The sequence below is a fragment of the Lissotriton vulgaris genome, chromosome 7 (genome assembly GCF_964263255.1).
Source record: "Lissotriton vulgaris chromosome 7, aLisVul1.2, whole genome shotgun sequence".
NCBI classification, from domain to species: domain Eukaryota; kingdom Metazoa; phylum Chordata; class Amphibia; order Caudata; family Salamandridae; genus Lissotriton; species Lissotriton vulgaris.
Window position 1 is genome coordinate 1143412559 of NC_141695.1, and position 144179 is coordinate 1143556737.

Below are 144179 nucleotides of genomic sequence, written 5' to 3' on the forward strand. Positions count from 1 at the left end.
CAGTGGAGGCTTCACCCGGAGGTGATTTTCCGCATCTTCAGGTTTTTGGGGTTTCCTCGGGTGGACCTGTTTGCCACTCACGAGAACACGCACTGCCCGTCATTCTGCAGTCTCCAGTATCTGATGCAAGGGGCGTTGGGGGGCACGTTTCAGCGTAATTGAAGCTTTAAGCTTCTTTGCGCGTTCCCTCCCATACCCTTGATTCCTAGGGTTCTGAGTAAGATCCGCCAAGACTGGGGCCAAGTTATATTGATCACCCGGATTGGCCAAGAAGAGTGTGGTACACAGATCTTCCTCATCTCTCATCGCACCCTCCACTCTGTCTCCCTCTCAGGGCAGAGCTCCTCTTTCCGTCGCTGGGGCAGGTTCTACACCCCCACCTCTAGGGCCTGCAACTTCATGCCTGGAGATTGAACGGGGCAATCTGAGTTCTTTCTCTCTCCTGCCGAATGTGGTGGATATTATTTTATCATCCACGAGACACTCCACCAAATCTATTTAGTCCTCTAGATGGGCCAGATTTGTAAAGTGGTGTGGAGAGAGGTCCATTGATCCTTTGAAGGCCCATTTATCAGATGTACTTAGTGTTTCACTTTCCTTGGCCCAGCAAGGTTGTGCTGTGGCGACAATTAAGGTCTACTTGACGGCCTTCCTTTGTTTGCGCTACCAGACGTCTTTGTTTAAGTTCCCCATTGTCATGAGGTTCATTAAGGGCCTCATCAACAGGTTTCCTCCCACTCCCTTCATAATGCTTCAGTGGGATTTGAATTTGGTACTTACATTTTTAATGGGGTTTCCTTTTGAGCCTCTCCATAGTTGTCCTTTCGGGCTGCTTTCTTTTAAGACTATTTTCAGGTGGCTATCACCTCGGCCAGGAGGGTAAGGGAGCTGCAGGCTCTTAGTTCTAAGCTTCTTTTTACCACTATCCATGCAGACAAGATGGTTCATAGGACCAGGGCTGCTTTCCTGCCTAAGGTGTTTTTTCCTTTCCACCTGGGACAGTTTATCACATTGCCTACCTTCTATCCTCCCCCTCACCCTTCCAAGGAGGAGGAGAGACTTCACCGCCTGAACCCTCGGAGGGCGGTCAGCTTCTACCTGGATCAGACAAGAGACTTGAGGTTGGACGATCAGCTTTTCTTTGACTATGTTGGGAAAGATGAAGGGTAAAGCCGTCCACAAGAGGACGCTGTCTATGTGGATCATCTTGTGTATCAAGATATGCTACGCCCTGGCCAAGAAGGAGCCGCCTGAAGGTATCAGAGCTCATTCTACTAGAGCAAAGTCTTCTACATCTGCTTTAGCTTGAAGTATCCCTGAGGTGGACATTTGTAAGGTTGCAACATGGGCCTCCCTCCACACTTTCGCAAAGCATTATTGTTTGGATTCTGAGGAGTGGAGGGATGGCCATTTTGCATGATATGTGCTGCAGGAAATTTTGGTGTGAGTAGGTGGAAACCCTCCTCAGGGAGCAGGACTGCTGTGTGATACAACTCAAATGGTGAGGAATTCACAGGCAGATGTATCCATCAGACGAACAAGTTACTTACCTTCGGTAATGCTTTTTCTGGTGGACACAAAACCTGCCTGTGGATTCCTCACTGACCCACCCGCCTCCCCGTTGTCGACCTATGTAAACCGAAAAAGTATTCTCTGTATGACATTGATGTTTTCCTTTGTCATTCACTTGTCAAATTGTTTGCTGTTAGGAAATGCTTTGGTTTTAACTTTTTCTCTTTGCCATATACTGTGTATATTTGTACATATGTTGTACAAAATATTAAACTTTTAAAATGTTGTCGGTTCACCTGTTCGCCTCGAGGGCACTACAAAAATGGGTGGCACTGACGTCAGCACACAGACGAGGTCTTCTTATAGCTCCGATGATGTCATATGGAGTCACGAGCGGAGCCGTGCCATTGTGACATCCTCATCGACGTGGGAGAGCTAGGGAATGCTGGCTCAGGAGTGATTCAAAAGGTGAGGAATCCACAGGCAGATACTGTATCCACCAGAAAAAGCGTTTCCGAAGGTAAGTAACTTGTTCTCACTCTGTCTTGCACAGCCAATTAGCTGTGATTGGCACTAGCTAGATAGACAAACAGGCAGACATACAGAAATAGATAGATAGATAGATAGATAGATAGATAGATAGATAGATAGATAGATAGATAGATAGATAGATAGATAGATAGAAAGATAGATAGATTCTTTAAATCACTTACCAGCAAATTACTCCCCAAATGAAGGCAGTTACACTTGTCTGCGATGTGATGACTCCTGATGCACCTAATGTGATGTAATGACTATTGTTTTGCTTTGGTTCTCTGTAGCATGCCACATTTCTTTTTTCATTGCAGCAGGAATGTTATTAAATGTTTAGTCAGGATTCAGAAAACGAGCTGCTAATTGCCCTTGTTTGTTACGCCCTTTATACAGGTCTCATGATGATGCGTAGGGTTTAACACTCATTATGTTATTGCATAACTCCTGAGCTTGCAGAACATCTATATGTTGTACTGGGGCCTTGGCACTTTGTATGGCCTTCTCTAATGACAATCTGTAACACCAATACCGTGAAATATTCCTCTCTTTCCTAGTTGCTCTGTACTTTAAATACCACAAAGGTAGTTAGGGCCTCATTACAATTGGGCCATTAAATTGCTGTTCCTGTAAAAACACCTGTTTATGAAGGGATTACAATTATAAATTGTGTGAGTTTATTGCTTCCCAGTAATTCGTAATTCCTTCACTGATGCCAATAATTAACACTAATGCTGCTAAATATCCCACTATATCCCTATTGTTCTGCTTGGCAACCAATGCTTGACTGAATTGCTTAAACTGTACTTATCCCCATTTCCTGTACTACACTGCTAGTCAGTGCAGAGACATTTTAATGCATCGCAAAGTGGTCTCTGGCCCAGGGCCCCAGCCTTTCAGGGGGCCCCTGATATACAGAGAGTCTTGCCCTGAAGGCCTTAAATAATTCTTAAACAGATTGTTTTAAATACCATGTTCCTTTAATTTATGTTTTATTTGTTTGATGTGTGAGAGTCTATTACAGACATTGTGCAGAGAAATGTGTTTCTGTTTCATGCAACATCTATTAGAAAAGTTTAATTTTCAGATCAAAACAGGACCTGACATACAGGAAATGGGAGGGTGTCACAGAGATTATTTGCGAGCAGCTGCTGTGTTACAATATTGACAACACACACTCGGCCACATGCATCAACCTTTTTAGGAAGTGCAAACAGTGCGAATCGGTAAATTCGGCTGTTTGCGATTCCTAAATAAGTTTTTGGGATGCATCATGCATTTTTGTGAATTTCGCTATTTTTAGCGATTTCCAAAAATGCGATTGCTTATAAGGAATCAAAAATGTGCGATTCCTTAAAAGCAATGCATGATTGTGTTTCAAATTGCGAATTCGCAATTAGGGGGTGCAAATTACCACGAGGGTGAACCTCGTGGTAATTTGCGACAATGTATTAAAATGCTCAAAATTGCATTTTAAAACACTGTCATGTTACAGACACACATGTCCTTAGGACATGTGTGTGTGAAACATGCACTTCAAAATACATTTCAGGGGTGCGGGGGGTCCTTTGGACCCCTCCTGCACCCATGGAATGCATTAACATTTTGCGAATCGCTAATTGAAATTCGCAAAATGTCAATGCCTTCCAATTGATTCCTATGGGCCTTTTGGCCCATAGGAATCAATGGGAATTGCGAAATCGCAAATTAAAATTCGCATAATATTTGCGATTTGGTAAAAATTGCGATTTTTACAGAATCGCAAATATTATGCGATTTAAATCATGCATCCCATTTTGCGATTCCTTATTTGCGATTCCCTAAAAATCGCAAATAAAGAATCGCAAAACCTTACTTTGATGCATTTGGACGTTCATCCCTGAATATTAGATGTAAACACATTTAGAATCTGGAGGAATGTGCCTCTGCACTGTCACTGACCTGGCCAAAGAGGGCATGAAAGAGCCAGTGGCGGTTCGCAAAGGTAAGAGCGGTGAGTGGGGCAAGGTGGGGGGCGATGAGACGAGCACAAACCAAGTGGGTCTATTTATGTATTTAATATTACTTAACCCGTTGTCTGTTGATTTCACCACGCCCCCCCCCTCCGCCCCGCCTCACCACTCATATGTGTGTGAGCGCTACTGGCAGGGCCGGCTCTAGGCTCATGGTGGCCCTGGGCAAGGAGCGTAGGTAGGGGGCCCGGAAGAGGTAGTCCGGGCGGGGCGGAGCGAGCAGGCCAGTAAAGAGGGGAGGGGGTCAGGGTGTTTAGTAGTGGAACAGAGCCAGAGGCCGCCAAATCCCTGCCAGGGGCCACCACGCAAATATGTATCCATCCTCAGAGGATTAATATATTAAGGATATATATATTGGCGTGGTGGCCCCTGGGGTTTGGTGGCCCTGTGCAGGTGCACAGCTTGCACATGCCTAGAGCCGGCCCTGCTACTGGACAGAGCTGAAATTGCAGCATAAGCTTGAAGCTTTTGCGAACAAGAGCCCCCAAAATACGTTTGGCCCAGGGCCCCAAATAACCTTAAGATGTCTCTGAGTCAGTGTGCCTTGACTCCAGTGCAAGGAATAAAATGCCCCCGAAATTACAGGTACTCAGTACCAGATAGCTCTTGCCTTTTTAAAGCATTGTCCTAGCTACTTTTCGGAGTGTGAAATATCACCATAATCAAGGTTCAGTGGGTCCCTCAGGCCTCTGGACGCTGGTGTTACTGCACCTGCTGCACCAATGGAGGCTACTTGATGTACTACTTCTGTTTAGTAGTGCTATGCAATCAACTCTGCCGCATGATGTACCCAAACTGCTAAACAACTCTCATGATCCTAAATTATGCCTGGTGTGCCCCGCTCTCTGTGCCCCGCTCTCGAATCATGCTAATGTAACGCCATATACACGAACCCCTTTCGTATTCAAGTTCTACTGTATCTACTCTACGGCTGGACAGCGAATCTACACTCTTGTGGTCCGGTTCCACAGCTTCAAAACTACGCAAATAAAAATGTATGGTTTGGTACAAGGGCTCGGGGACTTCTCTGTAAAGCAGGAGGGGCCTGTGTGAGTTTAAGCGTCCTGTTTGGGTGGGCGTGCCTGTTTTGTTGGGCGTGGCTTGTTTCGAAGTGCGGGGGCTGCTTCAAGGGAATTATTAAGTCAAGGGCGGGGAGTCGTTGGGTGAGTAATGCAGCGAGGGCGGAGCTCGGCTGTCGAGGCCCTGCCCGCTCCGCGGGAGCTCCGCCAGCCCTGCTGCTCTGCGAGGCGGTGGCAGTACCAGCGCGAGCCCCGGCGGAGGCAGCGCGAGCCGGGAGCTACGGGGAGCTGGGGCTCCAGAAACGGGACTGCAAGAGCTGCAGCTGGGGAAGTCGGCCGTGGCTCATGGACCCGAGCCATGGGCAACACGGCGCACAAGACCCTGCCAGGTATGGGGCAGGGCGGGCAGAGTGGCACACGCGTGGGTTCCTCCTGGTGACTGGAGTACCAGATCCCAAGGGACAGTGCCCGGGCAGGCCTGTGCTATCCGGGGGACCCTTCAGCGAACCGGGATGCAGAGCGTCCTGCCCACCGCGAAAGGTGCAACGGTGGCTTCTCCTACCCGTGCAGTCCCAACAGGGTGCGACCCTAGGGTGCTAGGGATGTTTGCACTCGCCTGGTCCTTCAGAGTGTGTGAGCTGGGATGGGTCGTCCTCCGCCAACCATTTTACATATCCGGCTGGACCCCCTCACTGAAGTCTGTAGCGCGGGGTGTCTGGTGTTTATTATAGTGCATTTGGTATAGATACGAGTGTCAGCCTCGGTCCCTCCTCTCCACAGCTTTGAGTGAACAGTGTGCTCTTGGGCAGGGCTCGTGTGCGAGTTTCGGTTTTGCACGACTGGTTTATTTTCGCTGTGCTCCAATGGTGTGTTGAGTGATGGTGACAGGGTGCGGGCAGTGTTTGCTGCGCACATCACGCGTACTTATTATCTGTCTGAACTCACGCATGTAGTGTTACTTTTACCAAACGCGTCTGAGTTGAGGATACCTGCATTTTGTGCACGGGGCGTTGTATACCAACCCGGCGATGGAGTCCACGCGACAGCTATCTTAATTAAGCATTTCTGGTCTGTTGTTGGATAGCTGTGATGTAGTGTGTTTTCTGTACAATTTGACTTCCACTCCCTTGTGACACGTTCCACCTGCGGGTTGATTTATGTGCCCTCTTTTGGTGCGAGAGTGATTGGCAGGTGTGATGGGCGGTTTAATCTAATGTCCTTTTCGGTAAATGTCCCAGGCCGAGTGACTGGCTCCACGCAAAGGCTCGAGGTGGCAGGTGCACGTGGTGCTAGGGTGCCGGTGCACTGTCTTTGTATAGTCTGGTCCTGAAAAGAGGCACGCGTGTGCCCCGGTGCCTCTCTTCTCCCCTGCTGTGCGCATGTGTTTGTGGACGGCTGCTTTTGTTTGCCATCCTTGTGGCTTCGGCAGACGGGCGTGCGTTTCGTTTTGTCTGCTTTGGGTGGAGGGTAGGGGGCTCTGGGTGGCCTCGTCTTCCTGTCTTCTTCCGCGGACACGGGGAGGGGAGCGAACAGTGACACTGAGAGGCGTGTTTGAGATAAGGTTTCTAGTCTTTGTGTAACGCTTTTGTGGTAAGTATATCCTAGCACTTTCGAATACTGATTCTGTTTTTGCACTATGTTGGGCGTTTCTATGTATGTGTCGCTGTGAATAGCTCCAGCCTCCAGGTCAGATCTTTTGCTGACCGCTATCTGCATCTTTTGTTAAGGGCGACTGGAAGCCTACATTGAAGCGATGGGCGGGGTCTAGTCCTCGAGGTCAGTGTTTCTATATATTTCTTTCACTGGGTGTACTTGCGCTGTCAGATCCTTTACTGTTGGTCTGCGGAGTATACTGGGGAACGAGAACAAAGATGTTTGCCGAGGATCACACAATTGAGTGAAACAGAGGTGCCCTGATTTGGAAGGAGTTTATTTCACTATATTAGAATCCTGTATATGAATACCTCTCTGTACATTTGTGCTGCGAAGCGATGAGTGGGACTGCGACCCCCAACTTTGACCAGATTTGATCCAGGCGCCACAGCAAACTGCTCCAGGGCTGGGCATGTTTTGATACTTGTGTGAATCGTCTGAGTGTTAGATCCATCCATATAACTCGTGCACCCAGCACTGACTATCCCGATAGGGCTTACTGAAAGTGACGGCAATTCCTAGACATGGGTTTTAACTGTGCGGCACCGGTCACAATTGTGCGGCACCGCTCTCCTCGGGAGCAGAGCTGCTTTGATAGGCTAGCACAATGCAGACATTTGTCGGGTGTAAGCTGCAGCTTTAACGCAGGTGCCTGCCGTGCTCTTTCAGTTCCAAGCGCTAGCACAAAAGGCACTTTGTTGTGTGATACAAATATTCCTGGAATTACCTTTCTAAAAGGGGCCCCGGTGTGCATAGCGGCACGCAGACCCCCGCTCCAGCCGCTTTATAAACATTCATTCTTGCTACTGTGCTTTCAGTCACGATTTGCACCATGTCGGCGCTTTACCGTCCAGTTATTATTAGAAAAATATCAGCTCGCGTGGAGCCTGCTAATGGGAACTTTCCTGTCTGAATGGGCCTGCTTGAGTAGATGGCTTCAATTTAAGGAGTCGGTCTGCTTACCGTTCTTATGCAGCCCACCCCATTCTAAAACTAGCATTCCTTTTATTTTGGCCAGTCATATAGGTCTCTGTAAATTGAATGGTCGCCTAGCGCCTAAACAAAACAAGCGGGTAGTGCGTCCAGCAGCCACAGTGGCCTACAATGAGTCGTGGCCTTTGTTCTTCGCCAGCGCACGTAGGCATGCTCTTTTTGGGGTCTTCACAATGGGACCTGCGACAGCTGGGGAGCCTCCTTGGCCCCAGGAGGGCAGCGACGACAAATCCAAGGGGCACTGAGACATCTGCTCGCGCAGCTGAGCTCCCGGCACGTGGTCTGCACACTAAAGAGCGTCCCTGCGCATGGAAACCCCAAAAAAGGAACTATTCTGATTGTGTGCAAAGTCAGCTGTCCAGTCGCACAGAAGCAGGCCGCAGTTCGACAAATGCCTCTTCACAAAAGGCTGACTACTTTGATCGCTGTTAACTGTCTGTGGCTTTAAGAGTTCATGTATGATTGCAGCGATTTTAATTTTTAAATCGCTTTTATGCAGTTCTATGTTGACCTATTGACGTACAAGTAATCCCGGTCTGTCCAGTTCCACACAATCACTTGAATGTTATTAATAGCAAGTTATGTCATTTACGTGAGAGCGAGTGTCTGTGCACAGTGGCTTTTTTGTATAGTGATACAGTACAGTGGACTCAGTATCAGGGAAATTTAAGAGCTGATTGTGCTCAAATTCGCAGGACGGTCCCAAACATTCGACAAACTACACTACATTAGCTACTGCGTTTGAGGTTGTGGAGTTGGGCCAAATGTTACGTTTGGTTAGTTTATTAGTGCCTGGATTTTTCCAATTAACAGCTGTGATAATTCTCCCAACTGGTAGTTATTGTTTGCTGTTCATTTTTTGGGGGGTGATGGGCTAAGACAGAGTGGACTTGTCTCTCTTTTTTTTAAAGTTATTAAATGAGAAGAAAATGTGTAGAGCAAGAATCGATCATCTATATGAAACGTTGCTGAACAATTAAACGGTGTAAATAAAAGTATATGTTAACATGACAAAATATGCGCATGGTATTTTGAAACTGGGGTAAGTGTATGATAAAAAACAGACTTTAGACAGAACAGCAAGCATGCTGGACTAGGATCAAAATACCAGAACCAACAGATTGGCATCGCACCGAAATAATATATAAACAGTGAATTATAACCATGTCTTTCCTCAGTTTTACATATATAAAAACGGACTTCCTTTCATATTTCAATGTTTCTCCTGGTCAGGAATGCAGAAAGTGACTTTCTCCAACATAGCCAATAGAAAAGTAGAAGGTTCTGTCTAGTTGCCAATGCAGAACAGTGGTTTCTTTATTCCAATACTAGCTTTGATCATACAATTACTCCGATAAATATTCAAAGATTGAAATGAAGGGAGTCATTGAAATGTCTATTTTTTGTTGGGGGTGATCTTTTCTTGCATACATAAAAGCTAGTGTTAGTGTGTGTGTGTTAATGGCATTGATATGCCCATGGTCAGAGGGATTGAGTGTGAGCCACCACTGCCTTGATTATGACCTACTGGTTAGGTTATTGCTGTTCATGTACAGCCGTTCCAATGTTTCCTCACAGTGCGAGTAATGATAGCTACAGGATTTGTTCATTGGTTCTTTTCTTGATTAGGTGAGAAGTCTTATTCATTGAGCAGCCAGTGATTGGCTTTGATGTGTAAGGTGAAACCTATCTTTGCAGCAGGCAAGTCACCACGCTGTGGTATATGAGAGTGCTAAATTTGATGTGTTGTTGAGACTTCTCCACTAGTAGTGTGCTGGGTGGGGAGCATCACCTCACAAATAGGATAGTGCTTCTGACTGCAGGTGTCAGACCGAAATTCAACTTGACATGGCACTATTGTGTCGGGGTGAACTCTGAGTGAGGGTTGCATATCCCAAAATGACCCTCGGCTTCAACCCTAATGATTCTTCAAAACGCCTGAGATTTTGGGATAGGCATTATGTAACCATTGGTCCTCCAGAGAAATTACATGGTGGACTGCTTGTCTCACCCTTGATGCGTCAAGAGGTCACGTGGCAAGAAGTGGAACATAACAAATGGAAACAAAGGCCCTGGGGTCCTATATTCATTCATGTCCTTACTTTCATGTTATGGGCTTGCGTGTCTCGTTGTGTTGGATTCCCTCTGCAATTCAGCAGAGCAAATTTGAATAACTCAACTTGGTGATTCTGGTGCTTGCTTGGTGGCAAAAAACCCAGAATGTTACTGGATGGCACTGCTGATGATGATGTTTGCCCCTACACTGGACATCACTTAACCCAAAAGCGCTGTCATTGCATGCTGCCTGATTCTGCTACTAGTGCCATATTATGTAGCCACGTATCGAACCATTAAATCTGTCGGACCAACTGTCCGCACTGTTTTGAGCGCTGCAAACGGACATCTTTGACAAACTGTTTTCACCGGTATCTTCAGAGGTGAGTCAAGGCCACTTTTCACATCACTGAGAAGTCTGGCCTGCTCCTGCGTAGTCCGGGCACTAGCTCAAGAGAGGTCTTGGACCACAAGGTCTGAGCAGTATGTCAACTTAGTGGTGCAGCCTTTACAGCTGCAAGCAGATAATATTACATGGGGACCCACCTTCACCTGTGATAAGGAGTGTGGCCTATGACGTCTTGCACTCACAATTATTTTATTAGCACTGCTCTTCATCAATGAGTGGTCGATGTCTTCAATGTGTTTTTGGTACCACGTCAGGGGCATTGAGAAACTCTCAAATAAAGATATTGTGAAAGTAAGAGAAGCAAGCGCCTAGACTCACTTTACCCAATCTTAGCGCTGGGCACCAGTGGGTCCTCAATGTGGCATGTCGTCACTTCACAGTTTCAGTTCAGGGAGTGTTCCCCATGCACGCTTGTGTAGCTGTGGCACAGAGGCTCATAACTTTGGTGGTAGAGCTGTGAGACACAAGGTCATGCATGCTACAGTTGAGTTCTGAAGCCTACTATAGTGCTTTCTTTACATGTGTATTATTTTATGTGGTCTTCTGTACAAGCACAATGCCAAACTTTGTAAACAAGGGTTCGTTGTTGCCGATGACCAAGTAGCTTTGTGGCAGCCAGGGCCCCGAGTGACGTACATTGTGAACATGTCCACCTGCCAGGGGTGGTGCTGCATGGCTGGTCAGACTTGGTTGTTTATTCTAAGGCAGCAGTTGTAACCACATGGATAACCTAGAGCACTTCTTTCCTTAATGCTTTGAGATGTAACTGAGAGAGCACTGCATGGAACGTTCATTGTTGTACTTGTACAAAATGGTCGATCCTTGGGATGTTCAAGCATTGAAAGCCTGGTGACTTAACCAGGATGCAAGTTCAAACTCAGCGGTGCTTCGAAGGGGCTGGGGTACGCTGGTACATGCAGTGCTTTAAATCAGCAGACATTTCCCATGGCAGAGCGCCAGTATTTCCATGAGAAATGTCTGTCCATTTAATGAACTGTATTAATGCACAGAAAGTTTTGTGCATACTCGTGGGAAATATTTAAACTTTCTTCTCTACCACGCATAAGACCTTGGATATGCTTATAAGGCAACAGCGACTTTTACACGGGTCCGGTCAATTCATGGAAATCCCCTTTTCTTTCTTTGCTTCTATGTTTGTTGTGCAGTTGTATATTACCCGAACTCAGCCCGAAGGTATTGTAGCGCTTTACATGAACATATTGGCATGTGTTTCTTCATAATGTACCGTAGGGCCTTAGTTTTAAATGCACCTTTTCAGGTCATAGAAAAGTCTGCCGTATCATGTCCCTCGAACTATATAATCTTTTCCGCGCATGCTCTGTGTCTTTGTCTCTCCCTGCCGAGGGCTTCTTCAGCCTGGAAGTGGTCCCACTGCCCCCGCAGATTTGAAGTAGGAATCTACGGAAGCCCGGACATCCAGCGGACAATACGAGGATGCACATGGCCTCCTTGCCCTGAATACATTCTTGACGGATAGCCCCTGATGCTAGAAGAGCCTAAATACGTTTCTAATTCTTTGTAAACATTCTGGAAACCACTGCATTTCCCCGAGGACAGATGAAATATTCGCTTTCCTGTCAGGAATGAGTTCATTTACCTCTCTTTCAGCCATTTTTTGTATATTTGGACTGATGGGTTATATTATCTTTTTTTTTCGTGCTCTGTAAACAGCGGAACGAAGAGGTGTTCTCAATGGATGAAATACAAAAATACTCCAGATTAACACACAATCTGAAACTTGAAATACTTATTAACCCAGTGGCAGGCAATCACCCCCCCCCCCCTCTTCTGAATGAGGGTCTTTGTCTGCATAACTGAGGCATTGATTTCTTCTTGTGTACTGGGGCAGGGGCCGTGAGAAGCCTGTCTACATGTGATTTAATGTAAAAAAAGTAGTGTTTAACATTTGACGAGGGCGGTAGCGACATGCAGACGTGTGCATGAGCAACCCATGAAATCATTTGTGTAATCTTCAGAATCTTCAAACTTATGTCACAGTATCATTGATAGCTTTGCTGTTTTGCCCTTCGTTCCTACTGGATGTCGCCCCAGTCCAAATCCAATTGCTTCTGTCGGTAGGTTAAGTAAGCCTAAATGTCGGGTTTTATCTGTTTTCTCACGATGGTCTTTAGAAAGCTTCTACGCACTTCGAGCCATATCAGTTCAAGTAGCTGCAGCTTATGGAGACACCATGTTCTGCTTTTGGTCCCAGCCTCTTTGGGGATGCCTTGGTAGGTAATCTGTTCTTCTGCCTCCATGGTCATCTAGTTAGGAAGGCTTGCAACCCTACATGTGCGGAGGGGCTTTCAATTCCCTGCGTACAGAGCCAAGTTGGACTCGTAGAGAAAGGAGTTTTTTGTTTCAGATACCAGCTCTTTTAAGCTTTCCACAATCTTTGGTACATCTCCATCTTCTTCCGAGGCCCGCTTACTCATTGTGGTTAGTATTGCAGACCAGAATGTGAAATACAGTACAAAAGAGTGTTTGGTTGATTCACAATACTTCTTCGTTGTGCTTCTGTGTGCTTTGCTCTTGTTGGGACAGTTTTGGGGTTCAAGTGTTGAAACAATGGAGGTGGAGAGAATGGTGGCTCTCCAGCTGTACATTTGGCTACAGCTCGCTTTGTGCTATGTAAATTGATCTCAATATAGTCCAGGTTTTCAACCACATTGCTAATGTATGCCAGTCAAATAGAAAAACAAGCATTTGCAAAGCAAGTAGGTCTCGTCTGTGAGATCTACTGACTTTACCGCTTTTTTTTAGCGATGCTGTACAGTATTATTGATGCCGTGCAGCATTGCTAAAGAGGAGCAAAAAAGGCATTGGATGTGGCCAGACATATTATTTAGTAGCACTATTACCACGCGACTATAAAATAATGCAGGCCTTTTTTTTCATTTTATTTACCAATCCAAATTAGATTGGTGAATAAATAAAAGTAGCAGACCGGCATTTATTTTTTTTAGAAAGTGGAAGCAAAAAGTAGGGTGTGATAGGGGTGAAAGAAACACGGTTGGCTGGTGTGCAGAAACAACACAGGATGCAGGTGGTGGAAGCAACATGGAAAACTAGGGGAGAAGTACACAACTCAGCGAGAGAGCAACATAGAGCTGTGGAGGAGAAGCACAAGAACAAATGGAGGAGAAACACATAAGGGCAATCACATCATAGCACGGTCTGGGGGAGAAACACTGGTGAGGGAGCGCATGGGGACAGGCGAGGATGGAGTAAGTATAGCAAAGAATCAACTGAAAAACGCTGGCACTCCCATGGAATGCTTAACCAGAAAGAAAAAACTGGTGCTTGAAAAGTAAGCAGTGGTAGTACACCTGTAATGAGGTCGTGTTCCATGGAGAGACAAAAGTAAGACGGCAAAGGAAAGCCACACAAGTTAACAAATAAAAGGCAAGTAAATGAGAGTGACAAAGCCAAACAATGGAGTGCAATAAGCAGTATCTAAGCCCACTGTAAACTGAAAGCCGGTCTTTTCGTAAGCAGGTTGTACAGTCTGGTATGCAGGTCCTAAAGATGTGTTGTGCAGCTTTCATAGCTGTTGCTCCAGCCTCCTGCAGGAGAGTATCCTAGATTGGGGGATATGCTGCCGGGGACTAGTAACTTCCTCTAGCGGTGAGCGAGCTTTCAAGGCTTGAGCCAGAGGCCTGGCTCTGGCTCAGGTCAAGGCCCTTTTAAACTCTCAAGCCCATAATGAGCTGAGCTTTAATGTGGTCTTCTGCCTATCAACCACACTCTACCACCATGCACCAAGAATTAAAAAACCAAGCACAAACTTTGGTGTTAAAAAGGAGAGAAAGAGGTAGTAATCCAGTGGGTGAATTGCCCAATGTGGACCATAAAACCTGATGCCAGCACTGGCTTTCCCACTTGACCAAATTGTGTGATCCTAGGAAAAATGTATTTTTGCCAAAGCCTCCTTATTTTCTTCATTGACATATCAATGCACCTTTCAATATGTGAGTTTTGGGAGTGCACTGTACAAAATAACCCTGATGCATTTATGTGAAACCCTTCTGCGTGTTAAAGAAATATATATTTTTTATTTTAAAGAGACCGTCATATTTTCACATAATTTTTGTTGCATGATTCAGATGCCAACTATTTTCAGGGCTCAGCTCGTGCATGGGCTCTTAGGGCCAAGCCCACACAATTGGCTCTGGTCTCCCTGTTAATTTGTTAGCTTGCCCACCTCTAACGTTGAGCCAAGTCAGGGTGCATTCGAAGCTGGTAAACATCACACAACAGCTTCCACATGAAAGGTCTTGTGAGCCACCGTGGGCCGCATTCGTTTATAAAGTACATTGTCCATCCTATGTGCGCACTCATTTGTCTATTAGAACGATCTACAAATTGCAGACGTGATCAACGTACATCTTGCTTAGACCGGATGTACATCGGAATAATCACAGGGAGTTGTCAGTTAAGTCCTTGTTGTCTTATGTAACAATAGCGTAAAATGTTTAATTAACTGATATGTCTAAAAGATGTTAGTCACATAGTAATTGAGTGAACACGTGGGCATCCGATGCAGTCAGGGACAAAGGTTCAGTCCCTGTCCCAGGCACACCTTTCCTGCAATGAGGACAAAAGAGATTTTTTATTTGACCCTTGTCCCGTCAGTCGGTTTTAAATCTGTTAATTCAATTCCTTTCTTCTTTTTCTTCCCTTGATTTCTCATTAATGCAAAGTATCTTGGCATTTGCTGATGAACGACTGCTGGCCTCCCATGCTTTCTTGCTTTTATTTAATCTGCTTGGTTGAATTAACAACACCTTGTGTTATTGAACATAATCTGGGCTTTCAGACACCCTTTGAGATTGTCATATCTGACATATATGGGGTCCCTAAAATCTTTTTGGCATCATCTACGCATTCATTACTTTTAAAGTGGTCTAAAATGTGATTTTCTTTCAAAACTTTATGAAGGTACATGTTTATAACAGAGTACGGAGTCATGTAGGATGAATGTTTCAGGATGCATGCCTGTCCCTTTGTGGGCACTTCGGCTGACAATTTCAGGTCTATTGTTTTAATAGACTCACTTTCAAATGTGTTGCAGCATGTGGGAACTCATTCATGTTTGTAGAGACAACTATTAATGAGCTGACCAATGGGACCCAGCGAATTCCAAAGTAAGACATTGAATCTCAATATTTATGTATACACGTTTTTCTTGTTTTTGTAAAATTATCTTGGGCTGAAGTCGATTGTAATGGTTGCTCCATTTGAAGTTTTATTTTTGAGCACAGCGTTGGCTATTCATTGTCATTCTTCTGGCAAGCTTTTCATTGTTTGTCTTTTGCGTCACCACTAAACAAGCGGATTGATTTTGGTACTTGTACAGCTGCTGAAACTGACAGGCTTTTGGCTGTACTTAGTCATAAGTATATTCATCATTGGTACTAAACTCTGGCCCTCATTATACGTAGCCCTATTAATTGCTATTTGTGCGGTAATTTCTGTTAATGTACATCTCACAGTTATATATTTTCTGGAAAATATCGTTGGGTCAACCGTGCTAATGTTTATTTGTGGGGTAGTGGGGAACCCCGGCATTTAGTAAGGTAAGTCTCAATATCCACCGTTTATGCTCCTAAAATCATAATTGGATGGTATTTATCGCAACCAATCAATTCCGACTTGGCAGAGTTAGATTTACCAGCTATGATATCACTCCAATTACAGGTCTGCTCATATCGACAGCCTCTAGGAAGACTGCTGGTTAAAGTTGACAGTGCCATAATCTCTTATTCAAGAAGTAGGTTGATTGTGGGTAAAAGATGTTCTCAGCAGACAAAGATTGCAGTTCTTTTACTACATCTGCTTTTTACATGACCATCCATGACACAAGCTGGTGAATTTGGGTATATTTTGTTATTTAAATGGTCTTTAAACAGAATGCTTTGGGTTTCCTACCTTCCTTCCTCAGTAGGTCGTCAGATCAGTCTGTTACTCAGGTCAGTGGTTTGTGAAGGCAGTCTGTTAATGGAATTGGGTCAATGACAGTGGAAAGCCAGTGCTTTCCTTTTTTTTTAGATGAGTTCCGGAACTGTGGCTAAAGAAAGCACCGCACAGAACTCTCGGATGACATGATTTCTCTACACTTGCTTCCCTCTAACGCAAGAGCACTCCGGCATGACCACTGTCTGATCAATGTTTATCATTGATCAGAGTGAGAATGGCGTGGATTCTAAAGATACACCTCGGACTAAAACATTACAGAAAGTCTTGTAAAGGGAAGGTGGAAATACGGGGTTTTGATCTCACCCAAAAATAATTTTTTTCTCGACAAGCAGCTCCTAGAAAGCAGTTATGGCTGAAGAAACGTGTTTCAATGTTTAAACTTTATGGTCGTAAATGTAGCAGACATCTCTGTGAAAACTCTTCCTTTCAACTATTAGATGCTGGTTACTTGGGCAGGTTCTCTCTTTTAGGTATTGTTCAATTCTTAAGGACAGGAGTTGCTATTTTTGGGGAGCACCACCATGTTACGTAGTGAATAAACACTGTTGCCATTTTACCTTGAGTTCCCAAGGACAGTATAGAGAAGAAAAATAGAATAGCTGCATATGAAATATTGGTCATTCTACATTCGAGAAAACTGCTAGACCATATTTCCTTTTATAATCTAACCTGCCTTGTAGGTGTGTGGAGTAACTGGTCACTGTTTGTCGTTATTAAAGCGGTGACAGGTGTTAATTGTGTAGGGAAGTAAGGCTTGGAATGGAGGACTAATTTTTAAGACCTGACGTCAGCAAAACCTTTTCTTTCTCATAAAAATATTTGTACAAAGAATATTTACATGGGGCTTTCAGACAGACTTCTTTATTCATTTCCTGGTCTGACGTAGCGTCCTTCACTTTAAGCTTCCACCCTCAACAGCATACTGCAATGACTCTGGAGCAGTTCACTTCAACCATTAACATACCTGACTGACACAAATTTTCCTCTTCGGTGACAGAGCTACAAAGAAAAGTGTGGAAAAGGCAGACCCTAATCATAAGAGGGGATCAGAGTGTACAGAAGGCTATCTTTTTGTAGTTGAACATTGTTGGTTGATTTTAAAGCCCTGGCAACTTTGAGCCCCTGTTTACCTGCTGAAGTTTACAAAATATTGACTGGCAATGAACTACTGGCAGTTGTAAAGGATTCCTACGGAAATATATAGCCCTTCCGCTGCCGAAAATATTACTTCTGTTACTTTGGAATATTGAGATGAATCAATATTTTCTCTGACCTCCAAAGATTTTCCAAATAGCATTCTCCAGTTGTCCTCCGTCTAGGAAAGTTATCATCTCTTCAGCTGTGTAGCTTGATGAGATCTCGTTGGTGACCTGGGCATTTCTTTTATGTTGCTGTGTACTTTTGAAAAGCTATGTCCACTGGCACTACGGATGTGCTTTTGACACTGTCAGTCACCTTATGCTGTTAAGGTGGCAGCTAGCATTTTGGAGGTATCCACAACGTGGCACAAATGTTTCAGTCATTTCTCACTGACTGGAAAACCCCAGCAGTCAAGCACCCCTTCCTACAGTGCAGAATTCAGCAGCAAGAAATTCAAGACTTAGCATCTTACCTTTTATTGGTAATGTCTCCATCATCCACCAACGTACCATAACAATTATCTTTATTCTATAGTCAATCATACGTGTGTATGACACTCCAGTAGCCATCACTGCATATGACCAGGCAACTTAAAAAAGCTCCTATAGTAACAGTTTGAACTGGAAAGATATGAATTCAGAACCACTAACTTTAAAGGGATCCCTCTATATCCAGACACATTCAAACACAATCCACCAGTAGCAAATTCCACTGTGTGGAAGAACAAAATAACATTAAAAAAAACACTGACCTCCCTGTGACCTGAGGTACTGAGAAGGGTAAAATGGGCAAAATCACCTTTGATGTGGTTGGTATACACGACTGCCCATTGGCCATGTCTGCAGGTCACGAAGATCTCCGTCAAGCTGCTGACCTCACCCTGTTTGGAAGACACCTGGGTCCTGCCAGGAGCAGACCGGTACAGACAGGGAGCGAATCTTCTATGCCATCCACTGCGCTGTGTCTCCTTGTGCCACCTAGGCGAGTCCTACAGCTGGGGAGATGTCTCCTGAGGGCTTTCTTCCTGGGAAGAAGGGCTCCCAGATGTCATGCTCTCTGCCTACTTCGTAGGGGAGGTTGTCTTCATCCGTAACTGTAGCAGTTAGGAATAAGGTACAAAGTAATTGAGGTAGAAGATGTTTTACCTGCTAACAAAGTGTTTTTTTTGTCATAGTAAATGTAGATAGTGTTCTTAAGCAAAAAGGAGTTAACTTGCTGTTTTGCCTATACAGAAATTCAGTCAACATGTGGACTTTGAACATGTAGCGTCATGAAGCTAGGTTGCCTGTTGCGCTTACTAAATGTTTTCTAACATGACATCTTCCATAACTTTGGAAAAGCCTTTACCTCTGGTCTACATGTAATAATTTGGTGTCGCATGACCTGCAACACATGCAGTGTTTTAGCTTCTTCTTATTTCAGAATGCTGAATGAGGTAATCTCCTCTAAGACAAGGCTTTCCATGCCTAAAGAGTTCACGATCATGTAAAGATGCTTGTGTGATTACTCACAGCGACTTAACACTGCAGGAAATGGCCAACTATTTGACCATTATTTATTTATTCATTTATAAAGTTTTATATAGCGCAAACTTGATCCCGAAGGATATCAGAGCGCTTTACAATTATAGGGAAAGGTAACAAATCAAAAAAAGAGTCAAACATGGGAGTATAATAGGCATTGAATCAAATAGTGCACACATACCAGCTCATTTATAAAAACCTGAGTGAACGAGGAGTGGGCTATATGATGGAGCATAGTAATATAAGGAGAGTAAATGAAATAATCATATACAGGAATAATAACCAAAACCACACTAATAATCTATACATTAGTCAATGGGGCGTCTAATAGGCATTGAATCAAGTGATGAACATCTAATAGATCATTTATACACCTGGCTGAACGAAGAATGGGCAAGACTATGTACCATAATGACTTAAGGGGAGTAAATACAATAATCATGTACATTGGTCATCTATGTTGTTTTATTCCTATTTCTATATATGACTGGCATAGGCACATTTACATTATCAATTGCAGCAGATATATGTATTGCTTTCTGCTTTTTGATCAATTTGTATTGTGTATTAAATAGAATTAGCTGGAATTTGTAGCCCCTTTGCTAATATTTGGGTATGGTGATACAGTATGTTGAATGTATCCAATACTTACTACTGCTGCACACTGTATTTATTAATTATGGCATTGTTCATTCCCATGAAGGAAGCATAAGATCTTTCCCAGGGGTTGAATACCACGGGGGGGCGACGCGTTAAGACCCTCAATACAAGCATTGATGCCACCCCCTCTCACAAGCCCCTCCCTCCCTATAACCCCCCCACCCGAGTGCCAACCTAGAAAGGTGAGAAGTGCCAGAATATGTACATGAGCTCCGGACAAACCCTTCACATGACAACAAGAGGAGGTAAATACTATGTTGCATGGCACAACTATCCCCCTATCTCTTCTTGGAGACACTCCCACTTGCAGAGCCCTCGCTATTATTGAGACACCTCCACTTTAGTCTAACTCCTTAAGGAATGTTTTGGATTTTGAGCAAAGTCCATTAATGCTGCATGGTGACTGGCCCAAACCTTAAGATTTGTTGTTGTGGTTATCTTGTTTTCACATGGTCTGTATACGTGTGGGTGAACTACATTCGTTTAAGATAAATACATATTTCATTTAAGCTAGTTATAGCTTATTTGATACATCCTAATATTCTGGCATTTTCTGGAGGGATGTGAGGGCAGAAAGGGGCTTGGACAGACCTCATTTTCTTACGAAGATCTATATAAAAAAAGAATTTGGGATCTTATATGTGGAAAGTCAAGACTCTTAATCAATGCTCATATATAGATTTGCATTGTCATATGGTATGTATTACCCTTGTTGAGTGTGGGAAAGGGCCATGGTTTACAAGATGCAGTGGGTCATAAATGCCCCTTCCTCAAGAGTAATGAATAGTATATTTTACTCTGCACATCTTCTTTGTTGGTCTGTTATCTGTTTTTCTTGTATAGTGCTTACCGCAAGGGTTTTCAAATAACAAGACCACTATGGTTTAAATATATGCAGAGAGATATAGTCACAATAATTACGCATTATGGGTGTGACCCAGTTGTCTTCTCTAAACAGATTCTAGAATTAAATATGTGCGGTAATAGACAATGTTTTCTCAATTCAGTTAAGTTGTAGTGCGGTAATATATTTTGTAAAAACATTAATTGTCCTATTGGGGTGTAGATTTGAGATTACCATTTAAGTCCGAATTCTATGTGTGTAATTTGTCAAAATTGTTTTTTTCTTTGGAAAAAGTTCAAACCCATTTCCCGAATTAGCACACAATGCGACGGTTTAATCATTGACTTTGGCGAACCTGTGACCTCATTTGCTCCATTGCCCCCACCCTTGGGTGCCATCCTGAGTTCATTCTAGCCTGATCAATAATTTTTCAATAGCACTGACTGGGTGATGTGAGCTGATAAATTGCCTGTCCATTCCTTACTTCGGCAGGCATATTGGCTGCTTGGTCAATGTGTGCACTTCCTCACAACTCTTCTTGCTCGTGTTGTGCACACTACCATGTTTGTTCTATCGCAGTCTTCATTAGAGATAGTGGTTGTGTCAATATTGTTGTTGATAGCCTTGGCTGTGAATCCGAGAAAGCGAGCCTCCATCATGGATATTGCTTGATTGAAAGAACACAGACCAACTTCAGGGATATTGGCTGTCAATAATATAATTTAGAGCTTTGCCTAGGAGACAATGCAAGCTTCCCTGATGGACATTGGCTGTGAGTGAGAGAAAGCGAGGCTCCATCGGGTATATTGGCTGTGAGCGAGAGAGAATGCAAGCCAATTTACGGGAGATCGGTTTTCAGTGATAACCTACTCAGACAAGAACCCTGCTGACTTTATTGAGGCATTTCATCCCCAGAATCGAGACATCAGGAGAGGCTGTGAGTAGACACATTTCCCTAAGAAACAACTGATATGTAGGTCTGACGATAGCCAAGATCTTTTGTTTTTAATACAAGAATACGTTCTACATACTTTTTTACGAGAACTTTAGTCTGCCTTCGTCATCCATTGGTCTGTTGTGGTGTTATTCCCATTTTGCTTCTGCCCACCACAGTACTTCTCGTGGAGCACACAGGGTCAGTACACTTTGGACATTGACATAGATCTGCCTTGACTCGGTTTGTCTTTAGTTCCAAGCACAGCCTGAGGCACTTTTATGCGCCCCTCAACCAGACCACCAAAAACCAAAGCTATTGCTGAGCCGAGTGTTCTGGGGAGCTTTCATTTCCCGTTATGGACATCGCCTGCGCAGGGCCACCAAACACTAGTTGGAAAACTCACTCTGTGAAGGGGTTTCCAAATCATTGATTTTTCCACTGTGAGATTGTGTGGAAGAAGAAGGTCTTCTGACTGTGAGAGTTCGCATTATGCGCTTGCATAATGTGCACATCTGCACATTCCCTTCAGTGCCAAGAACTACTGGGGCAATTCTTGCTTAAAAAAATGTGTGTGTATATATATATATATATATATATATATATATATATATATATATATATATATGTATATGTAGTCTGGCCTAGGCAATGCTTGTTTTCATACAATTTTTGCATTCATAGAAGAAAGTTTCGCAAACAAAATACGATTTGTCAAGGTCAAAAACGTCAGCAGCCAACGCCAGACCTATTGTCTTTGCCAGTGCTTGTTTACGTTCAAGATCCAAGCATAAGCTCTAACCTTAATTTCACAACATACCAGACAGAGTTTATGTAACCAGTCATGCCCATGACAGTGGGGAAAAAGCAAGACAAGTCTACTTCTGTATGCCCCCTACACCCCTGCTCCTCCATCTTCTAAGACTTGCCACCCACACTATTGTCCTACCTGCTCTTGATTTTCTTCACAAGTATTTAAGACTTGCTATATGTGCTAATGGCCTCATAACTTTTGTGCTGTGTACCCCGCTCCCCTGACCCTAGAGCAAGGTTCACTCCATATGGTTAACTCTAATAAAAGAAATTAGTAATTTATGTTGTGCCAGCAATTATGCCAATATTTAATTAAATTGGTTGGTTGGCGTTCAGTGTGTTTATATCTGTGAGTTTCCATGTTTTAGCATGGCTTGGCAAAGCTCTCTTGTTTTACAGGTCCACGGGCGAGTAACTGATCCACTCTAGGTTTCTACTTTGCTTTCTGAGACGTGTAGTCAGTCCTGTTTATCCTATTATGGAATTAGGACTTCAAGTCTCGGAATTCAAGGCTAAAAGTTGTATTGTGAGCCACTCGTGCTATTTCAAAAGGTGTGAGTGCAACAGAGGCCTTGCTTACACTTTCTTAGCAGTTATCACTGCCACCCAGTGCGCAAAGTTTGTATTGTTTGTGCCGTTTGGAACGCCAATAACTAGTTTGTAGCAAGAATAGGTCACTAGTTGTATAATTTTCTGTCTGACTATTCTTGTTAAATTGGAAGTTTTCAGGTTATAATTTCCTATCTTCAAACTCGACTATAGTTGAGAACCTCCTAAGAAATATTTTCGGCTGAAGAACATTAGAAAAGATTCTGCCTCACTGATCAGACAGACTCTTAACAGCATCAAAGATTTTTTTTTTACTCTCTTCATCGCTTTGATGTAATTGAGAGGAGACACGCACTTCTCTGCGACAATCCAAATCGGTAGATATCTGAGCTCGCAGATCTTTCGCCTCAAGTGGAAGGGCATGCATAGCTCCGTTTCTTACATTTGAGTGGACAGGTTTTTTTGTTGTTTTAAAGGACCTTGGAGATTAACAGATTTCCCAGATTCAGGGGAGGGTGGCTCACGCCGGACTCGAACCTACAGGTAGATGCATCAAGCATTTTTGCGAGCGCAAACGGTGCGAATCGCAAAATTCGGCCGTTTGCGCCCGCAAAAATGGCATTTGAGATGCATCAAGGGTTCATGCACTCGCAATTTAAGAATTCGCAAATAATTGCGAGTTCTCAAATTGCGATTGCATTTAAGGAATCGCAATTTGCGATTCCTTAAATGCAATGCATGAACCATTCCAAGATTGCGAATTCGCAAATCTGGGGACGCTATTTACCGTGAAGTCAAACTACGTGGTAAATAGCAAAAACTTAGAAATATGCACTTTAGTGCATTTTTCTACGTTGTATGTTACACACACATATGTCCTTGGGACATGTGGGTGCGCAACACCAGTGAACATTACCATTTATGGGGTGCAACAGGGTGTCCTTCGGACACCCAGGCACCCTTTAAATTGCGACACATTTGCGATTCGCTAATTGCGAATGGCAAATAAGGAATGACTCCCCATTCATTCCTATGGGCCATTAGGCCCATAGGAATGAATGGGAAAGCCATTCCTTATTTGCGATTCGCAATTAGCGAATCGCAAATAAGGAATCAGTAGAAATCGCAAATAATATTGCAATTCCTACATGCATCCTGTTTTGCGAGTCTTTAATAGTGATTCCTTAAAATTCGCTATTAAGGACTCGCAAAGCATAACTTTGATGCATCTGGGGGCTAGTTCCTCTGTTCTGCAGCGCTGAGGTTACCACATTGCCTCAGGCTTACAAGAAAATAGAACGATCTGCTGACTATGCTTGGTTTTGAAAGGCCGGGAGGGCCGGGGCAATGACGGTCATGATTTCCACATAGGCCAGTTTCCCACTGCTCCGGACAGACACGGAGCCTTCCAGTTGGCTTTAAGAATCCCGACCTGTCAGCTCTTAAATTTGATCCCAGGCAGGTTAAACCCTAGCCCTCGGGACAGCAACTGTTTCCAGGCACTCTGGTTTGTTTTTGTACACGGAGAGCCCGCTCAACTCTGACTAGCAACCTAGCTTTAAGGAATTCTTTCCTATGCAAACCAAGGGAGCGTAGAGCCCTAGGGCGAGGTGTGTGCTGTTGGACCACATGCTTCTGAAAGGATGAGGCTTAGTGCTTTAAAACACTGGCGCACGCACGCTATGAAACGCTTTAAATTCAGTCGTCATATTGGCCAAGAATCTGCTTTTCTGATTTAGGAGCACTCGGCCATTTGTAGCATAGTGCATGCAGTAAGGACACAGTGCTCAAGCTGCCTGGAATCTAACACAGACCTTTGCTAGCGTGTCAGCACTTCCCTTTAGGTATACAACGTTTATTTTTGTTAACTTCATGTTGTAATCTAATTACTTCCTCGTTATTAACAGGCTAACTATATCCCTTCTGGCCTGAGAATATACATACTTGGAAGGAGTTAATCCCTAGGGTGTGAATACTTTAAAGAATTAAAGCATTCTACCAACCTCGGAATAGTGTTCCAGGTTTACAATAAACCGGCATTGACCAGCTAATCGTTTTAGCATTTGTGTAGTGAAAATATTTTTAGCAAGCTCCATTAACACGCATCACAGAAGCAGCACTGCAAGCTTCCCTAGCATAAAAGGACTGGTACATGGCAAGAGGCAGCTGAACAATTCTCAGTCTCTCGTCCTGTCATTCATTCTAGGTTTACAGTAACCGAACATTGGCCAGCAATTGTTTTCCGTATTTGTATAGTGAAAACATTTTAGCAAGATTCATGCGCAGTAGTACTTGTTGGTTGCAAATACTACAGTTACTGCATTAATTATTTCCTGTGGCTTTACTCCTATTCAAGTTGCTTGTTGGTGTGGTTTCTCCTCTATACGTTTGTACCATTTTGTGTATACTCACAAAGGAAAAAAAAAATTCTCTCCGCCCTAGCGGGTTAACTCATCTATTGGTGGTTTTAAACGTATTAAAGTACCAAGGCCCCTTGAATTAAGATGATGCTCTGAATGGTCTGAACTCAAGACATATTGTATAGATACGGTATGATACGAAGAAATATGTGGGGATAGTAGTATTAAGTAGTTCGGTATTGTGGGCCTTAGGCCCATGTTCTGCACGAATGACCACACTGACACATAGTGTGTGGTACTAGAACTGGCCTGGGCACGTGCGCCCAGCCCGTTTTATTTGCAGGGTCACCTGACCAGTGATGCCTGTGATGGGTGGGTGTATGGTGTGGGTTGCAAACAGGCAGGACACTAGAACGTGTCCAGCAGGACACTGCAAGAAGGAAAAACAAGAGAGAAGGAGATAGTGTTATAATTTGGATGTTTAGAATTTCCCTTTCCTTTTTTAGTAGTTTCCTTTGCTATACCTCTGGGATTTTAAATTCTAAAAGATTGGAATGTATGATGTCCTGTCTGGATTCCACTATTAAGCTGGATCCTTAGTAGGACCGCTTAAGAATACAAGGTGGGTGAGCATAACAGAATGGCGTCTGGTTGCAATTCAATGTAAATGGGGACAGAGAGCGATAAAGGTCTGCAGGAGTGGAGTATGAGTTTTTGTATAGGCTGGTTATGAATGGATCTAATTTGTCTGGGTAGTGCACAGTGGAGTGTGAATGCTATAAGCTGTGAAGAAGATCAGACATTCCCATGGTTATTGAACTTTTGACCTGTGGTACCACTTTTGTGTTATGTTTGTGCAGACTTTTAATTTTGGAGAAAGTAATTATTTATTATTGAATACATCTTTGAATTTTGTAGTAATTTTGGCTATTTTTGTTCAGGTTTTAACTGGTTTTATGTATATATGTTTGGGAGATATCATTCTGCCCTGAAGAAGGTGGTTAAATTCTTAGTTATCTACCGAAACGCGTCGACATACAACTTGGACTAAATCTGATCAACTTTGGGATGCAATAGATAATTATTGTTGGGAACATCATGTATCTAGAATTGTGATTCAAACTAATTAGTAGTAGATGAAGAATTATGTTGATGGCCTTATGTGTCTCTCCCTTTGCATGTTTTTAATTATTTTTTTTATACAATTTTCATTGTTTGCGCTGCACTTTGTTAATTATGTTAATTAATGCCATAAGAAACTGTAAAATTCATTGGGTTACAGCAAGGTGATCCGTGCTGTGTTACTCTTCACCTATGAAAAGGCTGGATGTATCTTGGCATATGTGGTAATAAAGTTCTTCTCAGTGTGACACTTTTGCGGTACCAAATTTTGTTCGCACTGGCTGTAAAATATTGTGTTGAATAATTGTGATAGGCTTGAGTGAGTGATCTCAAGTGTTTGAGTGTTAAATATTGAGTTTCATGGTGACGTTTTTGACTTGATGGGCTTGTAAGGTGCTCTGTCCCTTTGGACGTGGAGCCCCTATCTTTTGTTTCAGTCAGTGTGTGTGTGTGTGTGAATGTATATATATATATATATATATATATATATATATATATATATATATATATATATATATATATATATATATATATATATATATATCTCCTCAACATGCCTTCTTCCCAATCCAAACAAGCTACAGCACGCTGGGGTTTCACTTTTCAACTGTTTATTGTGGCTCACAACAGGTAATGTGTTTCAACCGCAGTCAGGGTCTTTATCAAACCTCAATATATAACTTACCTTAGCGTTTATGATGTGTTTTACCTCAGCGTATTGTTTTATTATGGCATTATACGTGGGTGGTGTTTGTTTCTCGTGGGTATTGTATGTCAAGATGTTCTTTGTATGGTATTTATGCCCTGGAGGGTGTTGTTTCACTAGGATATTGCTGCGCACCTTGCAGAGTGTTTGAGGGTGTGTATCGTCTGTGCGTATGGTGCATGCTGCTCTTTGAGGGCACTTCACACAAGGTGGTGATTTTCCATGCCTGGTGCTCATCCAAGGACTGCATGCAGCGGCTAACCCTGTCTACCTGCAGGGCTGAAGCCTAGATAAGTCATTAAGAAACGTACACTACGTTTTGGCCACATTTATCATGTATTGCCTAACATTAAATAGTAAGAAAGTTTCTGGTAAATCAAATTTAATTTCCCTCCCTTTTCCGGGCTATGCGTTTTAGGTCCCTTCTTTGTTTTTTTCCTTTTTAAAAAATGTGTCCAACTTGTGCAGTACTTTCTCCTTTATGATCCCTACTGCAAGTGATTTTAGGTAACTCAGTGTGCCAAGGGATCCTCCCGCTTCCCATAAGAGACCTCGTGTAGGGGGGGAGGGGGGCACTAAAGAAAGGTTTCTGTGGGGGCTAAATAAAATCAAACATCAAATTTAGTTGACAGTTTGTAAGAAATGCAGCTGAGAAACCTTACCAAAGATAAAGCATAGGAGAATCCTTAGCAGGAATGCTGGTGTCATTCTGCACAGTCACAGTGCAGTGGTTTTCTTACATGCTGCACTAGGGCGACGTACATCTATTAGAAATAGTCCACAGGTCTCAGAACATATCTAAGTTGAAAGGTTGAGCTACTGTGTTAGGCTCCTGAAAGGGCTTCTGCAATGTTGGCTTTGAAGATTTATCCGAGAATGCAGCAATGCCTTCCTGTAAGGAATGCACGATGTGCAGGGCTTCCTGACTGATGGGAAAGAGGCATGTTCAGTGATGCTCTGGGAGGTGGTGCTAAGTGCTTTGAATTAACATTTTACACTCCAGGCACTAAGGTACGTTTGTGTAGTGGTGTCCTATGCTTGAAAATGCGCTGACCCTGCAAATTTTATGCAGACAGCAAAGGCAGCGTCATTCCAAGGGAGTAGATCAACCTTAATAAGTATACTGAGCTTTTTGCGTTTTTCCTGTGGCTGCTTGACTACCAAATGGTTCGAAGGTGGGATGTGGATTTGCCTCTTGTGTGGCAGCCTTAGCCCTACAGCTGCTGTTCGTAGACCTTCAAGGCTTCTGCAGGAAAAGTGAGTCAACACCTTTTGAGTGCAAACTGTCCCCATCCTCTGCCCCCTTTGGTCAATTGATGGAATTCCTGCTCCAGGTCTGTTGGTCATTTGGAAATGTTCTGTTTTCCAAGAACTTCTACATCCAACCAAGCACAATTTGTGGGGAATAGTTCTGGTATATTATATTATGTTATGGTGTGTTATGTTATGGTGTGTGTTGTTGTGTTGTACAGTGCTCTCTCACCTGAGAGGGTATCCTGGTCCTGAAGAGTCTCAGGTTAACATCTAAAAAAATCTATCTCTTCAAGCCTTTCTGACTGGGAAAGAAATTGGCCTGGGCACACACTAGCACATCAGACCGCTACAAAGGTGACACACATATGCAAATCGGCACAGTTTTGAACTTGCACAGGCATGATGTATAGTAGTGGCGGCTGCTGTGGCATTTAAGTGGAGTAGCAGCAAGGGGGAGCACGCGCAGGGGAAGAATTAACAAAAGAATACTTACCTGGATTCTGCATCGCTGATGCTCTTCTGGCCTATGCTCCTCGAGCCGTGATTGGTGTGAGCACGATAGTTAGGAGCTCACTAAGGCCTTACGGCCCTCTGTTTGTTTCCCACCCAAGCTGATAAGCACAGCTTGGGTGGAGAGATCGAAGAGTGCATGGCAGTTTACGGCTGCCCGAGGCCACCGCAGGAGGCCACTCAAGAGGGCAGCCCTCTACTGGCATTGGGCACCCCCCTCCCCCTGAGGGGGCAGGGACTCTGGTGGAGTCCCCTTTCTGGGTGCGGGCAGTGCCGCGTCATGTCTGGTGCGCGAGGCAGGTGAGGGGTATATATGTCCCCCTCACCACGCCGATAACCTCTTTGTCACACCAGACACGCCACGGTCGCTGCCTCGCTGGACACGCCGTCTAGGGGTCGACCGAGATTGTGGGTCGCTCGTCGTGGTATGCTTACTCCATGGTGGAGGAAGTATATGCTGTTGCACTTGCGAGGGGTCGTTTTCGAGGCCGTTGTCGAGGCATGGTTTCGTGGCTATTGGCCGTGGGGCACGTTGTTAGTGGTTGTGAGGTGAGTCGTCCAATACCCATTCCGCCCCGGCACGCTCCAGGTCGAGCGGGAACGGCCGGTGCTGTTGGCATCGGCCTAACTGACTGTGGCCCAACAACGGGAATGCTCTTGCTGCTGTGGTACAGCGCAGCACGAGCTGCGGAGACCCGGGCTGGCCTGCACCCAAAGTAGGAATGCCAGGCCACAGGCGCGCGAGACTACGCTAACTGCTCTCCATCTGCAAGGTGTCAACGGTGCCGATCTAGCAGAGACTGGCCACCTCAAACTTGCATCTAGCACGCTGGGCCCTGCCCTGGTATACGTGTTGCGGTGTGTCGGGGCCCAAGGCGGGGCACGTTGGGGGGCTGGGGCCTGTACTGGTGTCCTTAGACTCGGCCTATCCCAGCCCGTTAGGTCAGGTAGAGTTGTTTGGCACCCCCTTCGGTGCCGTTGGCTGCCTTTGTGTCCCGTCGCGTGGAAAGCTGGGTCGTGGATGTGTGGCCTGGCAGGGGGTTATCGCCGATTATCCTCCTGACAGCGACATGTTAATTTCCTCTAGCCAAATCCAGGTGTCTTCCTGTCCCTTTGGCAACCAACTCTACACGGACATTTGTTCACATAGCAACAAGCAATACATGAATGGCTAAGGAAGTCAGGTAGGGTGTATTTAGAGTGGCAGGACTAGTTTTTGTGGATGGCACAGAAAGATTATTTTTGACTGCCACCGAAGCTGTCTGATAAACTCTTTATCAACATGTGTTTGTAATTTCTAATTTGCCACCGCTGCATATAAGTTATTGCCAAGCTTACAATATAGTGGCAAACATTGGCAATGCCAATAAGTCTGGGTTTAATATGCAAACGTATCCAGCGTTAGCCCATTAGAGTGAGACAACTCGCGGGAGGGTTGGTGCCTGAGGACTTTGGGTGGCCACAGGAGTGGGCAGAGAGGGTTATGGTGGCAGAAGGATGCACAAAAACAGCCAAAAGCATTCGGTGAGAGATGAATACTCCAGTGGACTAAGCGACAATGTCTGAAACCAGTGATGGAATGAGGCTGGCTGAAGAAAGTCAAGGTTTGGAAGGGGCAGACCCAAAGTCCACTCAATGTATGTTGTAAGAGGTAAGTCTGTTAGACAGCCGCACTGTCAAATCCCACACATAAAAGACAGCAGAATCCTGTCCTGGTGTCCCCTGCCATTCCTATAAGAGTGATCTGAGCTACACATCAGTGGGCTCACAGGCCTTAGAAGTAGACTTGTAGTTCTTGCAGCTGAGAGATGAGCTTAAAAAGTGGTAGTTTTTAACGGGCGTGTGCTGACTAGTGGGCATAGCTTAGTTGAAAGGGTACTGTGAACAAATAAAATCATCGGCAAAATTGAAATTGTGAGTCATGGTAAGGAGTCATGGCGCTGGCACAAATAGAGAAATTACATCTAATTATGTAACGTGTGTATCATGGTGTGTATTTATAACCTTTACTTTGCCTGTGGGATGTGACATTCTAAATTAAGGTATGTACGTACACACAAGGCTCCTGAATGAATGTTGGAAGTCAGTGAGAGATTGTGCTCTTTAAATGATATGGGGAGCAAAAAAGATTTTTTGAGAATGTATAAATATACCTTTTTTTTACAGGAATGTGGAAATCGTCAATGTATGGCCCACCGTTTGTGTTAGACACCAGCAGACTTCCAACCATGGCAATCCTCCTGCTATATTGAATCAAAAGCTGAGCATCTCCATCAAATTCACCTTGTTTTCCGTTTCCCCCACATGCCATCCAACCAGCTTGCTAGGTTTGGTAAGACCGCAAGTAGGCCGAGTCGGCTCCAGTCCAGCTGAGGTTCAAGCCAGTCTGGCCTCCGCCCCTAGCCCAAGAGGCCAGTCTTACCATTTTCATTGTCCTGGAAGAGAGTCCACTCTGCCCTACACATCTAGGCAGTCCTTTGGTCAGTTTTCATTAGTTTTTTTTTTTTGGGGGGGGGGGGTTGTTTACTTTTTTGTTCTCCTTTTCCCATCTTTCTATTTTTTTTCTCTATTTCTGCTTGCTATTGGTGTCACTGCCTCATTCTTTATGTCCCCTCCATTTTGACGGTCAAAGTTGGATAGCCACATCACCCACTTCAAACCAGAAAAAGTAAGGTATTTCTGTGATAATCTGCCTACTATGCAAGCCAATCATGGCCACCTGGAGGCCAGCTTTTAACCACTCCAGGCTTCACCGTTCCAACAGCTCAAGATTTGTTCAGAAACGCAGTGTTACTTTCATAATGGTGAACACCGGATGTGGTTCCCCAACCATAAATGAAAGGGTGTGCTTTTGTAGCACTTAATATTTAACATCACTGATGGAATTTGCAATAAATAATTAGATTTAGGGTGGGACATCTAAGGCGGGCACTGCCCTTTACAGGCCCTTGTAGCCTGACTGCTGGTGATGGTGTGCTTGTTGCCCTTTGTGGCTACTTACACTTTCCACTCCCTCGACTTCATGGACCCTGTAATATCTCTGATGCAATTAGCCCTGCTGAAAGTTCACACCGGTTTGCGATATGCCCCTCTCCTAGTGAGGTTTCGGTTTGGGATCACCCATTATCCTTCCTGCTCTAGAAGGCTAACGCTGGTGTTCTTTTTAGGACAGGTTACTATTCGGATGGCTGTGTGGCAGTGGATCCATCCTGCCATGTACTGTTCCAGTAGTTTCTGTCATTGACATCGGGGTAATGTGCTCCTCCAGGCGTCATCTTTTCAAGGGGAAATGTGTGTAACTCCCAGGCACTCCCAAAATGACTGGTCTACTAACACATACGTATCAAATGTATTAGAAAAGTACACATCACATGGAGCTAAATTGCAACTTTGGCGTTGCGCGGGCCGTCTTCTGGGTTTTGGATTGGGGCATCTGTGGCTTGAATATATGCCAATTTCACTTTTATGTTTGAACTTGCATGCAAACATCCATTATCAATCTAAAATAAACAGCTCACTTTTTATACATCTCCTAATCCCGGATTTATGCTGGTCTGTAAATGCTTCTAATTTGTGTCAGTTCAGGAAGCTAGCCTGCTTTGCACAGAATCACACAGATAGTTAAACATGAGGAAGATGAAAGCAAGACTGCGTTTCTTTGTGGCTGCCAGTCAACAGCTTGACTTGTCCGCTAGGCCACACTTCCTCTTCATTTGCCTGCGGCTGTCTCTCGTGAGTGTCTGTCACTGACGCCTGCTTTGGCTGCAGCCTACATGGGTTATTCTCGTGAGTGTGGGTTCACCCCCCCCCCCCCCCTCCCTGCATACTGCGTTCCTCCTCCCTGGACCACGTGAGGCTTTTTACTGACTCCCAGGCTGCTTGTTTATGGCCGTGCCTGACTCCCACCCCACCCCTGCCCTGCCCTGGCTGCAGATGGCCTGTTTGCCAAATGTTGACCTAAGTGATTGATGCCCCAGTCTACCCGGCCCAGAGGTGAGTTAATTTATGGCCGGGGTGGATACACGCCTCGTACTGTTTGCCCATGATACCGAAAAACACGCATTCTCACCGGAAGGGGGTAATAAAGTTTCAACTACAGATTTCAGCTTCGATTCTGTCTGGTAAGTCGTCTCGTTTCTTTACACCCTCTGGAGCACAGGTGTCCAGAGGGTCTTTCACCTGGGCGGAGATTGGCGATGGGGGCGGCAACGGAGGGACAGGGGGACTCTCGGGTCATCCTCCCTTCATTTGTGAAGTGTATTTGTCACCTTTTTTTAATGCAGACAGTACCTTAAATATGAACTTTACCTCAACGTTTGTTTTTCATATTTGTGAAAATTATCAGTTGATCTCCAGGGGGCATATTTTCAGACTACGATGGCACGTCAAGGAGTGAAACAACAAAACGAATGTTCACGTTACTTCGAGAGTACCGCCGATTTGAAAACCACAATTGTACTTTTTTGGCAGTTCAGGTTTGCACATATTCGACTTACCCCTTTCACACTCGCTAAAACATTGCTTCGTTCGAACTGCGCTATTCACTGTAGCATCTTTGGGAATTCGAATATCGATTCCTTCCCCCCCCTCTAAATCACAATTTCTCTATCAGTAATTAAATGTGACACCTGATATCACCAGCACATAATTGCTTAAATTCAAATGTCACTCCTCTTATAGGGTAGCTTTAGGCGTGATGTAATTGAGCACAGCAGATTTGTGGGTTTTGGACTCTCGTTAGTGGTGATATGGCGAGAATGATGTCATTTTCAAAGCCATTAGTTATGTCACTGGTTATTTAATTTGCTCAGAATGTATTCGGGGTGGCGTGGTTGAGCTACTCATTTACTCTCTGAAGTTTTCAGTTCTGTGTTGTCACTTTGAGTGTTTTAACAGTGTGTCACATGTGTGTATGTGTTATGCACATATGAAATGTGAGATAATTCATAGGCTTACCGGCCACTCTATCCAGTCCCATTGAGGCTGGGATTTCATTTGGAGGGCAAAGGAATGACTACTTTTCATTTGGGGGCTTGATTCCTCAAACAAAAGCACTAAAGTATTCAGTTATTGGAGTGCCTGATAGAATACTGATCGTTTGTATCCTTTATTCAGTGAGCGAGTCATAGAAATGAGACCCACTGGGAGTGTTTATTTTCCAGTAAGATGTCCGAAACAGAGCAGCTGTGTGCAGCATGATAAGGATGCATTTACTGTGTTAAAATGTGTATGGAATATCGAAGATGCATGTCATACATAGAGAACGCAGAACATAGCAGCAGACATCAAGAGGTTGTTGCAATACACCCCTTCGTCTCCAGGCTTTAGTACTTGAACAGAATTTCAGAATTAAACTGTTGTGTTTTAGATACTTACCTCTGGCCACTGATAATTATGTTTTCTTTTATTTTAAATGTACATTAAAATGTCAGAGCCACGGGGCAGTGGAATGATGTTTGAGTTTCACCTACATGTTGGTATACCATTTAGGGACCATGCTAAAGCTTATAATGGGCCAGGCTGTTGCTCCGCATTGGCTGGCTCCTTGGGACTCAAATTTGCTTTCTTATTATTCAATGGCTTTCCTTCCTCTACTTGTGTTTGTCCCACCTACCTCCCCTGGAGCATAGCTTCTTTTTCTGGCTGTCTATTTGCTGGCTTAATTTGTTTTAGGATGTCCAGCATGGGTTTTGTTGCTCCCAAGGACTAAAGCCTTTTCACACCAACTCCCCTTGTATTCTTCCACAATTGCTCATTTCTGTAAACAGGTATGTAAGTCTTGTTCTGATGGATACATCTGCTTGGGATCTTGACCTGGGCCAGGAAAAGGAGGATAGGCCCCCGGGACAGATTCCGGAGTAGGTGTTACCTTGTTCGGGCCAGCCGGCGTCAACGGCGGATCTCATCCGGCACAGGTACCTCTTCCACTGGAGCCGGAGAATGTTCCGAAGTCAGTGAATGAACCGGCGTCAGAGATCGAGCTGGAGAAGCAGATCTTGCAGGAGAAGCAGATCTTGCAGGAGAAACCGGATTTTAGGGAGAAGGAGACACAAAGTCCTTACAGCGTCGACGAGCTGGAAAGGCCGACTTCGGCTCCGCTTCTCTATCAGAATGGCATTTTGAAGAATTCCTCTTCTTCTTCTTATGCTTCTTGGCTCTCGAAGCATGTCCCGACGTTAACTTCCAGCCCGACCTCGACCCAGACCTAGAACGAGACCTCAACCTTCTTCTACCTCTTTTCTCCTTCCTCATCTTCGCCATGAAGAGTTTTGCTTCTCTCTCCTTCAATGCCCTCGGATTCATTTTCCTACAGCAGGCACATCCCTCGACGTCAAGAGCCAACGACAGGCACCAAACACAACCTTCGTGCGAATCTGTAATGGACATATGTCCTCCGCACTCCCTACGAGGGCTTGAACCTGGACCTCCTCGATGACATCCTTGAAAGGAAACAAGAAGAAGCACAGGAAAACAGCCAGAAACACAAAGTAGCAAGTGAAACTTCGGAGAGTCCTAGAAAAACTGTTAGCGTCAATGGCACTGGAAAAAAGGGAACTGACATCATCACGCCGACGAGGCTCTCTTACGGTTCCAGTGACGTCAGCGGAGTCGCTAGCGCAGCCATGGTTCTGTGACGTCGTCCTCGTCGGCGTAGAGAGCTACGAAAAATTTCCGAATGCTGCTGGCGTAGGGGATGTGCACAAGGTGAGGAATCCACAGGCAAATACTGTATCCACCAGAAAAAGCGTTACCGAGTAAATTGTTCTTCTTGTCGCATTTGCTATGCATTCAAAGACAGATGTCAAATGTCCAGCTCTGTCTTCTGAGGGAGCTTGATGTTTCCTTTCCTTTCTGTGACTTCAAAGTGAGAGGATTTATGTGACAATCTTGCTGGATCCTGGGGGCAGGATAGGATTTTTTTCTAGCACACAATAACATTTAAAAACTGCTCAAGTATTTCAGAATATATCAGAATTATCAACTCACAAACAAAGCACAACTTATTGTTAATCGTGAAGTGTGTTGGAAACAAATACTTAAATATGATCAAAATAAATCATTATACTAGGTGATGCCATTTACACACAGTATCGTTTGTCCATTGCATAATTTTATTGGTAAAACTGTATGTCGGTGAAAATAGAATGATCATTTCAATTGAAAATGTGCTGTCCGCAATGGCAGTGCGCTACCACACCATACATACCACACTCTATGCCACGCTACTGCACTCTACACTACTTCACTCTTCGCCACTTCATTCTACACCTCTTTACTGGTATACAACGTTTAGCACGCATTTTTTACCACGCACTACCATTACAACGCAGGCATTACCACGCATACCATTATTGCGCTGGGGGGCGCTCTAGGATAGGGAATAAGTTTAATTTTATATCCAACACCTTCCCTAGTGTCCACGGGGACTGGAGTTGGAATATAAAATTATACTTACCACTATCCAGCACCTCAAAGCGCTATGCGTTGTAACGGTATTCGTTGTAAATACCGCGTTGTAAAGGTATGCGTGGTAATAGTATGCGTGCTAACGTCATACATCCCTCTTTACTCTATGCCAATGCACTCTAAGTCACTCTACTCTTCGCAACTGCACTCTGCACCACTCCAGTCTAGGCCACTCCAGTTTACTTTGAAAAACTCCACTCTGTGCTACTCTACTGTACACCACTCTGCAACACTGCACTCTCTGCCACTTCACTGTATGGTAATACATTCTACGCCAATGCACTTTACTCTGTAATATTTAACTCTATGCCCCTGCACTCTATGCCATTCTACTGTACACCACTTTAATCTACTCTGCACCAGTGCACTCTATGCCGCCCACTGCACTCTACATCACTTTACGCCCTTATGCTCTATGCCGCTCTACACCACTGCACTCTACCCTCAACCATTCCAACCTACGCCACTTCACTTTACTCTGAAACTATCTACTCTACGCTACTGCACTTTACATCACCGCACTCTACACCCCTGCACTCTACTCTGCGTTACCCTAATTTAACACTTCATAACGGCATCAAGACGCTACATACAGGCGCAACCGGTTTTTGTTATCTGTGCCTGAGAACATTTCGAGTGGCTAGCGCTCCACCTACACAAGATTAAAAAAAACAGAGCAAAATTTTGCGAAAGAACTTGGTGGACTGACAGCTTAAATACATATTTTTTTAATCAAATTGACTCCTAATTAGATTAAGCATTAACTGTACTGAGGAATTTAACCCCCATGAGATAATTTAAATTGTTTTTTGCACAATATAAGGCGGACCGTTTTAACATGTTCAATTCTTGCACTACTGCAATGTGCCTCGATTTTAATGTCTATATAATGTATGCTATGGTTTTAATTAATCAAGCATAATAAAAAATTTATCTTACCTTACTTTGCACCATTGTACTCTAGGCTAATAAACAATACTTCACTGCACTCTATGCCATTCTACTCTGCACTACTGCACTCTAAGCCAGTGCACTTTACCCCACTCTACTCAACATCACTGCACTCTACTCCACTCTGCACAGCTCTATGCCATTGAACTCTCTGCCATTCTACTCTATGCCACTCAACTCTACACCACCTCACTCTACGCCACTGCACTCTACTTTGCACCACTCTTATCTTTGGCACTGCAATGTACAACGCTGCATAGTACACCACTACATTCTTTACCACCGCATCACTATACTATGCAACACTACGCCAATCCACTCAACAGTAGTTCACTCTTCTCTACGCCACTCTACTCTACTGCACTCTACTCTACTGCACTCTAGTCTACACCACTGTACTCAAGGCCACTGCACTCTTCACAACTCTACCCAATTCTACTCAACACCATTCTACTCTATGCCACCTCACTTTACACCAATGCACTCAACACTAGTCCACTCTTCTCTACACCACTCCACACCACTGCATTCTACTCTGCACCACTTCACTCTACGCCTCTCTACTCAATGCCACTCTACTCTATGCCACTTAACTTTACACCACTCTACTCTGCACTACTGCTTTATATGCCAATGCACTCTACGCCACCGGACTCTATGCCACTCTATGGCATTTTATTCTACTCTGCTCCACTCTAATCTGCAACACTCTTTGCCACTTCACTCTATCCCACTCAACTCCGCAAAACTGTACTCTATGCCACTCTACTCTGTCACTCTAGTCTATTCCACTCCACTCTGCACCCCTGAACTCTACACCACTGCAGTCTATACCATTACACTCTACTATGCAACACTCTAATCTACATCACTGAACACTACACTGCTGCACTCTACGCCACTACTCTGTATGCCACCATACTCTGCAACACTCTGCACCAATGCATTTTACACCAGTCCACTCTACTCTGCACACCACTGAATGCAACTCCACTCTGTTCCACTCCAATACACGACACTCTGTGCCAATCCACTCTACAATACTCCACTCCACCACTCCACAACTCACAAAGCGCCACTAATGTTTAGCCATGCTGAACAGCAGCCATGCTGGTGTACATCATGGCTAAAACACTTAGGCAAAGTTAAAAGTGCTTGATAAGGCGAGACCTATTAGCTTTGCCAAAGCTTGTTTCTTTTGCTTACAGCACTCATTTTCTTGCTGTCTCCCTCATGTGCTGCTTACCCACCAAAATACCTATCTCTACATGTTCCATGTTGCTCCCTCATCCCCACCCCTGTTTGTCGATTGCTTTTCCCAACTCAGCTTTTGCTGTTTATTTTTAATTATTTTTAATTTACTTCTCCCTTTACTTGAACGTCTATTTCCAACCTTGAACATGTACAAAAATGTTAATTTGTTTTGTTTTTGGAGTGGTCATTATTGTCCATTTGTTGCCAGGTTAAACAGAATCCCCAAAAAGTATTGGCAAAGCCAAAAACTCCAAAAGGGGAGACCTATTGGCTTTCCAATGCTCGTTTTCATAGATGTATTGGAAGAGGCCTAGTAAGCAATATACGACTTGCCAATGGCTGGTCCATATGTTAAACCTGGTGTCTCAAGTTATAAAACACTGTCTGCAAGCGTAACATATCAAAATTGAGCAGAAATTTCCCCTGCGAGGTGATCTAGAACATACAACTTGAAAGTAGAGGAAAGAAGGATAAAGTGTGAACCTTGCCCCTCCCTTGGCAGTGAGTGCGTTTTTTATAGTGTTCTTCCCAGCATGCGAGCTATGCATGGCGGACCTGTGTGCTAGCATGTTCTCCTGCCAAGAGATCCATACCTTTGGGAGTCTGGCCTCGTGGAACCAGACTAAGGGGGTTATTATGATAGCGGGCGGATAGCCACCGCCCGTTGGCGGAGGTGATCCGCCTGCCAAAATCTACCGCTCGCATAACTTTTCCCCGCCACATTACGATGGCGGAGGGAGAACCGTCCCCCGGTTTTCCTCCGGTAGGCAATCCGCCCGATTGCCTACTGGGCAGAAAAGCCCAGGAAAATGGTGGCGGTGCCTTGCAGGCACCACCATCCATATTTATCATCATAACGGTGAAATGCCTTTCCATAGCGAAGTCTCCGCCACGGAAAGACATGTGGTTTTGTCTTTGGGGGCCCGTTGCGAGCCCCCAGGGTGTTCATGGGGGTGCACATGGGGGGTACCTATGGTAGCCTCCTGCATTTGCATGCACAAGGTGGCAGGCACCGCGCATTTTATACATTGTGGCGGGTGCTGCTTGCCCGTCGCAATGTTTAAAATGCGGGTGCAGCACCGCCCGCCGCAATGTTTAAAATAAGGGATGCCATTTGCTGTACTGCCGCGACAGTGGCGGCCGGTCCCGTTTCCAGATACTGTGTCTGCCCGCCATCGTAATGGGCCCCTAAGTCTACTTAAAATCCAGTTTTTGCCCTTGATCACTTGCAGTAATATCGCCTCTTGGTAAAGATTTTTATTACATTTGGTAATTTTTCTGTAATATTTTCTACGCCAAACTCTTTCCATCCGCCATCGTAATGGGCCCCTAAGTCTACTTAAAATCCAGTTTTTGCCCTTGATCACTTGCAGTAATATCGCCTCTTGGTAAAGATTTTTATTACATTTAGTAATTTTTCTGTAATATTTTCTACGCCAAACTCTTTCCATCTTCAGGGCGAGAGAACCAGTTAATGAAGGAATTGGAATCTAGAAAGTTCGGAAACAAGTGCAGGGGATGTCTTGTAACCTCAGAATTGGATCTTTTTGTCTAAAGTGGTTTGTGAATGGAGCTCTGTAGTGCCTTGTTTGTAAAGTCAGTGTAAAAATACCTAAACCATTAATTCTGAACACACTTATTTTTTATTTACTTTACTGGGAGCATTATGATATTGAGCTCAGGTATCTGGAGTTTACCTTTAGCCTCCCTTCCTCCGACAAACACCTAGTAGCAGCACCCAAACATATAAATAGTGCTGAGTTAATACCTACATGCACAATTATCCGTGCAACGAATTCCCTGGCATGTACCAGCACACTATCGCTTACTAGTTTGTCTTTTGCCTTCTTTCTGGCCTAGTTCCTGCTCTGCAATTAAACAGTTGAGCATAAGGTTAAGTGGGAGCACATGGAGATCGCTGTGGGTCTTTTGCCCACTCTTGCTCCGTTCCTGTTTTTATTTTTTATGGGTGTGGTGACGTCCCCAGATCAAGAGATGTAAATGATAGGCAACCAGAATATTGTCTGGCCTTATGTGCTCAGCTGCCTAAAAAGAATTGCAATTAAGTGCCTGGGATGTAGGCCTTCATTTTGTTGTTATAGTTTGTAATAATTTGGAAGGATGTTGTACCTTATTATGTGTCAGCCCACTTCCATGAATAATTTTACTTAGGTCTGATTTGCATGTGGAGCTCTCTGCCTATTTATTGTTGACTATTCTAAAAAATTTACCTATAGTGAGCTTTGACCCGACTCAGAGGAGTAGTTTTCTCTCCCCTGAAGATAGTGGGTGTTAGATCTATCACCCACCTCCTTGTATTACGATGCATCATCAATTATTTTACATCTCCTGAATTATTGCACATTAGTCTTTATCTCATACAGGCACTGTACACAGAAATACATTATGTTTCTTTGTTTTCTTTCGCTGCCTCAGAAGTTTTTTAATGTTTTGATCAGGAATTTATGTGAGGGCGCCTATTCCAGTGGCCTCTAATAAAATAAGAAAGGTCACAGCCATACTTGCTTTACTGTATCCATGCATGGAAATACAGGCATGCACAAATGCAGTGTGCATGCTGTAGCACATTAAAGCTATACCTGTTGGCTTTGCCAGTGCATGTTTTTCTTTGCAAACATACGCACACCTCTTTTAAATGGCATATTTTTTTGCTATTTGCTTATAAGTGTCTTCTCTTTTTTTGTATGCAAATGCAAAGATACACGTGCCTAGGCTGGAGCTATTGACTTTGCCAGTGCTTGTTTTTCCTCCAGTGTGGTATGGCTTTATGCAGCCATTTTTTTTCTGCCACCACATTTTGTGCCTTTGTTGACACTCTATTTCTACTCTACCAGCTCTTCGGGTCCAAATCCTACATCTCCCCTATATATATATCAAGCACTGCAAAACTGAGCAGCCCTTCATTTAAAAGGATCACTGCTCAGCATGTTGGAGAAGTCACCCAACTACATATCGAAGACCCGGAGGAAAGGGGGGGGGGGGGGGGTTATAGCTCTGGGCTAGTGATTACTAACGTCTTTGCAACTTTTTGATGTTAGGCCCGACAAACAGCCTCTGAAAAGTGTTATGAGTGTCCCAAAGAACCTGGTATGTATACTTCAGAATATTGGAATGGAAATGCTAAACATGATTAGGGGTTATCGTTCAGGGGAATATGCTATTATGTCACCACCACCCCCACCCCCCCACCCCCTTCCCTCCCACTCACCCATTGCCCAATTATAATTGAAACCGAAAAATCCGCGAGTAAATTCCAGGATGTTTTGAATGTACTTTGAAATGCAGTTGTCCACTTGTTTCATCTGTAAGTGTACGGTTAGTTGAATTTATTAGGGCCACATGAATACTTACAAAGAAAACGTGAGGGGGAAGCAGCCAAACTTGCTTCTGTTTTTGGACACGTGTTTACTCACTTATCGGCTGCCGAATGAGAACATTCCTATCGGGTAGTCCTCCCAACGCCGAAAATAGTAAACCTTTCCTGGGATTCCGGTGTTTACCGGCAACTCATACATACCTTGGCTGTCAAAATGTCATTACAGTAATTTAGTAGTTGAGTTCAGTTCCATTTCTTTATTCGGAAAGTTTACCCTCCCATAAAAGTAAATGCATATAAAACAAGCACCATTGCATCAACATACGTTCATTATCATATTATTATGAATCAGATAAAACATGTCTATACATAGCACTATATGTTAAAAACAGGGGTTCAAAGCACAAAATAGCAGCAGGTTGTTATAATAGTAACTTTATAAATAAATAAATAAAGTGCCACGTGCCCAAGCACAGCGGTAATTGAGTAATAAACAAGTGCCTCTGACAGGAAGAGTTTGTGAAAACGTTATGGTTTTCTCATGAAGTCCCGTCTTACAGATTTTTATTAGACTGTGTTAAATGTAAAGGTGCAGTTAAATGCGATTTTACAGTTACTGCTTAATATCGAAGAATTAATAACTGCATTTGCATTTTGTTTCTTTATTTTGCATAAGATGACAATTATTTGCTAAAATGAGCTAGCAACGATGTGTAATCAGTTCTTTTGGCTCCACACCTGACAGCTTAGAGAGTTAAACCCATTAGATCTCTCTGGGTTTCCAGACTGCTTGCTTAAATCTAAGGCGCACAATAGTGACCATCTAATTCCTTCTGTGTGATGCAGATCCCGAGTACTAGTTCTTCAGAGCACTGGAAAGCCGTCATCAGTACTGACGTGTTTTGTGCCCATGGAAGGACATTTCTTCTTAGTAGAATGTGAGACTCATTCACCAAATTTGTTGGACGGGTCCTGTTGGTTCATGTAATATTATCCTAATAATATCGTGTGTGGTGCATGAGTCACATTTATTCATATGCTCGATCACCCTGGGAAGAGCAGGATGTTTCACACACTAAAAACCTGAAAAGCATGGGGAGTGTTTTGGGCGCATTTAAAAGTTGCTTAACTTGGACGATGTTATTGGTGCAGTGCTTAATGTGTATGTTGCTTTGGTAGTGGAAGGTTTGACGATAGTTTGAGGCTTTTGTCCAGTGCGTTAGGCCTCATGATTCGTGCCACCATTGTACAGTGCGCCTGTGGGTAATAAAATAATGAGGATGTGGTGGTATTCAGTGCCGTATGATTGACAGGTGCCTCCACCAGTCTCTAAGCCAATATTCAGTGAGCCCACGAGAGGGTGCAGGAGCACTGCCCTTTGAGGAGCATGATTAACATGAGCTGTTGGGTAGGTGAGTTGTGACACGTTCCTGATAAGATGGTTCATAGGTCTGTTTGCATATGTGAAATTGTTTTGGATTCAGATAGTGAAGATGGGCCAGAAAAAGAGAAGGCATGGTTGGTAGAGCCCTAATTAGAGGTGGCATAAAAGGATATGGGTATGTACAAAAGTACATGGAACAGGTAGGTACGAGGTCATTAGTTTTTTATGGGGCTTTAAAGTTGTAGAGGAGTAATGGGTCGATCAATATATTGAAGAGGTTAGCATGGCTTTACGTAATTCTCTTTTTTTTTTACCCAGTTGGCACAGTGTCTTAAACTCAGACTAGACAGAGTAACTCATATAAGATACTACATTATGCCCCATAAAACTAATTAAAGACATTAGCCCAATATGAAATCGGTGGTGCAAGGTAGGCCATCTTTTTTATTGTGGCACAGATACCTAGCACTTGCACAAAGGGCTTTCTAGTTAAGCTTGAAATGGCCTCATTCCATTTTAAAATATTGGTGGTAAAATTCATCTCAGAAAAGTATTTGATGGATACGCTACTGTCCATTCCCCAGTATACCAGTAAATTATTTCCGCTCCTCCTTGCTGCCTGTCCAACTCCATAAACGGAGCTTGTCTTGCTAAATGGAAGGGGGCGCAGATTTTACCTCCCCTTCTCAAGAAGCGCATTCATGGACCCCTTGGTACCTACCCTGGTAAATGGGTTCGGAACAAAGGAGTTTTTGTCTGCAAGAGCGACTTAAAATGACTCACGCCGAGCGTAGATCATTCGAGGATTGGTACCCGATCATCTCTGCCATGGTAACGAAGCTAATTGTAGAGCGGGATGGAATGGATTTGACACTTACAGAGCTTGTGAAATAAAATGTCTCTTTTTGACGCTTTAGGCAATTTTTTTTTTTATCTCAGTGCCTCTTCTCATGCTTTGAAATCGATCAAAATTGGAGGATGGCAACATATGCGGCTGCAGAGTAGTTTAAATGATACACATTGACTGAGTGCACTAAATTGTGTGTTTAACTTTTAGAAATCATAGGCACAGGATGTTGATGGCGTATTGTAGGGTTCATTCAATACATTTTTGCATAGATTTTTGTGTGTCCTTTTTTAGAGACTGGGGATGCTGTTCAACAGAGTAATACAATTTAGAATTGAAATAGTATTTTACAGTGCACACGTAGACTTGTGCAGTATTTTTAATGCAACTTTACATGAATTCCGATGTTGAAACCCTAACAGCAGTTCTACATTAGAGTATTACCTAGGAGTGGAACTCACCTTTTGGGAAATTATATGAATCACTGAGAGTGTGGTATAGCTCGAAATGTGGACCACACATGGTATGAAGAAAACTCCATGCACCGTGGTTCTAGAGCATTTCTTGAAGCCAGGACTACAACCACACCCTTAACCTGTTTTTTTTTTATTATAGCTGTCTCACAAAACGTATTTAATCCCTTGTGGTAATAATGTACTGTTTATTACCATTCTTTAGTGTCTTATTAGGTGGCTTCAATGGGAAAAGGGATACACTTTCTTAAATAGGACCTTAATTTAAACTTGGTTAGCATTGTGGTGTCCTCAAAACATGAATGTAAATGTGACGCTTCATTCTATATGTCCTCCTTTCTTTAAGATTGCAACTAATGCAGGAGTTTTGACAGATAAGAGAACTGAAGCATTTGTAGATGAAAGTGGCTTGCCACATAAGTAGTTTGACCATACGCTACAGCCTATGACTGGAGCTGGTTTGTTACTTGTACTGTTGTCAAGTAAACGACATTTCAATGAACCATTGCCATTAGGAGGAGGTGACCAGAGAGGGAAAAGCGGCTTTGTCACCAAATGTGTAGGATGTTTTTTTTTGCTTGGGTGAGATGTCATATCTAAGGAGAGACAAGTCACTTGTTTGTTATATTTGAGCACTCCGTTAGAGTGCCCATCATGTCTTGATGGTGGCAACTCCATAGGCACCTGTCGAGACAATGTAAAATGCAGCACCCGTCTGAGTAAAGGTACCGTAAAACTCGACAGGATATTGCCTACCTTCGGAGCTGCATTGGTTCCTCTGCCGGCCTCTGCTGTATCATGTCTAAGGTGTACCAACTGCACCCCTTGAGAATTGGTGATCAAGACGAGCAGAGGTCTTCACCAGATGCACAGCTGCAATGTCTCCTGCCCGGAATCCAGAATGTGAAGGAAAATATATCAGAAACCAGGCCTTCTCATAAAACGCTTCAAGAGCAGGGAACCCTCTGGCAGGCGAGATCTACCAAGATCAAACCCTCCTCCAATTCATAAAAGAGACGCAAACTCTAGTCTTGAAGTGAATCTTCATCTAAATGTAACCCCACCTCCCCTAAAAAACACTCCTGTTTACTTCCTTCTCCAAGAACACAGTGCCACCCATCATTGGCTGCCGATTTCTTGAATTTCTCCGCCCTCCTTCTAAACCCCTATCAGTGTCAGTCAATTTCATCTTTCCTTACTCTCAGTAGCCTCCGCAACTCGGTATGTTTAAATACTGTTGCTTTTTTGCTCGTTTTTGGCTATATTAGTCCACATATGTTGATGAAAGTCTGTTCATAAACTGCAGGCCTAAAGTAAACACGTTTAATGAAAAATGTGAGAGTATAAGTACTATGCCTATGAGTTTTATCCAAGTCATCATAAACGTCTAGCACTAAGGGTCTACGCAAGCTTTCAGCTGCCTATGTTCTAAAGTTACTTTTTATTATGTACATTTGTTGTCTAACTGCTTTAATGAGAAAAATGTTCATAAATCATCACCTACTCTGTATTGTAACCTGAAAGAGCAGCATATACAGTGAGGTTGAGTTTTAGGACCTGAGCAGAACAGTCACCTATGGCACGCTTTGTTCATTTCCTGTAAGTAAAAGGCATATGTTAGAGCCCCTAGATTATCCCAGGCCATAAGCACAGGCTTTCGGCGAGTTTCAATAGCTTGGAATTCTGATCCCCAGAGGCCACCGGAATTTGTGTGCAAGAACTTTAATCATATGTTCTGCAGTATCAATATGTTGACGCTGAATCATGTCCAGGTTTTCTACTATTGCCTCTGACATGTATCTATAGGCATTGCCAATGTGTGTAGACTGGTTTGAAGGTAAAGGAAAATGTATCCTTGGTTGCAAGTGAAGTGTGTATGTGGTCCTCTGGGTAGCGGCAGAGCTTTTAATGCTGGTGATATTTTGATCTGGACAGGATGCCCTGGGACAAGCCTTAGAGCTGGGGACCATGCTCCAGATCAAGCCTTCATTACTGGGCATAAAGTATCAAAAACAGCTCTAGAACGTGGTGCAAAGCTCCACATGAAGCTTCATCACGGACTCCACTGTATGCTGCGGATGCCTTGCTTCCCTCTGATAACCCTAAGTCTGTTTTTTCAGAAGTCCATCTCTTGCGTATTACGGTGCTGTTTGGTGCATGGTATGATTTAGCACTTAAATACCCCGTGTCTTCACAGATGGGTGGTTGGTGCTACTGAATGGAGTGGGACGTTTTTTCTCTTGGATATGAGAGTGAAAGGGCAAAGGGGCATACATGAGCAGAGATGTAGGATGTGAAGGGGGCTGCTGTCTTCAATGTCGGCCTGCTTTTAGTTTTTGGTACTAATATGACGCCAAAGTAATGAGAATCAGCCCCCCCCCCCCATCTGTCGGAATCCAAAAATCGCACGTGTTTAGGATGGGCATGCTGTTAACTTTGGAAGGTTCCGTGCTATATACCCAGCTGGTACCGGGTTTACGGTTGGCGGTGGCCACCTCTTTGTATTTATTTTCTGGGATCTAAAGTTTTTGTCTTGTTGACTATCTTCACTGGCGAATGACACGAGCATTGCAAATTGTGTTCGGGACCCTTGGAACAGAGCCTCTTGGGGGCGAACTGAAGGGGAGAGTACTCCTGAGTGTATCCAACATTCTATTTCTAGCTGCTGCAAATCAGACTCCAGGAAAGTAATGTTTATCCCCTTTCTAAACAGCAATCCATTTTCCTACTTTGCTGCCTACTTACCGTTTTTGTGAAGTTTAGTAGTGCTGCAGCCTTTGTGTACACTAAAGTGACTGCAAATTCAGAGCCGCTTCTCCACTCTGCATTTTCTTGGCCCTGTCAAAAATGTCGTTTTTAGGTTTATCATAATGTATTGAAAGGGTGTCTTGAGTGTGCTATGTATGATGTATGGGGTTCCTCACTCACTACAAAGGAATGGAGGTGTTGTGTGTTAGTGTTTCCGTCTGCCTGTCCACCCCTACGAGCAGCGTGCAGTGCTCAGGTACATATCCCAGACCCACTGACTTACATATTCGTCCTTCCAAAGTCATCAAAACTAGTGCCAGCAAGGATTAATGAGATCATGTGTTATTAATATATGGGTCAGTGCTTGTCTTGGCCACATCAAAATGGTTAATACTACATTAATTTAATTAGAGTAATTGTTGGCCCTTAGTGTGCAGCAGACTATGAGCTCTTTATTTACATCTGGTGTTTGGGCGGATCAATCAATTCGGGAAGGGAATTGTAAGCGCGCTACTCACCCGAGAGGTCCTCAAGGGGCTGCGGGGGCGGGGGTAAGGCGGGGAGGGGGGCAGATGTTGTTCCATGCTGAAGGGGTGGTTCTGAGGAGGAGGACTTCTGTCTGCTCCGAGTTGAGTTTTAGGCAGCTGTTGCTCATTCAGGCTCTGACGCCCTGCATTACATCCTGGAAGTTGAGCCTGGTGACGGTGGTGAGGGAGAGGATGCGCATGGTGTCGTCGGCGTAGATACTATGTTGAGGCTGTGCTGTCGGACGATGGCGGCAAGGGGGGCCATGTCGATTTTGAAGAGGGTAGGGCTGAATGACGATCTTTGGAGGACTCCGCAGTTGACTTCTGTGGGTTCAGAGAGGAAGGGAGGCAGTCTGATCCTTTGGCTTCTGCCGGTGAGGAAGGATCAGATCCAATCGAGGGCAGTATCTTGTATGCCGGCGTTGTGTAATCTGGCATGAGTGTGCGGTGGGAGACTGTGTCGAATGCTGCTGAGACGTCAAGTAGAATCAGGGCTGCTGTGTGGCCTTGGTCAAGGAGGGTGTGGATGTCATCTGTGGCGGCGAGTAGGGCGGTCTTGGTGCTGTGGTTGCTGCGGAATCCGGATTGAGAGGGGTCGAGAATGGCGTTGTCTTCGATGAACTTGGTCAGCTCTGCGTTGACGGTCTTCTCAGCTACTTTTGCTAGGAAGGGAAGGATCAAGATGGGCCGGTAGTTTTTGAGGTCCGTAGGGTTTGCTGAGGGCTTCTTGAGCAAGGGCCTGACTACTGCGTGTTTCCAGTCATCAGGGAAGATGCCGGTCCTGCAGGTGATGTTGATAGTGTGTTGTAGTTCTGGCGCAATAGTGGTGGTGGCTCTGTGGTAGATGTGGGGTGGGCAGGGGCCAGTGGGGGTCCCTGAGAGGATGCCTTTCATGGTTGAGGCTGTCTCTTCTGTCGTGATTGGTGTCCAGGCCGAGATCGTGGGCTGGCTGGCGATGTCGGAGGACGGGGTGTCTGTGTAATCAGGCATGTGGTTGTTGAAGTTGTTGTAGAGGTTATTAATATTCAGGTCGAAGTAGGCTCCAAGCTTGTCGCAGAGGTCCGGGGAGGGGGTGATGTCCGAGACTTGGCTGCATGTGTTGGTGAATTCTTGGATGATGCTGAAGAGCTCCTTCGTGTTACTGGAGTTGGCAAGGATTTTCTTGTGGATGAAGGTCTTTTGGTGGTTCTGATATATTGGTGGTATTTAGTCATGGCGTCCTTGTAGGTGGTGTGGTTTTCTGGTGTCTTGCTGTTTCTCCAGTTCTTCTCGAGGCGTATGCAGGTGCGCCGCGCTTCTTGGAGGTTGGTGATGAACCATGCAGCTTTTTTGTGGTGCTGTCTGGCGGTGTTGCGTAGCGGGGTGAGCTTGTCTGCGCTGTTGGAGATCCATGTATGGAGTTCCCTGACTGCGCGCTTGGCGGCGGTTGCAGCGGAGGGTGTGTTGCGGTTGAGGGTGGAGTTGAGCTGGTCTTAGGTGACTCTGTTCAAGTTCCTTCGCGGGGGCGTGGAGCAGGTGTGCGTGGCTTGGATTTGTTGAGAGAAAATGTACGCAGTGGTGGTCCATTCATGGGGGTTGCGTGGTGTGGCTGGAGTGTACGCTGTTTCCTACTGCGAAGATGGGGTTGAGGGTGTGTCCAGCCACGTGGGTTGGTACGGTGACGAGTTGCTTCAGTCCAATGTTGGCGAGATTGTCGAGTAGGGTGGAGGAGTCATTGTTGCTGGGGTTGTTGAGGTGGAAGTTCAGGTCTCCGATGAGTATGTAGTCCATGGTGGCGAGAGCTTGGGGTGCGATGAGGTCAGTGATGTTGTCAGCAAAGAGGAGCCCGGTGGGTCTGTAGGCAAGGGTGCCGCGGAATGGGAAGTTGGGGCTGACCTGGATCTGGAAGTGCAGGTGTTCTGCGGCTGGGAAGGTGTCGCTGGAGGTGGAGAGGCGGAGGGAGTTTTTGTGTGCAATGGATGGCCTCCTCCCGGGTGCTTGGGGCGGTCCTTCCTGTGGATCTTGTATCCCTCCGCAATGGCGATGGCGATGTCAGGGCAGAGGAGGCATTGGTCCAGGTTTCTGTAAAGAAGGCGATGTCAGGTGAGAGGGTGTCAAGGAGGTTCCAGATTTCCACTGCATGCCTGTGCATGGAGCGCACATTGAGGAGGATGCATCTTAGAGCGTCGGCGTGGTGTCAGCTGGGGTGGGGGGAAAGGTCTGGCGGCAGAAGAGCTGCCTGTGGCTCGTGTTCGGTGTGGACTGTTGGCCGTTGTTGTTCCTTCCTGGGTTGAGTGCGAGAAGGGTTGCAGAGTTGTATATGTGGGTAGGTCGAGAGCCAGGGTTCCAGGCACTGGTTGCGGTCGGGTCACGGACGGGCGCAGACAGGCTTGCCTTCGGCGCAAGCGGCGCTCCCACCGCGCAAGGTTGGGAAGGGGGCGGGATGAGCAGGCGGGAGGGGAGACCGACTGTGGGGAGGGGCCGCATGGGCAGCAGCGGCGGTAAGAGGACGCAGGGGAAAACAAAACCGACCGGGCACAATGCAACAGTGATAACAAAAACCAAGGCAATAGGATTAAGAGACAGAGAATCACAACAAAATCAAGAAAAAATACAGGCACACACGGAGCAGATACGGGCAGTGACCTGGGAGCATAACAGCTCATCGCGAACAGGCAGACAGTGGCCTTGAACACCTACCAGGTGGAGGGTGGAGGGCTCAGCAGTGGTGCAAAGCAGAGCTGAGCTGCTGGGGAGAGAGCAGGCCTGAGACCATGGGTCAGAGGTTTCCTGTTCTCCCTCTGTAACAGAGATTACTGTTCTCCCTCAGTAACAATATGTGGGTAATCTTTCAGTTTTGCCCTTCAACATTGGATGTATGTGAACATTGTGGTTTGTTGTAAGTGTTTTTCCTGTATTTGTTTTCAAATGTGGATCCTATTTTCTCTGCAGTTTTTTTCCTCATAAGATTTCGAGTCTATTTTATCTACTATTATAAGCCTAGTAATGGAATATATAGCGTTCGAGTAATGATGGCGTCACCGCCCATTAAGCAGGATCACCAGCCCAATAACGGGATAACAGGCACTAGGCAACTTGTTTTCAAAATGGAAGTTCTTCATTGACTAAATCTTATTTGACAAAAATTGAACACTCAAAGTAAATCAGCGGCTTCGATCGCGTGGCGTGGTCACACTGAAGGAGCACAAATTACAACCTTCAAAGTGATGCAGAAAAGATTGAAAACAGGAATTTGGCTCGCAGGATTACTTTCAGTGGGTGTACTAATATTGTCATCGTCCTTGGTAGCTGAAAGAGTTGCTTGTTTCCCACCTTGGTTATACTTCCTCAGGACATCATGTTACAAAGTCAATATTTTCTTCTTCTTTTCTACCCTTAAGTTTGATATTTGTTGACCTAACATTAAATATAAAAATAAAATGCATTTGATTCTTCAAGTAATCGTAAAATGAGCTACCTGTGTTACGTAGGCGACATCATGAGTTCAACATTTTTTACTCTTATGTCTCTTGTGCTCAAATCTATGTGTAGCAATGTTTGGATATGTTAGTAACTTTCTGTGCATCTGAAAACGTCCACAGTGTTGACTGAAACTCGAATTTATGTGTGTGCACTACTTCTTTTGAACTTTGTGCAAACTCAATTTTGCGACTGCCCTTGACCAGTGCTTGGATGCGGGAGGGGTGTGCTACAATGCTCTGCAGATGTACTGCTACGTTTTGCACTGACTTCAAGTGGAAATTTCTTTTGACAGCATTGCTCTGTTAAGATTTTGCAGACTAACTAGTTCTTTTTATGGTGTATCTCCTGTCAGCTTTTAAGCTTGTTGAAGTTTGAAGCAGCAATGCATCTGCAACAGTCGGAAGGAGTCGCTCTAAATGCTATAGTATTTTTCATGGACAGTGATGAAAAATTGGAGACGTGTAGGCCCACCTTTTTTTCCGCTTGCTAGGTAATGCCATAGACTGACACGGGTCTCTGACTAAACACGTGTCACCTTGCTACCACACTGGTTCGTGCCAGGTCTTTTGAATTTTGTTTGTACAAAATAATATCCAAATAAGCTGATGAATCGGAATGATGTATTCTTTTACTAAGGTGTTTCTCTGTTGCTTGTTTGATGTTTCATTGATCATTCAAAATTATATTCAAAGATCTGCATAACTCTAGCAGTTGCTTTTAATTGGATATATAAATGGATAGACGTCTGAGATGGAGTATTTCGACCGAATATACTCCAGTTTTTGCCAACACGTGTTTCAACCTTATGCTAATGTAGCATGAACTCTCCCAAGGCAATAATGTGTAAATGCAATACAGCTCAGATGTATTTTACCCTGAAACAGACTGCGTGAGATAACATATGCTTCCTGCATTTAAAGTGCTGCTTTGCCAATGCCCATGCACTGTTGAAATAAGCATTTGCACGCAACAAGTATCAAGTTGACCTCTAAATGGAATTTTGAACTGCGTGTATATATTATTTTCCACAAAGAATTTTGTGGCACAGCTTTCAATATAACTTCATTGCAGTTTCGCTTTGGGGTACTTTGGCAACTCTCAGGTTCTTTAAGTCATGCATCTCAAGGGAACTTCCAAATCCTGTTTGCCAATGTACTGGGGACATACAAAGTGGGCATTTTGCAAAAATTAGATCGGTGTTGCATTCTTTCTGTATGTATGAGGTAGCCCCACCTACGATCTTGGCACACTCCGTCGAAATGATAGACTAATCCTTAAAGCAGAATTCCCATAGTCTTTTTTTAATTTCTACTTCAAAAATGTGGAACTCACACATAGCGAACACATTTTGCTATTCCAAAACCTCGTATTCAAGGCCTTGTATTCAAGCACAAGAAGATTCTCACGAGTTCCTACATGGTATGTCCTCTACCTATTTTCTTTCACTGTAAATAGGACTTGTAGTTCTCTTGAAGCAATCGTGAATAGTACTGCTCTTACAATTCAGATTCTTAAAACATGATATCTTTTACCTGGGACATTCCTTACTTAGCATCCTTGCTGGAAGCTCTTTTAATTTTGCTGTTGTATTTACCTCCATTGGGGAGCCTATGCTTTTCATACTCGTGCATATGCTGTAGTAACAATCGAGTCAATGTGATTCGCGTGGCTTTGATGCACATTATTATGGCGGTCCTGGAGCCGCTGCTTTCCAGTTTCCAAATATTGGGTTAACTACTTCTCTGGCTTATGAAGTATTAGCCACAGTGTCTTGTGGTTTTCATACCAGTAGAAATATTTTGTTAAGATTCATTTATTCATTTTATCCCCTCAAGAATGAAATGGCTGAGTTGCCACGGACAGTCAAACGCAAACACATTGACCCACTTATCTATGGTATCTTTGCCCCTCACAGACACAAGCAGCTCAAGTCCTCATGAAGGGCTTAAAGTGATGAGATTCAGATGATTTTGTTTCCCCAAATGTCTTCTTTTTCTGCCATCATTGAGGCACAATCGGATCCATCTGCAGTCACTCCCTCTGCTCTTTCTCGCCCACACACATTCGTTAATGAATAATTCACTGTTCTGAAGAAAAATCCACTGACCTATTTATTCACAAAATCAGAACTCCGTTGGGATCCTCCATGTGCACTTGAATCTGTCATCAAGGCTGCCTTTCTCTAGGTTCAGTATTACCTCCAAGCCCTGCAAGCTTTCAAAAAGATTTTTGTCATCCTGGGTGCCCTGTTTAGTTCACTGTCCACCTTTTTTTGCATATAAAGGCACCTACTTCTGCCATCTTAAGTGCAGGCCTTGTTTTAGTTTGTGCAAGAGCTAACTCTGGGCTCTCTCCCGCAAGTGATCTGTTTTTGACAGTCTCTTCAGTCAAAGTAGACACTCAGGAGCTTATTTACAAGCCCCTTGCGCCACACGTGCGTCACTTTTAATATGGGAAAAGTGCAATACCGGCAGCGCAAGGGGCTTGTAAATAAGCCCCTAAGTTGCCATTGCCGAGGAGCGCAACTCTTGAGAGGCTGAGAAACAGGTTCCAACGTGCGCTCCCCAGTTACTATTTGGCAAATAGTCTAATCTGGTCTGGTTTGTTTTGTCGTTTCACTGGGTGTTCAGGAGTGATCGATTTGCTTTCTATTTGAAAAAGACCACTGTAAGTGCTGTCACTGGCCTTTGTTCATTAAAGGCACTTGCACCTCAAAATGTGGACAGTTGTAGATGTAGTCAAGATGAGGTCTGGTGGGCAATGTCCGAGTCAGTCATGGGATGTTGTCAAGGGGAGTAGGGTGATAGCTCTCCATTTTTTCCTCCTATATAAAATGCCTCAATTTTACTCCTAGCTGTTTCTACAGTTGTACTTTGAGCATCACTGTGAAACTGAGATCAGGATTGTAGTAGTATTTCATCAACATTTTCCTTATTATGTCACTCTCTGGTGCCATGTTGCTGAGGCATATATAATCTCTGTCTGATTATTTTATTTCTCAACCCAGAGCCACGTTTTCTGCTTCTGTATACCTCTCCACCTCAGTCTACCACTTTATCACCAGTAAATTAAATTCATATTGTAACTAGTATTAACCATGTGAAAGTGTAGCTCTGCATCACTTATCAATGTACTTCTTTATTTGTTACAGTTGTTTTGCCTTTTCCAGTACCAATGTCCAGAAAAACAGCCTGTTCTTGCCATTTTCCCCAACTGCTGTATCATTGATCCCTTTTGTTTTGAACAGTTCGCTATTTTGGATGCTACGGTAGTTTGGTGCATTCTCGTGCCGTCCTTTTGAAGCAGACACGGTCCATTCCAGAAATGTTATTGCCTGGAAGGAATTCGGGAAATGTCCTGAAAGTCCGATGAATGTCACAGAGGTTGACTTCACCCCATCCCTACAGCCTTACAATTCCAGGAGACTGACGTGAAAGTGTCACCTTAATTTCACTCCTACAGCATCTGGATCTCTGGGAGAAGGAACAAAAAGCACTTGCAGCTCTAACATCATTGGGGCTCTGAATTTCGTACACAGGAAGGAGCTCCAGGGGTTAAATCGCTCAGCCCACATCCACAGGGCTTATCAAAGTAGTTAAAATCAAGAATTTCTGGTTGTTTCTTTTCTTGCTGGGCAGGGCAGGTGTGTTGCGCCCCAGGCCAGTTGGCATCAAAGGCCCTTCTTGTCACAGGGAGCAGGTGCCGCTGGATTCTCTTCCGGGTAAGAGCGAGGCCCTCCCATCCCGCTTAGAATATTGTGTTGGCCTCCACCAACAACACTGCCATTGTGTGCACCGAAAGCTCGGTTTATAGTTTCATTCTCCTATACGTGTTTAGAGGTGGATGTGTGTACGAAGGAGTACAGGGTAGCAAATATTTAGTCACGGTCTTTGATGATTGATAGGTCAGCTCGCTGCTGATGGTCAATATAATGTGTAAGGATTATTCCAGTCTCCGTAGAGATCTAATCTTAAGTGCGATTTGCGCACCCAGTTTTGTTTCTTTTCTTTCTGACTCTTGCTGTGTTGCCTCGTAAATTCAGAAGTACACGTACCGGAATGAAACGAGCTACTCCGACCTTGAACAGCTCGCCACTGTCGATCACACATGGATGTCCCTAGGGGAAATGTGTCCCCACATTATCTGCGCGACTTGGAAAACCTTCCCACCTAGCCTCAAAGCAAAGGCAACACTTTTCCAACCTCAAACCCACACAGTGTAGCGTACTACCCTTGTAGATAACTGCTTCAGTGTTCCACATAGGAGATAATACGAGCAGCAAATACTATAATTCAATACGAAAATTTAAAAAAGTGTCTGTCTCGATTTTATTCCGAGGTGTATTTCCTAGTAAATGGAAGTAGGTAATGAATGATGTGTAGCAAACAATAAGGAATGTCTTAATGTTGTGTACTGGCAGGGTGGTGACAACACGTGGGGTCTGTGTACAAAAGGCTTGTGCAAGTCCTCTCCGGTACTATGACACCCCTTACCCCCCCCACAGGCACCAATGGTTCATCAAGTTCTCCCAGAACTCACCCCTCCCTGTTTCTTAAACCTGTCTCTCCAGTTAAACCCAAATTACATCTTCTTTGCCTCCTGCCTGGTCTTTCAGTGCCCTCAACCTAGCACTTCAGCAGTTAAGCCCCTTCATAGTCTTCATTAAAACTCATTTTCAGTGCTTTGAATTGGCCATAGGGTGCCACATACACTGCACATAAAACTCAACACCTGCAGTCTCCTAGAGACTGACGACTGCCCAATCAGCTTGCAGATTCCATTCCTAAGGGTTGACTGCGATTGAACTTAGAGCCACATGTTGCTAATCGTTTTTGGGGTGTTGGTTCTTTAAAAAAATAACACATTTGGGCCGGATTAGATCATTTGCACCAGTGCAATTGTGCGACAACATTACCAGATTACATTCTTTCACTGCTGCAGGCGTGCATTTACACCAACATATGAACTGGCCAACTGAGCCAGAATGTTGCTTTTGCACTAGACAATGTATGCAAATAGTTGTTTTGCAAACTTGCCCCATTGCATTCCATGTAACTGGCTCCTGTCTTGCTACTCTACTACTCCCCACCTCCCCTCAAGAACAGTTTGATGTACACTGGTGGATATTGAGCCAACAATGAGTCCAGAGCGAGGAGCAGGCACTGAAAGGAGTGTGGGTACACGTGAGGAGCCGGCACTGGTGGGCTGTGTGTGAGGAGCTGGCACTGTGGGGCCGTGTGAGAGCAACGTGAGGTGCTCACCTTGCTGTGGATGAGAGCATCAGATCATTTACCTTCACACACTACATTGGCCCGCGCACTTACAGGCATTTCAGTTCACATAATGCGTTGCTCCAGGAAACAAACAGACCGAAGCCATTCTTTGATTATGGTGTTGCTCAGGTAGATCTGGGCCCTTTTAAATGTATGTATATGTGTGTTATTTGTACATTGTAAACTTGTCAAAAAGGAAGAAGTCGCTGTACAGGGTTAAAGGCAAAGATAGTCATCTAATGACTGCAAGCTAGATTTTAAGAGCAGAGGTGGATAGTTATGTATACATATGTATCTGGAATTGGTATACGGATTACTATAACATTATTTTTGTATGATCTACGAGATTAGCCCAAATTTCGATTTCTGATCGTGAGGATACCTTTATCAGTGTAGTGGAAATAAAGAACAAAGGAACGATTATGTGAGTTGGGACTGCAATTGCAGTGTGGAATCTTTGCCTGATAGGAAGGATGCCAAGATGGCACCTTTTCACAGAAACACATTTACCACCAGTAAAAAGCCAAAAAAACAAACTAGGATAAAACAAGAAAACAGTGAACTGTCAATATGAATCTGGACCTAGAGGTTAGGATTGGAAGGCGGACAGAAGTTTGGTATACTATAGTAGGTGCCCCGTGAGGAAATGTTGGGGGTTTGAGCTAGGCCAGTGCCACTGATAGGAAGGTAAGACTGGAGCAGAGTCAGTCAGAGGTCTACACCTCATTACAATTTGTATTTGAAAGGTTCTTTTTAATGAGACCTTTTCCATTTTACTGGTTTTCTAAGATCGGTAGGTTGTTTGCCTTAGTGAATTTCTCTAGCCCTCTACTAAACCTCTTGAATCTTCCACATTTAATCCTTGGTGACCCAAAGCATTCACTCTCGTAGGTTTTACCAGCCCATTGGGACAAGTGCAGTCGGTCTGATGCAACCCCTCTTTGCAAGGATGCAACCATCATAAGCACTTTGAGTATAGTAGCATCGGGCCCAACGGTGTAAGTGACCACATCACAAATATGGCTGTCTTAGCCTACCCAACATTGGGGTTAATTGTCCTTGCGTGCTTTCAGGCTCAGGACACTCTTGCTACACTTAGTGACCTTGTGAATATTGCCCTGTACATGTGTTTGATGCTGTGCCAGCTTGTCTTTTGAGAGCCTCAGATTGCCTGGCAGAGTGGCATAAATTCCGCTATATTTATCTGTCATTTATTCCACCAACAACTGTTGTTTTAATACTGGGCCCGCCCTCCCTTATAATCCTGATCCCATACAGCAGTATTCCCCTCGCACGCCTCCATTCAGTAATGTCACGGCTGTTCAAGGTGAAATAAAAATATCCATCAAAAGTGGAATCCCGTTTGAAGTAGGCAGAGGTTCTATGTTTGGGCCTGTAAAATCCGAGGCTCTCACGGTTCAGAGGCTCGGGCTCCGAAGCGTTGTTAACTGAGCTCATGGAATCTCTGCTTCAACGGGGCTGAAGAGGCTTCAGATGCCTTCATGTGGGCCTGAGTGTGGGATAAACCTGAAGCCCGTGTTTACGCTTGTCATGAGCTCAGATCAGTCAACATGCTTAACTGTGGAAGGGTGGTTAAAAATGGACAGATAAGGGCATATATAGAATTTCTGGCTGACCTGTGCCACTGAAGGACTAGAAGAAGGGTGCAGAGCCAGGTGACTCTCAGGCACACAATACCAACCCACATTCTGTTCCTAAGCATCTAGAGCAGTGATTCTTAACGTTTTGACTTTCGTGGACCACTTCTTAACCGCATCGCTGCGGCGGCTTTTCCCGCTAAGTGCGGTGGTTTTGAAAATACCGCGTTACATGACGAGCTCAGCTCGTCATCAGCGCCCGGCAGGTAGGCCTCATGACGAGCTCGTCATCAGCGCGGAAGGGGTTAATCAGTTTTTAAATCCAGGGACACCCGCTGAATCATTTTGTACTAATGCAGCTTGAACAGTTGTGGTAACAATCACCACATTCTGTACAGTTCTCAAATAAGAGCATGCTCAATCCAGGGCCAACCGCCCAGGATGCTTAATTAGTTGCAAAAGAAAACAAGCATTGGCATAGCCAATAGGTCTCGCTTTTGGGACCTTATAAGTGTTTAGCTATTCAACAGTTGGTATTGTTCAACTAAGGATATTGTGCTGCATAACTAAATACTTATAAGGTCCCAAAAGCGAAACCTATTGGCTATTCCAATGCTTGTTACTGTTGCATGTAGCATGCATCAGGAGGCAGAGAATCCCGCTATGCACAGCACAGGGAGAGGGGGCTGCACAAGAAACCCGGTGCATCACACGCTGCCGGAATGTATATGCGGGGAGGCGGAGATGGGGGGGCTGTCCCAGAAACCCTGTGTAGCACAGGCTGCTGGGATCGTGTGCCGAGGGAGCGCACACCAGAGACCCCATGCAGCACCCGGTGCTGGGACAGTTGGGGAAGGGGCGGAGGCACCAACAAAGACGTGGTGCATCGTGCATACACTGCTGGAATTTGGGCTATTCGGAGGTGGGGGTGGGGAGGGACCGCAGCCGTGGACGAACCGCTGAAGCACACGCTGCTGAAACTGTGTGCAGATTAGAAGAGGGTGATGGGACGGATGTACCAGACGCCCGCCGGAGCACATACTTCTGGACTGTGTGCAGGGTATAAGCATGGGTGGGCTGCACCATAAGCCCAATAGATCACACACTACTAGGCAGACAGAATGCCTGACGGTTGTCCCAAAGCCAGTGTTTGTGAGGAGACCAAAGAGAAAAGAGTTGCACCAAAGACTTTACATGGCTTGCAGCAACAAAGATATAGTGCATATGCATCATAAACATGAACATGGGCTGCTGCAAAGTCAGAGTTCGATGTCATCTGCACCAAAAACATGGCACATTGAGTTCTGCTCAAGGTACTGATTACATGGGGATGCAGCAAATCCAAAGGAGGTGGCTAGTTGCACCAACGATGGGGAGGGGTGCACAAAAGAACAGAGCCCATGGGGTAACTGCACACGAGAGTACACCGAGGCTGCACCAAAGACAGCTCTGATTTATTCCAATGCCCCTTTGCGTGTATTCTATCATTATCTGTGCAAATAAAGATTTGACTTGTGTGCACCCAAACACAGAACACATGGGATCGCTGCACACTACAGCACATGAGTTGCTGCAAAGGAGAGTGCCTGGGCAATTGCAGCAAACATTGAGTGCACAAGTGGCCACACTAGAGGCAGAGCAGATGGGGGCTGTACCAGAACGGAGCCCATGAGGTGACTGCACACCAGAGTACACAAGTCGCTGCACCAAAGACAGAATGCAGTACAGCACATGGGTAGCTGCACAGGAGAGTACCTGGGTGGTTGCAACAAACAGAATACATGGGTGGCCACACCAGAGTAGATGAAAGCAGTGCCAAAGACAGAGTACAGGGAGTGTCTACACCAAAGAAAAGAATACATGGGACCCGCTCCAAGCATGGAGTACATGGCGGCTGCACTAGAAACAGAATTTGAGTCACACTGTTCATATGGAGTGGTCGAAGGGAGGGATGTAAACGGGTACACTGCAACATGCTCACGAATTTCCGCAAACCTACTAGATGCACTGTAGGCAAGGATCAGGAGGGAGGCGGGCACAAGACATGCAGGAATACAGAGGGTCCAAGCATACATGGAATTCGGTAGAGAACACTTGATACCGGTAAATGCACTTCTGATATGGATGGGCGGGAGGGGGTTCAAAATTCCAAGTTACTACAAGACTAGAAGGGGTAGATGGACAGAAATCAAATGGCCACGTCAGTGCGACTTGTACATGGAGTAGAATAAAACGGGGCGGGGGAGGTACGGATGGATAGTGAGATATGATGCACTACGGGTACATATTGTATACGTGAGAGCCATACAGGGGCGCGTAATACCAGGTACAGAACTGTCCAGGGTCACCATGTGTACAGTGCACTGTGGGTTACAGAGGGTTTGGCTGCTGAGTGTACAGAGAATGCTGGTGATTCATGGGACATGCAGCTGTGCTAGCTAGCGTGGGTTAGCCGCAGAGGTATGGGAGTGCATGGGGTCCTAGTGATACGACGATGCAAGTATACATGGGTTCTTGGGACCATCGGGGTGCATATGAAGTAGAGTGGATGCAGGGTGCTCAGTGTGCGTGACGATACATGAACTTTGACTGGTGCAGTGATACATTGGGTCATCGAGAATATACGGGGTTATAGGGACACCAGCACACGAATAGATGAAGTGACGAGGATCAGCAGTTCAAGGGGATGCTGTGGTCTAAAGGGGAGGTTGGGTCAAGGGGCTTCTGGAGTACCACAAGTATCTGGGTATAGGGGACACTCTTGGCCTGGGGATAGATACATGGAGTGTCGCTTGAAATCGAAGAGTTACATTGACGGAATGAGGCTACGAGATGTGCGGTAGGAATTGCAGGAAATATACAAATTCAGCCCAGTGACTGACGAGGAGGGAGGGAAAGAAGGGAGGGGGTAGTGAGAGGGAGGGAAGGGGGAGAAGGGAGGGGGTAGTGAGAGCAGAGAGCAAGGGGAAGCTGTAAGGTTTAATGAGCCATGACAAAAAGGCAGAGGGCGGCTGCACGCACGCGTAACCGCAAGCTTGAGGCCAGCAACAGCGCGTGGTAGCACTTTTAAAAGCCCAATTACTAAATGTCTTGTAGCGCATGCGCTGGCTCAGGCGAAACCTAAAAAAAGGAGGGAGAAGCTCTCTTAAAAACACATTTAGAGAAAAGAGGGAGTCTAATAGAGACTTAGATTATAACTTGAAATCTCAAATGAGAGTCAAAAATCAGAGTTACATAAAATTCAATTCAATGGATATAGACATCACAAAACAAATTCGTTTTGAAGAAGGTCATTCTTTATTTCTGTGCTTCAACTTTTAAATTACGTTACTGGAAACAGCCAATGCATTTCATCCCGAAACATTGGGACTTCTTCAGGGCTCAAACTTAGGAAAAATGCACAATGTGAATAATCGACAATATGTGAGCATTAGATACACAATAGACTAACAAAACCAAATACCACAACGTTAAAAACAACATATAACAAACATGAAGATAGAGATGTCTAGTATCCACATTTAAAATTCTAAAAATATATTTAAAGAAAAGCATAGTGGTGCAAACAAACATTTTGAGTTTCAATACGTTCTTTACACTGTATGGAAAATAGACAAAGAAAACTTAAGGCATCAAGATATAACAAAGTAATGTGATGTCTTATTTCACAATATTACATTTCTGCATACAAGATAATAGACTGAGTCCATATATTACATGTATATGGACCACACACATCCTAGTGTGCCTTAACTCTGAAAACAGAACATAAATTGCTATAATTTGTATCTCTTCAATTTAAAGATATGCAATCCATTCACACATAATATGCAAATGCATCCATCCTTGAATAGCATGCGCCTACATTGATTGTACAGTCACAGCAGCTCTAAACAGTCCACTCAATTAAAATGCTTATCAAAGTATGTAGGGCATGACCTTGTGCATGTACAATAAGTTGCTTGTAAGTAGGTACTCCCAATAGTATGTCTAATCACCTTTCTTGAGAAATATAGAAAGAGTAAAGGTGTTTGAGTATTCGCAAAGAACCAGGATGCTCTCAAGATGAGTAAAAAGTCAATTGACATAATAGTGGATAAAGATAGTAGAATAAGCCTGTGAGTCCAAGGTTAAAAAAGAAAAAAAAGTGTAGTGGTAAATAAATAACACTAATTTCCGATTTGAGCAACAAATTCCCCGAAAGATACTGAAAAAAGTAAAATTCGCCACCACATGTTTCTCAAATTCAGTGAGTACTACATACCCTTGATAAAAGATAAAACAAATCAATTGATAACCTAGGAAAGGCTTACCATAAGCCTATACTTGCGAACTCTGAAAGTGTACTGGGCATCGCATTCACCCTGGTAAAATTGCACTGACAGAGTCCTTTAAGAAATACACAAAAAAGGAAAAAAACATATAGCACAGCCAGTAGACATTCCATATGTACAAGACAAAATTGTGGACGGAGTGGTGTTCACAAAAACAAAGGCTGTCCCACCAATTAGAACGTCGCACCTGATTGGCAAAACAACTTGCTATAATTATATGTAGAAATCCCCCCTCACAAAAAAATCATTACAGCAACACTATACTCCACAGCCAGAAACTCAAACCCCATACCATCGTGCCTCAAGTGCTCACCTGCACTGACACATTATCATATGCTATATATAGATCTAACTATTATTTTGCTACACAGTTTAATTATAGTCCTGTTGTCGAAGTAGCACCGCTTCCGGTTTCCGGTGACCAACATAAAGTAAATATTATTTGAAAAGAATTACCTTCCAATCACTATAGACTAAGTCCAGGAGTCTATTTTAAAACATTAATACAAGAAAATCTAAGCTCTTACTACTGCTACAAATGTTCCTGTTCTATATAAAAAAATTGACTAATGTAGGCAAAATTCCTGGGAAGTCCCTAATCAAACCGATTGGACGGTGTGAAAACAGAGGACCTCCTCGCTTCAATATAATAGATACCCTTCCCACTCACCAAAAAGAGATTCAGCCTGCGCCCTTGATCCTTCACAAAGGTGCACCACACAAAAACACCGGACTGTCTGAGCCTCATTTGAATACCCACCATATCTGCGTATAATCGGTTTCACCTCGCATTACAGAACTTCCATTGTATAATAAGGAAAAGCCATCAGCCATTTTGTACACCATAAAAGTTTAGTAATCAGAGCATAAAAATACAAGAATTCCTTTCCCATATGTCATCGAGTTTGTACATAACTCTGGTGCACTCGCAAGCTAGTTACCGCAAAGCACAGTAAATCATCCACTTCATGGTTTTGGGTAATGGGTACAAAAACCATATTAACCACAAGGAAAATGGCAGCCATATTGGAATGGCCAAATGCGAGCGAACCTCCAACACTAGAATGACCCGAAAACGCAACAAGCTAAACAATGACATTCCATACTCTGACCAGCAAAACGAACGTCAAAAACAAGTTCTACTACACAACAGGGATTAATCAACCCCAGTAGGTGTTATGTCCTTCTAACGATGCCATTTATTGCACAAGTGGAAAAAGACCTCGAATTCCTGACAGAAAAACAGCAGCCATATTGGAAATCCTCTTGCAGCACATAATCATCTATTTAATGATCGGGCTGTCATAGTGCTCGATTTCGTAGGTAAAACAACTGTAGTAATACATGTGTACAAACTCAAATAAAGGAAAACCATGTGGAAAAAAAACAAAAAATTAAAGCAAAAACAGCATAGATCAATATAGAATGACATGTATGTTACTATTCATTCATAAAGAGGTCAACAAATCCTCGTATAGAAGAATACGCAATTCATGTTCCCTCATCATTCATGGTTAGTGCCTTCAAACAGAGGCAGAGTATAAGATATAGATCCAGGTAATAATCTTTCATCGTCGCATACTTCCAAACATAAACAGAAAAGGTGCAACTGAGAATAGGAAAGAAAGGAGGAATATTCCTATATATGAACAAATCGAGATTCATTCAAGTCCCATTCGATTGCAAATTTCAAATAGGTCACAAGTCTTGCATACATAAATGTAAGATTGTACGATAATTCATCACAAGATTATTTTATTATATCATAATGCCATCTTAAGTTTTCTGTCTATTTGCCATACAGTGTAAAGAATGTATTGAAACCAAAAATTATTGTTTGCATCACTGTGTTTTTCTTTAAAGACATTTTTAGAAATGTAAATGTGGATACTAAACATCTCTATCTTAATGTTTGCTATATGTTGCTTTTTACTTTGTGCTTTTTGATTTTGTTAGTCTATTGTGTATCTAATGCTCACATATTGTAGATTTTTCACATTGTGCATGTTTCCAAAGTTTTGTTTGTTATAAGCTTTTAACAGCCCTGAAAAAGTCATGATGTTTTGGGACGAAATACATAGCCTGTGTCCTTGTCTGTAATTTTGAAGTTAATGCAAATAAATAAAGAATTACCTTCCTTAAAACAAATTTGTTTTGTGATGTCTGTATCCATTGATTTGAATTTGATGTAACTCTGATTTTGGACTCTCAGTTGGGATTTCATATTATAATTTAAGTCTCTATTAGACTCCTGCTTTTCTCTAAATTTGTTTATGGGAGTGCTTCTCCCACCTGTGTCTTTTTTTGTGCACCCACTGAATCATTATTGGAATCCGGGGACCCACACTGAGTCATTTCTGGAAGCCAGAAATCCCTTCTTAAGCAATTCAGATGATTTGGACTTCAAAACTGTAAACAAAAACACAGAAACAAGCATTCATCAAACATGCAAATGATGACATATTTTATTTCATTCACAGAAAAATCATTTTAATGGGAAGGTTAGGACTTTTCTAAACCCAACTAAGGCCACCCATCGTCCATGCTATATACTGTTTGATGCTTTTGCACTGCTCTCACAAATCAATCTGCCAATATTAGATTTATTTTTACTTCTAACTGCCACTTCCTTCACATTTACTTAAAATTGTAATATGTTCGTTTTTTTTTGCCTTTTTATTTACATACAGTTTATTAATAAGTTAATATAATTTAGTTTTCTAAGCAGTTGCTGACCTACTGAGTAGGCTTTGCGAACTCCTAGGAGTCCCGAACCCCAGGTTAAGAAATATTTATCTAGAGGTTTATTTTCACTGAGTGTAAGACGCTGTTACTCTACGTGGGCACTGTGTTTCTTTCTGGGGCCAATGAAGTGAATAACGATGAAGCTGCTAATAAATGGGTATGCACAAAGTTGAGCAGCTCCCAACTTTTTCTTAGATTCCTAATGAGTTTCTGCTGCTGTGACTGCCCTCAAGGTTCAGAGGGTGGGCTGGTGGTACTTTAAAGACACCCATACATCACCCCTTCATCTCGTCTCTTTCCATCCTAGCCTAGGTGGTAAGGTCCACTAATTATTTCACTTCTCACACATCATCCCAAGGTTTCCAGACCTTTCACCGCCCATGCCTCTGTCAACTTTCTTCTTCCCACTCTACCGAGATTCCACATAAAACAGTTTCCCAGCTGCAGGATGATCCCAATTAAAAAGGCAAAACATTCTGAGGCTGGGAAATAGCCACATTGTCTGGGCCCGGGAGCATATGCATTGTTGAACTCTGAACTCTTCTTTTCTGATGTGAAGGCTCCAAGATCGCTCAGTTTTTCTGTCCACAACTAATAATGACAGCTAGTCAACTTTTTACAGCCAACACCAAATTCAGATTGTGGAGATACATAAAGGTGGTCATTTGGCTATTGATCTGCCCTCGCTCACCACCTTCACCATTCATAAGACACCTTTTTTCACAAAACGTAACACAGGGCATTCTCCATTAGTACAGTCAACAGTTTTAACATAGCTTATTATGAAATTAGAAGTTAAGTCCAGGATTTAAAATGATGTATAACTCTTAACACTGTGCTGAAAAAGTGATGTGTAGGTGAAGTATGTAAAGCAAATAGTTTGTCCTGATTTAAAGTTATTAACTCCTAGCTCCCGCTGTCGGGCAGCTTATTATGTAATGAACCTATTAATATTTCACAGCATCATTCTAATTCATTCTAAAAAAAATTTTTGGCAGAAAGTCTAACTTTGAAGCCAAATGCCTTACTTGTCAAGATTGTGTGATAATATGTTTGAATTCAGGATTATATTGATATTTCCAGCTAGCAAATTGCTGGTGGCTAAATAATTTTGCTGTCCTCTGTGATTGCCATTCCAAATACGTTTCTTACTTCAAAAAAAGAGTATTTCCTTATCTTAAGTAGTTTTATTTTTACCTTGGTTACACTCATGTACAATAAACACATCGATAATCCAAATGATGTTTTTTTAGACAAAACTGTATTGGTGCAGCAAACACATGAACATGATCACTGGCCTCCCAACCAAATCTTGGACAGGTTTTTTGCATGTTCTTGCGAACTGCAAACCGTGCGTTAGTCTATAATACATTGTGTAGTAGTGTTTGCAGCTCTATGTAGAAAAGAAAATTCAAGAAGCCCTCTGACCTAAAAATTATTCCAAAGATTTACTGAAATGTCCAGCTCACCCTCCCAATTTGTGATGTTTTCTCCCTCTATGCTTGTTCTTTCGTTACAAAGTTGTCAGGTAGTTTCCAATGCTTTAAATACATCTCTGCATTTTTTGAGAGATCACTAGGATTATTTCAAGAAGAGGCTTTCATTGATATATCAAAGGGAAGAATCTGCACCACGTTTTTAGGCTACCTGCTAAAAATGTAAATAATTGTCATTTATGTTAAAAAATATGTACATGTATCTTGTATGGATATCCTAAAAATCTGTCATGGATCTGGACTTAATAGGCTCGCATTGAACACCTAATTTTTTCCGAATTGTTCTGGGCTAGAATAATATGAGAGGACATGTCCGTCCATGTGCCTGTGACTTCCAACACTTTCATTCTATGGTGGGTTCCTGTTCCCGGGCTGTCCTGAAGAGGAAGGAAAGGCTTGACCGGCCTGCAGTTTCCACAGGTTGAGGGGGGCGTCTGGGGCCATTTGTCCACTTCGTCTGGGATATCACCTGGCTGTTCGGCCACGTACGTGTTGGCTCTGCATAGGGAAAATCCTGAATGCTAAGGAAATGATCTGTGAATGTTTTTCCGATAAATAAACCCCTGAAGCTCCCTTCCGGAAGGAGGATGTAAGTGAGTTTAAGCTGCTGAAAACTAAAAAAGCAATCAGCGTGTACGTATCATCTAATATTATTGAGCACACTGAGTACAGGCAAAAAATTGAGTTGACTCAGTGCTCAAAAAGAGTCATCCCTGGATTTCAAACTGTGACCGGTAGAATTGAATCCGATATGTGCAGCAGGTACTCTACCCACTGAGGTACTAAAAAGGCTCATGGACCAGGCTGCACCCTTGGCACTAGTAATGGAAGGTTTCTGCTTTCATGCCCTTTCCATCCCAGGCCCCTTTACTGTGGATTTCAGTTAGCAATATTGGACGTGGACTTCCCAGGCAATGGCTAAAAGCATTTATTTTGTGGTGGAGATTGCTTAGGTGGAATGGTAGCAGACATCAGAAATCTGTGGCCTTCTTGCCATCATGATTATACTCCTCTAAACAAGGCGTTTGGAAGCGATGGCATTATTTACATTGCATGATCCGCGAGGGGAGGGTTCGGATGGCCGAAGCAGTAGCGAGAAGAGCAGCATCTCTGTTTGTGGGCAGCGCATTAGATGTTGGATGCCAGACGTGAAAGGCACTTTAAGATGGAATGAGTTCTCTACTGCTTGTGTTGATGGGTAAGATCTAATTTTGCTAGCAGCAACCTTATTGGTTCCTTGCAGAGTCCGAGTACCACTAGTGTAAGCTATCTCTTTCTAGACACCCCCTCCTTGCCTGTCTTGTTTTGTAGTAGCTAGGGAACACTCTGAATCCGAGTGTCCTCGACTTTACTGACACTGAAGGGGCTCAGGCGCTACATCATGGCGGCCCGTTTCCCCACACTGAGCATCGAGGCCACATTTGCAGCTCTTGCTTTGCTGCGGTGGTTTTCGAATTTTTTCTGGAAGTTCATGCAGGGACTTGAGCATCTTCCTCTGTAGGAGAGGACTTGGAGAACCGCAGCCCGATAACAAGCAGAGCCCTGCAATTTCCTGGCTTGGAGTGGTGCGTTGTGAGTTGATGTGTTTTGACTGTGTCATTTGAAGCCAACAATCACACCTTGTCTGCTGTAACCTTGTCGGTTTGTGAGCAGTATGCTATGATTATGCAGCGCATGAGGAACCAGACATGTTTTATTTTGTTTCCTCACTAGTGTTCTCTGCCTCTGCAGCTCTCAGTTTATGGACAGTAGTGTTTTGCTGTGGGTTAGATATCGCTGGCTGGGCTGTCTGATTTTCAAACTTTAAGGCTGGTTAGTCTATAGTATCGATCAATTTGTGAAGATAATAGCAGTTTATCTTTTAAACCTGGTAGGCAGGATGGTGCATACCTCGGAGTAAAGATTGCCCAGTTTGACAGGAGTTTCGATTGGTGCATATGTAGAACTGGTGGTTTTTAGTATACCTGTATCAATTGGCTTCACACAATCATGGTGAATGTTTTTGTTATTACTTTATAGAAGATAAATTGTTGTTTTTAAAATTGCATTAATGGGGCTTTTAAATGTGCTTGTCCTCATAGCATGTCTTAATTCTAATCTCTACAGACAGCAGCCACCACCTCCGCCCACCGGCGTACAGCAGGCCGTACAACACACTACCCAGCAACCTCCATGACCGCCGCTCCACTCTGCCCATTACTGGGACCCTGCGCTTCCATCCACAGGCCAAAGGCAAGAATATCCGCCTGGACCCACACTCCCGCCGGGCTGCCCGCCGCAACAGCTTCTGTAATGGGATCACTTTTAGCAGCCGCCCTATCCATCTCTATGAGAAGGTGCGACTCAAGCTGGTGGCTGTGCACCATGGTTGGAGTGGCGCCCTTCGATTCGGATTCACTGTCCACGACCCTGCACAGATGGGCACCGATGAGATCCCAAAGTATGCCTGCCCTGACCTGGTGACCCGGCCGGGCTATTGGGCAAAGGCACTGCCAGAGCGGTTTGCGCTGCGAGACAATGTGCTGGCATTTTGGGTTGACCGCCACGGGCGGGTCTTCTACAGTGTCAACGATGAGGAGCCCATCTTGTTCCACTGTGGTGTCAAAGTAACTGGCCCCTTGTGGGCGCTGATCGATGTGTATGGGATCACACAGGAAGTGCAAATACTAGGTGAGTGCCAACAATGTATTTTTTTTAAATTATAAATATAATGAATGGCAACAGTTTGAATATAGGATATTTGTCCTGTTCACATAATACTTGTAATATTGTCATTCTGCTACAGTCCAAAGGTAATTCCTTGCCCAAAATAAGGACATTCTACATCGTTCTTGTCAATTTTCTCCAAAGGATGGCTTAAAAAAGTAGAAAATCATGTGGAAGTACTTGAATCTAGAGACATGGTTATTGAATGAAATGTATGGAAACGATAGCTTGTCAGCATAACAGAACATAAAATATGAAAATGTATGTGACTAAGTCTTCCGTCTTCCTGCATTGAGGTAGTTGGACATCTAGTCCACGTCATAACTAATGGTAATGCAAATATTCCTGTTGACTGGGCCATAAAGTTGACACCAGAGCAGGAAGAAACTATCTCACAGAATATCCTGTAAGGCATCTTACTTCTTTTCCAGAATCATCACAGTCACTCAATCTAGTTTTTATAGTATAGTACTCTAACTTCTCAGCTAAGCAGTAATACCTCCTAAAGGCATATTTTGTCAAAACACTGTTTTTCAGAGATGCCCGCTCATGATGTGGTTCAGGCACCCACTTTCATGCCAAATCCTTACATCCTCCGCCCAAAATCACTGTTGTAAGTCTCCAACTACAGACTATTGAGTTCACCCTCCAGCAGAAAGGCATCTATTTTAAGAGATAACCAATGAGCTGCAGGTGCATGCTGCAGCACTAGGTAGTGATTGAGTCCAGCTTCAGCTGCGGCCACTATGATGCTCCAGAGATGAAGTAGAGTGAATTGGGTTTCCATGGTCCATACTCTTCCCATAGGTGCCATTTGTATGTCGGATAAGCACCCTCTGCTAAGGGACTGTCGCAACCACCTCTCGTGGATGGAGGGCAGACGCTGCCAGAAGCCTGTCCCTTATCTCCAACAAGGGCCACTTGAAGCTCTTAGATGCATTCCCACCTTATCGCTGGGGTGGTTTGTAAAAAGCACAGCACTTACCGCTGGGAAGCCTGTGCTTATGGGCTGCTTATCAGAGGCCTTGGTTGGATTACAGTCTCGTGAATGACTTTAAAAGATTCTAGATGTATACCAGAGTTCAACAAATAAAACATGCAATTGCATCTCGTGTCCAATGCGATAGCTGTGGCGCGTGCTTTTGTACTTACTCGCATGTTTTGAGCTGTGTCAACTTTGTTTCAGGATAGTTATAGGATTTCTGGAGTTAAAGAACAGGTTTTGCACAGTGTTTAAAAGTCTTTTAACTGGTGAAAAATTATGAAAAAGAGGAATCAAGTAGCCATGTCTTCCAGTTCAGTGTGACTTTGTCTTAACTTTTTTCCCAAACACCGCTCTTTTTTACCCAACACCTATATTCAGCCACCAAAAACCATATTTGGCAATTCCCATTATTATTTGAGCTGGTTTGGTGGCAGGGCTCTTTGTTAACAAGGTCCCTCATTCGGAAACTCCATCCACTGCAGATGCATCAAGAAACCACCATCAGATCCTTTTAAAATCACCTAAAGACCCACTTCTTTGCATACGCATTTGCACCGTAATGTGGATTACTGGTCTGCAGCACCGACCCTCTATTCGTATTCGCTTGTTGTCCCGGTGCTTCTTTTGGTCTCATCAGTGCCTTACAAAAACATTTAAATAGGTAAAAAAATGACCATGTGCTCTTTAAATTGAGCCTGGTCTATTTGTTGCAAGGCATATTGTGGCTTATCAACAACTTAGAGGGGCTTGGATCCTCCATTTTCCTTACCATTGGTTGGCTTTTCTTGTGACTCATTTGCCTTCTTATTCGTATCCCAACTTGTCAGTCTTGCTTGCCCCACCCATTCAGTATACCGCTAAACAATCTCTTTGATTAGCTGTCATTGCTGCTTACCCTGCTTGCTTTTCAGGCACTACTTTTTTTTTTTTTTACTGCACTGTTAATTACGACCTTCTGCTCTTTCACAAGGAGTGCTTCCGCACACAGAGTAGTTCCTTACAGTGTAGGCATTAATATGATAATGTGTGGTTTTTGAGACCAAAAAGATTTTTCCTTTTAGCAATTTCTTTAAATATTTGGGAGCGCTCTGCAACTCCGCCAACTATAAAGTTTTAGATAAATCTGAAAACAAAAGCCAGTGACATTCCTTTTGGCTTTGCCATTGCTTGTACTAGAACACCAAAGGAAAAAATAGTCGATTTTTTTCTCTTGAAATCTAAACCTGACGATTCACCTTTAAAAAAAGATTTTTTTAAATCCGTTTATTAGTTTTCAGGAGCAGATCCAGAGATTTTTTTTCCTTTTGCTTCATCTCTCTTTTCCGTTCCCCTCTGCCTGACCTCAGCAAATGCACCATAAATTGTACAGAATGAAAAAACAAATTAAAAATAGTTTGGACTTCCAAACCAGAGGCATGAAGAGAATAAACTAAATATTTCATCTTGCCGACTGTGTTTCTGGAAATGCTCATATCTTCTCTCACTCTGCACATGCTTAATGTAAAGCAAGAAATGTTTGCATTTTGGAGTGAAAGATGGCTTTCTGCTTTCCAACAGCTTTACAAGAAATCCTAGTCGTCGTGGTCCAATATTGTGTATGCTTGCTTCTCAAGGGGGCCCATGCGCTTTAAAAAGAGGTGAGCGAGCCCACATTATTACCATCTGAAAATTCGTCTGTTTTCCGACACAACCTTGCGATAAAGCGCATTCCGGAGCCTTCTGATTCACTCCAGACACACGTTTCAGTGACATTGCCAATCCTGCAGAGGCCTTGATTTGTGCAGTTCTCAGAATGCTTTTCTCTCTTGGTCTCAGATTCTGGTCACTAACTCAGCAACTGGATCCAACCCACTCTACCGGAGCTCTGCTTTTCTTTGTTAAGCGATGGCCTGTCAGTGAATTCTCCTGTCAACCCCCTTGTCTATACCATTGGTACTTGCTGAATCACGAGCCCATTGCCTTTCACGTTCGCTTGCATCTTTGTTTGACTGCTCTTAAGTGGCTATGCCCAGGGTTATGATGCCCCTAAGACTACCAAGTCCCAAGAAAGTTAAAGTCACCCGCTTTTTTAGTGTGAGGTAGGTTTGAATGGTGGTTGATTGCTTAGCAGTCCATGGGAAGCCTACCTTATTTGGATGGTAAAGAGGAGCACAGAGATGTGTACAATTGTAGGGAATTTTTAGAAATTGGAATATTGTTTGGGGTGGGCGAAAGCCCACATCAAGAAAAAAATCACAACTCTTGTCAGGTTGAACCTTCAAAGTCCATAAATTAACCTGAGACAACCTCCTGGTAGCTATTGCACACAGCAGCCAGGCTTAACTTAACTTTGGGCACTGTGGAAAATATTTATGCAGTACCAAAACAGTAATAAAGTCAATACGCCGAGCATAAGCATCCCATACCAAATGAGCAAATAGAGTAACATTTAATAAACAAAATGACACAAAAAAGGAGAAAAATCCAGTAAGGGGAACGAGAGATTTGAATTTTTTACATTTTGCATAGAAATAGCACCAAAAAGCACCCTAATGTTTAGCATTTTCCTTCTGCCTTCGGGGTAAAAGAGCTGACTCTGTCTGGGGTAGTCAAACCGGATCTTCAATGCTATTGTTTTCTTCTGTTCAACAGACACTTGAAAATTATCTATGCCATGTGAAGTTTTAATGTTTTCCATCTTTAGCTATCCCTCAGTTGAATTATTTTTAAAGTACTTGTTTAAGCATGCAATTAATTAAACTGCACATTCATTAAACTGCAGAGAGCTGCATCTTATGTCTGTATTTTTAAAGTTTATATTAGTAGCCAGTTTTCTTAATTAAACAGGAGTTAAACGTATGTTTTGAATAATTAGTTGTGTTTCCTTATATTATTGCCCAATGAATGATGACAAAATTGTATTGTACTTTACAAAAATCCACCATATAAAAGTGTGTTGAAAGCAGTAATTAATTTGTGCCAGTGTTTGTTGGTGCTCAGCACCAGCACCTGTGTCTTAACACTGGCATACATGTATGACAACCTGCCACATGGTGGTGCTGTCTGTCTATAAAGCATTTCTGCAGCGTGTTTAACAATTCAATATATATTAAAAAAAGAAAAAGAATAATTACAAGTGTATTCAGGCCATTCTTGCAGCTTTGGATGACATGGAATAGTAGAAACTATCACATTTGTAGGAGTGTGATGGCTAACAATCCTGGCAATTGGCAACACAGGCATAGAAAGTGGGAAGTGCAAGCTGCAGTGGCTTCCTGAGAAATATCTTGGACCTGATGGATATTTTATGACCAAGCAAGAGCTTGTTAAAAGCTGAAAAATCTGATTTTAATATTTCCTTCATATTATTTCAGTTGCGTCCTCTTTACTTGTGTATCAACGACTTTGGGAATCAGTGGTTTAAAAAATATATATTTTTATTTCTGTTCCTGAACGTTCAGTTGGGCAGAGGCTACCAAATCTAGGTTAGGAGTTTGATTGGGCATTCCTTCCATCTAGGCTGCTTCAGAATGTTTTGAAATGTTCAGGATTATGAGAAGGCATCAGTATACGGAGAGACAAATATAGAACGAATGGTGTCCTGCGGACTGCCTCAAACATTACCTCGGCTCTTAGTATGAACTATGTCCTTTGAGTGTTGATATCTGCCTCGCTGAAGTGGTCACTCAGGAGACCCCAGACCGCCGTCCCGCATCAGAGAGGACCTTATCATCGCCGTTGGCCCTCACTTTGGAAGTTGACTGATGCGGTCATTTCGATGACGTCTGGAGACTTCTCATTCGGCAGCTGAAGTCATCTCTCACCCGGGGGAAGCAGATGGGGATGGTGGCGAGGGGGTTCTGTCAGTCACCAGGGTATTAGTTTATGCTGTAACCTTTTTTGGTGAATCTGAAACATGACCGCTTTAGTTCTCCAGGTCATCCATCTCTATTGTTCCTTACTCAAAAGCTATTTAGAAGGCTCAGTGTGTTTTGTTGTTGTTGTTTTAGCACCGGCTGCAGATATCCATGTGTAATCCTTAGGTTATAGGTTTGAATCCCGTGGAGAGCTACTCCTTTTTTCTCATTCTGTGAGGTGAACAAGATGAATGGAAGTGATTTAGTTAATAGCATTTCTTATTAAAGCAAAAAGTGTCAATATGGTGCAGGTGGCGCTATAAACAATGGTGTATATTGTATTAATAGAATTTATATTATTTAATGTATCCCAACTGCTGCTACTATCCTTAACTGTTGCTTATCATCTTGCTATTTTTTTCTTGCAATTTATAGTATAAGGACTATTGCAGGAAGGATGTGTCCAAATGATTGTTGTTGGCAAATAATTGTGTTTGCATGTGAATATCAATTAATACCTTAATTTAGTATGACTTCCATTTCTTCATCTCTCCTTCTACAGACAGCATGTTTGCAGAGACAATGACTTCTGCCTGGCTCAGCACAGCTCGCCTCAGCACATGTCTACCACAGAACAACCATGACTCTGCCAACTTCAGCAACAACGAGCTGGAGAATAACCAAGTGGTTGCCAAAATAGCCAACCTGAACCTGGGCCGGGTGCCAGGACCCCCTACAGACAATCATGTGATACCATGCTGCCCTAACAGACGGGCCAGGGCCCCGGGTGTACCAGCCTTCCTTGACACTGACCTCCACTTTCACCACACCCGGGGGCCTGACGTCACCCTCTCTCAGGACCGACTGGTGGCCTGCACAGACTGGCAGGAGAGCAAAAGGACTCTGGTGTTCTCTGATCGGCCCTTGCACATTGGGGAAGCCCTGTTTGTGGAGGTGGGACATCTGGGCCTTCCGTACTGTGGGTCTCTCGTCTTTGGCATCACATCCTGTGACCCTGGCACCTTGCGGACCAATGAACTCCCAGCTGACCCCGAATGCCTCATGGACCGTAAGGAATACTGGGCGATTAACCGCGGGTTCCCAGCCTTTGGCAATGGTGACGTCTTGAGTTTTTCAATTTTGCCAAATGGGGAGGTGCACCATGGTGTGAACGGAAATAATCGAGGGATGCTAATGTGCGTGGACACCTCCCAACCTCTATGGGTCTTCTTCACCATCCATGGAGTCATCAACCACCTAAAGATATTGGGTAAGTGCTTCTAAAAAGAACTAAGGTGCATATTGTCTATCTATTGCGGCAAGTGCCATTGTGCTGTACAAATTGTAGTATGCATCAGGAATACAACTGTGACTGGTACAATATTGTGACACCGATATGCATACTTAAATTTGTCGACTCTGAGAATGTTGTCTTACTCTTGTGTTACTGTACAGTTGCCTCCTCGACTGTGTGGGTGAAGTGTGGTGACTGGGGTACAAAATGTCAAAGGCAGTGGGGTTTGGTGGCTTTGTGCTATATTGACATCTGCCACTGTTGGTCTCTCATGGTGCATAGTAATCATCGCGACATGACTGCAAATTCAGATGTGTATCAAGAACCTGTTGACTAGGTGGCACGTTGACTCTTTCTAACGAAGATGGAGTCTTTTGGGAGGCCAGCCGTAACCCCATTTTCTGACTCTGTTGAAAGCCTTGCTCTTTAACAGAGCATGCTCTGCCACTGCAAGTCGAACTGCACTCGTCTTAAGGTTTCAGCAGAAATGTAGTTCAAGGCCTAGGTGATCTGTGACATTGACTTGCAGCATTGCCAGTAAGTGTAAAGCATATATGGTGCTTTTTGGCCAGTTTGTGGACGTCAGTTGCAGGTGCAGTGCAAGGATGTCTTGATGACACTGATGGGATAGAGAAGCAATTAATAACGTAACTTTGCTGTTTGGTTGCCTTGGGGACAAAATGCGGATTTACTTGGCTAGATGTAATTTTCCTAATCAACCTTAAAAAAATACCCCTGTTGCTATTCCAAAGAAAGATTGTCTGGCATTGATTCACCATGGTTTGTTTGTCTCAGTCTCCTTTGTGTACCTCTATGACCGGAAAGGTCATTTTGAGGTCTCAAAATCTCACAGTTTGCTTAGTGGGACAAGAACGTGAGTTTTTGGACCTCCACTCCTGAAGTAAACAAGGTTATTCAATTGCCGGTGAGCATAGAGGCTAAGAGTCACAACACCTCATCTAGGGGTTCAAAGAATGAACACCTTGCACAGAAAAATACCAACGAAAATGTAGGCATGGGGAGTTAAATTGCAAAAGCTAGAGGTAACCATAGTAATATCTTGAATGGGATTCTAGGGTATGTTATGTTCATTTCTTTAGCGCATTAATCACCCAGGAGGGTATCTTGGCTCTTGGGCAAGGTGTGTGGTCCCAAGTTGCTTATATGAAGAGCCAGGTCTTCAGCTTCTTGCAGAACTCAAGAGGTGAGGAGTAGGCTCTGATATGCTCGGGTAGGCTGTTCCATGTCTTTGGTGCAATGCAGAAGAATGAGCAACCTCTAGTTTTGCTTTTGCGAATGCAGGGAGTGCGTGCGAGTGAAAGTGAGGCAGAGTGTAGATGTCTGTTGGGTTGGTTAAAGTGTATGCAGGTGGTCAGGTATTCTGGTCCTGTGTTGTGTAGGGCTTTGTATGTGTGAATGACAAGTTTGAATTGCTCCGCTTGGGAATGTGGAGCCAGTCAAGCTTCTTGAGGTGCAGTAGAATTTGGGTGTGGCGTGGAAGTCAAGTATGTGTCTTGTGGCTGTGTTCTGAATATTCTGGAGTCTGTGTTGGTTGGAGATTACAGCATAGAGGGTGTTGCCATAGTACAGCCTGCTGGTGATGAGTGCACGTGTGAAGATCTTTCTGGTGTTCTGAGGCAACCATTTGAAGGTCTTTCGCAGCTGGTGTAGGAAGTGGATGCAGGAGGTGCACACTGTGTTCCCTTGAGCTGTCATGCTGAGCTTGTCAGCTAGGATGATCCCTAGATTTCTTGCATGGTCTGTGGGTGTTGGAATCTGGCCTTCAGGTGGAATCCTATGGGGAGGTCTGGTTGCCAAGACCAGTAAGTCAGTTGTGTTGAAGTTGAGCTTCAGGCAAGTGGTTCGCATCCGCCTGCTACCATAGCTATGCAGTTGGTGAAGTTGGTTCTGGTGGTGTTTGTCTTGTCTGTCAGGAGAGGAAGAGTTGGTTGTCATCAGTGTAGGAGATGATGGTGATGTCTTGTGATCGGATGATGTTGGCAAGCGGTGACATGCATGTGTTGAAAAGAGTGGGGCCGAGTGACAATCTCTGTTGGACTTTGCATGTCAGTTTCTTGGTCTCTGATGTGAAGGGTGGCAGCATGACCCATTGGGCTCTTCCAATGAGAAAGGAACAGATCAATTTAAGAGCGGATCCTTGTATACCAATCTCGTGGAGTCTTCTGATGAGGGTGTTGTGGGAGACGGTGTCTTGTTGTGGGAGACAGTGTTTAAGGCCGCAGAGAGGTTGAGCAGGATGGTGGCCTCTGTTTTTCTTGGTCCAAAATGTTTTGAATGTCTTCAGTGGACGCAAGGAGCGCTGTTTCAGTGCTGTTGTCCTTTCTGAATCCTGATTGTGATCCTGATTTCTGAATCCTGATTGTGTGTTAGGTACAAATTTTTGTTTTTCACCATCACCGATGCTGGAAAACCTTTAAGAAATGTTAAAAAGGAGGCCCCTGCAAGTTTTTTCCTTTTTAAAATTTTCTGAATTCCCAAGCTAATCTTCCAAAAGCTCCCCAAAGACTCTGCTTGTACACCCAAGAACAAAATGAAGGAGTTTCAAGTCTTATGAATGGAGGGCCTTCTTTTCATAGTTTACTCCTTTTTCGAGTAAAGGGAAACCTTTGGCTAGCTCCTCATAGACAGCTGCCAGTTCCTGATTTTTTCCTTTGTCAATCATTTTGTCACGCTTATTTGGTTTTATAACTAAGCGATGGTTTCTGAATGGCCACAATTGGGCAATGATGGTCTGTGAAAACCCCTACTTTGACGAACCTAGACATGCAATGTGTACTATGGTTAATTGTTTTACATAGCATTCTATCACCCATTTATTGAATATGTAATGCAGGTCTGGGGAAATGAACTAATTTCTTTTTGAAAGGCAATTTTTAGGTTTGACATGTAAAGTAATTAACCTTCCGCCATTCATGGCTAGGTTTGATGTTTAATGGAGTTTGCTCGATTCATGCTAACACTTTGTAATCTATACGTACTCCAAGAGGCCTTGGTTAAGCCTCCTTCAATCATTGTCTTCTTTGGTTAAAAAATCTTCAACTTTTGGCATGTGACATTGTCAATTGCATCTTGGATCAGCCTTCAAGGGAATTTTATTCACGTGTTCTCTCTTTGGCTTTTTGATATATCCTTCCACCTTCATCCCAATGCACGAGAGACTACTTTACATCAGGAAAGTACATACTGTCATACCACATTTAATTATTCATCACAACTATGCATTCCTATACGTAAAGCAATCCCCTTCATAATTTGCTTTGTCCTACCACAGATTTTGTTTTATTGATATTGTCTTTTAAAGAGTGCTAGTGTTAAACCTGCAATGTTTGCCAATGCTTGCTTTCATTTGCACTCACACCTTACACAGCGTGCTGCTCTAGCAGTTTTCCTACCTCTGAGACCACAAATCCCCTGTTTGCCTAAAGTCTCCAGAAAATAATATACAAAAGGCTTGGGTGTGCCTGCCAGTGTCTGGCTCTAGCCCAGTCATGTCAGCCTATCACAGGCACTGATATATCTGCACATCTCCCACTCCCCAGAGGCCAGCATGGTGCGAACTATCATCCTCTGAGGAATGGCTCTAGAGCCGGACTGTCTGTTTTCCGTTCTACAACATCTGATTGTTAACACGAAAAGGCCTGCTTAAGTAAACTCTTCTGGGGAAACGGAGGTGTAAGTGATTTTTCAGTGATTGCTTTACGACCGGAAGACGTCAAGAAAGCGTGTTTGAAATACTTAGCCTGTGTAGACAGATAGTTTCTTTCCTCTGGGATTACCTTATCTTTGCCTAAAGATATGCTCGTACACAGGTTGCTGCAAAAACTGTAACAAGGCAGCTTTAGTTCATCGCAGCTTGGGTTCAAATTGCGGTCCTAGTGTTATTTTATAGGCTGGAGGAAGACCTAAAAATATTCTCCTTGTCACTTACTTCCCAAACGACTTCTCTTGCTCCAGCTCAGTAAATATGGCGGCTGCACTTGGCATCCTGTGCCATAGGCTGCTGTTTCTACTCACGGGGCTGGAACTGAGCGTCACATTCTTCAAGAGAGAGCAGACCCAAAGATATGCTGTGCAGGAGTGAGAAGGCTGTGCGTGATGTAGCGAGTCCGTGCAAACCATTCAAGTTATATCCCGTAAGTTTGGCTAAAAGTGCGGAGGGGAGGAGGATGAGAGATGAAGAAGTAACGGAAAGAGGAAAGGTGGCGCTGAGGGAGTAAGGAAGGTGGCTCATGGATAGAGTGATCTTCCACAAAATGTGTGTTGTGGAAAGCTGGCATCTGACTAACTGGGTGCCGTCAACCGGAAAAGGGGATAGAAAAGGATGAGAGGGGGTACTGTGAGATGTAACATTGTTTGAGATGCTAGGGAGAGCCTCTAGCAGGCAGGGGACTTTATCTTCCCTCCACGCTGTCTGAAGGAGGATCTATCATGCAACCTTTCCTAATGCATTTGCCATTGTGTTCGCAGCTAAAGATTGAGGGAGCCGGGTGGAGTGTTGAAGTCTGTAGGTGTTCTAGGTTTCCAGTAAGAAAGTGGCGTTGAAGTTATAGGCTTGGCCCAGCACAGGGACATGATGGCTCGGCTAATGAAATCATATGCCAATAATACCCTACTGGTGTTTTCTCTCACCTCTGGACATGACCCCCAATCCCTCTCATTGGGATCTTGTATGGAGAAAGTAGCAAGCTGGAGGGCCATGTCCTTCCTCAAACTAAATGGGAACAAGACAGAGTTCATTATATTAGGCAACAACATCAACCCCTTTCTGCGGCTAGGCAAGCTGGACTGCCTGGGCACACCCCAACCCCCAAAACAGCGATTAAAAGTCTGGGGATATTATTATATTATTATATGAAATTTGTAATGCGCTCAGCTTACCCGGGGGCATCCCGGCGCAACAGACCAAAGAAGGAGGAACTCGATAACTCACTACTGTGGAAACAAGTAGGTTTTAAGAAGTTTCCTAAATATTAGGATCTTGTGCTCTGAGCGAATCTTAAGGGGCAGAGAGTTCCACAGAGATGCCACCTGAACCGAGAAACGCCTGCCCCCCGTCCGAGCTCTCCTGACTCTCGCAGATTGCAAAAGATGTTGCTGGTCTGAGCGCAAAAGGCGTGGAGGTTTATAGGGACGGGCCATATTAACAAGGATGGGGGGGCCTTTGCCATGTAAAATTTTATGGGCCGTACACAACGCCTTAAATTTCACCCGCTCCTTAACGGGGAGCCAGTGAAGTGCTTTTAGGGCCGGGGCAGCGGACTGCCTTCTAGGGATCTCCATCAAGACTCTGGCAGCTGCATTTTGCACCTGTTGGAGGGTTTTGAAGGTAGCTTCAGGGGCACCAAGAAACAGGGCATTACCAAAGTCAAGCCTAGAAAGGATTAAACCCCGCATCAAAAGCTTCTTAGCTGGATCCGGAAGCAGTGGGAGTACCTTTCGGGCTGATTTCAGTAGACCGAAGCAAACCCCCGCGGTCTTTCTGGCGTGGGTCCTGAAGGATAGATCTTCCTCCAGCCATACTCCCAAGGACTTGATCTCCTTCTTGGGAGATGGAGGGTCGCCAAGAGACCGGGGCCAGCAGCTGGCAATGATGGAGGGACTGGAGTTGCCCAAGAGCATCAACTCAGTTTTTCCTCCATTAAGCTTAAGAGCCGAGTTGGACATCCACTGGTAGACATTAGCCAGGCAGTCATGCAACAAGTTGGGTTGTTCCGCCAGCTGAGTGAGGCCCACCACCAGCTGAGTATCATCAGCATAGCTGATGATCTTCAACCCCGAAGGGGCTACCACTCTTTCAAGTGGAGTCATATATGCATTGAACAAAGTAGGGCTCAACGATGAGCCCTGAGGGACTCCACATTGAAGAGGGAATAGGGAAGACTGCTCTGCCCCTTCCCAGACTTGGTAGAAACGGTTGGAGAGAAAGGATCCCAACCATTTCAGAGCCGTCCCTGAGACACCTACCTCTGACAGGCGTTGGAGGAGCACCTGATGACTCACGGTGTCAAAGGCAGCACTCAAGTCCAGGAGGATCACTGCCACCGATCCTCCGGTGTCAAGAGTGCTCCTTGCTTCCTCCACTACCGCCAGCAGGGCCGTGTCCGTTCCTTGGCCGGGACGGAAACCAGTCTGGGAGTCTCCCAACAGGTGGTTGGACTCAAGATAGTAAGAGAGCTGACGGTTAACCAGCTTCTCGGCGATTTTAGAAAACCCCGGCAGAAGCGAGATAGGCCTGAAGTTGGTCAGATTGGCGGGATCCAAGCCTGGTTTTTTCAGTAAGGCTTTTACTACAGCCCCTTTCCATCTCTGAGGGACTATGCCACGAGAGAGAGAGAGGTTGATAAGGTCAGTGAGCGGAGCTGACAGAGTATTAGCCACAAGTTTAAGATGTTTCATAGGCACTGGATCACTCGGAGATCCACTCTTCATCTCCACCAAGACCTTTGTAACCTCCTCCTCCGAGAAGGGGCCAAAAGAGACAAGTTCGGTCGGGCAGCTTATTGGACCAGTAGCCGGCTCAGAGATGTGAGGCATAGCGGGCAGAGAGGATATGATTGTATCTATTTTAGAATGGAAGAAACTAGCCAGTTCTTCACATTTGTCTTTAGGATTAACGTGTACGACTGGGGGGACCGGGGCTTTCAAGAGTTCTTTAAAAATTTTAAACGATTCTCTTGGAGAGTTACTTGCCCTCTCAATCTTATCACTAAAGAAAATCTTTTTGACATCCTTCAATGCACTTTTGTATTTTCTCATCTCTCTTTTATAATTAGCCCGGCTTTCTTCCGTCTGCTCTCTCCTCCAGGCACGTTCAAGCCTTTTGCAAGAAGTTCTGCAACTCCTAAGTTCCGGAGTATACCAGGGGGCAGAAGCAGTTCTTCTCTCCCTGATAAGCCTCCTTTTTTTAGGAATCAGTAGATCAAGGGAGTTAGTAAGCCAATTAGCCAGGTGTTGATCAGCAATATTGGGGTCATCTACAGGGTCAGGACGAGTTATCTCTAGCTCTTTAACCCAACTGTCAACCGGCAGCTTCGACCAGAGTCGTTCCACAGTGTATTGTCTAGGCACGGGATCTCCCCGGTTCTTCAACAACCAGCTGAAAGGAATAAGATGGTGATCCGTCCAGGGAAGGGCCAGCATCTGGAGGGCTTGCAGGTTTGCAGTATTAGCAAAAACAGCGTCAAGGATATGGTTGGACAAAGCTTTGGCAACTAAACTTTCGGCCAGCTGCTATAGCATTCTGAGAATGCTCCATAAAATTCTACATCTGCTTCCATTTCTGTCCAGAAGGCTTGTGATCCAGGCACTAATTCTATCCCGTCTGGACTATGAGAACCTGCTATACCTAAGAGCGCCAAAAGCCGTAACCAAGAAACCCCAAGTTGTACAAAACGCTGCAGCACAAACCCTGCTCAATGTCCCCAGACACAATTCTGCCCAGAAGGCTCTGAGCACCACCGGTAGAACAGAGGGTTAAATTCAAAGCCCAATGCATAGCACATATTCAATTCAATTCAATTCAGTGATTTATATAGCGCGCTACATACCCAGAGGGTCTCAAGGCGCTTGGAGAAGGGTGGGGAGTTACATCTAACCAAATGTCATCCTTCAGTCTTTGATCTCACCTTATACGCGAAGCAAAACCCTTAGATCCTCCAATACTAGATTGGTCACGGCCCCAATTAAACAAAGAGCGAGAAGCGGAGGGCACTAATTCAGCTACAATGTGGCCAAGCTATGAAAATGCCTTCCTCACACTATGCAGCTCATGGACAATGTACTGCTAGTCTGGGAATCTCTAACAATGTGATTATTCACCAACTACAACTCCCATAAACCCCTCTGAGCATAGGGGTGTAGTCTGTTTGATTTGCAAGCGCTGGGATGCCCTAGGGTAGCCATGCATTTCACAAATGAGAGTGGAATAGAATGGGGAATGCAGAGTTTCTAGCCCTCTGTCTGTCGATCTGAAATTCCATCTTCTAGGCTGCGTTGGTTACCTAACACGGGCTTCTAGTTTGATTCCTCCCACACTTGCTGTTAATGTGATCAGGACTGCTGGAATCTATTTTTGTCATTCACCCCCTCAGGAAACTTTTCACCTGCTCCAGAAAGCTATGCAAAAAAAGGGTCACATAAAATCTCCCCAGTCCTCGAGTATAGCCATTCACTTTACTTAGTCATCCCTCAGCATTCTTGTCAGAGACTGCCTTCTTGAGCTCATGAACAGGCAACCTTTATCTACTCCCACAGTCATTTGCACTGGCTACTAGTTGTCTAGGTCCATCTTCTCAACTTATGCATCACCCTCTTTTGCCTGTGCTTTGCTGAAACGTGTACTGGGTTGCAGTGCAAATGCTGCTTCTTTACGTTCTTTCCTAATGGACTTCTCAGCTCTGGCTCTCTGGCCCTCTTCGAATCCCCATGATTTCGAGGTGGAACATTATTTTACTTGACCCCCAGAATCTAGAACTCCATGCTCACCAATGACATTCAGAACTGGTGTAAAACCTATCGCTGCCACCTGCTGGGTTCAGTGTGGTGGAGTCCTGAGCAGCATCACTTTAATATTAGTGCTAGGAAAACCTCTTGGGTAACAGCACTTTATAAAACTTCAAAGTCAAATCTTTCCAAGTTCAGTATGGAAGTGGAGGGGGTTCTCAAATGGTAGGTAGGATGTATTTTTTTTGTGGAAGTTTCATATAGCGCGAAATCGACCCGAAAGTATCAGAGCGCTTTACATGAGCACCAGTTGTGTTACAGATAGACACACGTTCATTTTTGTTAGGCACGGGGAGATTACGTGATTTGTCAAGAATGACAGGATATTGAGCGTCCCTGCTAAGATTCGAACCCGGTTCCCCAGCTTCGAGGTCGATCGGTCCAGCCGTCAGGCCACATCTTTGCAGTCTGTTCCCTGTGACAATTGCAAATGTTTTTTCCCCTCGTGGTCGACTACTACAGGTGACATAAAGAAACATACAATACCGCCCTCCCCTGAGAGATGTATGCTTCTGGGACCTTTTTGAGCCGGTCTGGATGTATTTGCAGTCTGGATGAGGAATCAATAATGAAGCATGTCACAGAGTTTCTGTGTGTGAAAGCCATTTATAAGACATAATTCCTTTCCAGTTGGGCTACAGGGAATACAACAGTTAAACAAGCATTTGCAATGTAATAGATCTAGCATTTACAAGAGTTTGAGCTATTGGCAATGTAAAGTACAACAGCTTAAATTCTCACAAATGTGAGACCGATTTCATTGCAAATATTTGTTGTTTTCAAGCGCCCCATGCCGCGCTTTCATGTTCAGAGGCCACACCCCTTTCTTTAGACGAGCCGCGTCTAAAGAAAGGAGCGCAGCCGCCATTAAAGTGAAAGCATAGTATGGGGCGCTTTTACAAAAAAAAAAGTATTTGTTTGTCAAGTTGACAAACAACTGCAGCAGCAGACCTTTCTGTAGATGCGGCTCATCTAAAGAAAGTGGTGCGGCCTCTATTAATTTGAAAGTGCGGCATGGGGCGCTTGATAACACAACACAAAGAAAAAGTTAATAGATGGAGAAAAAACACATGCAGCCGCGTTCGACTCTGCAAATAAAACAAAGGCGCGGCCGCCACCGTGGCATGCTGTGCTATACAAAACCTGCAACAGCAGGCAGGTGAAAACAATTTAAGAAAATAGTGTTTGTAGGCTGTAATTAAAACCTACAAAGTAACAGCACACATAAGAGGGCCAATTCTCATGGGAGGTTGCAAGGTGAGACAAGGCGGTACTAAGGAGGGACTACTAAGCCTATTGACCAATGAAAAGCTACAGTTACCAAACAACAAGGACCCAAGCCAATGAAAAATATGGGCGGAGCTTCAAGTCCCCACCTGAATACATCATGCTTCACAGAGCAACGCATACGCTGGCCAGGCTCAACCTAAAAAATGTGGGTGTCCTCTTTATATTTCGTTTGTCGACCTAAAGAAACATACAGTGTCATGTTCGTCGGCTCTTTTACCTCAACCTCTCCTCTCCTAGTGCCGAGGCCTCCAGGCCTTTTTACCTGCATCCTCCTTGTGAGCTGACAAGTAATGTCCAGGCCAGCTATCCGGAACTCGCGTCTTGATCTCTGCGTCCGTCAAGATTTTTAGCTTTGCGCTAGTGGATTACACGTTCCTGCTACTGCAAAAATAGAAGAAACATACAACGTCATATGAAAAACCTGTGGGATAAAGTGTTGTGGTTTATTAATGCCAAGTCCGGGGTCTGGTGACCTAAGCATACCACATAGCCTTTAGTCTTATGGTTCTGAAGGTTATCAGAACCACTGAACAGACTATAATACAGACACATGTTGTGCATATTTGTGTGTAAGTTAGGTTAGTTTGTTATATCATGCATGGCGTGTGTATGCTTCTGTCTACGAATGCATGTGCATACATATTTGTGTGAGATATGTAATGGGCGTACACACATATGTGGGACATTAACAACGTGTGCAAAAATATTTCCTAGTGAAGAAGATAAACCTAATTGACTGGTAGCCAATATTTAGCAATATGTAGTCCTGCAAACAGTGCATCACATGATGCCATGCAGAGTTCTATATTCTATTGTATATTTATGGCATTGATCATGTCACAAAGAGAACAGAGAGCTATACACCCTTTTGCCTGATGTGCTGTGCCAGGGTAGGTGTAGGTCAGGGCTTACATATGTCGGGGTAGGTGTAGGACCACTAGTGGGTAGGCCAAAGGAAAAGCACAGAAACCTGCTCAGTCTTGCATCTGACCATCCACCCTACCCAGTTCTGGTATTGCGTTTAACGTACCTCAAAATAGTTTTATGCACACATTAGCCAAGGGCTTAGCTGAAGATCTGTGAAATAATAAAAACGTATGAATTAATGCCAGTGACCTGCCAGACAATCAAAGTAACTCTCACTAAATCACTGTCAATGAAATGAGAATCAATCCCTTATTTTCAGAATCTGTATTTTATCTCATGAAAAACCTTCTTTGTTTCTCAAGCTAAATACTAGACAATTGTAAAAAAAGACCGCCTTCGTCCAAGAAGATGAACATTTTTTTACTCTAAATATAAAACTTGAGGTGCACGTAGCTAAGTAAGCGGTGAGAACACTGCTGGTAAAGAAAGGAGGTGTCTTGTGGCTAAATTGTAAAGTGAAACAGAGAGACCAGAGGGCTAGGCCCTGCATTGCTACTTAGCCAAATTGTGTTATCTTGGGAAAATGTATCTCCTTTGGCTCATTTACCTTATCATATCGCGAGTGTGCAGAGGCAATTAGGTTTGCATTGTTCTATATTACTGTTCAGACCTATTGAGATGTGTCTTTTCTGTTTTGTTGTGTGTTTTTTGATAAGTATGGCTTGGCCTACAACAATGTTCTTGTTGTAGAACATTATTTGACCACAAATTGGAGACTGCATCTTGTGTTGTCATTGTACACTACGTAAGTTCAAAATTACAATCAACCCCATGATATGGAATTGCATTTCATTTGCTTGTCCAGGGATGACTTTTTCAACAAAATGTAAATGCATGCATCATTGAACTTTGCAAGTTTGTTGACAAAGGGTGTAATTAGCGCAAGGAATATGCATTTGTTTGGTGAATGCATTGGGCATTGTGGTTCGGCTCTTTATATACGTTGCCTCACATGTCAATTTAGCAGATCCTTTAGGTACTTTCAAATGTAGTTGACCTCTATGTTTTTCAGATGAGATAATCAATGACATGTGACTATTGCTGTAGCATTAGTGTACCACACAAATTACTTGAATTCCAACTGTTTACCACAACAATGTTTGATTTTCTTAAAATTATCATTAAGCCTTCAGGTTGATATTGGAAAGAGGGTTTTTTTGCATCTCAAATACACCCAGCACAAGTCCATTGCTGAGAAAAGCTAACATTTAGTGTACAGATGATCTAATGATCTCAGTATGGGTTCTTTGCTGTCCCCTCCAGGTGACACTTTAACCTGTTCCCAACTGTGGTGTTTGTCTATTTTTGGGAAGGTGCTTGTTGTTTCCTGTAAGCATGTGTAACTTGCTGTCTTTTGCTCTCTCTGCAGGCACCTTGCAGTCTGTCACTGTCTCCCCCTCAGGATCTCCTAGTGGCTCTCAGTATGACAGTGACTCTGACATGGGCCTGAGTGTGAACCGGTCCTCATCGGCTTCAGAATCCTCACTAGGTAAATATGTCTGCTGAGATGTAATCCTATCTGAAATGGTTGTTTAATTAGTATAGCTGCTTCATCCAGATGAAAAGATGCTGCCAGTCCAAAACTGAGTTGCTGTTGTTTGAAAGTTAATTACAAAAAACGATGGATGTGGGCCCAGATCTTTGGACTGGGGTGAATGTGTGACATTGATCCACATTCGGTCCATCACCTGTTTTGTTTGTTGTTTGAAAGTTAAGCACCAGCGCCTTGGTGTAGTGTGAGGGTCTCCTACACCTTGCTGTGTTTCAAACAAAGATACCCTGGAAAGAGAAAAGAAAATTAATCTCGGCACCAGCCCTGATGGAGAAGGAAGGTGGTTGAAAGAACTATCAAATTGTACCACTGGGAAGCCATTCATTTGAGCAGTCTGCGTTTGTGCACTTTGTCATTCAGATGTATTGAGTTTGGTGCTTCCCATACAAACCACAGATCGTACATTTTCTCACCATAGTAAGGAACAAATGACATAACTTTTGTGCAAATACCAAGCATTCCTACCACCATAAATGCTATTTGTCACTTACACCTGCCTCTGGAAAGGTGTCTCTTACATCTAAAGTCCATTAAATTACTCCTTTAGTATTTGTATTCTTTTTTGGACTGTGTTTACCACTTGTATAACAGAAGTGCACAGAGTTGTAGATGCTACGAGAGACCTTTCGCAGCAGGTGTTCCAGAACATGCAAGAGGGGGTGCTTTTGAGATATCCACTGATCATGGCCCTCAGGCCAACAGCCTCATTAGCTAGGCAGAACATGGTACTGTATTTACCATGCATGTTAAATACCATTAACCCGGGGGAAGGTATTTTCCACATGTGGTAAATATCTCCTATTCCGAGTTTTTAACTTGTAAATAAGGCATAACATGTGAAATCAGTATTTAATTTCCACATGCCTTGGCTTTTTACCCCAATACATTTCGGCAGGTTTCACCTGTCAGAAACTGTTTGGGAAAACTGTGAGGTTGTGATAATCACGCAACTCATTATTCCACAAACCCGCTGTTGATAGAGAAGAAAATACAGAAGTTAAAACGTACCAATCAATATAAGAATGAATATTAAGGATAGAAATAAGCAATGCTTCCTACAGACTAAAAGCTGCAATCTATGACTTGCTAAAAGAATCTTCACATGACATATAAAAGAATAATAATAATAATACAGTCATTTATAGAGCGCGTAAAGCTACCTCCAAAGAGGTTGCCCGGCGCTAAAAGAATATATAAAAGAAATAGGTTGGCTTTAAGATTAGAAATAAAAAGCTAGTATCCCAACAGTAGATACGATACGCAGAATGGAGACCCAATGACCCCATGTCCACGTCATTTCATTGGCACTTGGTAAGCCTAATTCAGAAGGACATAAGACATTTTGCTACACCAAATGTATGGAGTGTACTTGTACATGTTTTCAGGATTCTAACGGCAACCATGTGACTTTTGGTGTCTTGGTTCCTGCAAAGGGGCACAATTCACTTGGCTCGAAGTATACTGTACTGAGGGCTGGAAAACAATATGCGCTCCAGCGTTTCATTATCCCCTGTGCATACCGGGCACTGGTCATCTCCCTCCCTCTTGCCATGCCATTTGGTGCTAAAGGCTTTAACTGGGAGGGTGCCGTATCTAAACTGCAGGTATAGATAGCGAGCTAGACTTGATGGACTTTTGTCATTGGTTGCCTCATAACACATATAAGGTTTGAATCAATAAAGGACGTTGTGAGACTGCCTTTGCTCTTAGTCACAGTATCCACAGCAACAGCCGCCTAATACATGTTTTTTATCTTGTCTCTGGAAAGCATACACAACAACTCCGGAGAGGACCAATAAATGACGAGAACAAACTTCTGCAGAAGCGATTTTATGGTGCAAAACCACAGGTTCTTCCCTACACCCGGTAGGGCCATAAGATCTCTTGCACCATCGTAATAGGATTCAAATTCAGCAGTGATCCACAACGGTGCCAAAAAGTTAACACTCTGCATCTGATTGTACGTGAAATCAACAGCTGGGCAAGATCCAGATATAGGGGTGTAAGGGTAGTACTCCTGAAAAGAAATAAGGCCCTGAAAAACCTATGTTCCACCATATCAAGACTGTCTTAGTTAGAGGAGCCCCATAATTTGACACCATACAGAACGGACCCTATACCCTTGACATTGTAGATCTCAAGGGCTGGGGCAACTCATCAGGAGACGGTCTTACAATGGACCTTTGCTATGTTTACAGTCTGCTGGATGAGCACCAAATAAACCTCTTCCATCTGGGATGCCCAGCTCAGGGTGGGTGTCATTCTGATACCTAGATAGTCAAAAGCAGATGCCCAGTCAATGCATGTATTACCCACTTGTATCTGCATGTTACAACTGTGGAAATGCACCCAAAAGTGAGCACACTGGTGCAGGGTCACCCTCTCGCCCACGTGTTCCAAAGACTAACAAAAAGAGAAAGGCACTGGAGTTGAAATAAAATAACAAGTTTATTAATCACTCATGAGTGGGACCACATCCACACAACACTCTTAAGTGTTGCAGGAGGTAGCACACTGAACTCACAGACCATCATCTTTATATACACTATATCTGCAATGTAAGCATGTGGACAGAAATGAAAGGAACAAGTTTACAAGTAGCTATCAGCAAACAAGGGCAGATGGATAACCACTTGGTCATCTAATAGGTAGGGGGAGCAGAAATGCGTATGCAGCAGTAAACAGTCAACTGATAACATCTAAGACCAGGTGCACTGGCAGCCACAACCCCCCAGCACGTACATTGCTCAGCCATTTTAGGAGGTCAACCAAAATAGATGACACAAGCAGAGAGAAAAGGCAAACAGCAGAGTACGAAAGAATTACGAAGGAAACAAAATGGACACCACAGTCAAATTGGCTGTAGCTTATGCTAAGTAAAACATTACACGTTTCCACACAATGGATGGCCTTATTTTGGAGATGAATATACATTTGGTCTTAGCACTATTAAGCTTGAGGCCCCTCCCAACACAGAGAAAAGAAAAAATATCTTAACAGCAATTTCAGCCCCTGGGGAGATTTTGAAATCAATAGGGTGTCATTGACGAAGACGAGGAGCACCAGGTCCCTCCCCCTCCCAAATTTGAGTGCACCACACCCGCCTTTACTGCGGTGATCAATCACCTTATTTATTTGCAGGGAGAACAGGTTGGGGCTAAAACACAACCCTGTCTGACTCCCTGAACTACGCTACAAGATACAGTAATCTGCTGATCTGCTTTTCATCTGATATGAGCCAAGTTTCCCACATGGAGTCTCACCAAGATATTCAAAAGAAAAGTGGGAATTCCCATGTTTTCCATACACTCCACAATTTCCCTCACTGTCCCAGTACAAACACTGCGAAAGTCAACGAAGGCAACGTACAGCTTTCCCTAATTAAATTTTACCTCGTGCCAGTATATACAAGCAACCAGAAGAACTGGTCTACTATACTAGCGTTTTCTCAAATACCCACATGTAAGTCAGATAAGATACCCTCATCTGTAAAACAGTCCTGCAGGTGAGTCAACACTTGCTTACAAATTTTTTTTTGAATAGAGTCAATTAGACATATGGGGCAATAGTTCCCCGGTTTGGCCCGGTCCCCTTTTGTAAATTGGCAAGATCTTCGCTAGCTTCCATGAGGAGGGGATCTCAAGGCCCGACAAGATAGCATTAGACAAAATGTTAATATACGGGCTCCACACCTCCGGATTCGCTTTATACAAAGCATTTGGGATCCTATCGGGTCCTGGGGCACAAGCTGAGAGGCAAGAATTACTAGCTATCAAGGTCTCATTAAGAGTGAATACAAGGGTGTTTACATCCGTTTGGATAGCCACATATTGGATCATTTATCGTCCACCTCTATAGCACCTCTATTCGTATACATTTTACTTGAAGTGGATCACCCAATCATCAGGTTGTTCACAAAAATCCATCGCCGTTTCAGGACCATGTAGGCAAGTTAATGCTGTACGCCAAAAGGTTTGGCTATCTTTAGAGCTCAGGGCTTCGTGGAGGGTAGACCACAAGCAATTTTCCCACTCCTTTTTAGCCCTAAGCAAGACCTGCCTTGTATAGGACCTACAATTTATTACATTGGGGCGTAAGTTGGATTTAACTGCTTATAGAAGCTCCCTCTTTGCTATCATACAAAAACTATTAAACCTTGGACCTTTTCAACCAACCTTTAAGTGTTTTAACAACAACGGGGCATATTTACAAGGACAGAGTTAAAATTATCACTGCTTTAGCGGCAGAAAACTGCAGCTCAAGCGGCGATAATGGGCTTGATAATAGGCTCTTGAGAATCCCAATAGAAGCCCAAGTTTACACCAGAACATGGGCTTCTATTGGAATTCTCTGTAATTCTCAAAAGCCTATTATCAAGCCCATTATCGCTGCTTTAGCTGCAGTTTTCTGCCATTAAAGCAACGATAATTTTAACTCCGTCTTTGTAAATATACCCCTAAATCCCTGACCTGTGCAAAAAGTTGTGTGTGGCTCACGCTCAGCACCTCTCACCTCGGGTGCGCTGGAAGGGATGATAAATGGTCTTCTTCTTTCTCTACTTTAGCAATAACCGTCAATAGTGCTAGGGGCTCCATGAAATGTTCTTCCAATTTTTGGTTGAGCAAAGGCCACCCAGATCACTGGGCCCCGGCAAAATGGGTTTCGGTCTGTAATTATCAGATAGAATTAGGTTTAGTGCATGATGATCACTGTCTGATCTATTCACCGCATCCATATCTAACACAGCCAGCCATAACTTTATGTCAACCAAAAAATAGTGGATCCTACACTGGTACCCAGGTCTGCTGTATGTCATTCTTCCCTGGCGATCGGATGCCATCCTACCATTTGCTGCTCTGAGGTCATAATTAAGGGTTAAGATTGGGGTCAATACCTGCCCTGCTTTAGCAGAGCATCTCACACATAGCAAGTCAATCTGGGGGATGCCCCACTGACTATCCCAGACTGCTGTCAATTCAAAGAGGTTGTCAATTAAGGGTCCAAATGCAGTATTGATATTGCCTGCCACCAAAAGGTAACCTTTCCCCGTTTGTTCAGAAAGTATCACCTCAAGAGTGTTTAAAGCCACAGACACAAGTGTTTAAACAGCGATTGGAATTTAGCCTGGAACGTGTAATTAGGGCCTTTGAGTATGCTTTCTTCCACTTATTTGTTTCCTGCAGTTTATATCTGTGAGGTATATAAAGATTTACTAAGAACTTTTCATCTGTGCTCTCCATGGTTAGTAAGCAGAACTGGGCTCTTGACCATAAAGGAAGATTGGAGACAGCCAAGTGGTGTTTGAGTTTAAACAAGTCCTGTGAGGGGAGAAACAAGAAACATACGTGCACTAGATGAAGATAAGTAGAGAGGAATTTGATAAGCATTTACATTTCATAAGGAAAGTAGTGCAATGCAATTCACTATGTTTTTCAGGAGAAGGGTGTTAGAAATATGGAAGGGTGTCTAAAGGTTCACGGTAAAGACCATCGTCCTCATTTATGAAAAATGACGCATCGCTGCGTGAAAACAGCGATTCGTCACTTTTCACTGCGCCCTCCTTGCGACACCAATGATGTGTCATATTTACAGTATGACGCATCATGGCGCAAGGATTACAGATACGTCAGTATTTTTGACATATCGGTATGGCGCAAAAATGACGCATTGCTGGAGTGTGTCACAAAAGTGACGCAACTCCAGCAATGTGTCCTTTCACATGGGGCAAGCCCCATGTGAAAGGGCCTGCATCAGTCTTACGCCTGCTGTGAGGCAGGCGTAAAAAATTGAAGCATTTGTGTCCTAGAAGTGTCGCAGTGAAGTCTTATAGATTTCACTGCAACACTTCTATGACCCTGTCTTGCGTCAGAACGCCCCCCCTGCATAAAATATACCTGGCGTAGGTATAATGTAGAGCAGGGGTTTACAAAGTGACGCATCTACCTAGATGCGTCACTTTGTGAATATGGTGCAACAAGGCACATTTTTTACGCTGCTGGTGCGTCACAAAATGTGACGCACCGGCGTCGTAAAAGTGTTGCACGGCCTCATAAATGAGACTCCCTGTTTTCATGAAAGTCGTTAGATGCGTGGTACAGCCTTGAGGGGCATTTGTGGGGTCAGAGCAGACATATTCAAAAAGGTCAAGAAGAGACAGATGTGATGCATAGTACATAGTAATCAAGGGTGAAGCTGTAGATTTGTGATGAAAGTAAAGAGTAAGCAAGAAATGGGTCGGTTGGTTTAATTTGCTAGGGTTAGTTTTTGCTCCAATCCGCAGTTTGTATATTGTGTGATGCATGGACCATCCTCCCATTGCACTGATGGGCACTTCAGGCGCTCTGCAAATGTAAAAGCAGATTGTTTTGCTTTGCGTAAGCGGGAGAGAACCGTGCAGAGCCATCTTTACTAAATACTGCTCTTTTGCACAGACAGGCTGCCTAGTCCCCCCTCAACACACACACTTGCACTGGAGAGCAAAGGTTTGCACGTGATTTCTAAAATGGGCATTGTACTTAGAGTATACAATTCCATTGGAAAATCCTATGCCTAGGCAAACTTTAAAACATTTCTTATACCGTTTAAAACATTTCATATACTGGATATGTGCTATAAACATTATGTGTGAAGTGTTAGGTAAACTGCAACAATTCCTCCAATCTGTGCATGTCTCAAGGAGCACTTGTGTTGTTTTGATACTAAACCCAGACCAAAAACCATAGGTGGTTACGCTGACATGCTCATGTACAACCGATATAACACCACATCGGTGTTAAGTGTGAAAATCCCTATTTGTGCTAAAAAAAGGGTACTTTTACAGCGCTGAAAGTAAAAACCCTATCAAGGTTTGTAGTGCTTTGCATCACTTTGTGTGACTTCCCATTGTAACAGTCACACTCTCTTTCACTCACACACACACACACACACACACACACACACACACACACACACACACACGCACTCACACACACACACAAACACTGCACACACACACCACCAACCCTCTTCCAATCCAATAACGGTGGAAGAAATACGACTTTTTCCTCAGCTGCCTCTGCCCTAGCCCTCTCTATGCTCAGCCTGATTACACTGGCCCCTTTGGCCTCTGCGCATGCAGAGGATCAGTCCAAATGTCCAAATCTTCTCGTGTTCTCCCTCTGCAGGGTTTCAGCCAGTCGCTCCATGCGTCTGGTTTGCATTTGCCTGATATGTGCTGATGAAACCCAAGCCTGGATTCCCTCTGGGTACGAGGCCTTCACAATAAGTGGCAGAATGCCTTGTAAGTAGTAAACCTTGTGGCTGAAAAAATACACCCCCGAGGAAAAATGGAATACCACGTGAACAACCACAAACTGGTCCAGAACTCTGGAAATCAGGACAATAGCATTCCGAAGCACTTATCATTCCGTCCCAAGTAAAGACGTTAATGCAAGGATTTCAGACCCATTGGGATTTCCCATGAGCAGGTGGTTTGGTCTGGTGGGGAACGCTTAAAAAAATAAATAAATAATGTTTTAACTTGTGTGGATGCTATACTTTTTAATGTTTTCCTGTTATTTTATTTTCAGTGACGGCACCAAGTTCACCTCTAAGTCCACCCGTGTCACCAGTTTTTGCTCCTCCTGAGCCGCCCGGCAGTAAGAACAGTGAGTGCACAATCTGCTTTGATGGCGACGTGGACACCGTGATCTACACATGCGGACACATGTGCTTGTGCAATACCTGCGGCCTGAAGCTCAAGAAGCAGATGAACGCCTGCTGCCCCATCTGCAGGCAAGTCATCAAGGATGTGATCAAGATTTACCGACCTTAACGTCAAGCCCCTCCATCATCCCAGAAACCTCTCTCAATCCGTCCTCTGCGTATGAGCTATCACCCAGGCCTGCTGGGGCTTCCCCAGCTCCTAGCTGGTCTGAGACTGGTAAAACAAATCAGGGACTTTTAGCCTGTGTGAACCATGGTCCATCATAGGAGTGTGCCTCGAAGCCAGAGAAGGCACGTGATTTCGGCGAAACCTCCATCAAAAGTCACAGCAAACAAGAAACCTTCAAACAACAACACTACCTATTTTCTTCTTACCTTTCTCAATGGATTATAAAGCTGAAGTGTAGGTTTTCTTTTCTATGGACTTGCATCTGTAACTTACATTTGATATATTTCGGCACTTTCTGGAATAAATATTCCTTCTGTATTTTTGCTGTTACCCTCCAAATCCTGCCTAATTATAGGGCTAGAACCTACCTGAGCTCAGCTTAGTAGCCAATTGGTAGCCCTTACAAGGGGCATTCTTTCTGATTGGTGGTCCACATTAGCCATGTGTTCACATAGGTTTGTTGTACAGATTCCCCAGGTGCTGTTACCAACCCTCTCCTGTAGTTCCAAGGAATCCAATTCTGACCACAGCCAGAGATTATTCAATGCACAAAGTTAATTGAATTTCCTGGAAGATGCAGGCACTCACATGTGTGTGGCTTGCATAGTGTGTGCGCTAGTTTGCCCTCCACTCACACCAATGTGCCAGGTGCTTCCTGGAAAACTGGGTTTGGTGGATCCACGATTCATTTGCCTCGCTTCTATGTTTTTCCATTCCTTAGTCTCAAAAAATAAATATTGGGGTACAGGACTGGTGGGGGGATGGGTTTGGATACAATTGCCATTACCACTAACTAATAGTTAGCTCAGAGCCATTTGGTAAGAGCATTGTTTCGCTATGTTCTCCATCAAGCCACTCTCTAGCGTAGAATATTTCATGCAAAAAAGCCAACAAAAGTTCAACCAAAGTGAGGTGGCTTGTGGTGCACGTGCCTCTGACCATATATGCCTTAGATGGCTCTACCCAAGACATCCCTGATGACACAAAAATACCTTATTGAAGTGATTAGCAGACTACAATGACAAAGCAGATGGTGAACAGTATAGCAGAGCTTCATTAGACACCCTTTTTGTAAGTGTGCTTATGCCGCTTACTGGATGTCGATAAAAGGTGCGGGGTGGGTTTAAAAAACACACTCAAGCATCCGCACATTGACATAGATAAGTGTTACACGTTTGGGGGTGGATGGATGAGAGTGCGTGTAATGTGTTAGTACGTTGTCTTAATCCCATGCAGAACTGTTCAGGAAATATGTATATCTGGTGCCAACACTCCGACAAGAGTCTCAGTTCCCTTTTCATTATTCTGCCAGTCACAGTGATTAAGGAGTGTGGTGGCGCAATGCTGATGAGGCTCTCCATCCTCTTACAAAGGTTCAAGTCCTGACCTCAGCAGATGGTAATTCAGCACTCTCAGACGAGTTTGTTGGTCTTTCCCCTGTTCCCTTTCTGTGTGCTATTCAGCTCTTGGGCTCTGGTGCTCACCTACCACAACCATCCCCTACGTTTGGAAAATGAAGAGACTTTCAGTAATAATGCATTACACCAAACTTGCATGCTACCCTTTCTTTGTTGGCAGTGGAGGTCTGGTGAAGGCAGTATGCGAGGAGAGCTCAGGTGTATTAGTGAAACCACTATACGGAGACAAATGAGTAGAGAGAAGGTGGCAGGTGTCCCGGACACAGTGTGCTTGCAGATCCTATTCACTTTGAACCACACACAGTTCAGACACATTAATTTGTGCTACGTGATGCCATGAATAGAACAAACGAGTGTCACCCCCTAAGCAAAAATAAGAGAACACACTATGGGCCTCATTTACAAGCCCCTTGCACTGCTGGTACATCAATTTTTCCCATATTAAAAGTGATGCACCGGTGAAAGGGACTTGTAAATAAGCCCCTATGTATCAAAAGACAACCAGCATCATGCTTTCTAAGAAAACTCACCTCTGAAGCCCTCTGGCCCCTCTTCAAACTGTTGTCTATCCTAGTGGGGTTAGCTTTGAGTAGATTATTGGAAGATAGAAAATGCTGTTTTTAGGATTAGACCGATCATTTGCAAAGTGTGGCACCATTCACTTATGTCTGAGCTCTGGCTCTCCACCTGGCTGGCTGCACCTTTGACTTATCTAGGCGGGAGGTTTTCACATTCGGGTTACTTTGTGTGTTTGGGGAAACAGATATTCTCATCCATCTCCATTTATTGTGTATAGCTTTGACAAATCCTTTGTCTAAGTTTTTAGCTGCCCATGTTGTAGGCACGTTTTTCAATTGCATTTAATGATTTCTGACACATACAGTGCTGCAGACACCTCAGTCCCCGCCCCCTTGTTGACTTTCCCTTCATTCATAGTAATCAAATTAGCTATTAGATATTTGTAGCTCTGCAACTGCCGTGTAGTGAAGGTGTACATTTCCGAACTATATTTCCATGGGGACTATGATTCACCTTTCTGGTCAAGTGACTTTGAATGACTCAGTACAAGTCTGTTCTTTTTTTAGTCTTTAATACCCTGATTCCATGGTCTAGAGCCATTCGAAGAATATCAACAATTTGCCGAGCCTAGGTGGCCAACCTTGCATCTCCCACTAGCATAACTTTGTTGCATGATACACAAATGGTTGAAGGTTCTTGATGTATGGGAGTTTTGGATTAGAACATGAACAAGAAGAGATGAAAGTGTGTGTGTGTCTGTGTATATATATATCTATATATATATATATATATATATATATATAGATATATATATATATCTATATATATATATATATATATATAGATATATATATATATATATATATGTATATATATATATATATATATATATATATCCCATCTCTTGTTTTAAGGCTCAGCAGGTGATTTCATAAAGTTGTCATATTGTGTTGTCTTGATAGATGTGTTTGCAGTTTTAAAGGCATCGTAGGATGCTTCTGCATTGAAACAAGGTGGAATCAAATGAAACTTAGAAGTTGAAAAGAACAACAAAGTAAATTGGAGATGTTGCAGCTAGAGTGTTAAGTGTAGATGCCAGTCACAGCTGTAACTGTTTGTGGACAAGCGTTTTAAACGCCGATTTGTGCCCCAAGTAGAATTTCTATTCTTTTTGAGGGAGAACAAAAATGGGGAGACTGGCACATCGTCATGTTGTGTCAAATCTGCTTTAGGCAGTTTTGTTAACTAAACTCCGGTTGTAATCTGAAGTAGCTCAGACAGCAGGTTTGCACAAGTGGTCTCGTTCTGAGATATTTGAGAGACGCTTGCAGTCAGGTGATTGCAGGGCATGAACTGAATGTGTCGAGGGTATCTTCACATCATACGATGATGGCAATGAATGTCCCACCTAGAGAACCATTGTGCTCTACTATAAATTGTCTTTACAGGCAAACCTGAAGCAGGGTCCGTTCCTGCCAGATGGACCTGAACCCGATGCGTTTTCTTAATACTCTCCTGTTGTTTCAGATACACCTCAAGCTATGATAGTTCAGGTCAAGGATTCTCGTAGTGTCTAATGGTATCCAAAGGTGGGAGTGCTAAAGCCTTCTTGTGGTTTTAAAAATGGTACCTGAAGCCTCTTGTTGAGACCAGTTGAAATGTAGGGCCAGAGTCTGGTGTAGGCTTTGATGGAAGTTTGAATTTGATTGTTTTTGTGTCCCTGCACTTTATAGTTGTTTGTATTTATTTAAAAGTAAGTTGACTAGCGCACCTTTCTAGGGCCAGCATTCCTTGTACAAAACTCCCTTGTCTGTTATCGTGTTTCTAAGCTCCACAACAACATAGGCAGGCAAAGCCTTGATTTCCTGCTGTATTTTTTTTCTTCAGAAAACTGACTAAGATTCCTTTTGCTCTGCGGATATCAGAGAAAAACTCTCCATGTGATTGAAAGTGATGAGAAAATGATTCCCTAGCCATTTCCTTCCTTTTAAATTGATCACTCTCTTTTTTGCTAATGTTAACTCCTGCTTTTCTGGATTTTCCCAAGCATAAGATATTAAAAGAAAACCTGTTTTTGACAAACAAACATTTAGCCTAGCGTATTCACGTTCTGACTTTGTCTTCACATTTGCAAGACTGTCTGGCCTGCATACTGTATCAGTATTTTGCTATCCTTTCTGAGGAACAGGGAAGCCCTCGCTCAACTCCTTCCACAGGAGCATAAAATGAATGTAAGCCAAAATGTCTCCCTTCTCTTCAGAAAGGCCACCTTTGAGCACACGCGCATACGGCGATTTATTTAGCCATGTGATTATCCGAAGCAAGGTGTCCCAGGGTACTTTTAGCTAAAGAGGATTTCTGGAAAATGAACCACCTGGACAGGACTTGAAGAAATTCTAAAACATTTCATTGAGCATATCACCCGGCTATTCACAATGCATAATTACCCTACATGTCAAAACTGAACTTGTAATAATTACATCAGACAGCAGTGGAAGAAAAACATTTAAAATCGTACCACATCTCCTTAAATGGCCAAATAACATCCCCGCCTGACACACTTCCCAGAATAGATCATAGATATTGATAATTAGATTCTTATTTGAGTAAGTCTGGTCATAAGAGGCCAGATTCACAAGCTACAGTCCTAAACCTCTAAACCTGCAGCTTAACTTCTAAATGAGAAATCTTGATTCACTGAATGTGGGTTTCTGTCAAAGAGCTACCTGTTGAAGGTTTCCTTTTGAGTAAGTATCAGTAGGATTGGGCTGCAATGGTAACGCCATATTTTTCAAAACACTCACAAAGTCAAAATAGTTAGTTACACCCCCCAAAAGCACTTTTAAATGTACAGGTACATAATGTTAGGTTGGCTGTTTGTAAAATTCTTTGTGCAGTTGGGTGGCTTCGCTAAAGCACTTGGAGTGAGTAGGGTGAGTGTGGGTTCAGTGTAAGTCCAAGTTTAGTGCCTGTGTATGAAATTGACCTAGATGAGCCCAAAAAGTTACAGGGAGAAGAAGTTTCTTCAAAGGGAATAATGTAACTGCTGTTAAGGAAAAATGTATAAAAGCATGCATTACAAGTACAGTGTTCTACCTCAGCCTAAACAGTGAAGTTGTCCACAGTGGAAAAATACCATCAATGAATTTATGTTTTTAGCTTACTCCTGGAAAACTGCAGGAGTTGGAGATTTCCAATTCTCACATCAGTAAAAAGTTTTGTTCGTCACAAACAACATGAATCTCAGGCCACAGTATGTTAATTTCTACTCACTTAGATCTGTGGTTAAATCATTTTTCTTTGGAGTCTAAACTGCATGTTCTATAAAAAAGAGCTCCCATTGCTTCTGAAAGCTTGTAGTTTCCACTGTAAATTACTTGTGCTGGTGTAAATGGTAGCATTATCCCCACTGAGTGTATTAGCTCTTAGGCCACCACTGCCCAGAAAAATTTTGCATAAATGTTACAAAAACTGATCAGGAACGTTTTAAGAGGCATCTACAGTTATGGTAATAGTTTATTGTGAAAAAGTAATGCGCGAGAAGCTGTTATTGTAGTCTAGCAACTTTGCCCTGTTTCACTTGGCTAGAATGTCTACAATGACTGAATCAATGTGAAAATGTCATTAGACTTCCAGGGGCGATCTCTGAATGCTTTTTTGTAGTCCACCTCTCTGGACCCATCTTTTGTGTCTGTAGAGCACATACAGAGTTTGATATAAGACTCTAGTACAATCAATTTCAACAAAGGGTCACTGATGAAAACTTGTCATGGTTTGATAGAAAAGAGCTGTAAAAAGAGGGTGGAAACTTTGCTATAACCTAAAGATCATAAACATGTACTGTGCTACTATGCTGTTTGTCATCATGCCTCAGAAACATTGGCCGCAAACCTGCGATTTAGTCTCTGAAATATCAAAATAAAATAAATTGACACATCCAGTGAAACAGCGCGATAAAATAGAATTGTGAGGAAAGTGTGTGTTCATAAAAACAAGTTGTGAACTTCTTTTCCATTTAGAAGTGTGTCCTTAAGCCAAATCATGAAACTGTCCCAAAGACTATGTACATTCCCCTGTCTCCCACTCCCCTGCTTTTCCTCTGACCAATAGACGTTTTTCATTGGGAGTTGAAGAAAGAACTTAATTAATTTAAAAGGCTTGTTGAAGCACTTTGATTCCTAATATGACCCTAAACCCCCGATACCACCTCCTTATGCAGGACCTGTGCCTTAGAAAACTACTTCCAGACATTTCCAGCATGGAAGTTTGATTGCTGAGGTCCAGCACCTGGTACTTATGGATGACTTCTTGAAGGAACACATGATCTCTTTTAACTTATTTCCCAAAGTTATGGGACTAACATCGAATCTACAGCAGTGCACATTTCCCTGTGTCACTGAATAATAGATTTCCATCAAAACAATTTAATTTACCTAGAATCTCCCTAAATTGTGTAATAGAATCTATACGTGTCGTTGGAAGTGATCTATGTGTTAAGTTAGAAGTTAGTCCTGGGTTGAACAAATTTACATACATAAATAACTCTTCTCAACCAAGAGTTGCTAAAATCATTTTACCCGAACTTGGGCTGTCTTACTTCACAATTAATTGTGCCCTTTGTCTACTGTGTTGATGATCTGCGATGCGAAATTTCTCTGGCAATCTTCATCTTTGGCGCTATGGTTTTCCCTATGAAAGAGACTTACATGGGTGAAGTTTTCCATTCTTAAGGCCTTGTGGTTTTTCTAGGAGAATATTATTACTGTCCAATTTCTAAATATCTAATTTGTACAGATAATCTGTTTGTGCCTTATCAGGGTGTTTGTGCACTTTTATCTTTTTTTAACCGAGAAAAAAAAAGGAAAAAAAATGAGCACAGAAATTAATGTTTAGTTTTATATATATAGGAACGTGATGATAACCACTAGACAAATTGTGCTTTTTGATATTGGAGTGAAAAATTGTACTTTTCACCTATTTTTGCTGCCCTCTTTGTATAGTGTATTTACATTTCTTTCCTGCTCCACAAAATCCACTATATTATTGTTGCATTCTGATTCAAGTACTGTGATCCGTATACCGCATTTTAAGCTGAAGATTTTTTGGGTCTGTATAATAATGCTTTTTAAATATTGATTGTTTTTTTTTTGCACTTGATCTTCATGTTGACGTTGCGTGATTTTTTTTGTGTTGTGTTTTTGTTTTGTTATTTGGTTAGTTTTTTTTTGTTTTTTGTTTTGTATCAATACAGTTTTACATGTCAGGATACAAAAATAAAAATCTCATCTTGGGAAAAAATGCAGTGTGTATTACTATTTTTTATTTTTTTCGTCCATGTTCTGTGTGTTTCATTCTGTTTGCCCACATGTCTGACGATTGACTGAAAACATTGATGGTAGGTGGACAGTGGCGGCTGCCACTAAAATAGGGTGGTGGGGCATGTGGGGGGAGCGTGGGACTACGAGAAAACGAGTGCAGGAGGGACATGGGATGGGTAACTAATATTTTATTTTAATTACCTGACTCCGCCGGCCGCCTCCCACAACGTGTCACTCCTGCTGGCCTCTCCCTGGGTCCCAGCAGCCCCTGGGACAGACTCCAGCCAACTCCTGTGCTGCAGAACAGTGCAGCGATTGCTCTGAGCAGTCTGAAAAGACACCCTCCTCAGACCAGGGAGTCTGTAGGTGTTTCTCCAGCCTGTCTGCTAAATGGAGCCAGGCTGGAGAAACCTAAGTGCGCACATGTGTTTTGGTTGGCCTGAGACGGCCGGCCAAACACGCATGAGCACTTAGAGAGTGCATGCAGCACTCTTCATCCACCAGCCTATGCCCGCCCCTCCATGCACAAGCTGGCAAATGAAAATAAAACGAAGCAAGATCATCATTTTATTTTTAGTTTGTTGGCTCTGCGCCAGGCAGTGGGGCGACGCTGCTCTGCCATTGCGGAGGAGCCACCACTGCAGGTGGAATATTAAGATTTAATTGGAAAATACACCAAACTTGTCTCAATTAACACCAGATGTTAGGAAGGGACAAAAGGATAGTTGCAGGCTGAAGGTTAACATGATATAGAGGAGCGTTTCCCAAACTGTGGGTCGAGACCCACCAGTGGGTCATGAGTCGAGTTTTGGTTGTTCAGAACAGGAAAGTCCGAGCAATAAATAAAGATGCCTTTAAATGATCTATTTACCTTGTCCAGTGTGCTGCGAGACAGAAGTCAAGCCTCAGGCTATGTCTTCTGACGAATTGCTGCTTGTTTGTCTTTTACAAACTCCTCTCACTTTGCAGTGAGAGAAAGTAATGTAAAGTGAATTATGTGACGATCGTGCTGAGGTACGTGGAGTATGAAAGGAAAGGCTGTTAGGATTTCATTTTGTATGTAACACAATAGAATTAAGAACGTCACTGATTCAACAGTTTGGAAAGCCCATATGAAGCACATTTTTTTGGTTTTCTGAAGTGTGATGGAAACAAAGATTTGAATAGGATCAAAACAAATCAAGACACTTTACTAGTGCACCTCAAATCAGCTTAAGACAGGGCCAGAAAGAAGGCACCTTAAATCACTAGCATCTCGGCTAAGACACTCAGCTGGGAAGTCTGTTTTGTGGTTATTATGATTTGTGGGAACTGAAATCCTGTGTCTGTTTCCTAGTATGAGGTGTTGCTTAGATTCATACACTTTGAAAAATCTGTAATTCTTAAGTATTAAAATAGTGTGTTGAATATATCAGTTGTACGTTTCAAACACTATTTTAATACTAAGGGTCTCATTGCAGCCTTTCAGGGCTTTGCATCCAGAGGAGCCTAAATCTCTGTCCAGTCTAGAATCCCCTGCCCAAATCTAGCAATTATGAGTTTTACTCAGAATTGGGAAAACTACCAAAGAATGCTGTGTCCTTTTCTGTTGTGTTTTTCCTCGATTCTGGGGACAAATCTACTGACATTGTCCACTTGCTCAGAGCAGGTAGAAAATGTCAGTAGGAGGGCCGCAGGGGTGTCAAGGATGAGAGAGGAAGTAGATCAGGGTACAGAGTAAGCCAATGGAATGTTGTACCTGTGGTGCTGCAGGGTTTGGTTCGGTGTAAAGTTGTGCTTCTATCCTTAGCCCGTTCCCTTGTTCCAGCAGCAGTTTCACCAGGTGCGGAATATCTGGACCTGAAATTATGTCGCAGGCACACCGTAGTTTTTACTGGACCTAGGCGCTATCCCTAGTGGTGTTAGCATTATTCCTAGGGTATAATATTACAAATATTAATGAGTCTTAGTCTTTATTTTATTTTTTCAAAGAAACCACATAGAACCCTCGTCTTAAAAACGAAATAATGGGCGCACGGAACCAAGATGGCAGCGTGAGCTCTCGGCTCCCGAGACCCCAGCAGCCTGCTATACTATCCTGACCTCTATCCTGTGCCCGGACGGTGAAATTGGGTGGCGGAAGGAAAGCGACGCCGGTGCTGTGTTTCCTGACCCGCTCCTGAGTTGGCGAGCGGAGCAGCGCCGCCCAGAAGTCTGCGGCCTTCGGCCCTTTGAGCCGGGGACTGGAGTGGCCAGTCAATCTGGCTACGAGTGAAACAACAGAGGGGCCGGAAACCGTAAGTTGCCGGTCCGGCCCCGTGTGTGGCACCACTGAGGGAGCGCTGCGGGCGCTTTAGCCCGGTCTGCAGAGATCCTTCATCGGACCGTACGCTGTCCCGCTGTGACATCGGCAGACCATCGGAGCCGTGTGGAAGCCATTGGATCGGCAGTGTAGGTGCGCCCCACCCCCGCGAGGATTCCTTTGTAGAGGGGAGGCTACTGGGTTGCTCCGCGCCCGCTAAGGAGAACGTATAGCGGCTTGTCCCCCTGTGAGGTGTGAGGCGTGCCGTGTGGCTCCCTGGGTGGGGAGGCGACCTGCTGAGGCCGGATTAGGAGCCCCGGTCGCTGCTTATGCACCGAGGTCGCTGAGGGGCGCCAAAGGAGTGGTGGCTGTTCGAGACTGCCTCGAAGATTACTGGAGGCAGAAGCAGAGCCGAGAGAGACACATTGCTGGGCCTAGATCGGGGTGCCAGCCTGGTGCGCTAGACAGTGAATGGGGCGCTGCTGGATATGACCTGGATGCCAGCAGAGGAAAATACCTGAGAAAACTGGGATAGGGATCACTGGCTATATCCACAACTTCAGTGCTGGAAACGGTTATTGCTGCCTGGCGTTGTCCTGGAATCTGCGGTCGGAGTTGAGACCCGGCTGAGGCATACTCAATACCCCCTGCTGCGTGGTGTACTGTGTGTGCACCTGGGGCGAGGTGAGGTCGCTGGGGAGGTCACCACTTGATACAGCGCCCAGAAGAAGGCCCTATCAACCTAGACCTATCAAGGAGGGTACACTAAGAGCGGCATAGTGCAGGGAAAAGGACTCCGGTCTGTCCTGGGCCGCGGCAGACAGTCTGCGATCTTGGATCTGGGTTGACCATTTGAGACCCCATGGAGGGGAGCGGTCCGCTGTGATGGCAACGAAGCATGATTCAGAGAAGACTATGCCCAGGATCGCGAAAGGTTCAAAACCAGTACAATCCAACAAACTTGACCGCTACACGCTATCTAGGGGATCCCCGGTGGAATACGGGAGGTCCGTGTCGCCGGGAGGAGACGCGGGTGGCGCAACGGAACTGGTTTGAACTGTGGAGGGCCTTCGGCGTGGAAGCGGCCCGGTGGTTGTGTCTCTTTATCCTGGCAGACTACGCTATAGCAGCGAACTGATTCAGGGCACAAGAAGTCCTTTCAGGGCTGGGGGGAGGAGCGGGGCAATGATTACCTCCTCTTACTACCTTTAGTTAGCCATTGGGGAGGTATTGGGCGACAGGCACACTGCGAGTTGAGGATGGGCTTTAGCCATATGCAGGGGTGCAGGGTGGGGGGTGGAACGCGGGGTGGGTAAAGAAATCCTGTTTATAGACCCTATTGTATACAGTAACATTTGCATTGTTGAGTATTTCTTTATGTTTTTTCTTGATGCATCAGGTGGTAATGTTGCAGTTGGACGATACCAATATTGGTTAAATGTCGCATGTTAGCCAGGGTTTGGGGATAAAGGTGCTGATCTGGTATGTAAATGGCCTGGGGAATAGGATTAGGAGGGGAATTTTAAGTAAGCTTGTGAGAAGGCACTCGCCAGATGTAGTATTATTGCAAGAGACACACCTCATTGGTAATCGATGCATGGCCCTTCATGAAGGGGATATAAATTGGTGTCGCACGCTGGGTTTACCACGGGGTCCAGGGGAGTCGGTATTCTGATGAAAAACTCCTTTCCCTTGGCAATCCAGGCCACGTGGTCTGACCAGGGGGGCTATTATATCGGTTTCTCTGGGTGCTGTTTTTCTCACATTGCCCCAGGGCCTTTTGGTATTGGGGGGCGACTTTAATGCAGTGCTAGATGGGGAGATGGACAGACATCCAGCGCAGATACTTAGACCATCGCAGAGGTGACTCCCAGACTTCCTCGAGACAGTGGGGCTTGTTGATGGCTGGCGGGTACGTAATCTGACACAGACACACTTTACACATGTGTCCGCCGCACACCACAGTATGTCCAGATTGGATTACGCGTTGGTGCCGGCGGTCATGGCAGCTGCAGTTAGGGAGGCACATCACTTAGGAAGGGGTATTTCTTATCATTCTCTGGTGTGGTTGTACGTGGAGCTTGGGCAGCCAGCGGTCGGCAGAGTGGCCCCATTAGTGCGTGGCTCCTTAAAGATCCCACCACCAAAAAAGAGGTAGTCATGAAGTCTGAACGCTACTTCCAGGAAAATGTAGGTACTGTTGACTCTGCGCAGACTTTGTGGGAAGCATACAAGACAGTGATAAGGGGTGGAAGTCCTGCCCCTGGTGGCGGGGAAGAAAAAGAAGTGCCAGGTAGAGATAGTCAGGGCGGAAGCAGAGGTGACAAGGTTGGAGGAAAAGGTGGCCATGTCTGCCACTCCGGAAGACTTGCACCTTTCAAAGCTACGGCAGGATGAATATAAAGGCCTTGCCAGGGACAGGACAATTGCCCAGAACTGTACCATCCAAAGTCAAATATATGAGCACGGTGACAAGGCTGGTAAACTGATTGCGTGGCTTGAACGTGAGGGATGGGCATCGAGGCTGGTCCCCGAGTTGCAGGGAATAGACTCTGGTATGGTCATGCACAGGCAGTGGCGGATGAGTTCTTTGACTATTACAGAGGGGTACATACCAAGGCTGGGGGATATACAGAGGAGGAGAAAAGTGAGATGATTAAAGATATTTGCATGCCTGAGCTGTCTGAAGGGGTCAGGGGATATTTGGACTCCCCCTTTACAGACGATGAGGTGGCACAGGCGATCAGAGGGATCAAATCAGGGAAGGCGACTGGCCCCAATGGTATACCAATAGAATTGTACAAGTTAAATGCTAATAAGCTCGCCCCACATGTCCGTGCCATGTTCATAGAAAGTAGGGAGATAGGTCAACTCCCGTATGACCAGCGAGTGGCATATATTGTGGTTATCCACAAGGCAAGCAAGCCCAAGGCACTTTGGGCCATATTATCAAGAAAGGGCGATACATTATCACCCCTTTTATTGTCAGGAAACTGCCGCTAAAGCGGCGATAATGGGCTTGATAATATGCCCTTGTGAATTCCCATAGAAGCCCAGGTTCTGGTGTTAACCTGGGCTTCTATGGGAATTCACATTGGCATATTATCAAGCCCATTATCGCTGCTTTAGCAGCAGTTTCCTGCCGATAAAAGTGGCAATAATGTATCGCCTTTTCTTGATAATATGGCCCTTTGTTCCTCATATAGACCCATTTCACTGCTCAACGTCGAGCCCAAAATCTTGGGGAAGCTCCTCGCTATCAGATTGGTCAAAGTAATCACAACATTGATACACCCCGATCAGTCTGGCTTCATGCCCCGCCGCAATATGGCACTCAACTTGTGGGGCTACATGGGATCCTTGGTGGTTCCCCAAAAATACACAAACCAGCGGTATTGGAGTCCTTAGATGCCACTATGGCATTCGATAGGGTAGAGTAGTCTTATTTATTCGCGGTGTTGGCAAAGTTGGGTTTTTGGCCGGAGTTCATTGGTTGGGTACGTTTGCTATACGCTAATCCCCTGGCCAGGGTAGTTGTGAATAACTGCAAGTCGGCTGACTTTTCTTTGGGGAGGGGCACGAGACAAGGGTGCCCTCTGTCCCCGCTTCTCTTTGCTCTGGCACTAGAACCTTTGGCGGCATGGGTCAGGTGGGACCGGTCAATACGTGGCTTACGGTGGACGCCGGAATGAGAGGATAGAATTTCGCTATACGCTGATGATACCCTGCTTTATCTTACCAATCCCAGGGCGTCATTGATTAATTTTCTTCATATACTAGCCATATTTGGTAGATATTTCGGATTCGCCATAAATTGGTCGAAATCAGTGCTCTTCGTCCTCGCCGGTGATCCCGCAGTTGTGCCCCATACAGATTGAGCCACTCTGGTTTAAATACCTAGGTATATACGTAGCACTTGACCCAAAGCTGCGCTATGCTAACAATCTGGGTCCTCCTTTGAACCGGTTCAAAAAGGATGTGGAGCACTGGAAGGCTCTTCCGCTATCCTTGTTGGGTAGGGCAGTGCTGTTTAAGATGCTGGTGCTTCCCCGACTTTTGTATGTACTCCAGAATGCAATGGACTCAGTACCATTATCCTATTTCAAGGAAATAGAAGCCCTTCAGAGGAAACTTCTCTGGGACGGTAGATCCTGAATAGCATTCTCCAAGCTCACCCTCCCATGGTACAGTGGTGGGATTGGACTGCCAGATCTGCGAAAGTACTATTTGGGCCTCCCAGCTTGCAGTGGTGAACCATGTTGTGTATGGGCCACCAGGAGACCCAGGATATGCCATGGATTGGGGGCAAGCGCCAGGGGGAGATATTACCATGGCACTTTATGCCAGAACTAAGCAGTTCCCGTTGTCGGGTCTGACGGCGCACACAGTCCATGCGTGACATGCTGCCAATAGATATCTTGCGTGGGAAGGGAAGTTAACCTTAGCCACCCCCCAGTGGAACTCAGAGAGACTTGGGAGCTTGTGGAAATCTAAGGGATTTGATAAGTGGGATCTCATCGGTATCACTCAGATCAAGGATGTGTGGGGAGGGGACAAAATACATACATTTGACTCTCAAACCGCAATGTAGCTTGCATGAGACAGAGTATTTTCGATACCTCCAGGTTTGACATGCTCTCCTCACTCTCATACCTAGAGATGCCGTGCTTCCAGAGGCCTTTCCTCTCGAAGATAGAGTTCTGTATGGGCACCTGCCGGAGAAAACTATCTCTTTAATATACAAAAAGCTTATTAATAATATGGAAGACCCGCTGGGGCTTATTAGAACGCAGTGGAGTGCAGATGGATTAGAGCTAGATGACGAAGACTGGACAGAGGCGGTTTCCTTCCCGAGGGTGGTCGCGATCCAGATGAGACTGAGACTTGTGCAATTAAAGATCTTGCACAGGTAGTTTGTTACTGGACCTCCGTTGATACGTATGGGGCAAATGGAGAGTGGAGAGTGCCGAATGGGGTGTGGAGAGCTTGGTACCTTTATGCATATTCTTTGGCACTGTGAGGAAATACAGGAATATTGGTTGAGGGTTCATGACGAGATAAGAGAGTCTTTGGGGGAGGAGATAAGACCAGAGGCCCGGAGGTGCATACTGAAAGTGTGGGAACCCACAGATCTAAATGTGTATAGTAAGCAATGGGTGACGCTGGCGTGTATGGTTGCGAGACTAAATAATGCTCAGCTGTGGGGAGCCAGCCAACCACCTCGGGTTTCCAAATGAGCGGAGCACTTGGACTGGTGTATGTTCAGGGAGAAGTCTGTATATGTGGCCAGGGGTTGTCTGGAGAAATGGGGAAAGGTCTGGGGGGCTTGGAATGGACACCATGGCGAGATTTGTACACCCCCGGCGCGACGAATAGCAGCAGAGGCGCAGGAATCCCCATGGTCCTATGAATCATAAATTGTTTTAGTAATTCTGTTAGTGATGTATGAACGAATCTAATGAGAAACTGTTAACACACCTGATGTCTTTTTCTGTTATTTTGTTAATAAAGAGTTTTAAAAAAACAACTAAATAATGCCTCTGACACAGCTCATCTTCTCACTACCACACTCTACGGGTCAAGTTTAAGTTTAAAAAACATGATTTGCTGAAACAAAAAGTCCCATGAAGGACATATGAGGGATTATGCTGGAGGACCGAAGTTCCTACATTTTTCCAAATGTGGTATTGTCTTCGTTAGAATCATTAGCTAAAGAAAAATCGCATTGACCATCTGGCCAGATTGCTATTTTTCTAGCTTTCCCCTTTAGTGAACTTTTTTTTTTTTTATTCTGACAAGATCAATTATATTAGGATCTCTAAACCTCTTGAAGAGGTCTGTGGACCAGACTTTGAACAGGTTGAGTGTGCACATCAGGAAAAGTCTTCGAAAATGTCCACAACAATGTGAACAGATCTTAGCTGTTTGGTGCCAATGATCTTTCCAGGATTGCTTAGCAGGGATTTTGAAGAATGGTATTGATCAACAAGTTTCTATCTGCAAAATGTTCAACCAACGTCCACTTTAATCCCTACCTCTGAATCCTTTGTTCAGGTGTGTGTGGGAATCATGACTAAAACGAAATGGAATATAACTGTGCTTCCTCCTTGATAATTGCTCTAAAAAAATACAAAAGACACACAATTGATGGACGGAATGCATAACAAATCAAAACATTCACCCCCAGTTAAGAGATCTGGGTTAAATCCATCATTCTTTTGCTCACCATGCCACCCCAGTTTAGACCTGGCCATATGCAAATCAGTCTTGACCCTGTGCCTCATGGGAACAGTCCAGCCCGAACTGCTAAACCAGGTCCTCCCTGGACCGGAAACAAGCATCCTAGGACCGGTTTCGGGGTTTCACCCCTCTTCAGCCAGGATAGCTTGATTCCAGTGGCACAGTGAGCCCAGGACCCACGTCTGGGCATATCTGGCACACTTAGGGCCATAGCATTTTTCTGTTGCGCATCATGGGATGAAATGTGCCATTTCTTGCACATACATGGTGGTTAAGGATAAAAAACATTAGCAAAATGAAAGTAAAATGAAGAGGTGGAAATTGAAAAATAAGGGTAAATGTTTTTACTTTGATTATAAAACCCACAACACTTTCTTAAATTATTTTTCTTTCTCAAAGGCCTTGTCAATTATTTTTTTCAGGTAGACATCAACCTCTGATAAACTTTAGGGAGCCAACTCAGTTATGGTACACGTTCTGAAAAGTGCAGAGATTTTTTAGGTTCTTCCAGACTTAGTCTAATTGAGATAGTAACCCTTCTTACATCACTGATATTAGGAAACCACATTTGTCAACCGACTTACTGATCAGTGTGAAATCTGGAACACACTTTGAGGGGCACTGTGACATATCGCTGATTACAGACGCACCCTAGCCTACTGAGGAACGAAGAGGCTTCCCTGGTCATGAGGACATTCAAGGATAAGAGGGTTGCGGATGATTTTCTTTCCTGGGGTGTTATGATGCAAGCGCTGACCCAACCCCCAAGGGATATTGAGCCCTGAATAAGCAGATTAGAAAATGTTGTATGTAGCAACATCATCGGGTGGGCGGGATATAAGGACGGGGAAGAAATAGAAATCACCCATATTGTGTCAAATTGTAGAGGACCTCTGGATATAATTGACCAGTTGACTGGAACCTAGGGGGAGGGAGCGGGCAGGGGATTCTTTATTGTAGGTAAGTTGATAAACTGTTATTTTTTATATTGTCGGGAGCCGTGTACTATCATGTTCAGACAGTTAATGAGCTGTAACATGCTACCAATGCATCAGTGGTGGCCGCAGCCTAAAATTCTGTACTTTTAACATGTTTCGATATACTGTACATACTGTCGTGCTAATTGAAATGCCAATGAAAAAAGATATTTAAAAAAGATCCTTCCCTGGCATTCTGGTGCCTCTGAAATTTCATATCTCCACCTTATTTTGTGGAAGATATATTTTTGGATGGGTAGGGCTGTGGGCAGCAAAGTGGAGTATACTAATTTCCCTCCTGCTTCCCTCTGCAGTGTGGCTACCTATTTATTCAGAGATAACGTCTGTCCCAGGCTCCTTTCAATAATGGCTCTCTTCTGCAGTACTCAAACATGAAAGGCACATTGTGCCCACTTACAAGCCTCCTCTGTGAATATTTCTTGATTGCTGTCAATATTCGCTCCCCGTGCCGCACAGAAAAACATGTACCATACAAGTGCAGATTTTACGTGGGAGGCAGCACAGCAGTGCCTCCTAACAAACTAAAAAAATGACATTTAAAAGCAAAAAACATTTTTTTTGTTTGATGTGTGGGCTGTTTCCAGGCAGCGCAGCTATAGGCACCTGTTATGCATGACAGGAAATGGGAACTGTGCCCCCTCCCCGACTCCTTAAAGAATACACTTCCATCGACTACATTAATTTCAAATATTGCATCTTCAAGGGTGAGAGATGTAGAACTAGGAATTGAGGAAAAGACATTTTTCAAAGTAAAATGCCTTTTCGTGTGCAATGTTCAATTGGTTCACTTCAAGACCTATGTGATGTGGTCACAGATTGGCCTTTCGTGAATGCGGATATTGGAAAACATACCTGTGCCTTTGAAAGGTCGATAGACCTAAGGCGGATTCAGTCTATGATGAGCATCAAACTGGTGTTAATAGACTCTGACCAAGCCATACCAACCTGTCACAAAAGTGGCATGGTCCTCTTCCCAGGCAGCTTGCAACAGTTTCTTTCCCCACAGAGATATTGAGAGTTGTCATGGTGTCGTAGCTGTGTGTTGTAATTTACACGCCTTCATTTTTTATATAATAAATCACTGGCGTTGATCTATGTTGGGACGGAGACATGGCATCACCCCCACACTTATGAGACATGTACATAACATGTGAGTAACTGGTTTGAATCTTGGCATGGCCAACTCTAACGTCTACCCTACCATGGTAGTTAAAATGGCACAATGCAGTATTACCATCAACTATTAGAGCAATACTTATTTTAGTGTGCATAACAAAAGCATTTTCTTACTATTCTGCTCAGACCTTAGGGATGTATAATCTTTATTATTCCAGGTTACTACCAGACATCTACCAGGACGTGCTGGATGCAAAGCATGTGGCTTAGAATCGCAAACTCTTTGGGTAGGTAATGACAGAGCAAATTCAGTGGCAGGAAGGAAGCCACACACTGATATGGATAACTGATTCGAACTATTGCCGTTCACAGTACACACCATCCTCTTCTTGGGAAGGGCTGATCAGTTCCTTGGAGGTTTTGAGGAAATTCTCTGAGACTATTTTTTTAAGGGAATTTTTCAGAGTGAAACCCCATGTATTTGAAGGTATATGCCTCTAAACCTTTTAATATGGCTGGGTGAGAAGCACGCGTGGTTTTGGAGTATCGTTCTCAAACTTCTGAAGGGCTAATGGCACTAAAGACTTTAGAACTGTATTGAGGGGTCCAACCATGATGTACCTTGTGGGTCAAGCATTTGAGTCTTACATGATGTACGTGCTTGATGGGCAACCAATGAACGGTTTTCACACCTGGCATGAGATAACACCAACGTGTCAGGCTGAAGAGGAGCTGAACAGTTTATAATTTTGCCCTCTTTGGGACCTGGATGCCTGACTCATTGGTAGGCATTCAAACACAGCATAAAAGTAATCAAGGCTGGAAACGGAAAGTTCTGAATCAAGTCCATTTTTGCGCCAGCCAAGATCTTTTGATTTTACTACAATTACATATATAATGTGCATATAATAATAATAAATGAGCTTTAAAGCGCCTGGTTACACTAACCTAGTGTGTCCCCGCGCTGTGGCTATTGATGTTCTCAGTAGCAACCCGATTAGAGCAGGTACAGTTTGGCTTTATATCTGAAAGAGCCATGTCTTTCATTTTTTCCGGAATCGATTTTCGGAATGTTCTATCCGGAGGTCCTGGGGAAGAGCGTTCCAGTGTTTAGCGGCTAGGAATCAAAACAATCGACCTCCCATTCTATCTCTCTTAATTACTGGAATCTGAACCTGTCCTGACCCCCGGGATCGTAAGGACCTCTTAGGAGTGTAGGGGGACAGTAGGTTATGTAAGTACTTCGGACCCTTTCCTTGCATGATACGTTGACTTATGCATAGAGCCTTAAAGAGAATTCTCTCCTTCACCGGGAGCCAGTGAAGAGTGGCTTGGGCATTCTTGGAAGAGGCTCTCCTGGGAAGCATCAGGACTAGATGGGCTGCCGCATTCTGGATACATTGTAGTCTCTGGACGCTCTTACCACTGGCTTCTATGTATAGTGCAGTCCCATAGTCCAGGCAGGAGGTTACCAGAGCATGAACTAAAGTTTTCCTGGCCGCTATGGGGAGCACATCTAAAATTTTCCTAAGGCCTTTCATTATCCCAAAGCACTTCCCTGCCACCGTCCTAGTATGGTGGTCAAAAGAGAGCTTAGGATCTAGCCACATCCCGAAGTTCTTCACCTGATCACTCGGGATCGGGTGGTGCCCAAAGTCTGCGGCCATCACCTCGGAGACCACATCGAGGGAGCCCTACCTACAATCAAGACCTCTGTCTTGCTCCCATTCAACTTTAGGCAGTTGTTAGACATCCAGACTGGCAGCTCCTAAAGACATGTAGGGAAGTTGGTGGCTGCCTCTTCATGAGATTGAGTTAGGGATACCACTAGTTGCGTGTCATCTGCATATGACACAACACTAATGCCGTACTTCTCAATGATGTCTGCCAGAGGGGCCATATAAAGGTTGAAAAGAGTGGGGCTCAATATCGAGCCCTGCGGGACTCCTTGCCCCAGCCTAATGCTCTTAGAAAGATATGGCCTTTGAGACACTTGGAAGCTTCTGTCCTGTAAGAAATATCTTAACCATTTCAGGGCCAGCTTGGTTAATCCTCCTTCCTTGAGACGTTGTAAGAGAAGTGGATGGGCTACGGTGTCAAAGGCCGCACTGAGATCTAACAGGATCAGTGCCACCGTCTGCCTCTCATCCGCATGTCTATGAATGGTTTCTGTGGATAGGAGCAACGCTGATTCTGTGGAATATGTTTCCCTAAAACCCTGAGCTGGTTCATATGTGTTGTTAATTGAGAGTTGACTGTTTTTTCTGCAATTTTAGCAAAGTATGGCAGAAGCGAAACCAGTTGTACATTTTTCAGCTGACTTATGTTCACCTCCGAGTTTTTCTTGATGAGGATAACCACTGCCTCTTTCCATCTTTGGTTAACCACCCCTGATTCAAACAAAAGTTTGAGGAGGTGTCTGATATATGGGGCAATAATGTCCATGCTCTCCCTCATATTTTTAGGTTTCATGGGATCTCTCGTGAGCCTCATTTAATGCTTAGGGCTATAGCTTTAAGATTGCTTAAGGAGGGGAGGTTACATCTGGAGAGGCAGAATGCCTCCTCCGTATTATGCACGTGCGTCCTATCTGACCTTCTGTTCCGTGCTTCCTCCGGGAAGGTGTCATAGATCCTTGCCACCATCTCTGCAAAGTAGTCAGCTATCAAGTTTTAAGATTCTACTGAATCATTACTAGGAGCTGAAGTTCTGGCAAAAGACGATAATTCTTTAAAAATTATAAATAGCTCTCTGGAGGAGTTTTTGGCTTGTTCTATCTTTGTATTGTAGTAGGTGGCTCACTGAAGAACTGGGCTTTTAGAACCCAGCGGCGCCAGGGGCTTGCCTAAAGTTTTCGGATTCACCTGTCTTGGTTTACAGAGACACGGAATACTTCTGGGTGGCGTCAGAGACCAAGTTTATTAGCTGCAGCCAGTAACAGTGATCCTCGAAATACAGCATGGAAGTATTTCAGGAGACTGCTCAAATTCGTAGAGCAAGACATCTCCTTTTATACACAATATTCACATTTAGAACATACTCTTACTGCGCAAAAATCTGACCAATGAGGTACATTCTCAAACAAAGTATCACATGACGAAAAACTCAGTTTGCAACATTCCAACCCAAAGTTAATCATTGGGAATGTCCCAATTCCAATCTCCACAAGCCGGACAAACCCATAATTGAAAAGCACAATGCATGTAGTAAAGAACATAGAAAAGGCAACAATGTCTGATAGTGAGCAAGATAAGGCATGTGTAAGGAGACTAAAAGTTAACGATGTCCTGAACAATGATTGGCAATCTCAGACAACGATCAAAACTAGGGAAATTGACTCGGCAGGGTCAGCTTCAGGTGAAGAAATCAGATCCTTGCATTTCACCTCGGAGTCAAGAAAGACCCTGTTAATGTATACCAACACATGAAGGCCAGGCCGCTTTGTTCGTTCGACCACACTCGTCGGCCTGCGTGATGGCAACACAAAATGGAGACTTAGAAACAAAATGGAACCCATGTTCGAAACGAAATCTCCAGATACATGGTGAACTTGCTAGCTAACGTGACAAATTCACTCCACATTAACCGCATTCACTAAATACGGTCAGACATCACCAAAATCGTGACGGAACCATGACCTTACGTAACGAGGCCCGTTTTCACAGAAACACAGACCCTCCTTTTGCCATTACGTAGGTAATAACCTAAACTCACGTTAATCTGAATCTAGGTCTATATCAATCTTCATCAGACCATCAAGGTGTTGCTGGAGCATCATCCTATTACTTTCTACTTCTCTCGAGACAGGTCTCCGCACACACGTAGTAGCACAAAGACCACAAACGGCGGGAGCACACTGGATGCAAAGACAACAAGAGAAGAGAATAGCTAGAGCCATACCAAGGAAAATCATAACTTTCCATCCCCATTTAGACAACAGTTCCCAAAACCATCCAATCAACGACCAGTTTCCTTTGTCTACATGAATAGACTCCGAAACCTTATGTAATCTGGAAATGGCTTGGTACACTGTCGGGGCATTATCTGGTATATAAACACAGCAACTAGATTGGATCAATTTGCATACCCCTCCTCTATCTGCAAGTAGAACATATAACGCAACACGATTCTGCAATGTCATAACACGATCAGCCTGAAGCTCCACTGTAATATTACTGAGAGCACCTGCAGTTTCATTTATAGTGGCCTCAACCACTCTCGCAAGCTGTCGTATGTGTCTGCTATTGGCCATAGGACCCCAAAAGGGTAGGAAACCCTTGAAAAAATCTCCTACTTCCTGTGCTGTGGTATCTTCCTGATCAGAGACACCTCTAACATATCTTGTCCTGTGATAATCCATGGAAGGCGTGTATGTAGGGGAAGCAAAAACATCACATAACATGTGCCTGCAAAATCAGGTGGCAACCATGTGTAGGCTCTATCGTGGCATACAAAATATGTACCTTTAGCTGGCACAAACGGAGGAGAAGTCTGGGATGCAAAAACGTAGGTTTGAGCACATACACTCTCACCTAACTGAGCTCTCGGATTTCTACCAGTACCATGTAAACAAAAGTGGCCTCGATGGGGTACAATCCAAGTGTGGGTAGACCTTTTCCGTCTCTCCTTCTCTGTCAAACTAGTGCTATACCCAGTGACATTCCAACCAATATATGCCTGCGCTTCATCCTTAGGGATAACATTGTATACATCGATATCTCTGATCATATCTACTATTCCCTTTATCAAGGCACTATTGCTCCGGTTGTCTCTCATGGAACGCATAGGGTATACCTCATTCGCATAGATGAACATGGTCTGAAAAGCCCATACAGACCCATTGGAAGAAAAAGGCAAAACCAGATATGGCATGCCTCTATCTGTCGTATGAGGCATAAGACCACATACCCAACAATTTGTAGTATTGACTACCAACTGATGCTGATGCAACAGCTGTATAAATGAGTTGTTTACAAATTCTGATCTTCTTGTCTGTTCATGTTCAGGCAACGTATAGAATTGGTGCTAAGAAACAGTAGTAGAAGAAAGCATAGGTTGAGTGGTGGGTGCAGAAATCAGTGATGTAGCATATACAATCCAACCCACACAAGCCAATGTGATCCTTAAAAACACAAAAGAACACAATATAATAAAACATTTGTTATCAACCAATGTACACAATCTCATCTTAAAATTCATTTTCTCAACAACTCTATCCATTACAAAAGACTCCATCCTCTAACGGCACGGCAATTTTCCCTCTTCACTTAAGTGTGCGTCCAGGCGTCCTAGACACTCCCGGAACCGCAGACCTTGTGTCAATACGCGGGTCACCCCTTAAGATCTTATACCATGACCCTGCAGCTGAACCCGGATGGTGGTTCGAAAAAGAAAAAGACAAAAAAAGTCTCTTGCCTGATAGAGAATAGTTCACCCAAAACCACCAAAAAACTCGTAATCTTTATTTGTCCTTTTTACTTCGCAGATTATAGCGTTCTTTACCAGACACAGTCTGATCCTGGAAAAGCGTCTCAGGATTGGTAGTGTCAAGTCTCAACCGTGGAGGCACAGCTTCTTGCAAAACTTCATCATCCTCACGTTCCGACTGAGTCCTTTTCAGATGCGCATCACTAAAGGGGACAAACTCCACAACTCTCTCGCTTTCTGAATCGGCAACACCATCAGCAATCCATCGGTCATACGGCAAAGAAAGTGGAAGCTTCTTGGCGTAGGTGGCATGCACCCATTTTTTCTTCCCGAAAACTTTGACGGCCGTTCGAGTCACCAAAAGGACTTGGAAAGGGCCGATCCACCTGGGCTCGAGATTCTTCGTCCTCTGGAAATTCCGGACCAACACCCAATCCCCAGGTTGGATCGAGTGGCCTGCATCCACAGAGCTGAAGGTAATGTATCGTGCACCTGTTGGTGAAGAACACGCAATTTAGCAGTCAAATCATGTAAATAGTCAACCAACATAGGGTACTCGATGTCGCTATACTTCTTTGGCCTCGGCACACCCCAAATATTCGCCGGGCGAACAAAAACAATCTCGTATGGGCTAAGTCCCATAGAAGAATGCATTGTCGTCCTCGTTGACAAAAGTGCCAACGGCAAAGCATCGGGCCATGCTAGGCCAGAGCTCGCTTGTATCTTAGCCAACTTCAACTTAAGGGTGCCATTGTAGCATTCGACCAAACCAGCTGACTGGGTGTGATTCGTAGTATGAAATTTCTGCCTTATTCCCAAACCCGCACACACTTTTTTTATAATCTGACCCACAAATTCACTTCCATTGTCACTCCATACCATTCTCGGCAAACCATACCTAGAGGAAAACTCCTTTAACCCCTTGCGTGCGGCGGGAATTCCCCGCCCATGCTGACTCCGCCTTGCGCGGGCGGAGTCATGACGGAACGGTTCCGTCATCAGCACAGCTCACCCGTAGCTGATGACGGAACCGCTCCGTCATCAGCATGCAAGGGGTTAATAGAACCTTGGCTGTAGATATGGCAGTATTATCCTTGAGAGGGTAAGCCTCTATACATCTTGAAAAGGCGCAAACAACCACAAGGACGTACTTTAGGTTGTTGCATCTCTCCATATGAATAAAGTCCAACTGTAGAACCTCAAACGGATACGTTGGAGGAGCAAAATGACCTGCTGGAGGTGGAGTTCCCTTACCAGGATTATGCATCAAACAAACTATACAATTTCTCACCATATTCTCAGCACATTTAGGAATTCCAGCATTCTGCCATACTGGAGCCAACAACTTACATATCCCCTTCACACTGATGTGAGCCCTTCCATGTGCCATCGTAACCACTGGAAGCACATACACATCAAGCAACAACCATCGCTAGTGTTCTGACAACTCAATCCAACAGCCAGTCGAATCCAACATTCCCGTAGTCTCTCTCCACACACTCAATACTTTCTCAGTAGCTTGAGCCTGAATCGATCTCACACTCTCTATTGTATCCTCACACATTGTCCCTTCCGGAACCCATCTAGCAGGGCGTGCAACATACATTCGACTCGTCACATCTTTCGCTGTTTCTCTCTCTACTTCATCCGCAAACGCATTACCACGACCAACATCGTCCGTAACCTTCTTATGTGCACTGCATTTCACAATCGCAACTTGTGTCGGCAAAGTAAGTGATTCAAGAAGTTCATTCACCAACTGTCCATGCTGAATCTTCGTACCATGGGAAGTAAGAAATCCTCTCTCTCTCCACAAATGTCCAACACTATGAGCAACACCAAACGCATATTGGCTATCGGTATACACAGTCACTCTCTTTCCTTTCGACAACACACACGCTCTCGTTAGTGCAATCAACTCTGCTGCTTGAGCTGAATTCTGTGGAATACGTGCAGCTTCACAATCGTGTGCAAAGTCGTAACCGCATACGCTGCAGTCGTATCGCCATTCGGAAGCTTAAAGCATGAACCGTCTACCCATAAGGTACCGTCAGAATTCAAAAGAGGAGTATCTTTCAGATCAATTCTACCCTTCGTTTCTTCCTCTGTCCGAAGAAAGCAATCATGCTGTTCCGGAACATCTGTCTCCACAGAAATCGGCAACAACGTAGCTGGATTCAACGTGTTGCATCATTTTATATGCACATGACTCGCCAAAAGCGTCAACTCATAACTTGACAAACGTGCAATAGTAAGATGCTGAGTCTTAGTTTTATTCAGTAAGGTATCCACTGCATGTGGGACCATCACAATCAACGTATTATCCAATACCAGACCAGCAGACTGTCGGATAGAAACAGCCGCTGCCGCTGTAGCTCTCAAACAACTCGGCAATGCTTTAGCTACCGGATCTAACGTAGCCGAGAAATACGCACATGGGCGTTGCTTGTCTCTAAACTGTTGTGTCAACACTGACAACGCACATCCTTCTCTCTCGTGCACGTGAAGCGTAAAAGGCTTACTGTAGTCGGGGGTACCCAACACCGGAGCCGAACACAGCACATCACGCAATTCAGAAAAACTTCTCTGACATTGGTCAGACCAAGGAAGAGGATTCGGAGTATCCTTAAGAGTAAGTGCCAACAGAGGTTTCGCCAATAGAGAAAAATTCGGAATCCACTGTCTACAATACGAAGTAATACTCAAGAAAGCACACACTTCTCTCTGTGTGGATGGTACAATCCTTTGCGCAATCGCTTGTATACGCTCTGGGTTCAATCATCTTCCCTCCTTCGACAAGAGATGACCTAAGTAGGTCACTTCTTGGCGACAATACTGCAACTTCGAAAGCGACACTTTATGAAGGAGGTCAGACAAATGTCACAACAAAGAAAGCGTAACTTCTTTACAAATCTCTTCATCATCATCAGCAGCAACCAACAGATCATCCACGTACTGGATAAGAGTCGCACCAGAAGGCAAAACAAAAGAATCAAGCTGAGTCTTTAACGCTTGACTATAGATTGATGGACTCTCACAATAACCTTGAGGAGCACGCTTGAACCGGAAGCTTCGGCCTCCTAAAGAGAAGCCAAAAATATCTCTACTCTCTTCAGCAATAGGAATACTAAAGAAAGCATTCTTCAGGTCAATCACAGAGAACCAAGCAGCCGAAGCTGGAATCATAGTCAATAAAGCAGTAATGTCCGGGACAACAGGAAACTGCGGAACCACAATCTTATTCACTTCACGAAGGTCGATCACAAACCGATACACAGGTGGCTGAGAAGAGTCAGTACGCTTAAGGACAGGCAGAACAGGACTGTTACACACATTACCTCTCGTTTCTTCAATAACATCTTTCTCAACCAAATCATAGATAATCGCTAAAAGAGCTCTCTCACCATCACTCGAAATTCGATATTGTGGAATGTGAGGCAACTTAGCATTCGCCTTGAGGGTAACAATGTATGGTGGAATCTGTAAAAGGCCAACATCATTTGGACCCGTAGCCCAAAGAGTATCAGGGAGAGAACGTAATTCCAGCGGAAGCCGATCTTTATACAAATACATCGGAGAAATCACTCTCTTACCCAATGTAAGATGTACTCCCGAAGGAGAGCAATACAATGTCGCATTCAATCTCTTCAACAAGTCCAAACCCAACAGATTCTGACCACAACCTGTCGTTAGAATAAGCAGTGCTTCCAACTCACAAGGCCCAACAGAAAGAGACAAAGGACAAGAAACCGGGTTACGAACCGGGGCGCCAGAAAAACCTACCGAAACATTTGTCAAGCCAGACAAAGGTGCACCAGGGAGTTTAGAGTGCATGATAGAACTCTTTGTTGCAACAGTATCCAACAAAAAAGGTTCTGACACACCTGATGTAAACACTTCAACATACGGTCCACTCTGGTCTACTGGAACCGACACTACTCCCTCTCTTTGTCTATGGCTGTCCTAGCTATCATTAATATCAGCATTCTCACTTTCAACATAATAATCATCAGCATAATATTGAGCCGACTGACCAGACGAAACATTCTGTTGATCAAAACAATTCATAGAATTCTGTGGGGGAAAGGAACGTCCATTCTGGGGGAACACACCACGTCCTCTACCCCTAGGTACTTGCTGAACACCTCGACCTCTCACACCAGACATACCATTCGCGCGTTGTAGCAAAATTGGACAACTATGCTTGAAGTGGCCCTCTTCCTTACAATAAGCACACTAATTAGGGCCTACCGGAATTCGCTGAGGAAAAGACTCGGCCTTCTGCAACACTCTCTGAAACTGTGGGGGTTGCTCAAACTCACGCTGATTAAAGCGAGGCGGATACGCCTGTTGCAAAAGAACCATTGTCTTCAATTCTTTCTTTTTTTTCTGTGTTTTATCTTTCTCATCTTTATCTCTATTCTCGTAATATTGTGCAGTAGCCAATGTCTGGGCCGAAGAAGAAACAGCCCATGAGCTCTCAGAATCCTTCAATTTCGTACACAGCTCGGGGAGTAAATTATAGACAAACTTATCCACAAACAACCTTTGACCACCTTCCGTACTCATATCCTGACCACTATGATCGATGAATGTTTCTTCAAACCAAGTGAAGAAATCAGACACACTCTTGTCTTTCTTTCAATTAAATGTAGAGCCACAAGGGAGGAGTGCGCCTGTTATTTAGGCTGTTAGGTCGACGGCGTTTCGATCCATATTAGTTCGGATCGTCATCAGGACTTGGTTGTCTGAGTTGGGGCGTGCTGTAAGGAAAGTAAAGAGGTTCAGGGGTGAAGTTCCAGGAATTAAGGAAGGAAAGACATGCCAGGGGAGGCTATAGGGTACCTGGAGTGGATTCCGGTAGCGTGAATCATCTACTTAGCAAGTATCCACGAAAAGGAGGGGCAGTCTATAGCAACTTGTGCAGGTCAAGTCAAGCATCGTCTGCGGACTGCCTGAGGGCACTGGGGAGACAGGGAAGAATGAGGGGAGCACTGTTTAGAAGAAGTGGACAAGGCTGGCGTGCTATGCTTGTATCAAGCCTTCTGATATCATCATGATACCAATTGAGGGCTGTACTGTTAGCAGTAATTCGAAGGCTAGAGGACCTAACCGCCACGTACCTTGAGTGATCTGTGCCTTGATCGGCCGTGTTGGATCAGCCGTGTTCAAGCACGTTCGCTGTGGAAAAATGGAGAGGGGGCATTTGTTAGCAGCTCGTTGTGAGGGAGCATGGGCGTTAAAGGTGGTATCCCTCGGGTAGCGGGGGCACATACCTGAATGAATCGGCGTGCTGGAGCTCCAATGAAGGCAAGCGATTGAAAGCCGGTGGCGGCGAGGAGTGGAAGTTTAACTTCTGCGTCTGGGCGGAGTTAGAACGGGAGCAGGGGGCGGGAACTGGGCGCGTCAAGGCGCGTCAGCGGTTGTGGGCTAACATGAAGGGGAGTGTCAGGGGTGTAGCTCATGTGACGTGTCGGAGAGGGAGAGCGGAGTGGAGCGTTTCCATAGTGACGCGTCCTGGCACCGGAGGAAAGAGAATGTTTCAAAGCAAGTTAACAGTTAAGCACTAAAACAATCATCGCATTTTAACACATGCCTTAAGGTATCTTAGGTTGCAACCTATGTCTATTGCTGGGGCAACATGCTGTTAGTTCTAATTGACATAGTGCAATTGCCTGCTTTGGCAAAAGAAAACTCAGAAATTTTAAAGTCACAGTATTGTACATCATATTATATAACATGTTCTAACAAGGGGTAATATGTGGGCGACAATATTGTTAGCAGATAAATCAATTGGTACAGTAGCCTGTGGTCGAAGGATCTTTGAGGTTATGTGTGCCGCCTAGGGACATGTTATACACTAATAAAAGATGTTTGTTTACGTGTTGAGAAAGGCAATGTTTTAACAAGTGCACAATGTATGTGTATGGGTATAGTGATCCAAGGAAGACCGGATTTCAACCCTCCATCATACACCATGCCACCGGAAATTCTGGCATTTGAACGACTGGTACTCAAAGATGTAATGGATCTCAAAAATCAATCACAATTCATCCCTTAAAATCTCCCGCTGGCAGAAAAACAAGCCTTGAAAACATTGAAAAACAACAGTGACATTATTATAAAACCAGCGGTTAAGGGCGGTGGAATAGTGGTTATGAGCACAACCAAATGTGATCTGGAAATTAAAAGACAACTTGCCAACCAGGAACACTATCGACCCCTCCCCAAAGATCCCTTGGAGGATATCCGTACTAAAATACTATCCGTCACCACTGAAGCCAAAAACAAAGACATCATCACCAACAAGGAATTCGAATTCCTAAACAGTGCCAGTCCGCGCACTCCAGTACTGTACGTCTTGCCCAAGATTCACAAAGAAAGTCTCAATCCACCGGGCAGACCTATTGTTTATGGGTGTGGTTCCATCCTAGAACCACTGGGAAAATACATAGACTCTGTAATAAAACCATTTGTCGCTGAGACCGATACCTACATTCGTGATACGGTGGACCTGATCAATACAATTGAGGATTTACCATTTGATACCACCACGCAAGTCATGGCAGGGCTATGAGGAACCGGAATCGATTTTTGGTTATACAACACATATAATCAATACCTTAAGATTAGCCTGATGTATCTAAACGATTTAGCATATGCACGCAAACATTAGCATAAATCCGTATTGCAGTATTTTAGATTTCTAGCTTGTACCACTTTCTGCATTTTTCCCTCGCTTGACTCGACCGACGCCATTTTGTGGCCTCGCTCGAGTCGTACATTAGCAGACCCCATTCATTCCTTGCACCAAAGTTGTTCTCCTGAGAAATAGCTCAACTGTTGCAGAACTGCTGTTTCAGCTCGTTGGGCCCGTCAAGGTTGTAGGTAGCAGGAGAAGGCCTGATAAGCACATTCCAGAAGGGGTGCGGGGCGGGCTGTCTCAGAGCTGGCAGAAGGGAGTCACCCGTTCGACCTTGCTAATCTAGGATAGCTAAACCAAGAGTCCTTTGTGTGCCATATATGGCCTTTCCTTTCTGTACCAAACTGTACCAGCTTGTATTTTTCCATCTTGGGCCATGTTTCTGCAAATGCAACTGTATATATGTGATGTCCTAAAAGTGCGCCAGCAGTCTTCTTGGCGGACCTCGTGGGGTTAGGTCGCAAGGAGCTCCTCTGGCAGAGTTTTGTTTGTCATAATAAATGCTTGGACCTTCTACACTGCCAGCCGACTGGTTATTGGTAATGGGAAAGGGATTGGTTGTGAATATAACTATAATTGGGAGGTGGTAAATAATTTTCGGTACTTCAGTTGGCGACTCCGCCGGGACTCCGCGTTGGGGTCGTCCCTCTGTATTTCAGACAACAACTGGGACATTAAAACGGGGTCCTCTCGATCGGGGGGTTGCAGAATAGACCAACGAGAAATTGGGGTTTGCTCCGCTCCCCCGATCCCGAGAACTTCAGCTGCTAGTGGCCCCACGCCGGAGTCCTTCGGGTGTGACCCGAGAACCAGCCACGTTGGCCTTATCGAGGGTTGGCAGTGGAGAACGTGCAAACAAACCTGTGTGCACCAGGTGAGTGTTTTGTCTCGTTTTGTGTCGAATTATGTTTTCGAAACTCTCGATTTTGGTACTTGGCATTTGGTGATCTGTGGTCACGGAGAAACTCTGAATAGAGGGTCTGACTGGGCAACAATGGAATTGCACGTGCAGATGCCTCTGGTGTGCTTTGTGTAGAAACACTGGAGATAGAGACTATACGCCTTTGGGGAACGGCGGTTCTCGCTCGGCCGGACTGTTCTCGGGAATGCCAATGGTTGTGATTGGGTAGCACTCGGACAGATCTGGAGCGGCGCTTGAAAAAGCGTACTTAGCCATCATAGTCCGGGAGGTGAACCGTGAATACTGTCGGAATACTGTTGGATGGCCTGTAGGTTGGTTTGTGGTTTAAAACCTGTGTAGCTATCTCCAGGCAGTCTAAGGACAAGACTGTTGTTGGAAGATGTTCTTTGCAGCTTTGGATATTTGAAAGAGTTCTCCATAGGTGGGAGTCGACGGACTCCACCTTCTGTTTGCAACATATTGGGGTTTTTTCTCTTTGTTTTTCCTGTTTTATGGTTTACGAAATCTTTGTGTCGTCGTTTTATGTCAAGTTGAAGGGTTGTTTTGCAACAAGAGTATGACTTTGAATGAAAACATGGCCGTGTGAATGAGAGACTTGTAATTAATGATACTTGATTCTGTTATTTTGTGAATAATAACACTCGATTCCTTTTCAGCTCGAGTAGAATAGAGAAAGGGAAATGCCTTGCCTTAGCAAATTATGCTTTGGCTGTATCCACCGTGAAAGCGTGAGGTTAGACGAAAGTCAGCCAGCCCCCCCGGAGGGAACTCCTAGTCATGATATGTATTGCAAGCACGGTATTGGCCCCCTTCTTTTTAATTCCTTGTGGCACAAATATACAAAAGATAATGTTGAACTACAGTGGCCAAAAACTGGATCTTTTGATGAGAAAAAGATTCAGTATTTACAAGAGCGTCTCGTTGTTAAACGTAGTCGACAGGCTATGTTTGACACCCTTAACAAATGGCTGAAAGAGGCAAAGAGAAGGCGTATTCGGTCAGAAAAACTCCTCATGATACAGCAAGGGCAAACTATAACGCAGAAAGCTATCGCGCATGACAAGAATAGAACAGAAAAGAATATTGAGAAAGAAGATAGACGATTTAGGCTGCAAGTGGATAAGAGCTATGTAACGCGAAATGAAGCTGAAGATGAGATAGACGATCTGCTAGACAAGAGACCTCCCCCGCCATATGCCCCGCAGCGCATATATCCCACGGTCCCTGTTCAAACGGCGGCCGCGCCGCAAGCATCCGCACCAGAGGAACAAGGCTCTGTCACCCCTAGACGAGATGCCGGCGCTCCATCCCCCTCTACAGGGGACCTGGCCACCCTTGTCCCTGATTCCAGACAGACTCTAACATCCCCTCACGTGCAATTAAGCATCCCGAGTCCCTTGTGGGCGTCTCAATCGGCCAGCACCACGCCCGGTATGTCGGAGCAGACTCCGAGAGGGGCATCCGGAGGGTTGGATGGTAAACTACTATACACTAGATCATCTGTGGCATATGGTGAGAAGGAAGTGTTAGCAGATCAGGCTGTCAAATGGTTAAGGATTGACGCGTATACTGTGACTGACTTATGGAGTACAGTGAAAGATTTAGAACCGGTAATGCAGCAACAGGTGATATTCCAGATGGCCAATTCCCTCATCTGGTCTTGGGAGGTCAGTTTCGATAACGGGAGTGCTCCTCAGATACTATATGAAATTCGAGACTGGACCCATAGATTTAATTTGACCCCAGGGGAGGTATACAAGAACATAGTCACCATGGTCCAGTATCGAGGCAGATTGTTCTTAAAGAGCCCTCAGTGGACATCGCAGCATCCCATGCGAGAGGTCCACCCCATTTATCATCCCGAAGTTCCAGATGATAACCAACAGATCACCCGCGTGCAGATAGACGCCCGGTTCCAGGAGCAATGGGTGTACACTCCATGGAAAAGAAGTGAGGTCCTTGCTCTGAAATCCCAACTGCCTGACCCCCGAAAGAATCCTACCGCCTACTACAAGGAACTGATCGAAGCTGCGGCCTCTGCCGTAATGACGTTAGCAGATGTGGAGCTATTCTTTGGGTTACTTGTGCCTGTTGACATATGGCAACAGGTGCATGACTCTGATCACGCTGAACTAGGGGGGACATGGGATGAGTTGAGAGGGTGGGACCGAGATCGCAAACCGGGAGACAAACCAAGGGTTGAAATAACGTCTTTACCAGCAAAAATTATTGCCTTTATGCATACTCTGATACCGCCAAGAAAGGTTGACTGGGATAAATTGACCGCTTGCCGGCAGAAAAAGGACGAAAGTGTGTCCGACTTCTTCACTAGGTTCGAAGAAGTTTTTATTGATTTTAGCGGACAGGATTTGGCAACAGAAGGTGGAACTAGATTGTTCGTGAACAGATTTGTTACGAACCTGGCTCCAGAAATTTCTGCACGATTAGAGGCGGCGGAAAGTACCTGGACTACCTCTACCCCTTCTGTGATTTTAAGCATGGCCCAATACTATGAACATAGGGAGAACGAGAGTAAAGAAAAGGTGGAAAAGAAGGCCAAAGACCTTAAAACACGAGTATTGCTGCAGCAGGTAGTCCGGGGACAAGGAGGGGGAAGAGGAGCCAGAGGGCCCATGTCCAGAGGGGCGGGTGCAGGCCGAGACACGGGCGGGGCTCCGATTGTGGGCTTGAACCAGTGTTCCTACTGTAGAGAGGAGGGGCATTGGAAAGCACAGTGTCCGTTGTTGCTTGCCCAGAACGGAGCAATCCGAGGGCGAGGACGTGGACGAGGAGGCCCCGACCGGAGTGATATGCGCAGAGAAGAGGGATCAGGCAAGTCTGAGCGAAATCATTTTGATAACCACCAGGGCAAGCAGTACTATCATGATGATTACGAATACGAAGATCAGGATGCATACATACAAGCATAGGACAGCCAGGGACAGAATAGGGGCCAAGTGTCGATCCCGGTCAATCAAAAGGGACCTTATGTAAAAGGGGAAGTGATGGAGACTTCTGAGAATTTCCTAATTGACACGGGAGGAATGCATAGTTCTGTTGCTCGATCATTGGTTCCAGGGGCGGCTCTATCCGGGCAAAATAATGTCTCAGTGGGGTTCTCGGGAGTCCCAGTTGTCAGTCCCATTTCCAAACCTCTCCCCTTCTCGATCGGTCCCGCCACCATTGACACTCCTCTTTTGCTGACCTCACATTGCGGAGAGAATTTGCTGGGCTTGGATATGTTAAAGAAATTAAATGCGACAATACATTGCTCTGCTGACGGGGTCTATCTAATGATACAACACTACGCTGACTACCTGAAACAATGTTTCGCTAAAAATGAACCACTTCCCCCAGAGTTTTTATGGCATCCCAGCAACGCTTTGGGGAACAGGGGATGCTGAGGTGGGTAAGTTGGATATTCCCCCGGTTCACATTACGCTGAAACAAGGCGCGAAAATGCAGCGTATCCCGCAGTACAAAATAGCACCCGCAGGAGAACGGGCTTTGCTATCGATTATCCAGGACCTGATCGATAAAGGGGTGGTGGAAGAAACGGCTGCTAATGTTTGCAATAGCCCGATTCTACCGATCTTAAAAAGAAGTTCTGATTCTGGTGAGCAGGGTCAGGGCGCTGCTTACCGCTTTGTGATCGACATTAGAGCTGTCAATAAAATTGTGGTACCACAGTATCCTGTGGTAACAGACATCACCACGATCCTCACAATGATTCCGCCAACTGCCCAGTACTTTTCAGTCATCGACCTGAAAAATGCTTTCTTCAGCATCCCTATCCATCCTGATAGCAGACAGATTTTCGGATTCTCGTTATCTGGACGAAGCTTCCGCTTCTGTCGCGCACCTCAAGGCTATACTGAAAGTCCGAGTATATATAGCCAAGCCCTTAAGGCTTTACTAGACGATCTGGACTTGCCTGAGGGCAATGTCCTTTTGCAGTATGTGGATGACTTACTCATTGCCTCGGATACGGAAGAAGGCTGCAAAACAGCCACTGTCAAATTGTTGCACCATTTGGCTGCTAAATGTAACAAGGTATCCCTGTCTAAATTCCAATACTGTCAACAGGAGGTGACCTACCTCGGTCATCTACTATCGAAGGAGGGTAGACAGCTAACACCTGAACGTATTACTTCTATTTCTAAAATGTCTGTTCCTTGCACGCAGCGCGAAGTTCGCGCTTTTCTTGGCATTACCTCTTACTGTCGCCAATGGATACCTAATTTTTCCCTTCTTGCTAAACCTCTGCTGCATCTGAGTACTAAAGAAGTGCATGAACCCCTCCCCTGGACGGATGAATGTCAGCACTCTTTTGACTCTTTAAAAACTGCTTTATGTTCTGCTCCTGTCTTAGGCACTCCTGACTACCGTAAACCTTTTGTACTATACGTGCATGAGGTCGACGGTTGCTCACTTTCAGTGTTAACGCAGGACTTTGGTGGTAAGCAAAGACCTTGCGCTTATCTGTCAGCCACACTGGATAATGTCGCCAGAGCACTTCCTAGCTGTCTGAGGGCCACAGCAGCTGTTGCAGTGGCAATCCGGCAGTCAGAAGGACTCGTTCTAAATTCCAATCTGACAGTGATGGTGCACCATGCTGTGGACACATTACTAAACAAGACAAAAACACAGCATCTTACAAGTGCACGCCTCACTGGATATGAACTAACGTTGTTTGCACCACATATCACGATCACTCGATGCGCAACACTAAATCCTGCCACATTGTTACCACTCCCTCCGACTGAACTTACCGATGACACACATGATTGCATTTATCGCACCAAAGAAGAAACTAAGGGCAGGATCGACCTCACTGATACTCCTCTAGATGACCCTCAGGGGGAGTTATTTGCGGATGGGTCTTGTTTTAAGCTAACAGATGGAACAACAACAGCTGCATATGCAATCACTACTCTAAAGACAGTAGTCAAAACATTCCGAGTACCTCACCGGTCAGCCCAAGCTGCTGAACTTATGGCCTTACTGTGAGCCTGTGAGTTGAGTGAGGGACTCAAAGTCAATATCTACACAGACAGCCAATATGCCTTCGGCGTGGCCCATAGCTTTGGGCGGCTGTGGAGGGAGCGGGGTTTTCTTACTTCCCATGGTCAGAAAATACAAAACGGTCCCCTGGTTTTGCGGCTGCTAGATGCCCTCACCTTGCCCAAGAAATTAGCCATCATCAAATGCAGTGCGCACAAAGCAATAGTGGATGAGGTGGGGGAGGGAAATGCTTTCGCGGATCAGGTGGCCAAACAGACAGCACAGTCCCCAATGTCAACTATGTTCGTGAACTCTTCCGCAAGATGGGTGGAGGAATCTGAATTGTTTGATAACACCATGGAAAGTGTGAGAGTATTACAGAAGGAAGCGACACCCGCAGAATTAGAGAGATGGGAAAAGGAGGTAGGGAGACTGGATGAAAATAATTGTTGGGTTGATCTGACAGAAAAGCAAAGATGGTTACTGCCCAATGCACTAGTACAGGCCGTTGTGATTATGGCACACGGCCCTGCACACATAGGAGCAAAAGGTATCTGCGGGCTCCTGGACCTAGTTTGGAACAACCCTAATATCCAAAGGACGGCGGTCCGGTTGGTCCAATACTGCATGGTCTGTTTGCAACACAATCCGGGGAAGGGATAAAGTGTCCTGAGTGGGAATTTTGCACCCCCAACGCTGCCTTTTGAGGTACTCCAAATGGAATACATTCATATGGCGTGTGTCAACAACTTGAAATACGTCCTGGTGGTGGTTTGTGCTTTTAGCAAATGGGTAGAGGCCTACCCCACTAAAGAGAATACTGCCATGGCTACAGCAAAGGCCCTTCTTAAAGAGTTTGCACCCCGCTTCGGTTTGCCCCGCTTGATCTGGTCGGGCAATAGGGGGCACTTCCATGGGGTCCTCGTCAAGCATATCTGTGAGGGCCTACAGATTAAGCAAAAGTTCCATGCTGCCCGGCATCCGCAATCAGTGGGGCTCGTGGAAAAGTACAATGGTATTCTTAAGCTCAAGATGGCCAAAATACAGGAAAGCACGGGGTTGAAATGGCCTGACACCTTGCCTCTAGCCCTTATGTCATTACGTGTTACCCCACACTCCCGATCTGGCCTTTCCCCATATGAAATTATCTTCGGCAGGCCCGCGAACGTATGGGGGGTACCCAGGCCACGATCCTTTTCAGACATCGAATATCCTATGTTGATTGATTACCTATATGCTTTGACTAAAGATCTTCGTTCTATTCATCAGCAGGTAGCCTCCGTACTGCAGCCCCTGCCAGAGGGCCCTGGACATCGCCTACAACCCGGCCAGTAGGTTCTGGTCAAGAAGTCTGAACGCGACACCAGTTTGGCTCCAAGGTGGTCCGAGCCACGACAGATTCTGCTCGCCACCCGGACGGCAGTTAAAGTGGATGGTAGAAAACACTGGATCCATGTCTCTCATCTGAGGATGCTGCCGCTTCCACTTCCCTATGATCAGCAACGCCCAGGGAAAGACTCGATTGAACAGATAGGGTTTGCTAGTTTGCCGGTCTGAGGTGCTGAGCGAGACACTAGACTGAACCACCCGCTGAGAGCTAAAACTTTGATCACTGTGCTCTGTTCAGAAAGAAGATCGGCTATTGTCAACGGCCAGGTTACACAACAGAATAAAGTTTGACCACCGCTCTTTTGCTTGCTTGAGATGAACGATAGGAGTCTACCTGTGAGACTCTGACGGACACAGGGAGAAGAACCCTCTGGCAGGACGGACTGCTAGGCCCGAGCTTAATTTTGGACTTTTAGCTAGGAATGTACCCTTTTGGCCATATCGTTTTAGAAGAAGAATTTCCAATTGCACCACGACACATCCCATTTTATGAGCCTATGTTTGCCACATGGACCACGAGGGTCAAAGTAGCATTTGTAGTAGTTATAGCTGTCATTATTGCTGTGTTTATGGGTTTGTTTGTATACTTGGAACATAAATACCCTTTGCAGAATTTTCTACCGTCCACTGTTGCCCCCTCTGAGCATTTGCTGTACACTTTAGCACCCACAAAGAACGACATCGCCAGACCTATGCTAAAAATGTATTCGTTGAAATGCTTCATCAAACACACAGTGTTACCAACACTACTGATTGCTGGGTGTGTGGGCTTCTGCCATCTGTGGTGCATAACCACGATCTGTTTCTCTCACTACCTTTGTCCTATCTAGGAAGCTGTGAGGCCTGGTTCAAACTGTTTTCAGCTATATACCATCATTGGGGTGAAACTCGCAGAGATTTCGATATTAATGAACACAATATGGTTATGGATTATATTGATGCGCACTATGGTTTTGACCAAAAGGAAAATGGGGGACAATAGACCAACAGGCATGCATGCAGCTGTATCTGGTGGCTAGGAACGATACTTGGTTGCAGGAAGAACTTTATGACTTTAGAAATGTCAATGCTTCTCAATATTTCCAACTTTTTATCAAACGAAATGTTCCAAGAGACCGTGTTGTACCCATTCCTATTTTGAATGTTTTCTCAGTATTCTGTGTGCAAGGAATAGGCCGTATACAGGTTGGAGATAGTATCTGCAATTACACCTATCGTCTAAAGAAACGCATCAGCCCCCCGTTAATTACCCCACCCAATGTCTATTTCGTCTGTGGAGAAAATGCATATACCTGGTTATCACAGAATTGGGCTGGACGATGTTACATGTTCTTTCTATACCCACCCGTATATATAGCACCTTCCGATTATCACAGGACGCACCAACTACGCCCCGTAGGCCCAGCACTCTCAGCGGTACCCAATAGACTACGCAGGCAGCTTATCAAGACCGAAGTCGATCAGACCGACACCTCCTTACAAAAATTCACGGATTTTAGCAAAGGTTTAGTGCCGTTCTGGGGACCCATCTTTAATAGCAGAGAAATAAGGAGATTGTCCAGAATAGTGGAAAATGTCATTAACATAACTACTGACATCCTGGCCAACTTAACTGTTGAGCTTCAGGCGACCAGACTTGTTGCGCTCCAAAACCGTATGGTTTTGGACGTTATCTTGGCTGATCGGCAGTTCTTGTTGCGTATATATTCCAGACTCCGCCCCCTCCGTTCACCTAGCCATTCAAAAATTACATCGCATTGCTTCTGAAATGCACACTGATAATGGGTCCTGGTCATTGTCGGGTTGGTTCTGGGGGCTCCTGTCCACTTGGGGATGGAAGTTGTTATTGATTTTGGGAGGAGCCGCTGGCATCATCTTCACCTGCTGTGTCCTGATGCAATATGGCCCGGCTTGTTGCTCTTGTTGTGCCTCCCGAGTTACATCACTGTGTGTGCCTACCCCAGTCCCCACCAAAATTCAAATGCTGCAAAAGGAGATTCACGAATTGATGGCCATTAATGAAGACATTTTTGAGGACTAATGCCTGCCTTTGTATTTAGCTACACCACGCTAAAAGGAGGGTTTGAGGAACCGGAATCGATTTTCGGTTATACAACACATATAATCGATACCTTAAGATTAGCCTGATGTATCTAAACGATTTAGCATATGCACGCAAACATTAGCATAAATCCGTATTGCAGTATTTTAGATTTCTAGCTTGTACCATTTTCTGTATTTTTCCCTCGCTTGACTCGACCAACGCCATTTTGTGGCCTCGCCAGAGTCGTACATTAGCAGATCCCATTCATTCCTTGCACCAAAGTTGTTCTCCTGAGAAATAGCTCAACTGTTGCAGAACTGCTGTTTCAGCCCGTTGGGCCCGTCAAGGTTGTAGGTAGCAGGAGAAGGCCTGATAAGCACATTCCAGAAGGGGTGCGGGGCGGGCTGTCTCAGAGCTGGCAGAAGGGAGTCACCCGTTAGACCTTGCTAATCTAGGATGAGCTAAGCTAAACCAAGAGTCCTTTGTGTGCCATATATGGCCTTTCCTTTCTGTACCAAACTGTACCAGCTTGTATATTTCCATCTTGGGCCATGTTTCTGCAAATGCAACTGTATATATGTGATGTCCTGAAAGTGTGCCAGCAGTCTTCTTGGCGGACCTCGTTGGGTTAGGTCGCAAGGAGCTCCTCTGGAAGAGTTTTGTTTGTCATAATAAATGCTTGGACCTTCTACACTGCCAACCGACTGATTATTGGTAATGGGAAAGGGATTGGTTGTGAATATAACTATAATTGGGAGGTGGTAAATAATTTTCGGTACTTCAGCTAGACATCGAATTCCTCTATACAAATATACCCCACGATGAAGGTCTACAAGTGATCCACACCCTCCTTCTCTCAAGACCTCAACCCACGCGGATTCCCACAGATTTCATCATGAATCTCCTCCGGATAGCACTGAAAAACAATGATTTCCTTTACCGAGACACCTACTATCTACAAGTGAAAGGCATTTCAATGGGAGCTTGTTTCGTCCCGAACTTTGCAATTTTGTTTGTGCATCACCTAGAGAAGACCCTGATCTTAACACCCATCAATCCATTTTTCCAAAACATCAACCTCTGGTGCAGGTATATAGACGATGTGCTATTACTGTGGAATGGCACGGCTGAAACACTGCACCCCTTCATTCACTGGCTTAACCACTCACAAGAACATCTTAAATTCACAAGTGACTGCAAACAAAATGACCTACCTTTTTTGGATGTGACCATCCATGCAGAAGAAGGGCTTCTGGGCACAACCCTATACCGCAAACCGACCGAGAAAAACACCCTGCTGCTATATTCCAGCTACCATCCTCATGGACTTTGTGATGGACTACCGTATGGCCAATTCCTCTGGATCCGCAAATGGAAAAAAAACTATTTCCCGGAGGCTGACACCCTCACCAAAAAACTAATACATTGTGGATATCCTAAACGATTGGTCACCAAAGCAAAGAAAAGAGCGTGGTACTGTCACAGAGAACACCTCCTCACCACTCAACCTAAGAAATCGATGTCCAGGATCCCTTTCGATTCAAAATTCAGTCCTCACAGCAACAAAATCAATAAAATAATCAGAAAAAATTGGCCTTTACTACGCTCACATGAGCAATTTCAAGAAGCCCCTCTATTCTCCTACCAACGCGGTAACAATTTGGCTAATCATCTGGTACATGCCATTACTTGGCCACAAACCAACCATTAAAGAAATACCATCACAGCTGTGTCGTGTTCTAATCTAGGACCCCGATCAATACTGTGACCTTATGCCCCTATACGGCTATAATCCATTCATACCCCTATAATGGCATAAACGATCAGAGCCATATTTCAGAAACTCGCCTCTGCAGCTCATTACAGTACATGACACAGCAGAAGCCACTATCTTAGATTCCTAGATTACACTCCGAGTTCTTCAACAAGATAAATCGATGTCCAGGACAAAATCAATAAAATCATCAGAAAAAATTGGCCTTTACTACGCTCACATCAGCAATTCAAAGAAGCCCCTCTATTCTCCTACTAACGCGGCAACAATTTGGCTAATCATCTGGTACATGTTCATGTCTAGATTCGAAGAGCAGCATATATTGCAGAAAGAAATATGGCAAACTCATCTGGCATTATACCTGAGGTATATTGATGATATACTGGTAGTGTGGAAAGGGTCAGAAGAAATGTTAAGAAAACAACTTCAAGAGTTGAATAGTTGTCATGCCTTCATTAAATTTACATATGACATCAGTGCAGAAAAGATAAGTTATCTCGACATCATGATTGCGAGAGAAGGGAACACTCTTGAGACAAGTGTCTTTAAAAAGACAACAGACAGAAATAACGCGTTACACTTTGACAGTTTTCACTCAGAATCACTAAAAAAGCATTTGCCATTGTCACAATTTATCAGGGCAAGGAGAATCTGTTCAAACGAAGAACAAGGATTTGAGACCATCAAGAGAATGCGTGGAGAATACAAAGTACGGGGGTACCCAGACTCAGTTCTAGATCAGGCAGAGAACAGAGTAAGAATTATGCCGAGACCATCTCTGTTGGAAAAGAGAGCAAGGAGTGAAAGTAGAAGGGAAGTTTATGTATTGAAATTTTCTACAGCCGCAGCGGCTATAAAAAAATGCATAAGGAAACGATGGGAAATAATTGAACAAGAACCTGACTTCCAACAGGTATTTCTAGACAAACCCTTATTTGCTCATTTCAGATCCAAGAACATTAAAGAGGTATTAAAAGGTCGTAAGTATGAAAGGACAGATTTGGGCGACAAAGGGATGATGAAATGTCAGAATTGTGGCCATTGTGGCAATGTACTGGTAGGCAATTCATTTGCCCACCCTCAAACAGGGAAAGACATCATTTTGAGACACACGTCGGACTGTAACTCAAGTGTCGTAATATATGCAATAAAATGTCCATGTGGGCTTGTATATGTTGGACGCACTGCAAGGAAGGTGAAGGTTCGAATGACCGAACATAAAAGTATGATTCGAACAAAAAATATGAAATCATGTCTGGCTGTACACTGGCATGAAAGAGGGCATACGATACCACAATTTAAATTTACTGTGTTAGAAAGACTGGTGGATAAACCACATGTTGACACAGTTAGACTGTTGGCACAAAGAGAGACTTATTGGATAAAGTCCCTTAGGACGCTGACCCCCTATGGTCTTAATGATAAGATTGAAATGGTGTGCTTCTTGTAAATATTGTTGAAATATATGTGACTGTAACTGATTTTAATGTTAACATTGCATTATGTGTGTCATTGATACTTATGCTCACAAAACCTCACGAATAATGTTATGTTTTGTAATGTTTTTTAATTTTCTTATTGTTTTCTCACTACAATATAGCACGTGCTAATATTAGCTGTTATTTTGATTTTCAATTTTCCTTTACATTTTATGACGAGGATAAGTGCCTTAGTGTCTTGTTTTCGTGAATAGTAGATTTGCGCCCGCCATTTTGGATGAGGCTCCTTGCACATAGAAGTCCGTTTTTCATTTCGCTCGCATTTTTTCGCCATATACCGGCAATTTACAAACGAGGCAGTCGAACGGTAGAGCGGCAGTGTGAGAGCCGAGGGGAAGGTGAATGGAGTGTTAGCAAGAGGTTGAGAAAGGTAAGAACGCTCTCAAGTATCTCGGCTAATCTTATTTCCTAACGTAATACATCGTAGCGCTAAGGGAGTCTTTCTTTCCTTTGTAGTGCAGACACGGAGATATACAAAAGGAATACAGTTGTTCGACAGTGCGAACGAGATTGAGTAAGTACTGGTCTCAATCACGGTTAGGCAACAGACATTCTATCACCTATTTTTGTGAGCTAAGTGGTATTTTTATGTCATTTTCAGAATTAAGAGGCAACGAACTTGACATTTGTCAGCTTTATTGTGATCATTGTAGGTAAGAGTGCATAGACACAGGCATTGGCATAATGTTCAGACTTGTCACTGTGTTGATTTTGGCAGTAATTGGTGCATTTTTTCATTTTTTCATAAGCTTGTAATCAATTAGAGTTGTAGTTCACACTTGGGTGGTTACTTGGTTTATAAGGTAACAAGAGACCTTTTGTGAATTTTTGCGAGCATGATGTTTAATCACACAATGGACATGTTTTTGACCCCTGGAGATCTTTTGGTTCCTGTATACCACATAAGTAACAGTAGTAGTGTAGTTGTAATTGTAAATAGTATAAGATGTTTTCTAGTAGATAAATGACAGATTTTTTGTTATTCATAGTGCATTCCCCTGACGAAGGTGCATACCGAAATGCATTGGGATATGTCTACATTTGTTTAATGATGGAGAGTTTTTTGAAGAATTCAAAATTACACATCTTCTGATGATAAAGAAGAATAAAAACCACTTTGAAGAAAAGAAACACGACTACCATCGTTGATGAGAGTTTATTATTATTTCACTTTGCGATTTGTACATACTGGGTGACATTAGCAGTCTGACTTATAAGACTGCGGATATATCTGTATTTTGATTGTGTGGCGAAACATAAGGTTGAAAATTTTATATGTTTAGTTTGGATTATAATTGTATGAAAAATAAGAAAAAAGTAATCACGTACTAGTGAAGTAGTGAATAGTGCTCCCCAAAGCACAGGTTTCTGTGAACTTTTACATGCCATTACTTGGCCACAAACCAACCATGAAAGAAATACCATCACAGCTGCCTGGGGCTTCGATCCGATTGTGGGACACTACAGATGCCAAAATTGCAGTGTATGCAGCCTGACCACAAATACAAAAGAATTTACAGTCAACGGTCGCTCACATAAACTGACTAAACACACAAATTGCAGATCACAAAACGTTATTTATGCGTACAAGTGTCCATGCGACCAAATCTACATTGGGCAGACGACACAAATGATTAAACAACGCATCATTCAGCATGAGAGTCGAATCAAATGCAAAACATTGACAGCTCCCTTGGTATCACACTACCTGCAACATGGTCACCGGGACACTGACATTCATTGGCAATTGATAGAAAAACCCACACTGCCCACTCGAGGAGGTGACATCAAAATTCTCCTAAACAAGGCTGAATGCAAATGGATGACCATTTGCGACTCGATCAATCAGGGGCTGAATACTATTGACGAATGGAACGGTACTGTTACCACCTGACCCAGCTAATGATCCATAGCTAATCTGTACCCATATTTCACACGCCAGCTTCCTGCCCCCACAACTATTGAACAGCCCGGTAGACTAACTGAACCTACAGACCAAGTCCGGTCTCCTTTGGAACACTATACCCATACACATCCATTGTGCACTTGTTAAAACATTGCCTTTCTCAACACGTAAACAAACATCTTTTATTAGTGTATAACATGTCCCTAGGTGGCACACACCGCCTCAAAGATCCGCCGACCACAGGCTACTATATCAATTGATTCATCTGCTAACAATATTGTCGCCCACATATTAGCCCTTGTTAGAACATGTTATATAATATGATGTACAATACTGTGACTTTAAAAATTTTGAGGTTTTTTTTGCCAAAGCAGGCAATTGCACTATGTCAATTAGAACTAACAACATGTTGCCCCCGCAATAGACATAGGTTGCAACCTTAGATACCTTAAGGCATGTGTTAAAATGCGATGATTGTTTTAGTGCTTAACTGTTAACTTGCTTTGAAACATTCTCTTTCCTCCGGTGCCAGGACGCGTCACTATGGAAACGCTCCACTCCGCTCTCCCTCTCCGACACGTCACTTGAGCTACACCCCTGACACTCCCCTTCGTGTTAGCCCACAACCGCTGACGCGCATTGACACGCCCAGTTCCCGCCCCCTGCTCCTGTTCTAACTCCGCCCAGACGCGGAAGTTAAACTTCCACTCCTCGCCGCCACCGGCTTTCAATCGCTTGCCTTCATTGGAGCTTCATTGGTGAGCAACCACGGAAGCGGTACTCGGACCCCCCTTTCTCCTGCCGAAAGCCTGCATAAATTAGTTTCAGGCATCTCGATGTTTTGAAAGCAATAGTGACGAACGCGCTAAAAGGACCCCTTCTAATTAAATCGGAATCCTTTGAAAAAATTCTTTAACTCAAGTAGGACCCTCGTCCCAGTAGCAGTGACTGAGCGCTACTTGTTTTTCCACTACTAGAAGACCTTCTAATACAATCTCCCACTGGGAACAACGGCAGTTAAGCAGCTGCACCACCAAACAATCTTCCTTGCCTATACAAGCAAAGGCAAGTTTCAGGAGGCTCATCTGTCCTGATGAAGATCTAAAAGCTATATAGATCGAAACGCCGTCGACCTACCCAAGGAATTTCACTAGTTCTATTTGTATATAATTGTTGTGTTTTTATCCTTGTTGTTGTTGTGTGACAGTCCGTTCACTTTTATCACTTATGTCACTTCCTGCACCACACTATTCACTTGAGCACCTGAAAAAGAGTATGACTATTTATGTATATCCTTGAGAAAAGAGTAAAATAAAATACTCCTACTTGTACCTACTACCTCTGCTCCCAAGCTATTTATTAAGTATTCGCTCCCTGTTCTATTTTCTACCAAGGACCCCTTGAGGCCTACCCTGAACCACTGTTCTTCCAAAGCATCTTGTTACCCCAGGTTCTACTGTATGGGGTCCCCTTGTTTCTAACAAACACTTCATTGGAGCTCCAGCACGCCGATTCATTCAGGTATGTGCCCCCGCTACCCGAGGGATACCACCTTTAACCCCCATGCTCCCTCACAACGAGCTGCTAACAAATGCCCCCTCTCCATTTTTCCACAGCGAACGTGCTTGAACACGGCTGATCCAACACGGCCGATCAAGGCACAGATCACTCAAGTTACGTGGCGATTAGGTCCTCTAGCCCTCGAATTACTGCCTAACAGTACAGCCCTCAACTGGTATCATGATGATATCAGAAGGCTTGATACAAGCATAACACACCAGCCTTGTCCACTTCTTCTAAACAGTGCTCCCCTCATTCTTCCCTGCCTCCCCAGTGCCCTCAGGCAGTCCGCAGACGACGCTTGACTTGACCCGCACAAGTTGCTATGGACTGCCTCTCCTTTTCGTGGATACTTGCTAAGTAGATGATTCACGCTACCGGAATCCACTCCAGGTACCCTACAGCCTTCCCTGGCATGTCTTTCCTTCCTTACTTCCAGGAACTTTACCCCTGAACCTCTTTCCTTTCCTTACAGCATGCCCCAACTCAGACAACCAAGTCCTGATGACGATCCGAACTAATATGGATCGAAACGCCGTCGACCTAACAGCCTAAATATCAGGCGCACTCCTCCCTTGTGGCTCTACTTTTAATTGAAAGAACCTTTGCCTACTGTGATATCACCCAGTCACATGCGCCTTTGAGCCACTCACTGTAAATTATCTGCACCTTATTCACAGTGCGCCGTCCACGCTGTTCACTTTCACTTGCGTCGCCACCTTCACTTTGTACACTTTTTTGCACCAAGTTTTATATGGTTGTCATCAATTCAATTTATGCAGTGCTGTCTTTAACTGTATAACATCCGACCATGGAACTAATGTTATAATATAAAGATGATTAACTATCTTTTGTCATGTCAACGAGTTTTCTCCTTATTTCTTTATAAGTAATGCTATGTGCATGCATGTTTTAATTGTCTACATATCCTTACCTCTCAGGACATTGTTTCTTTGTTGCACCTTACCTACCCAGTCCTGAATTGGTATATGGGTTACACTCCTGTAAACCTTATAAGATTGTGAGCAGCCGCTGGGCTGCGAGAGTTTGTACCCTTTGGGTACTTACATCTGAGACCATATTTGCTAAGGTCTTCCCGTGGTGTCAATACATAGGACACATACGATGTCGAAGGAGTCCCTCTCTTACACAGAGGAATACATTAACTCTCTCATGGGCGGGCCTTCCCTTTTTACAGGTCCCCCTCCTTCTCTTTCCTCTACCACCCCACCCAACACCTCAAACACACTTCTTGAGAAACTAGAAAAACTAAAAAAGAAACAAATTAGAACGGATCTCCATGCACGGATGCTAACAGACTACCTTAGATCAGGTGTCATCCCTGTGGGACTGCAAATCCGCAACACCCCTGCCATCTTCACAACAGATCCTCTGTTCCGGACCAAATTCAGCCATCTGGCTACAACCTGCTCTAGACATTGGATGGTCCTGGGCATAGATACAGCCATCGAACATAGTCGCCTGGAACTTCTGGAAATAGCAGAACTAGAAAAACAAATTCTAGCAGACACTTCCTTTTCTGACGCCAAGAGCCTTCTAGAGAAAATAAATACTACAATCTGCACCTTTAACACCTTTGAACTCAACAAAATGTCAAACACAATCCAAAAAGACATCAAAAACTACAAAGTGGAAAACACCTACCCGTACCTAGACGAGGCATTCTGCAATACCCCATACATCCCACCAAGAACACACAACTGGGGGCGCTTCAGAAACAACCAGCGGATAACATTTTCAGACTCATCCAACACCTCAGTTGAAGACTCAGACTCGGATAACCATCCTGGTACCGCAACCGCCAGCAACAGACCACCACCCTTGCTGCCGGTTGTTTTTTTTAGGGAGAGGCCGCGGACAACCACCCCCCCAAAATCGCCCCGCCAGAAACCGCCAATACCAACCACAACTCCTGGGCGAACGACAAACACGCAATCGGTTCTACCAATGGGGACACCAACAATAGATGACACTGATCTGGCAAGAGCCACTGACCTACAAATACCAATATCCAATCTTTCAGACTATGTCTTCAGCAATGATGAGATCAACCTCCTGTCTCGAGGTCTTACATTCGTATCAACGGAACGAACAGATTTCCTGGACCTTCAATCCAGCCTTCTGAAATTCTTCAGACGGATAAGACTCAGACAATACTTTGCAGATAAAACTGATCCCACACCTCTGAATCTGTCACCTTTCCGCTCACCCTCTACCTTCAACCCTCCATCATACACCATGCCACCGGAAATTCTGGCATTTGAACGACTGGTACTCAAAGATGTAATGGATCTCAAAAATCAATCACAATTCATCCCTTACAATCTCCCGCTGGCAGAAAAACAAGCCTTGAAAACATTAAAAACAACAGTGACATTATTATAAAACCAGCGGATAAGGGCGGTGAAATAGTGGTTATGAGCACAACCAAATATGATCTGGAAATTAAAAGACAGCTTGCCAACCAGGAACACTATCGACCCCTCCCCAAAGATCCCTTGGAGGATATCCGTACTAAAATACTATCCGTCACCACTGAAGCCAAAGACAAAGACATCA

The 144179-nt window shown here is 44.2% G+C and overlaps 1 protein-coding gene across 1 annotated transcript; it reads left to right on the forward strand.

Moving 5' to 3' along the window:
* Positions 1-5269: 5269 nt before the first annotated feature.
* NEURL1B (neuralized E3 ubiquitin protein ligase 1B) lies at positions 5270-95799 on the forward strand. The gene is made up of 5 exons (XM_086931582.1): positions 5270-5463; positions 68602-69165; positions 74585-75292; positions 87426-87545; positions 95177-95799. Exons 1-5 carry the CDS (start codon positions 5433-5435, stop codon positions 95419-95421), a joined length of 1668 nt encoding a protein of 555 aa, XP_086787708.1. The 5' UTR covers positions 5270-5432; the 3' UTR covers positions 95422-95799.
* The last annotated feature ends 48380 nt before the right edge of the window (positions 95800-144179 follow it).

What these genes read in the sequence shown, in the direction of transcription:
- NEURL1B (XM_086931582.1), top strand. Translation starts at nt 5,433, where the DNA reads ATGGGCAACACGGCGCACAAGACCCTGCCAG. An exon ending in GGCGCACAAGACCCTGCCAG is followed by an intron (nt 5,464 to 68,601) that starts GTATGGGGCAGG and finishes TAATCTCTACAG; the next exon opens with ACAGCAGCCACCACCTCCGC. An exon ending in ACAGGAAGTGCAAATACTAG is followed by an intron (nt 69,166 to 74,584) that starts GTGAGTGCCAAC and finishes CTCCTTCTACAG; the next exon opens with ACAGCATGTTTGCAGAGACA.